This window comes from Monodon monoceros, unplaced genomic scaffold (assembly GCF_005190385.1).
Source record: "Monodon monoceros isolate NGI ecotype Baffin Bay Population unplaced genomic scaffold, NGI_Narwhal_1 Super_Scaffold_1, whole genome shotgun sequence".
In the NCBI taxonomy this organism is placed as follows: Eukaryota; Metazoa; Chordata; class Mammalia; order Artiodactyla; family Monodontidae; genus Monodon; species Monodon monoceros.
Genome location: NW_021703765.1, coordinates 7252133 through 7396311, shown reverse-complemented (window position 1 = coordinate 7396311; position 144179 = coordinate 7252133). Strand labels below are relative to the sequence as shown.

General features: G+C 40.2%; 2 protein-coding genes and 1 long non-coding RNA gene across 6 annotated transcripts in view; 1 reads left to right on the top strand and 2 right to left on the bottom strand.

The window, feature by feature from the left end:
- Positions 1-21022, top strand: part of DOK6 (docking protein 6) — a 392119-nt gene extending 371097 nt beyond the window's left edge. The window contains exon 8 of the mRNA XM_029220785.1: positions 20101-21022. Coding sequence (XP_029076618.1) covers positions 20101-20240 — 140 coding nt within the window. The 3' untranslated portion in view covers positions 20241-21022. The remainder of the gene's footprint in view (positions 1-20100) is intronic.
- The window catches only part of LOC114894248, a 54928-nt gene extending 25103 nt beyond the window's left edge, over positions 1-29825 (bottom strand). The window contains exons 1-2 of the long non-coding RNA XR_003793188.1: positions 29141-29825; positions 20043-23261 (exon numbers count right to left, since the gene is read on the bottom strand). This is a non-coding gene — a long non-coding RNA (uncharacterized LOC114894248). The remainder of the gene's footprint in view (positions 1-20042; positions 23262-29140) is intronic.
- A 9474-nt stretch (positions 29826-39299) lies between these two features.
- Positions 39300-141295, bottom strand: CD226 (CD226 molecule). 4 transcript variants are annotated; one of them, XM_029220754.1, is made up of 8 exons: positions 141219-141295; positions 139526-139656; positions 125778-125942; positions 125147-125485; positions 64427-64774; positions 48524-48626; positions 43833-43890; positions 39300-41067 (listed from the first exon to the last, which is right to left on the bottom strand). In XM_029220754.1, the coding sequence occupies exons 3-8, from the start codon at positions 125821-125823 to the stop codon at positions 40954-40956; spliced, it is 1008 nt and encodes a 335-aa protein (XP_029076587.1). In that variant the 5' UTR covers positions 125824-125942; positions 139526-139656; positions 141219-141295; the 3' UTR covers positions 39300-40953. The 4 variants fall into 4 exon arrangements, with proteins under 4 accessions (XP_029076587.1, XP_029076596.1, XP_029076579.1 ...); XM_029220763.1 differs by lacking the exons at positions 139526-139656; positions 141219-141295 and adding an exon at positions 133750-133906; XM_029220746.1 differs by lacking the exons at positions 139526-139656; positions 141219-141295 and adding an exon at positions 130127-130647.
- Between the last annotated feature and the right edge of the window lie 2884 nt (positions 141296-144179).

Sequence of the window (144179 nt, the reverse complement as noted above, 5' to 3'; positions counted from 1 at the left end):
GCAGAGAGGTGGGGGAGTGACAGGAGGGACCCCCAGGAGAAAGGATGGGACAGACGGTGACTTAGAGCTGGGTGACCTTGAGAAAACCCGTAAAGGACGACGATAAAAATACGGGGGCTGGCAATGAGAAACCAGTACCAACCAGAAAGAGAAGTGAAAGAGGCTGGATGAGGTGTTCCCGATCACACAGCTGCAGCTCAACAAGAAGAAGTGTGTATTTTTAAGGCTACACTGGCCCTGAAGTGGGGGGGAAATGGGAGGGGACAAAAGGTGGCGCCGTGGTAAACAAACCAAAATCCCTTTGCGGGGACGCGGCCAGCAGGGCGACTGGCCGGACAGGGGGAGGTGAAGTGGAGGCGGGGCTGGGTTTTAGTTTCTCTTCTCTAATAATTCTGCAATCATCGCAGGCAAGTCTGAAAGTCTGATCCCCGTAAGAATGCAAGTGGATGTGAGCTGGCCTCCGTGTGCCTGGCGCTGCGACCAGAACGGAGATGTGCTCCGTGCAAATCCCAGGCCTCGGGGCACCTGGGGAAGCCTAGCTGAGGCGGCAGGAAATAAAAGCACCGGGAGGGAGGGAGGGCGGCCATGTTTATATGTGGCTTTCAGGCTTCAGATAGTTTCACATGTAATTGCTTATTTTAATTCTGAAAACGGCACTGAGAAGTAAGAGGGCAGGTATCATTCCCACTTGGTACTCAGAGAAACAACCTGGGGGCTGGTGTGACACTGCTAGGGCGGCAGGTGAGATCTCAGGCCCCCAGGGGAAAACGACACAGAGCGAAAGCCACGCCTTAGCCCGGGTTTGAAGGAAGATGGGAAGATGAACTTTACTTCTGTTCATCTTCACATTGTCTGGTCTCACTACAACAAACATGCATTCGTTCTGTGATTGGAAACACATCAAAGAAAAAATTTAATAAAAAAACAATACTGTATTATGGAGTTGTGTGCTAAAAATAGCATCAAAGCCATTAACTGGGGCTAGGAATAAGGTCTGAAGCAATCACAGAGTTCATATATGATTCGTGCTGCAGCTCTTTCTATATTAAAACGTAAGAATACAGTTACAGGAATAAGTCATTTAAATAAAAGCAAATGAAGTTGACAGACGACATAAAACTCTGTAATCATCACATTTTAAAGTTCTGTATGTATATTTTAGGTTGAACTCCATGAAATTTCTGATAATTTACAGTTTGTGACCTAAAAACAACTATTATAGGGTTCAATCGTATCTTTCTATTTGGAATAGATAGATGGATAGATAGATAGGTAATGTAACCTGAGACTTTTCAAGATTTGGTTAAAATTCTTTTTTGGTCTCATTGTCAGTTTCATTGATTAAATATATTTGCATGAAAAGTAATCTCCACAGTTGTAAACTTATACTATACTATACTGTACTTTCTATCCTGAGAACTTGTCCACATTGGAGGAGGTCAGCTTTGTAGCTGCTGGTTTAGGAACCGTTCCTGACCTTTGAATGCTATGCCAGGAGGACCGGGGAGGGGCAGAGAAGGCCAGGGCCACAGCAGAGGCCCTCAGCAAGAGCTGCAGGATCGCATCCCAGCAAAAGTTACAGCTGCGTCCACCAGCACACTCCTGAAGAAAACCCCAAAGGGAAGACATTCTGCATTCGGCACAGTATTTACGAGAGCAGAATTCTCACACGTCCCTGTTGCCCATGAGGTAGTCAGTAGACTCACAGCTTCCACAGACACCAAAGGACGTGCAAATTAAACTTTTAAAAGTGTTACATTTTAACTGTTGCTGCATAGTAGGTTTTCGTTCTTTGAATATGAGCCCAACTCATCTATTTCTTTCTTATTCTTTCATGAAATGCCTTATACAACTCCATTCAGTGAATGTTTGTCTTGAACTGATCATCGATGATCACTACTGCTGATCATTTCAGATGTGTTCCATCTTTATTAAGTGACAAAGCTTCATTTTTCTTCTTAATTAAGAAATAAGAGGGGCTTCCCTGGTGGCACAGTGGATAGGAATCTGCCTGCCAATGCAGGGGACGCGGGTTCGATCCCTGGTCCAGGAGGATCCCACGTGCCGCACAGCAACTAAGCTCGTGCGCCACAACTACTGAGCCTGCGCTCTAGAGCCCGCGAGCCACAACTGCTGAAGCCCCCGCACCTAGAGCCTGTGCTCTGCAACAAGAGAAGCCACTGCAATGAGAAGCCAGCGCGTGCACCACAACGAAGAGTAGCCCCGGCTCACAGAAAGCCGGCGTGCAGCAACGAAGACCCAACGCAGCCAAAAATAAATAAATAAATAAGTTTAGAAAAGAAAAGAAATAAGACAATAAAAATGGTCCTTAAGGATCTTTGGCCCTAAAATCAATCACCCCAGAATTTACTGATGCTGTCATAACCAAATACCATAGACTGAGTGGCTTAAACAAGAGAAATTTATTTTCTCACACTTCTGGAGGCTGAAGTCCAAGGTCGGGGCGTCAGCATGGTCAGATATTGGGGAGAGCTTTCTTCCTGGCTTGCAGGTGGCTGCCCTCTTGCTGTGAGCTCACATACCTTTCCTCAATGAGTGTGGAAAGAGAGAGATCTCTCTCTTCTTCTTATAAAGTCACCAATGCTCACTGATTAGGACCTCACCCTTATGACCTCATTTAACTTAATTACATCCTAAAAGGCTTATCTCCAATTCAGTCACATTGAGGATTAGAGCCTCAACAAGTGAATCTGGGGGGGACACAGTTCAGTCCACAGCAGTCCTGCAACCGCTGGGTTCAGTCCAGGATCCCAACCATCACAGTCTAGATGCACCATGAGAATCCCGCCTCTGGTCCACACCAATGTCAGCATCTCAGGGAAACTCAGTGGGTACCCTCACCTCAATTATGAGTTCTAAATCCAGACCGAAGCAAGAGCATATTTAAGCTAAGAAAGGCTGCCAAAATCAGAATTCTGAGGTTTGGAGTTTTTTAGAGAACTGAGAACTCAGAAAGAGGCCTTGGGATCCAAAACCAAACACCATATACAGCCCTCCCCCACAAATACCTACTGAAGACCCCCCTGCAAGCTGAGAACCAATGAACTATGAAGACCTTAGAGCCTCCTGAATCCTGACATGCCATCACATTATGGAGCATTTCCAGCCTGTGAACTGGCCATTTTTGCAGCTACGGCTTTCCCAGACCCGCTGTAGTTTGTGGAGCCACTTCCAACAGAGTTTCCTGTACCCCAGGGCGTCTCAAGCAGGAGGGATGTGCTCTGAGACCAGAACTTAGTTACAGCGGACACCCCGCTGCATGCATCCATCCATCAGGGCACAGGCAGAGAAGCAGAGGCAGTTGGAGAGACACATGGAGACAATGCAAGGCATCGGCTTATGTACTTCTGGGGGCTCACTGGACAAGTTCAAGGTCACAGGCTGGGGCTCCAGGACAGGGCGTGAAGCTGCCATCCACAGGCAGCACTGCTCCTTCGCCAGGAGGTCCTCAGTGCTGTTCTTTCACCTGATGGAATCAGCTCCACCCAGATTCTCTAGGATCATCTCCCTACTTCTGGGCTCTAACCACACCTACGAAACACCTCAGAGCAGCATCTCAGTTAGTGTTTGATAAAAACCGGGTCTGTGGCCCGGCCAGGTTCACACAGGAAAGACCCCCCAGCCTGCAGGCGTCCCCTCCGCCCTGTAGAGGGCTGTCGGGCACCACGGCGTAACCCCCAGTGAAATCTGAGTGTAGTTCTCTACTGCGAAGGCTTCATGAAACAATGCATGTAAAAAATACTAAAAAGAAAAGTTCTACACACATATAACAGAGTCTTGGTTTTAGCACTGTTGGTATCAGAGGATGTCTGCCTGTTATTCTAAAAGCAAAACAAAATATTCTTGCAAGTACACAGGGGCATCAGGCAGTACCATCTCACCAGGAACAAACTCTTGCATCTCTGCTACTTTGGTTGACTCCCGTGTTTCTTCATTTTAGCCGGTGTCACTCAATCTAATCTGTATCATTATCTTAGTCTTAGGAGGATAGCCATCTATTTCAGCATGTATTTTTCTCAATGAGTGAGGAATATGCATGAAGTGAAGAAAAAAGTCTAGACAAAACTATCCCATTGATGCAGATTTCCATACTGTCTACAGTGCACCTGCTGCCCCTCAAAGCAGCGAGCAGCTCCTGACCACCCTGTGATCCTGGCTGTGAGACCGTGTGAGCTGTCCCTTCCCCAGGAGCTCTGCAGCTTGTCCAAGACCAGTTCTCATTCCAGTGCATCCCATATATCCAGAGACTGAACGGGATTTCAGACAATGATCTTAACCACCAGCTGTGTCCCACATGCATCCCCACACTAAGCTCCCAAGTCTCAAGTACCTGAATGGACAAAAATTATTGTGCTTTGTAGTTTCTGCCACAAAGGAAAACACATATAATATTTTTTAAATATAGCATATATACATATATTATTTATAGATATAGATAGATAGATAGATGCAGACTTAATGAATCTATCTAAAGTTGTGATTGTCAGTAGAAAGCAAAAGGCAGAATACATGGGTAATGATGCAAGTCACTGATGAATTCTTCCCAACAGTACACACTTCAACACACACCAAGCAATAAGGGAGCTGCCTCTGTGCATGGATTAGCTCCACCGGGCAAAGGTTAGCACAGACAATGAAGATTAGGAGGGATGTTAAACCTTCGATTTACTGTTTTTATATCCTGTCTCTTTCCACTTATTTAAAAATACAGCTGCAATATGTAAACACTGCCAGAACCTATTGTTATTAAAGTAAAAAGGCAAACCATTCAGAAGTTTGTAAATGTCAGAATAACAATCGTTGGCCATTCATTTTCTATACATTTTTCCAATAGACTCACGTGTCAACCATCCTGTGAAAATTACACGTAGTGGTTAAAATGCTTGAGAATAGTGAGGCAAGTCGGTAATTGAAAGTTATCAATAAGACAGAGCGTGTCCGATTGTCAACTGGCTTCTCAAAACCCCCCCGCACCATACTTCCTGTGTCGGCCACATTTCTCTGCTTTCCGTCCCATGTTCTAACAGCAGTAACAGGATATTCTAAAATACACTAAGACTGCATCTTCTCAGTTCAGTTTAACTGTCTGTCACAGGAGACAAAAAGAAACTATCTTAACAAAAGAACTCTGAAAAGAGATATATTCACCAATTAATCATCCCCTGAATGTTAACCATCACAGCTTGTAAGCTATTTACCCTATAATCTCTTTATTTTCTTTCTTTAAAGTACCCTATTGCGGTATAGCAGTCCTCTAGAGCAATTTTAAAGGGCAGCAAATCTTTGAGCACAGTCTTCCATATTCAGAATTAAAACATGCTTCACCGTTTTTAACAAAGGCTCTAACAGAATGAAAGCTTAATTCTAAAACCGCAGGAATCATTCATCTTCTCTGTGTTGTGTTTGTCCTAAAATAAATGTTTCTTTCTTCCCTGTGACAATTAAATGAAGGCTCTGATTTTTTTCTCCATTTTATTTCTATGTTGACAGCAGGCTATTGTTAAAAAAAAATCACCTGAAGAAGAGACTCTCCCCACCGAAACAATAGCAGGAACAAAAATCTATATGCCTTATAAGAAATAATTTGGATAATTCTCAGGTGACTGGACTGTCTTTACTGGAAATTAATTTTGATTAATAAGTATATCCATCCTATGAATTTGAGTGGTAAGAGAACTGCTTACCTAATTTTCTGTTCTCTAGTAAGAATTCCAGAATGTCCGTATTCATTCTTTCTTTCTCACATGTCATGGAGTTATTCAGCTCTCTCTATGAAGCTGTCCTACTGGTCACTATCATGAAATTATTTTATTAAGATGTGATGTGTATCTCAGATGATGAAGAATTTCACTGAAACTTAGCAGAGTCTTACTAAATAATAAGTCATTGTAAAAATCCAACAAAAACTGGAAGTCACTGCCATTATCGTGAGAATCATTAAATATCACTATTTATTAACATTGTCAAGAACTGTGGACAGTCTAAGATTTCACCCCACATGCCAGCTAGCCAGTAAGCCTGCGGCAGTTTCATGGATGCTGGCAGAACACAAGAGACCGCTGGATCAGAGACTAAGGACCTTTTATTACTCACAGCAATAGCACTGGCCAGAGTATCTGCATTTATGTTGGTTTCCTGAGTCCCATTTCTTACAGGGAGATGAAAAGAAGGTCAGGTGACACCCACATATGAAGTAGGCTGTGTTACAGGGGAGGAACCACAAGCACAGGGAACCCCAGTATTTTATAGTGGGCGATTATACAGCCTGAACTTTGTCCCTGAGGGAGACACTATCCTTACTTCATGGGATATAAACAAATCTTCCCTTTTCTCCAGAGGGAGACACTTGCTCCATTTTTCAGAAGAAGGCCATCCGTGCTCACAAAACATGCAGAGACGCAAGAGGCTCATGGAGGATCGTCTACCAACAAACTTTCACTTCCTCATTTTTTCACTAAACTCGCATCTGTTCAGATCTTTTAAAACGTTTTCAACTGGTACATCTGTTGGGGTCAGTGTATTATAATGAAGCTAAAAATAATCATTTCCTTATTCTCCTATTTATACCTATAGCATACATTTGACAATCACATTTAGCCTTACATTGTTATTAAAATTCTAATTTTAAAAAGGATTGTCATTTCCCCATTAGCCAGGACCAGGCGACATCATTAAATTATTTTGATTCAACAAAATAATTATTGACCATCAAAGACGTGCAAGGCAATCGATGAGATATCGGTCCCTCTCTCTATCTTCTATCTGCACAGAGTGAGCTGCTGCATGCATTTTTCATAGTTTTATTCATTAATATTTACTGAGTTCCTGCTGTGAGCCTGGCATTTTACAAGGTTCCAAAGACAAAGGTAAATAAGCTTCCTTTCCTCAAGTTCAGGGTAAAAGCTCACAGAAGAGACACCAAGGTGACGCATTAAGAGGTGAGCAAGAGGTATATAGGAGGTGCTAAGAAAGTGTAGCAGGCGCTTCCCTGGTGGCACAGTGGTTAAGAATCCGCCTGCCAATGCAGGCGACAGGGGCTCAAGCCCTAGTCCAGGAAGATCCCACGTGCGGCGGAGCAACTAAGCCCGTGCACCACAGCTACTGAGCCTGCGCTCTACAGCCCGTGAGCCACAACTACTGAGCCCGCGAGCCACAACTACTGAAGCCCGCACGCCTAGAGCCCGTGCTCCGCAACGAGAAGCCACCGCAATGAGAAGCCCGCACACCACAACGAAGAATAGCCCCCGCTCGCCGCAACTAGAGAAAGCCTGCGTGCAGCAACAAACACCCAACGCCGCCAAAAATAAACAAGATAAAAATGAAAAAAAAGCACAGCAGACTCAGGCTGGGTGAGATGGTGCCAGGCTTCCAAGATAGATTCTTCAAGAAAAACAGGAATTAGCCTGAAAGAGCTGAGCACAATGGAGTGTGAGGGTGGACATTCCAAGCAGAGAAAGAAGCCCATGCCATGGGTCAGGGAGCCTCTTTAGCTGGGAACTGTGTGTCCTTTAGAAAGAGGCCGTGAAAGCAGACGTGGAGGTGGAGGCTGGAAAAAGCTGGAGCTGGAGAAGTGAGCACAGTTCAAGTCAGAGTCCTTAGGGGCAGTTCCAATATATTTATACACATATATATAGGAAAGAGTTTAAGGGTAACAATGTGGTTAAAAGGAAGCCCTGGAGGATTTGTCTTGAAACCGTATTTGTAAGCAAAGCAATGTTTTTACATGGATTTTTTACTGGAGAGGAGTGGAACTGATGGATTTTGTACATGAGGGTCGAGTAAAGAACCCACAAATTATACCCTTGTCACCACCATTGAGAACCTTAAGTACTTAAATACCATGCGGGAGAGTTTGCATTTACCCTGAACAGGTGTGCAGCAGGGTGGACACCACTGGTCAGGAAGACCAGCTGGCTGGCTATGGCCATAAGCCTGATGAGATTCAGGGCAGAGGTAGGGAGCATGAAGAAAATAAGTGGATTCAAGAGGTTTTGAAGAGGTAGAAACTGCAGGACTTAGTGGCTGATGGCAGGAGGGGAGATGACAGCAAAGCACGGAGACCAGGATGGCTCACAGTCCTCTGACCTGGGCTGGGTTGATGGGTGCCATTCACTGAAATAGTAAGTACAGGAGGACAGGAAATCGGGCAGGGAAGAATGGTGGGTTCAGTGTTGAAATACCACCTGTCAGTAACGGACAAGTTTTTGTTTTCTGGCCATGCTCTCCTGTTTAATTGATGAATGCCAAGTTGAAGAGGCACAAAGGTTTTCCCCATTTTAAAAGCCTCTCATTCTTTGTCTGTAGGTGACAGAGAACATTGCAGCGATCAGATCTCCAGCTGCTGGGCTTTCCCAAACGGGAACCCCAAAACAACTCACCTTTCCCTCCTCCATTTTTAGAAATAAATTCTTTCTTCAATTTATCAGAGCCTAGTTATTTAGTAAATTCAACAATATCCAGAAACCCATTTCAAATAAAAGGGAAGCAAAACGAAGGCATTACTACAACATATTGGGATCTACTCCCTGCACTGGTTTAGTTACACTGTCCCACTTCATCTCCACTGCTCAGGTGGAGTCCCTAGGACTGTTCTCATTTCACAGATAAAGAGGAACCTCAGGCTTCAGCTAGTCAGGACTCTGTAACTCAAGTCTATCACACCCTGAATTATATTCTTTAACTTTCCTGTGTTCCCCATACAATTTCACTACAAAGTTTCTAAAAGGTGTGTAGTATTTTGCCGTCTCAGTCTTGTTTCTAAACCTGCTGAAACCATTTAAATTATCTGTATTATAACTCTGCTCAAGGCTTAAGGCTAGTAAAGTCTGCAAGTCTGGCAGAATCAGCAGTTCTCAAGGTCCCATCTCTGGTCTACCAGGCACTTCTTTCACAATTGAGAGGAATACATTTCTTACGCAGCTAAACTTCTCCAATTTTCTTTCTGAGAATTACATTTCTAATCTCCTGATTGAAAGGAACAGGAGGGCCTATTTGCTATGGCCGAATTCATATAATACTGGTACCAAATTCTCAGGTCAAGCAAAAATGCTCTCCTTTCTCAGCGCCCTCCTGGTCCTTTCTCTAGAATTCCGAATTTCTAGCTCCTGAGAGATGCCTGTTCTTTGTCTTAGTTGTTACACTCATCTTCACTGAGAGATTCTTTCATTATCATTTCATTGGATTTATGTTTGGAATGACTTGTCTACCAAAAAAAAAATGTTTTAAGTAAAATACATATGACTGGAGATCAAAAGTTGCAATCATTAGATAATAGTACTACCAGCCTGAAATATATGTATACGTATGTGTGTATATACATATGCATGTGTGTGTATATATGTGTGTATTCATATGTCTATATATATGATATATCCAACCAAAGCACGTAGAAAATGTACTCACATTGGGCAGACTTGTCTTAAGTAAAAATATAATTTCCTTTAAAATTTTTAACAAAAATAGTTTTCTGACCACTTCAAGCCCACTCACCACCACTGTCATGACCCCTCAGTGAATCAATCCAGGCTGAAATGTTCTCTAACATGTAAATGGTAGCTAATAAACACTTTCCTGACAGGGTCATATTAAAATTGAGGCTCCACAGGACTGAATGTTGTCCAGCTTTAGAGGAGTTAAAACTCAGAATTTGATTCTTTTCGACTTGGTGTCAAAAACTGACAAATGACCCTTTATTTTAACTTCAGCTGCTTTCATACCTATCTCCCAATTCGAACTACTTTCCTAGATTTCTTTCTAGTGATTTTTAATGCTTATTTTTTCACTGGCTTTTCAAGGTCTTTGTAATTTATTTTTATATATAGTGTAGGAAAGAATATAAACTAATATGTTTCCTTAGAGAGCTGGCCAAATTTCCCAGTACTAGAAATTTTTAAAATTTGATAGAATTAGAGACTTATGTAGAGGCATAAAGACTCAAGGAAACATAAAGCTTTTCTGTCTTTGACTTAGTTAATTAGGAAATGTTAATTTTTATATGATTTACCAATTTGAGTCAATGTTATTAATTATGTAAACATAAACGGTTTCCATAAAAATATTACACGCTACAGCAGTAGTGAAATTGAGTGAATTTGGTAACACTGGCCAACTCACTGTCATGGACATAATCCAAGAACAATCCAGATGGATTACTGACCACAACTTCCTAAGATTTAGCTTTTTATTCTATTAAGTGATTGTTAAATATTTAAAAAAATAAACGATAGAAACTAACATTTCTGACTTTCACAATTATAAAATCAAAGTAAAACATAAAGAAATAAAGACTCTTGGAAAAAACAGTGAATATCCATATTCTCACAGTCAAGTAACATGAAATAAAGTTAATTCAGATTATCCTGTGCTCTTCTGAAAATCAATATAACTGAGGGAATTAAAAGAAAAAAAAGTTATGAGGCCTGCTTGCTCCCTTGCCTCTAAAATATGATTTTGTTTGCCAAATCATGCCCTTTTCTCTGTTGTGCTGACTGCGGGGTAGCCTTAACCTTCTGGGGTGAGTGAAGAGTTTCAAGGCAGCAGCCTGGATTCCAACACTGGTGTCTGTGCACCCAGGAGAGAGAGTATAAGGGGACTGATCCTATAGGGCTGCCAGGTGGATTAAGTATATCAACATAAGTGAAACATCTGACACTTCCTGGTACACTGTTAGTGCTCAGTATTAATGACCGCTAATACCATGAGTCAAGCACTCGGATACTTGATGTATGATTGTATCCCACCCAAGGTCACCTGGTGAGGCTAGGACACGCCTTAGAGCCTGTGCTCTCAACCCTTCCCTGTCCTGGCCTGTTTTCAGTGAAATCATTATAGGTAACGTGACATTGTAAAATGGCAATAATTCTACAAACATTTTCTAGCCTTTAGACATTAGTACTTAATATTAAACAATAACTGATGAAAATATATTTCAATCTCTCACAGAGTAAAAATAAAATAAAGATAACTAATTAAAAATTAAAAGCTAACCAGGGGTTAAAATGATTTTCACTGCTGTCTCTGGGTACAACGGTGATAAAATGCCTAATAAGGATTCCTCAACCTGCCTAGAAAAGTAATTTGGATTTTTTGCAGCAGTTTCTCATAAAACAGAAGAAATGTCCACAGAACACGTCCTTTGTCCTGTACTTCTGGACTCCATTTTCACGAATCTCAGATCTCCTATTCTCTATTTATCTGGATATTTTCAATGTCAATACAGACACTGCAATCTTGACTTTCCGGGAAGTGCTACTAACCAGAAACCATCTAGGCGTCAGATTTCCAGGTTCTGAAATTACTGCAGTTTATTGATTGTATAATGAGAACGCAGAATATTGAATTTAACTATAGTAAGAAATATTTGTAGGTCTTTCTCAATGACAATGAATGTCCTCAACTCCTCACCACACCCAACCATTCTGGCCTAATTCTTCTCTAGGTCACCGGCAGTTTCCAACGCTCCCACTGGACCTGGAAGAATGCTGATGAGTTGGAGAAAATCAGGAAGAATTATAAGTAAACCCTAGGAAATGCACATAAAACCAGAGGCTTCTTTTTATCTTTGCACTGCCTTCTGTGAGAAATTGTTCTATCTGGGGCTAAATTTAATCTATCAGATGTGTGATGGTGGGAAAAGATTGATTACAGCTCCTCTGTCGTCTCACTGAATGAGCGAGCTTTTGAACCGCAAATCCGATCCAATCGCTCATCTTTAAATCATTCAAAAGTTTTCTATCATCCATTAAAAAAGTATCCAATTGGCTTCATAAGATATAACAGACTCTCCAGGGTGTGTCCCCTCCCCACGTCCATATCTCATCTGCTGCAACTCACCATCTGGAATTTTATCTCTCATCATTAGCATCATGAGGGCCTAATTCCTGATGGTGAGATACAGAGTCTGAAAGCCATGACCATTTGGGCACTGTGGTCTTATACTGACAAACAAAATATTTACAAATCTAAGAAGACAAAATTTTGTTTGTGATTATCAGAATGTTTCCCAGATCTCTGAAAAATCAACCTAGTCATCACTAGAAGGAAAAATTCTAGGTAAAGTTCTACAGAGAATGAGATGAAATCAGATGTGTCGAGTGCTAAGGAGATTTTTGGACACTTATCCTCAAACTCATTTCAGAGGTCCTCAGACTAAATGCAAGCTTAACCTTGTGTCTACCGCAGAATAAAACTGTGCTACATTCTATGAAAACCTGACAGTAAATTTTCAATAATTTTGTTAATCTTCCTCATATTTGGTCTTTTTTACAAACTTCCTCCTATGTAAACTTATGTGACGTTCAATATTTTTTCTATAACATTTCTGTCGTAACTCAAATCTCTAACTATACATTACGTAGGGAAGTCCCATGCTCTTGGAAAAGTGTTTCTATGCATTCGTTTAAAATCTTTAGAAAAGAATTATATCAAATAAAAATTTCCACTTTCTCCCTAAGATACCATCTTGAGGACGATCAGCTGGAAAGTATTCTTGTTATTGATTTGCAGGAGATTAACGTGACTTTTCAGTAAACTTGTTAAAATACCTCAGATTATAGTTCTGGGGATCTCAACCTGAACTGGGCACACCCTACTTCACGATCCTGAATAGTTCCTTGATTGCTAAAACTTTCTATAAATAACATATCCATAAATGGGGACAAAGATGTATCAATATATAACTTATTTTTATTAACATTATATTCAAAATTTTATACCTAAACCCTTGAAAATAGCAATGAAAAATTTATAGCTCAAAAACTAAATAAAAAACTGAATTTTTATTTTATGAGATTTTCCCATTCCTCAAAAAACTGAATTTTTATATTTTCCCATTCCTCTTGTTGAGCAACACTGATGAATTTTTATTTCATGTATTCTCTACTCAGTTTCAACTTAGATTATCCCATGTTAATATTTACCATTTTAGTAGCTGCCACAGATTGCTTATACCTTCCACAATTATTCAAATGCATTCTGCTAACAGTGAAGAGTTCAGCTAAGTTTTGTGAAGAGATCAGTTATAGAAAATTAATATCACAGTTGTAGTAAATTAATATCCCAATAGGTAATTAAAATACATGAGAAATGAAATGCAAGCAACAGGAAAAAAATGAATGCTACATCAACCAGAATAATAGATAGAAGGCAATTTTTAGTCCAGAGAATTTATGAAATGGGTATTAAAAATGTAATTCTGTATGAATCAAATTAAACCATCTTTAAAACAAATTAAAGTATTATAAACTATATTGTGTTCGATATTTTTCAGTATTAGAATGCGGTTGCTAACCCACCAGGCTCTTTATAACTGGAGGCTGGGTACTACACAGAATTAAATAATATGCATTTTCCCATTCAAACATTTCTAATTTTTAAAGATATGAGTAAAGGATACTTAGATGTCCGCTTATGAAACAAGCAAAAAAGGTCCATAGTTTTAGGGGTGAAAGTGCCATTATTAATAACAATAAATGTATGAATGTATATTAAAGAAAGGAGAACAAGAGAGGGAAAGGAAAAGGGAAAAGAAAGCTTTTGCAAATTAAAATTAGAATAGTAAAATCTTTTTTATAATTTAGTAAGCTTGGAAGAGAAGGTTAAGCAAACCTCAAATCTCCCACAAAATAAAGCAGCAAAAAAGAGAGTGAAAATAAAAAAGATTGGAAAATTATAAGATCAGAACAGCACTGGAACATATAAATAATAGATGGTTAGAGAAAGAGAACAGAAGTGGGAGAAAGAGAGCAGAGAAAAATGGTGGAAGGGAAATAATTAACAAAAATTATAATAATAATCCAGAAGTATTTCCCAGAAATGAGACACCTTGGTTCCCTGATTGAAAAATAAAATCTCATAAAGTATTTGGAAAAATACTAACACCATGACACATCATTATGAACCTCATAACAAAGGATCAATGCCAGGCACTATTGCAAATGCTTTGTTTCTACTTCAGTAGCAGGTTGTGAAGATTAAATGAACTAGTGGGCTGTGTGTGTGTAGTGCTCGCACGCTCGTGTGCATATACCACGATACAGTACCCCTGCTCTTAGTGTTAATATTGTATTGTATAAACACTAATGTAATACACCATTAGACTGTGCTATTATGAAATAACTCTTTGAACACATGATCCTATTGGTAGAAACTATTATAATTGCCATTTTACACTTGAGGAACTCGAAGGACAGAACAGTAAAGGGACAGAGTGGGGACTCAAACACAAGTCGTCCTCCTTCAGAGCCAGCACAATTAACCATCACACAATACAGGATCCTTAACTTAGGGCATGAACCAAGAGAGATTCCCAGTAAATTAAAAAGCTGAAGATAGCAAAAGAAATTTATGAAAATATAAAAAGAACTTATAAGAAAATATTTTAATAATCTTGTGATGAAGAAAGACTCATTTCAAGACACAAAATCAGAACACCAACACTTGACTACAAAATTTAAATACTTTATGTAGCAAAAGGAAATTAAACAATAAGATGCAATTTTTCATCCTTCAACCTGGCAACATTTTTAGTCTAATTAATATCCAGATCATCTAATGTTAAGATACAAAGTACTCTTATACCCTCCAAGTGGGAATGTAAGCTAGTGCAATGCAAATTGAGTTTATATCAGAAACAGTGGCATAAAACAACCATTAAAATTTTTCTTTTTTTGACAATTTGAAGGATGAAAAATTACATGTCATGTTTAACCATTTTATGTAATCTTAAGCCAAATTACATAATTTCACTAGCAAGTACAAATACCTCTCAGAGAAAAGGTCAAGAAAATAATAATCCCTAACAAAAGAAAAGGTGTCACCTACATTTTCTCAGATTAATGTCTCCTGATTAATTTTAGTTATTATAAAATGAATGGACTACGGACTGAACTGTGTCCCCCAAAGTTCACAGGCTGGAGCCCTAACTCCAAATATGACTGTATTGGAAATCAGGCCTTTAAGGAGGCAATTAAGGTTAAATAATATCCTATGGGTTGGACCCAGATCTAACAGGATTAGTGTCCTTATAAGAGGAAGAGACCCCAGGAAAGTCCACACAGAGAAAAGCACCAGTGAGGACCCCCTGCCAGCCCAGGAGAGAGTTCTCACCAGGAACCAACCCTGCCAGCACCTTGACCTCAGACTGGCCTCTGGGACTATGAGAAAATACATATCTGTTGTTTAAGCTACCCAGTCTTAAAGAATTGATATGAGGATTTTTAAAAATAATATTTCTAAGGTAGTTAGCATAGAAATATGTGCTCAATGAACAGTAGTTATTCCATCATGGCTTTTCGTTTCCAAATCACTTTCTGTCTGCTTTGAAACCCATGGTCTTCATTCCCTGGTGGTTCAGATGCACTGAACCGAGCCTCAATTCCCCCTAGCAAATCTATTCAAGGGTCATGGAGCTCCTGGGACCCTGGAATCCCCACAGGCATTTCTGGAGCACACCCCTAAGAGAGCACAAAGATCGACCAAAACATAGTCCGCTTTGAACTGTAATTAGAACAAACTGAGGAAAATGCAAATACAGCTTATAGAAGAGCCACTGACTACAGGTCCTGAGCATTTCCAAGCATGACTAATACATGGTAGGTTTTTACTAAGAGACTGGAGATGGCCCTTGTTGCTTCTACCTCCTGTCTGGTTTCACCTTTTACCTGGCTGCAAGGTAAACATACAAGTTTTAAACATCCCATAAAAACCTGCTGGCCCCAGATTCACTGCAGTGAGAGTCCTTAAGCCCTCTGCTTTGCACCCCAACTTATTCTTCCATTCCCTCCTCCAGTATCCGGGCCTGATCTGCCGTCTGCCCTCTCCGAACAAGGGGTTTCTAGCCTCGGGAATCAGCATCCCTGCTGTGTCCACCTAGTCCTGACTGTTGCTGATGCCTTGGTCCAGGCTGCTCCCTTCCTCAGGAGGCAACTGTTCTATTTGGGGTTTTTTCCTGCTTTGTTTTGTTTGTTTTATAATTTAAAGGGACGACACTCTTTCCTGTCCCCCAGATTCTAACAAACTAATAAAACACACAAATTCACGTCAGCACGTAGCATTACTGGGGCATCGCCTCTTACCAATTAATGACCACAAGTTTTATGCTTTGGGAATCTTCTGACTTCCTTCCAAAACAAGTTCCTTTATATTTTATGTAAAGAATAAAATCGGTGTTAGTAAGTATGGAAAACTAGAAGCTGGCAGAAAGAGGATGAGCAGTGGTAACTGTACCAGGCAGTAAAGTACTGCTTTATCCCTCAGGAAAGAGAAGATATCTACAAGAGCCTGCCATTCCTCACTTTTGCTCCTAGGTGTGATGTGAATCTCTAGTCCTGCATCCCGACTTGGTAGTTATTTTCTACTGCATTGTGTTCCATCTAGTTTATTCCTGGTTTGAATCTTTCATGATGCGGCAGGAAGTTTTCCTTCTATGGCTAGAGTCACTTCACCTTTCTTGTCACGTGGTACTCTTCAGTTTCCAGGAGAAGTCATGTAATTTTGTTAGAATAAACAAATGTCTTAAATGCCTCTGTATCCAATATATGTCCTTCCTTTTGGAGTGGACCCATGTTTCTCCATCTGGGGCTCATATACTTGCCATGGAGGGAAGGGGGTAGGGGATGGTATGAAGTGTCATTTCAGAGTATACTTCAAACCACCAGGTAAATATGATATGTTTCTCTCCCATGTTACCCGAATATATGGGTAGAAAATATTATTTTCTATTAAAACAGACATGAATATACAATGGAGTAGAAATGAAAATTCAAAAGGACTTTTAAGATAGACTGATGGCTATGAACAAATTTGTTACTTTTAAATTGCAGCATCCCCCAGATGCCCAGAGTCTGTCTTTCAGGGGATGGTCTGGAGGGGAAAGTTTAGGAAGGATTTAAATAGGGTCTCTGTTGAGTGGAATGAACAGGTCTAGTCCAGCAAGTTTTTAATTTAAGCCACAAAGTTGATTTGTTTTGTTTTGTTTTCATCGACGGTGCCTAAGGGCACAATTCAAATAAATGTTGAGAAAATGATTAATTACTTCTCTCTTTTGTTCTCATACTCATTGTTGCCAAAATCAAACAGCACTTATTAAGCCTTCATATGTTCAGCTCTGATTGAGGTATGTTATTTTTGTGATAAGCAGAAACAGCATCATTTGTGAACTGTCTGTAAAGAAATGGTTGAGGTAAGAAAAAACATCATTTAATCTCCAATTAGACTAGAAATTGTTTGTAGAGGAGATGAAGAAATCTTCAAGATGACCTTGAAGGAAAATAATATTCCAAACCTGTCACAGTGAGAACAGCGTACTGCGAGGGTACACAAAGTATAGACATTGAACAAGAAAATGGACAAGAATGTGGACACATTCAGCATAGAAAGAAGGGATAAAAACTAACGTTTATTAGGTACCTACCATCACAGGTGTCTTCCTGTATGTTGTTTTGTTTAACCCTCAAAATACCTTAGGAAAGTATGTTCTTTCCATGCAAAAAAATGAGGCTCAGAAAGGGATGGTAGAGCTGGATTTTGGACTCAGCAATTTCAGTCTTTGGTGGTGGTGTCTACACACTCCGTGGAGCAGAGGTCTCTGGTGATTGTTGAACTGAAGTGTACAGTTCTGTAACCAGTTCTTCTAAGCTCCGCTGGCGTCCTGCTCTGATCCCATACAGCACTGGCTGTGCGGACCCTTCATTTGATGTTTACTGTTATCTATCCTTGTCTGATGATCATTCCCAAAGCAGCTTGTGAACTCTGGAAACTCAGGAACCATGGCTTTCATTACTTTGTCTTCCCTGTGGAGTCCTGAATTATTTTAGTAGATGCTTGGCAAATTTTAGTTGCATGATTGAAGTTTTACCCCCAAGATTCTAGATTCTGTGTGCATAGGCAAGGACTCTTCTATATTCACGACTTAAACCTTAGCCTTTAGACCACAAGTAATGTGAATTAAAGGTGTGCTCTCGCATTGCTCTCTTTCAGATATTTGTAACATTTTTTTAAATGATAGGATAAAACCCAGGCCAGGAACATGGTCTTAATATTAGTATTTCCAACTGGTTTGTGCTCATGAACGCCAGTCTCTCCTCTTACGGGAACTGAACTATCATCCAGCAAGTCAATGGTGAGATAAGGAGGCAAACTGTTAAAATTTTAAGTGATGTTCCCCATATCGGATTAGTGTATCACAACCTTGTCGTATAAGCATCATGTCAAAAGGCCACCTCCTTAGGGAAGCCTTCATGGACTGCCCCCTATGGATGGCTGTGCTGGAGAGAGTCCCTCATGGCATCTGTCTCTTGCTGTGGGGATGCATTTAACATGTATGAATTTAATTGATACACATTGATTTAATACTCAAAAGCACCATATTATACCATTATTGTCATCCAGAACGTGCAGATAAGGAAACTGTGAAACTCAGAGACCAAGTAAGTCTCTCAAGATCAGTTACAACGAGTTCGCCACAGGGGCAGCACGTGTACCCGGAGCTCTAACTCCTAAGTCCCCAAGCTGATCTCGCCTCTAACGGCCGAACCCTCCTGCCTACCCCCAGCTTCGTCTTCCTCATTGCCTCCTCAGGGTCCTACAGCAAAGAGAAGACACACTTAGCTGAGATTTTATGAGAATTTGATGATGGAATTCAATTGGACCCTTGAATCAGCTGTCGGTCCAATTACTGAATCAGTAAGGAGATGTGAGAGATGGCAACGGCAAGGCAGCCCTGCCCCCCTCAGGCCTGAAGGAGCACGGAAAGGAAATGGGGTTTCTGGACCCTGGGAGAGGGAGGGAAGGGAGCAGAAAGGTCTGGAAACTCAGAAGCAGGAGGCTGGGTGGCAGAAGCGCAGGAGCAGACGGGACGGCCTCAGTAGGAAACGCCCAGGCCTCTCCTCCCTGACCTGCCACTGAGTCTTAACGAGAGAACCAGGCCAACAGTGAAACTAACATGATTTTTATCTCGAAAGCAAGAGTTTTCTCTCACGACCTTTTAACACTGAGGTTCTACCACTTTAATTACCTTTTTATTGCCCAATGCATTTGCATTTCCTCCCTGGATCCCAAGCTTCAGACTCGACCCGGACAGATTCCGAGTCACCAAACACACCCGACGATGAAAACTGGCTTAGTGCATGACCTTGCAAACGCCAGCCCCACCTGAGAAGCCTGATGAGATGTTTGATGTTTCTGTGTTAACCATCTTCCCTGGATTCCTCACCACACAGACGAGAAAACATATAAACCAAACTCAATAGTCTCTTGCTTTGAGTGAAATAGCTCTGAGAGGGCAGAGCACACTGTATCTATTTTTTCTTCTCTCCCCACTGAGCTCATCCATTAGATAATCATTCTCACGTGTGAAGAACAATTACTGACTGATTAAGAAGGATGGGGAGACCCCTGGCAAGTTCACCTGAAGCCCTAGAACGCATCCTTTCTCCCTACGTTGTTAGCATTCTACTAGTTTTCCAGTAATCATTTCTGGATTTTGCATTAAACAAATTTCTCATCGCAGGGGTGCATCTGAACTATAAAATCACAGAAATAAATTTCCTATAAGACTTAACTTTGAGGCCATTTTAGTAACCATGAAGGTTTATCGTTTGGGTTAACCATATCACGAATTGGGCTCAGTTACTCACAAACCCGCCAGGCGAAGCCAGGGCCTGAAACGCAATCATTGTGAAAGCTTCTTCCTGATAATTGATGGCGACGGGTTAGGATAAAGTGTAGTCTGCCTGCTCAAAAGGTTTTTATAAGTATGTCATTTGCTTCTGTACGCTGAAAAGTGAGTCTCAAAGAAAAGAAAGCGCTTACAGGCTCTCCAGCAAAAACAGCTTTTTTTTTTTTTTTTGGAAAAGCTTTTTGTGCTTTTGTTCCAAAGGTTGAAGTAGAGTACAAGTCTGAGATCCCTAGCTCTCTGGCATCCAGAATTTTTGAGAAGACACACTAAGGAAACTACTGAGCCCTGCATACATTTTTAACTCACCAAGGAACCAGGTGCCGTTTCTCCATTTTTACCTACTCACCTCGCACTTTTCGGAGTCAGTTTCTTGGTACAGCTCTCCTTCCTTTTTCTCTCTCCAGGTCACGGGTTCGGGTCCTCAAAGATGTCACGCGCACAGACATTTCCCAGCTACGCCTCGGAGCAGACCGAAGAGACACAGCCGTCCTTGTCCCGGTCCAGCAGCTACGGCTTCAGCTACAGCTCCAGCCTCATCCAATGACACCCAGAGAGATGCTGAGACCAGAGAGACAGTCTGTCCGGACCTGCCTGGGGGCCATCACGCCCTCTGCCTCGCGGAGGACCAATTGCAGGGAACATTGAAATGGGTCGGGTCTATCCCCGCTCCCAGTGGAAGGTTAAAAACTGGAGTTCTGCTTCCTTGATTCTGTGGCTAAGTCCTTTATTTATTGAGTTTCTTGCGAGGGAGTCTATGTTTTACAAAAATAGAATCCAAATCTTCTGAACAGTCATTTAAACAAAATCCTTTGAGTCTGACAGTAGCAGAAGCCTGGGCAGGGTGAGAAGTCGCCCACGCTGGACTATACCTGGGTGAAGGCATTGCCCCTGTCCTCCTGGCTCAGTCCTCCCACCTGAGGAGAGGTCTGTCCTTAGACAGAAAGGTGACCCACCACAAGTTCTGTGGCTTGGAGGGTTTCGACAGGGACAAATCCAGTAAGCTCTACAAATGGCATCACAACTTTCCATATAAATAAGCCCAGTGACAAGGGAACACGCCCACGAAATTTAGAACACACTCTTAAGCAGGGCCTTGTAGCTCTATTCTGTGTGTGTGCTCTGTGTGTGTGTGTTGTGTGTGTGTCTGTAGACAAATATGGATATGGATATTGCTGCATCCATCTATATCTAACAAGTATATATCAATGTGTGCTGAGCGTGACAGCATATGCTCACTTAAATTGTTGAAAACTGTTATTTGGTGCATTAAAATTAAGGTTGTTATGTTGAATAGCTATTTTTAAAATAGTGCTGTAAAAAAAAAAAGGCTTCTTATTAGCAAAGTATTTATGTAGTCATGTCTGCTCCTGTGAGAAACATAGGTGACGATGGGAAAAGGGGGACCACTTTGGAAACGAAAGAACCAGTCTGGCTGTCCTGCACGTCACGTCACTGCACTGTCTTTCTGTTCAGTAATCCCTTGTTGGTGACGATGTTTCTCCCTTTGGCCCCCTCTGAGCTACGTGGGGAAGATTGGGTGTGATCCTCGATTGGCTTTCATTTAACCTCAAGGAAAAGAAGGACTCTAAATGACAATCTGTTTAAGAAAGAGATAAAAGTACACTTTAAATGAAATCAGACATTTTGCAGTCAGGAGACCAACAATAGGGACAGGACTGTAGGTATCATTTATGTGTCACAGATGCTGTTCCCAGAGAACCATCAGGGGCTTGTAATTTACTGTGTAACCAGAATTGGCTGGGCTTTACTTTCCTTTTACTGGATATGGGTTGGCTGGGATTATAAGAGAAAATAGACCCCCCCAAAAAAGAAGTTTTTTTTCATTCCTGAGACTAATGACAAACCTACTAGATTTAAAGGGACGTGGTGATTTCCACGTGAACTGGGGAAGTTTGGCTAATTTGGGTCAACATAGATATTTTTGCCCTTAGTTTTGGAGTTTACTCAAGTAAAAATAAAAATCATTCTGCCCGAATTATCTGATGCCACGTGCCTAAGATGGTCAGCTCATAAATACTCCGAAGGTGGATTTAGAGAACAGCGAGCCCAGGTCATGTAAGATGAAAACCTGATTTTTTTTTCAATATCGAAAATTTTTTAAGCTTTCAAAGTTAGTCTGTTGAAAGGGTACCTTTTTTGCTGATCTGTGATAAAGCTTTTTTTTCATCCATGTCCATAGCTTGAATGCAGAGTCACAATTCATTGTGGAGAGTTACTAGTGGTAAAAGAGGTATTCAGTCCCTCCGTGATAAATTTGCACTTATATCAACTGCCTAGATTTTCCACAACTCAGATAAGTCTGAAAATGCCCTCAAGATGCTAATCATAAGAGTTAATGTGGCTGTGAAAAATAATTATCCTAAGCTTTCAGGGATAAAAAGAAAATTACTCAAATGCTCTGCACTGTGAGTTTTGCTGACACAGCAGAATAGCGGATGACTGGTTCCTGACGATGATACAGCCTTCCCTGAAATCCCAGCCTTCAGGGTTGAACACCTCTGAATTACTTTAGCACGTGGCGTTTGCTTTTGAAATGCCGCTAGTGAAACACACCAGAGCAACTCCCAGCTGAGACCATTTGAGCACAGCTCCCAGTGGTGCCACGCTCAAAGCAAGCCTCTCGTGGCTCACTCGGTCGAGTTGTTGCTTACAGACCACAAGTTTCTACATGGAACTTAGGGGGACAGATCCTCAGGGGTCCTGGTATATGTCTCAGCTTTATTAATGTGCCAGAAGCACAGACAGCGGGTCCGGGGGGATTCTGCTAATTAGATGAGTCTGCTCTTGTGTCTCTTTGGTGGGAGACACGATTCCTGCATGAAGTAGTTTCCAGAACACTGTTTGCTTGTGATCATTACCAGTGAGTGTAACTGAGGGGGGTCCCAAAGATCAGGCATAACCTTGGGCCGGTTCATTCAGAAAATAATGTCATAAAAAAGAGTCAGAGAGAAATTTCCTTCCCATGTCCTTAACCCAATCTCATCACAATGAGAATAATGGTGTAAAAGATTTCATGATACATTTTTGGAGATTTATTCTAGCATACTCCTCTAACTGTACTTAAAATTGCAGCCCAGTCAAAATTGCTGAATGACCAGGTAGGAGAATTTACATTAACCTAATATACTCGGCATAGACAAGCAGATAAATGTTCTGCAGAAACCAAAGATGAAAACTTACTGAACCGGTCTGCTGGAAGGCCATAAAGCCAGCACCAGTGGAGTAAGTAGAGTGGTCATAGGCGTGTATCCAGCTCACTCGAGCTTGTAGGTTTTTGACTGAAGATGCCTCTATGCTTTGCAAGCATTTTTCTCCCTTCAGAAATTGTGTTCTTTAATACACATGTGACTTTTTCATTGTGAGGGAGTGACTGCTATGAACCAAAGACATCCTTCGGCTCCTTCTGAAACTGACTCGGTCAGCTTTCCATCCAGATTTAGACCGGCGGACGGAGATGGTCACAGTTTCCATATCAGGTTGGAAGAAGGCAGTGGTCAAGGAACCCAACACGAGTCATAAAGGATCTTCTGAGAGCAGAGAAAGCCTGGAAGACGTACACATTTCACGGAAAGATTACCTGAAGGGATTTATTTTTTATGTCCCCAATTTTTTGTTCTGATAATATTAATTGTTGTACACGTGACATTATATTTATGTAGAAAAGTACAAAATAACTTTGACCCAATTGTTTACTATTCTGGTGGGAGGGAAAAGAAGACACTTCTTTCTCTTAGTCATCAAACAATGATGCTGACTAGCACTCGGAACTAATTCGTTTATGCAATAAATATTTATGGATCAATAGGTTTTGGCCACTGCCACAATTTGAACTTAATGAAATAAGAAATATATATTTACTTATATATTAAGGAAGATGTGGTTTGATAGAGCATGTGAAATAAAGTGAAACGTATTTATTAAAAGTAAACCTCACCTTTTCCAACAAGTAGTAACTATAGTACTTAGTCCTTGTATCTTGTACAATTTTCCTCTGTCTTCACTGGGCAATTATGTTTGAAAATAATTTATCACCTATAAAATGGTTAACCACTTATTCTTTCTGTCCAGTATAGAAGCAGTGGACTGATAAATAACTTTACACTGTTAGTAGTTTCTATAAATCCAATTTATTGCATGTGGTATCTTTATAGTAGATATTAAAAACATCATAAAAATTGATGTCTGCCCCTCATTCTTTGGCCAATATCTCAGAAAACTCTGTAAAAAAGCATGATTACACTACTCCCTTGATTATTTGAGCCACTTACTAAAATGGACCATTAATGCTACAGTGAAAACAAGCTAAGAAAATTATATTCTTGTAAAAACATTGTAGTCCAGATTTGATTTTTACAATACATACAGCACAATAAATGGGCAGTATACACTCAGTGGGGCTGAGCTTAGGCCTTTAACACTTTGTGTTTTATAGCAAACATTATACTAAAAACTGCTCAAAGTGAAAATTACACATTTTCTCCAAATCTATCATGTCTGTCAATACCTTGCAATTTCAAACTGCTTTATCAATCATTAACTATACTTTATAATCCCGGAAACTTGGCCTTCTCAAAGTAGATAGAACTTTGCCACTAGACATGTGTTAATAATTATAGTAGGTGATACACCACACAAATGAACTTCTAACCTATGAAATGTACGGAGTGCAACTTCCCATGGAGGGGGTAGAACAAGAGGAGGGGGACTAGTCATTAGGGCAACAGTTTAGATAAAATTACAAAAACTCCAATGAAGTATCCAGTGTTACACTGGGACTCTGCTGTCTTCATATTCTGACCTCAGGTCTATGTCACAGACATGGCCTTCTCTACTAGTTTCACCTCGTACTAAGTATGCAATTGAAAGAAGACATAGGTTGTATCAGGTTTTGAAGTTACCACAGAAAGACAACACATATCAAGTATGCTTCCTTCAGTTTAGTGAAAACTATTGCACACAAAAGAATGTATCATCACAAAACACCCATGGTTAAATGGCTCTTCAGTGACATGAGCATCAGTTTCGTATGGTCAACCTCATCTGAGTTTCAACACGATGTATTAGCTGTGACACTGGCTGGGGACTAAATAAGAGGTCAACAGCCTCACATGTGAATTCTCTATCAATGTATTCGAAAGATTCACCCACTTTTCTTCTCTGAAACGACCACAAATGCTTCCTTTTTTACTCGAGAATGTAAATCTTTGTTGTATCACTTCTACAATTATTACAACTAGGTGAGGCATGGGATAGTTCGTAGACTCTCGGGGAAGTATCATGAGATGTTGGACACATTTTCTAAATAGATGGAATGCTAGCTAGCTCTGAAAGCAATCACGTACAAGAAAATTTCCGCTTTATGTTCTGCTCAGGAGAAAACCAAAACCCGTGGGTATTGTAATTTATTCAAAGGCAAAGAAATGGTGAGGAATAGTTTTGCCTCATTCCAGGCTTCTAATCCAGGAATGTTTCCTTGACTCCATGTCATCTCCCAGTTAGGCATGGTGGGAGCGAGAAATACCACATGGCCTCTAAATAAATAGGCCCTTGTACCTTTAAGGGTTTCTTCCAGTTTTTTAGATGTTCCTCACTCTTCCTGGGTTCATCACCACTATATCAATAGAAAGGCTTGATGAGGCAATTCATTAGACTGGTTGTAGGTCATGAATGATTAGGATAAGTTCTATTACTCCTACACTGTCTTAGAGTTCTTTGTTGGAAATTCAAATTTATTTATCCTGAAGCGATAGTTGAACAACTATAAAAAAATTAAGTAGATGTCTATGTTTTGTATTCCTGCTAGTTTATCATATTATAATTGTGATTATTATTTTGAGGATCTTTATCATTCTGTAGCACTTTCGTTTAATTATTTATGGCATTTGTCACAACTTAGATAATAATATCCAAGCTACATTTTTTTTCATGTGAACTCAAAAAGCTTTCCTTTTCAATTGAAATTTGGGGAATGGCATTTTTTACATTAAAATACCTTACACATCAAGTTTTTTCTTACACACTTCAGTAGACAATTATTTAAATTAACTTTAGATAAATAAGTTAAAATTACTAAGAAATATGAAAACCACATTTTACTTGTGATTTTAGTACATTTTTCCCAGTTGAAGATTTTAACGTCTTGTTAAGATTTAAAGGAGAGGAAAAATACATTTTTAATTGAAATATACCAACTTCCTTCTAATAATTCAGCTTAATAAGTTTTTATTTTACCTCATCTTCTATGTCTGCTACCCTAGTCCATATTCCATATTCTGGTTTTAAGAAGAATGAGTGGATTAAAATTTTCTAGTAGTTATTTTGGGAAGTTTAGTAGTTGATGCAGTTAACTTCCTCAGTCTGCTCCCTGATTTTAGGACAATTTTAGACTTAAAGAGAACATAAAATCAATCCTTTTTGTAGACACAGAATCATGGGTCAAATGGAGCAAGGTCTCCACACTGTCCCTATAGTTGTGTTCATGTTGGAATTTGATTGTTATCTTAACACTCAAGTGATCCACAGCCTCGTAAGAGTCGCTTATTTTCAGGAATCAGAAATTAAAAAACCCAAATTAAGGAGAAAAAGAAAATTGAGATGATGATTTAAAAAAAATTTTTTTTTAAGTCACCACATGATTTCTCTCAAAGAAAACATTATGAGTTATGAGAGGGTTTTTATGGCGTTTCAATATCATTAACTCTTTGAGGCTGAAAGGCAGGGAAAATGAAGAAGAAAATGACAGAAGTATCTTGATATTAAGTATGAATCAGAAATTAATATGATATAGGTCAATATGAAATAATTTGATTAATAAAATTGAGATTTACATATATATTACATAATTCAAAGAACAATGCTTTTTCTTATCTAAAAGAAAATATATATATAAGTGGGTGGAGTTGGGGGAGATGGAACTCCAAATTTTTGTGATGACCTGAAGTAGAAGATTCTTTCCCAGTATAAGACACTATAATTTTAGTTATAGTAAGCACTGTATAAATCACAGCAACAAATCAGTCTACCCCTTGACAATAAATGAACATGAAAGCCAGAATCACCTTTACTGAAGATGACAGGAGACCTCCCAGGGTCTGCAGGGGCCTCAGTTACTCTCTCCACACAAGCCCTAACACACACACACACACACACACACACACACACTTTTGACTATTTACCTACACTATATATTCCACTGTAATACTCTTTTTCCTAGGTCCACACAGAATTATCCCATCTTGTAAAATCCTTATCCCTATGAATCTTCAAAATATATTAAAATTATGTGCTGTATGTCTACTTTCCATAAATTCTTTTAAATTAATTTATATATACTTTGTGAAGTCTTATACTGTACATTGTAAACAAATGTCAATTGTCATTGATTAAATTTATTGTTCATGAGTACTTTGATAAAAATAACTTTGGATGCTAGGCCCCTGTTAAGAATTAAAATACCCATTGCAAATTTGCTTCTATTGGAAAATATGTGATTTGACATTCTTTATTTTTAATCACAATCTATCCCAGATAAATAATAGTTCGGGGACGTCTGGACTTAAATACTCATTGGGCCACCTTTGGGAAGGGAATGCAAAGAAATAGCTGTCCCTGGAAACTAAATGTGAATTTCTTGCAGAACAGAAAATATTATTATAATGTGGCAATAATAAAATTAGGAAATTAAATTATTTTAAAATCTGTCTGTGTGATTTTCCCCCTTGGTAAAATACATGAAATGCATAGTTCAAGGATTACCTTTTTCTGAATTCATAGCTTCTATATCTCAATCCTTAATAGATAAAACTTATTAATGTCTTACTCATGATTCTAAGAAATTTACAAATGATATTGCTACCAGGAGGAAAATTTATACTGTGCAAGGTTAAGTTTCCCCCATCACTTAAAAAAAGGTAAAGCCGTTCAAAACTACTACTTTACATGACAACTTTGCATGACTGAGATTTTGAATATCTAACTTGATGGTTTTTTACTCAAGAGTTGTTGAATATTGTTGGCACTGTAATATTATATGATTTCCTTAATTTCTCTTATTGAATGATGAACTGTAACTACATAATTAAACAGAATTCTGGCAAATCATATTCAGCTAACCTTCAAAATGTCCATTATTCCTTCACTTATTGGCTTGCTATTTTTAAAATAAAGTAAAAGAAGGCCCTTTATTAAATGTAAGGTTACTGAGAATTTATTATGCATTTCCAGTGTTTTCCTTATGATAATAGAATATAATTTTTATTAGGTTGACTCTGGTTTGGTGGAATCATAGACTATTATATTGAAAATGACATTGGTGGTTAACACATTTTCTAGTGAAGTCACACCCAAAGTTTTTAAGTGGCTTTCTCAGTGTCACACAACTAGAAAAAAGTTTTTCCTCCGGAACTATGCTCACCCTTTAATAAAAAAAAGAAAATTATTAAAAATGAACATTTGGTAGACAAAGGTTTAATATCCAAAGTGAAATGTGTGTGGTCATGACTGTACTAGACACCAGTAGCTTCTTTGTTATTTTCCATCCCATGATATAGAACCTTTGTCACTTGGATTTAGACCACAGAATCTGTTCCTGAAACTTAATCTTTAAATATTAGCTGGATATATCTTATTACTTTACCAAATTAGTTGGGAGTATTTTTCCTTTTAGAGAGTCACGTCTTTAAAGAAAGGGTGAGGCTTCCATAATATCAGAGAAATCAAAATGGGTGAGGGTCAAGCGGTCAGTCCTAGTGCTAAAATGTCCTGCTCCAACCAGGTCTGGACAAGGTCATGAATTTGAAGAAAGCAATGAAAAATGTATGAGTGCTTTCAATTCTGTGCAGAAGGTAGAGGGTTGGAAAATACTTAGGGAGTGGCAATGATGACGCAAACACTCATTCTTTCTAACTGCTGAATGAAATACAGCTTATTCTAGATATGACGTTTTTGTGCTAATTTCAAAACAAATTGGTGATGTGAACTTGATGGATTTTTCTTTCCCTTTCTGTCACTATTAAAATCACGGGGATTATATTTACCGGGGAAAGGGTCTTTATGGAAAGTGCAAGGTTTGTGTAAGTTTAGAGCTGACATTAGAAAAGATATTTAATAAATGCATGTCAGAGGGCACGGCCCAATAGCAATTACTATGCTATTTTTGTAATATACAAAGAAAAGCAAAATCAAATAAGTCCCCAAAATGGCAAAACTGCTATCTTTATTTCCAAGTTATTCAAGAAAAATAGTAGGCAAATATACCTAATTTTGATATCCATATGGTAAAATTTTAAGTCAATGTCTGAGCAAGAACTGGATAGAGTATCTAAATATTCATGGAAACATGAATTATCCTAGTATCTAGGTGTTTTAGGAAATCAGGCTGCTGATTTATATGATCTCAAAGGCTAGTCAGTGGCTGATACTTACTGAATGCTTGACATTGAAAAGACATGAGTACAGGGCACCCGGTATCTCTTGGCTCTTGTTCTGGCCTCCTTTTAATTACTTTTGATACACAGCAGTGCCAGGAGGGCACTCTGATGGCAAAAGGCTGTGTGGCTTTCCACAGAAGACCTGAGATGGCAAAAATAAAGGAGTGAGGGAGGGAAGAGGGACCAGCCTCATCAGCTTCCTAAATCCCTTTCTCAAAGCCGTCTCTGCATTTCTCTCTTCCTCCTTCCCCCCTTCCCACCCCTTCCCCTCCTCCTCCTTCTTCTTCTTTCTCAATCCCTCGCTTTTTTTTCTCTCTCTCTCTCTCTCTCTGAATAGCTAGGCCTCGCTTTTTTTAATCACAGGAAATTATAAGGCAGCATAGTCTAACATAACTCCAAAATTACCTCTTGCTATTTCTATTGTATAAATTTTGTTAAACCCGTTTTTCTAAAATTCCCTATTCCTCTCGACACAAACGTGTACATAAGACGAATACGCGCTCGCCATCACTGTCTATGTATGTGTGAATTACAGAAATCTGTTCTACATCTCTTATACTCTTCTGAATATTTGCAAACTTTGATTGTAAGATAGCCGAAAGAAAAAAAATACTATTTCAAAATTCAATTTAAAAAACATTAATTGAATCTTCTAAGAGCTGGGAATTCAAAAGTGAGTAAGACTTGGATTCTCCTTTAAGGAACTCACCATTTAAGGAAAAGTATGCATTTCAAGTCATGAAGTAGGTATATCCAGTCTCGCGCTGTTCAGCCAATGTCACTTGACTTAATAAATTCCTTTCTTGTTCCAATATCCATTAAAACATATGTTTTAGGTAGCCTGCTGTTTCTGAAGTTTATAGTTTTTTAACAAATGTAATTCTATTTCAGAGACCTAAATAGATAGAGCTTGATGTCCAAAACAATAAATATTAAGGCCATTAGCAGAACTAATCCATTTCACTCACTCTAACTACAGCCACCTCACTGTCAGCAAAATAATCTAAAGTAAAAATGCCACAAAGGATATACTGTGAACGTTCTGCTCAGCTCCGCACCCCACCCTCCTTCCCCACCATCTGGCCCTCTTTCTCAATACTGAGAGAGGCTGGCATTCTAAATCCTAAATTGCATGGACCATTGAGAGCGCTAAGAAATGTAACTAAAATGAATCATCATAAATTTAGAAATTGTAAGTGGGATGACTAGGTATTATATAGGAAAGATTGTCCACTGTACTTTTAATATTGTGCACAACTTAGACTGGGGGTGATATTTGATATCTCAGGTAAAATCAACATTGCATATAGTACAAACTATTCACTACATACATGAACAAAATGTAATTATTCCATCCTTCGTGTGACATTTGTCCTTTTCAACTCTTCAATAGAGATGTAAAATGGATACATATCCAAGAGGCACTATTCCCCAAAAAAGATGTTATATCATGATGTTTGACATTTTAAACAATAACATTTATATGCTATACTTAACTGTGTGTTGTAGAGTTTGGGGCATTATTTTTAATGTATCAGAACATTATGAGCTCTCAAATAATTCAGGTCACTGCTGAGAACTCGAGTAAAAGAGATCATCTCTGTCTTTTTTGGTTCCTATCTAGACACCATCTTTTCTTGAAGCTTAAATGACATGGGATTCTTACAATAATAACTGGTGGTTATTATTAACGATGTTCCCTAATCTGGAAGTGATGGTAACAGGTCTTGGGCAGTAATGGATTGTTTCTTAGTCTAACTTAATAGAAATGTTCAACTTCAACACTGCTTCTATTAACATGTAAAGAGAAAGAGTTTAGAGTTTTAGAAGAAATTGTTCAACGATCTATTTAGAAAAGCTTTGCAATGTTCTGGTTTATGGCCATATGGAGTGAAGAAGCTATAGGGCTACTCTGACTTGGGTCCATTGTTCATGTTAAAGTGACTCTTTCACACATTTATGAAAGCATATAACTAGCACTGTGTAACGGGCCCTCAGGATGTGTGGACCTCCTTTCTCAAGTTGCCATTCTGTTTTGTTTATCTTGCTTTGCATTGTGTTTTCTTCCATTGAAGCCTAACATTTGTATGTATATATACACCCTGATCATGCTGTTAGTGCCTTGTTTCCTCTTACCCATGCATTCTTCTGATTCTCATTTACCTCCTGTGCAACTAATCTTTAAAATAAATTTATACTGAATACATGTAACCAGGGAAACACCTTCCTTTGACTTGCATTTATTCCATTTTAGCATCATCCAAAAAAAGTCATGAAGTCTGGTGCCTCAGACTGTATTCTGGGATGGATGGGTGTTACTGACAGTTCCTCTGACTTAGTTTGTGCTGACTGTGTAGACTTGACACATTATTTTCTTCTTGTGGCTTGAGATGGTATGTCTCTTTACTACCTTTTGCTTCTTTTTGGACTAAAAATTTGATAAGGCCTGATGTTGATCTGAACAGTCAGGGAAACTGAGTATGATCATATGATCTCATACGAATCTTCAGATTGTATTCTATATTTTATTTGTGCTCAGTTTTCAAGACAATAAATATTTTGTCACGTGGATCTGTGGCCCGTGAAAGTGGGACAAAAATAAGTACGGAACAGAGAGAGTCAGATGGGTCGGAATCCAATGTCAGGCCACCCTAGTGAAGCATCACAAAATCAGGACAAAGAAACAGGCCAGAAACCAAGACAGTAGAAAATACATATACTAAAAGTATGTGGGGAAGGACTTCCAGGTTTAATGCCAACATAGAAAGAGCTTGGCAGTGGCCATGATTACAACAAGAAAAAACTGAACAGACTAAAAATCAGTGACTTTCCTTGGATGTATCAGAGAACTGAGGTCACAAGGCAGACCTCCACTGCAAAATCTGCAGAGACAGACACATCCAGACAGCTACAGCAACCAATATCTCCTCACCTGGAGCAGAAGCTCTGAGGCCATCAACTAATAGGAACACCTAAATGGTGAGCTGGATGAATTGCTGAACATAACTGTGGGCTAAGCGTGAGAAACTCATGGGAACCATAGTCTAAGAGGGACCCCGAAAGCCACCAGAGTCTCACCACGAGGATTCAAGAAAGATTCCCTCATGGACCTGGCCAGGGAAGGGGCAGCATCACCACTGTGAAATAAGCCAAGAGCCTTCTCAGTAACAAAGACCTACACTCCAGAGGAAAGGACTTTGTCAGAGCACAGTTCTCAAACCTAGTCCCAGCTCCTGCAGCCTTCCTGTCTCACCTAAGAAAGAAAAATAAAAATCATAACCATAATAACATAGTCAACAGTGGCCAGGCTGTCATGGAAGTAGACTGGAAACTCTGCAGCCAGGGATTGGGGTAGAGGGCAAGAGGGGAAGCAATTCCGCCAGGGAAACATCTGTGAACTTAACAAAGTCATAGGCTGAGACTGAATCATACAGTAGTAGAACACCCTCCTCCCCCGCCACTTGCCATCACACCAGTAGGGGTCCAGTATAATCACAGCAGACTGCAGACAAAAGAGCTCAAGAGGGAAAATCTCTCTGAGGAGTACCTGGGAGTACTTGGTACATTTTTTTCTTTTTTGCTCTTTGTGAAGTCTCTCAGGAAGGGAAGGGGGCACATGCGAAGCTCTCAGGATGCACTTTGTGCATGTGGCTGTGTACGGGTGGGGAGTAAAGTGCAGGTCCAGGTAGAGGCTCAGGCAGAGAATAGGCTGGGATGTGCTCAGTGTCAGGAGCAGCTAAGAGGACAGCAGAGAATGCCCAAGATGCTGCCAGGAGCATTCATTCCAGAACGAGCCCGATGTCTCCTGATCTCAGGAGTTCCTGGGGTGGGGTGAGGGGTTGGGGAGAGGATGGAGAGTCCTTGGATGGAAACACCTGGGCGCCCCAGTTGCCAGAGGCCCTTATTCCAGACTTGGGAGTATGCAGTCTGGTCCATGCCATCTTTCAAGCAAACCCCAATCACTGTCAAGGCCTCCCAACCCTCAGTCAGAATCACAGTGCGCTGAAGTCTCACCCCAAAGGCACAGCCAGCTGTGGGGACCAGGCTCTGGGCCAAAGGACACACAGGGGCAGGACTGACCGAAGCCAGGGCGGGGGTATGTACTGCACATGTGTGGGCCAACACTTCCAGAGCGTTCTGGGCCACAGTGAGGACTCCTGGGGGCCAGTCCAGTGTCTGCCATGGTCCAAGCCCATAGCTGGAGATATATAGGACATGCTAACACAATTCAAAAGAAAGCTGGAGCACCTGTTTAATTTTAGACAAAGCAGACTTCAGGACAAGGAATGTCATCAGGGATGAAAAGGGCATTACATGTGACAAAGTGGTCAATTCTCCAAGAAACACTGACAATCCTAAAAGTTTATGTTCCTAATAATAGAATATCAAAATACACGAGGCAAAAGCTGATAAAACTGCAAGGTGACATAGACAAATCCATAACTGTAGCTGGAGACTGCAACAGGTCTCTATCAGCATGTGATAGAACAAGCAGGGAGAAAATCAGAAAGAATAAGGGTGACCTGAACAGTACTATCAGTCAGTGTGATCTACTGAACATCTGTAGGGTATTACATCCAGCAGCAGAATGCACATGCTTCTCAAGCTCACATGAAATATTCTCCGAGGTAGACCATATTCTGGGCCATAAGACACACCTTAATACATTTAAAAGAATAGAAATCATACAAATAATGTTTTCAGACTACAACAAAATTAAATTAGAACTCTGTAAGGCAAATATAGTAGAGAAATCCAAAAATATAGAGAGGTTTAAAAAGCATTTTAAAATAACCCATGAGTCAAAGAAGCCTCAAGAAAAATCCAAAAATATCTTAATTAGATAAAAATAAAAATACAGCTTACCAGAATTTGTGGGATGCAGTGGTATTTAAAGCATTAAATGCCAAGAATGGAAAGGAAGAGAAATCTAAAATCAATAACCAAAGCTTACACCTTAGGTAACTAGAGAAAGAAGAGCAAAATAAATCTAAAGCAAGCAAAAGAAAGAAAATAATAAAAATTGGAGCAGAAATCAATGAAATTGAAAATAACAGAATAAAATCAATGAAACCAAAATCTGATTCTTTGAAAAGATAAAAAAAAAATTAGTAAGGTCGAGCAAAGGTAGTCAAGAAAAAAAGAGAGAAGACAAAAATTACCACTATCATAAATAAAGGAGGATCATAATTATGGATAGCCAATTGAAGAAACAATTGGATGTTAAAGGGTAATAAGGGAATATTGGGAACAACTCTATGCTAACAACTTGATAACAGATAAAATGGGCCAATTCCTTGAAAGGCATAAACTACCAAACCTCACACAAGGAAAAACAGACGAACTGTACAGCCCTATATCTATTAAAGAAATTGAATCAAAAATCAATAACCTTCCAAAGTGAAAGTACCATCCTACCAAACATTTATGGAAAAATATAATACCAATTAATTCTCTACAACTCTTCCAAAAAACAGAAGCAGAGAAATCATGTCTAACTCATTCTATGAAGTCAGAATTATCCTAATATCAAACCAGATAAAACATTGCCAAAAAAAAGATAAATATCTCCCATAAACTTAGATGAAAAAAAAATCAACAAAATATTAGCAAAACAAATCCAACAATGTCTAAAAATAATTATTGTTATCAGCTAGGATTTATTACAGTTATGCAAGACTGGTTCAACATTCAAAATTCAGAAATGTAATCTACCACATCAACAGGCTAACAAAGAAAAGTAATATAATCGTATCAATTGAAGCAGAAAAGGCATCTGACAAAATACCACGTGCATTCATGATTTTTTAAAAACTCTCAGCAAATTCAGAGAAAAACTTTCTCAACTTGATGAAGAACATCTACAAAACACCCACAGCTAACATCATACTTAATGGTGAGAGAAGGCAGGAATGGACTATCTTATTACTCCTATTCAACATTTTGCTGCAAGTCCAAGCTGCCACAATAAGACAAGGAAAAGAAATAAAATGCATAAAGATTGGGAAGCAATAAATGAAACTATCTTTATTTGCAGAAGACATAGTTGTCTATGCAGAGAACTCCAAAGAATCCACCAAAAACAACCCCCTGAAACTAACAAGCGAATACAACAAGTTAGTAGGATACAAAGCATACAGGTCCTGTACATATTTAGTTAAAAATACACCTAAGTAGTACAGCACCACCAAACCAGCTTTACAACAAATGCTAAAGGAACTTATCTAGGCAAGAAACACAAGAGAAGGAAAGGACCTACAATAACAAACCCCAAACAATTAACAGTTAACTGATTCATTTTGTTGTAAAGCAGAAACTAACACACCATTGTAAAGCAATTATACTCCAATAAAGATGTTAAAAAAAAAAAATGAACTAGCAGAACAATATAAAATCAGCTGAGGTTAAATTTTGAAGAGTGAAGAAAGAAAGTTATCAGAGCTCAAAGTGGTTTCCTGCTTGTGGACCATTGGAGTTGCCACTTTTTCTCTGTTTTCTAAACTTGTTCCATCAGTGTCCTGGAACTGCTATGAGCCACCCATATCGCTCAAATAAATTAACTGTTTTTTCTATAACATAGCCAGCATCTGCTTCTAATGCTTAAAACCAGTACCCTCGACTTTTACAGACACAAACCCAAATATAACAGGCTTCTTATTGTGCCGTTTTCTGGGTACTGCTTAAATACTTGTAATCTGGCACCTCATATCCTTTTATACTGGGAAATTTTCTCGAATTGACTCCAGGATGTACTGTCCTCTCTCTACTTTTTTCTGGATGAAGAGAGACACCAGGATGACAGCTATGGAGAAAGAATCACTGCTTGTCAGCCTAAGTCAATGTTCTAGGGTAATTTTTTAGGAGGAGGAGATTGACTAAATATCTACTGCATGTCAGAGAATCTGGAAAGATCCCTTAGACCTTGGTGAAGAGCCTGAGATAAATTTATGGTAAATACAAAAATAGTAAACTACAAAAAGAGACAATTATTAACTCTAGGTAGGAAAAAAAGTTATGTAGGAGAGAATGCATAATCATTTTTACCATGGGATTCAACTAAGAAGAGTACTGGCAAGATCATTAAAAATAAACACCAAATATTGAAATAATCAAAATTTTAATATAAATATTTTGGAAGGATGGGTACATGGGAAAGGTATACATGTGTGGTGAGTTCGTGGAGAGCAAGACATCTAAATCAATAAAGAATGTCTAAAATTTTAAAAAATCTAGTAATGATATATTATACTATTCAGAAAAGTAGAAAAAATAATCAGAAGTGAAATTTGTTGTCTCAATGGAGGGAAAATGCAAAGGACAGGGTACTATTTTTTTGCAAAAAACAAAAAAAAAAACAACCCTTGAACAGCACACTTTGACTCTTTGAACTACATGCACTTATAAAATGAACTGAATGTTGCATTGAGATAGAAGCTACAAAGTATCACTGGTTTGATTTTTTTCTGCATTTAACTCTTCGTGTTAATATTATTCTGTAGGAATTTTCCCCTAATATTCTTTGATAACAACTAACAATCATGGAACTCTACATTTTATTCATTCAAACAACAGAATACAGTATATCAAGGTAAACATTTGCATGCCTTACAAAACCCAAGTCTGAAATTACATATAAAGCCGGAAAAAAATGTTCTAAAGAGGGTGACTATGTTACTTATCATTCAAACAGGGACAATAGGCAATAAATGGGGATTATTCCAGACATTTATCACCCATACCCCCAAATTAGATCTTTTCTTACAACACCTTACAACATAGTGCTTTAAATCTCGAAAAACATAATATGTAATCCAACCTTGAAGACTTGTAAAATTTTTTAAGAAAGCATTGCAGTTAATTCTAGAAGCCATAGTTCTACCTATTGGATCACTAGCAATAGAAAAGTTTTAAAAAAAGATTATTTTTACTTTATAAATGTATAAGAGCCTAGAGACTTGACTTAGAATAATCCAAAGAACAGACCAGTGGAAAAATGTATTAATTTATGCAAAAACCTGCATGTGAAGGTCAATACTTTCTAGACACTACATTCTAATAGTGGCCTAACTAATGATGATAATAAAATAATGGTATTACATGTTTCTATTGTTTTATATTTTTCAAAGATATTTTCTTATCTCTACTGTGGAAAGAAGCTAAACTTTGTACTCACTGTTTAGCACCTTCATTCTCACTATATAAGCATCTGTATTCTACATTATCTTCAATCTTGTTGGCATTTCACACCAGCAGTACAAAATACAGCACGTTATTAAAAATCAAGGAGAAGAAAAAACAAAAAATATCAAGGAGAAGCATTTTGATTACAGTGATTTCTAATTACGATGTGGACTCTACCAATTTGGAAAATTACTGTAATGTAGCTGTAGTTATTTTTTAACATAGTTCTATATAAACAAACATAACTTGGATGTTTACAATAAAAGTAAACCTATTTAAATTATTTTTATTTTACTTTATCTTGTAAATTGATAGTCGAAGTATTTTAAATGTATATGTATTTTAGTAATAAACTGTGAATAAATGTGAATATTTACTAACTGAAAACGCTAACCTCATCCACCTGCCTCCCACCCATATAAGCATGATTACAAGCTAATGAAATTCCTATGTGATTTTCTCAGCATGCATAAAGGCTTTTAAAAAATGTTCCAAGGTCTCTCTGATGATAATATAATCAATACCCTAATCATTGTAGGTTAATAAGATGTATTCTTTCCCTGACAAAACTGTGTACTCTATAATGACATTCAACAAATTTACCTACCTTGTCATTACACAGCAATTCCTTGTAACTGGTTACTTTAATGTAAATACTAAAACAAGGGCATTCAAAGGAAACACAGATTATTATTTAATGTATTATGTATCAGTATAAATTATATATGTAAAAAAGAATCTTAGGAAGCATCTTGTTTCCTAAATAACACCTTGCAAAAAAGATTTAAAACATAATTTAATTCAAGTCTGACCTTTCATTCCGTGGATCTGTTTTGATCTGTTTCCTTAGTAACAACTGGAATAGTAGGTACAACAGATTAGGGAAAAAATATATACATGTGTGTTTGTAGGTACATATATATATACACACATATATATATACCATATACCTACTATAGATACCATATATAGTGTGTGTGTGTATATATATATATAGAGAGAGAGAGAGAGAGAGAGCAAGCATAGTTTTTTATATATATTAGGTAGAGTTCACAACTCCAGCAAGTTAGGTATAATATTAAAGAGACTACAATGAAAGTGATTTGTTAAGTAGAATATCCAAAGAAAGAAAATGAATGAACGGAATTTCATCAGCATAACAGCTGACAGTGTAGCAGGATCAGTAGAGGAGATCAGAGAAATTTCAGCAGGACTTAGGAAGGTTCCAAATCCCCGAAAATATTCTGAGCCCTGCAGAGGAAGAATTTATAGAAAAGAAGGGACAGAGTAAATAGTTCTCATAAGTATTTTGAGTGAGAGATTTTTATAAAAGGTTAAAACACCCATGGAAAAAGAGATGAGTTTCAAGTGTTCTGGAGGCTTTGCAACACGTAAGGGGTTTGCCACAAAAATCTTCCCTGAAACCATATTGTAATGGTAAGAAATGTTTTACTTCTCACCTACATTAGTCATTGAGGATTTGGTTATCAGAATCTTCCAGAAAGTAATATTTTTATTAACTTTTAGGGAAAAGAAGTCATTTATCTTTTAAAGGATGTTAAGTTTGCTTCACCATGCAAATTGATAGATTCAGCCACGGAAACTTTCATTGATCTGATATAGTCAACAAAACAGTAGATGGTTTCCTTGTAAAACTGCCTTCCAACTTTGTTACAAATATATTTGTGGAAACACTTCTTGAATCCAGATATAAAGATCTATAAGCAAACAAAATAAAAATGAGAGCTAACTCTCATTGCATGTACGTAAGTACAACTGGGAGTGGTCGGTTTTACTTTTTCCCTTCTGAAATAGGTAGGGGCATTCACAATTTCTGTAATTCACAGATAACTGCACTATGTGGCGTGCATGTATTTAAAGATAAAACCATAAAATATCCACTGGCCTGCTAAAACTGTCAATTACAGCTTAAGAATCTGTCTAGACAGTATGAGAATTTGGTTTGGGATTGCTTTAGGTTATCATGAAAAGTCTGCAACTTTGAAACCTTAATGCAGCTATTGTGATGAACCTTTTAGAAATGAGGATCTTTTTTTTCTTTCTTTCTTTCTTTTTTTTTTCTTTGGCTGTGCCACACAGCTTGCAGGTTCTCAGTTCCCCAAGTAGGGGTTGAACCTGTGCTATGGCAGTGAAAGCCCAGAATCCTAACCACTAGGCCACCAGGGAACTGCCTAGAAATAAGAATCTTTTAAAGATGAGTATTAGAGACACGAACGATCATTATATTTGGTCATTACCAAACCATTGTGGTTTCGAGGTGACCATGACTGTTATTGAGTTTCACAAATACTTTTCATTGTTGCCTGCATCTAGAATTTGGACAATGGCAGGCATGGTCTCTAATTGCCCTGTCAGTCATAACATTAGGCCAAACTGTGTCTTTGGCCAAACTTTGAAGCAACAGAAGTTTCTTTGTACCTTCCTATTCTTTGATCCCTTTTCCTCGCTCCCTAACCCTCCCAGTGCTTTGCCCCCTCTCTTTTCTACCCTACCACCCTATACCACCACTTCCAACTATCATTCTTTTTCTTGTATTTAAATTTCACATAATTATTTTTTTAAAAGCTAATAATGTCTAGGTACCTGACTCTTTTGAGAGAAATTATATATTAAAAACAATTCTCAAAAGTATAAAAAATTCAATATAAAAAATTAAGTTACTGTTGGATCATCTACTACTCTTGCTCATAAGGCTAAACCAGGGATAGTGAAATTCTATATGAAATCAGAAATGAATTTATTTGAGAGTAGCAAAGGAAGAGATTTCCCTGCCACATTTATCTTCCTCTTGACCATTTAGTCATTCTACTGCCAAGTACTCTTCTGGACCAAGCGGGCAGAGTAGGTTCTAGAAGTGGGAAGAGGGAGAGAGCTAACCTAGACCTGCCCTCCTACTCTTTTTAGCCGGCTAACGGAAGATGTCTTGGAAGGTCATTACAGTCCGCATTTGTTGGCAACCAGCCCAGCTTCCAGGCTCCCCTTTACTTCTTCTAATAAAACTCTGAATTTCCCAGTAGGGTGCTTTGGTCCCACTCCTACCTAGCTCTAGAGGTGAGCCCTTAACTGACTTAAGCCTTTTCATCCTTTCTGGCCATAATGACTGTTTTATGATGGACAAGTAACCAAATGTGTTTGCTCTATCAGAACAAACTCTTTGTCAGACAGAAACAAGAATTATGAATTGCCAAGAGTTGTTGGCAGTCATCTTGGAAACACAAGGGAAAAGCCTGAATGAGAGTTAGGCTAACACCAAGGAAGTGGATCCAACACTGTGAAAGGGCATGCAGAAACTGTCTTATATCCATACTTAATTCTAGACATAATATTTAAGCCCTGGTAAATAACCCTTGCCTGAAGGTTGATCTCCCCTTGATTGTTCCATTACAGGATTCAATAAGTTTCCTTTTATGTGTGAGCTAATTAGAGTCAGGTTCTCTAAAACATTTCTGTTAAGAATGTTCTCTAGTTAAGGCAGTATTTTTCCTGTCAAACGAAATAAATTTGGTCAACTAGTATCCAAGGTAGACACTAAATAGTGGGAAGAAATTGTATAAAGAGCCATGTGCATAATAGTCATCATTAATATGCTCAGATTAAGGGAAAAGCTTAGACTCTAGTCTTTGGTCTACGAGAGAAGGTTGGGTAGTTGACATAAATATCCTCTCCTGCTCCATCTGAAGGCTGATTGGCAGGGACAGGAATTCTGTAGTTGTTGGTTGCCTAGAAAGACAAACACAAAGGATGTTAATAATTCACTGCATTTCAGCACTTAATAAAGACACTCAAAACATAAATCTCTCCTTAGTTCAACCATGATATAGGTCAAATTTCTAGTACAGTTAATTTCATAAAACATTCTCTTCACTGTATTGAACTTCTGTGAGGAATTACATTCTTGATTTGCAGAGTGGTGAGTGAGATACAACAGAGACCTAGCCTTGATTATCACTTGATATATTGTGATATAAATTACCTGTTTAAATGTAAAACTCCCTCTCCTGATGTTAGGCTATTTTGAAGAGAACCATTATTTGTATTTTTTATATGGAAAGTCTAGTACAGTATCTTCCCATAGTGGATAATCATTAATTTCTGTTGAATGGAAAAATAAATATTTTTGAAGTACACAGTGTGCTGGCTTAAAAATAAGCAACTGAACACAATTAAAAAATTACAGGGACTCCCCTGGTGGCACAGTGGTTAAGAATCTACCTGCCAATGGAGGGGAAACAGGTTTGAGCCCTGGCCTGGGAAGATCCCACATGCCGCGAAGCAACTAAGCCCATGAGCCACAACTACTGAGCCTGCGCTCTACAGCCCGTGAGCCACAACTAATGAGCCCGCATGCCACAACTACTGAAGCCCACACGCCTAGAGCCCGTGCTCTGCAACAAGAGAAGCCACCGCAATGAGAAGCCCGTGCACAACAACGAAGAATCGCCCCCGCTCGCCGCAACTAGAGAAAGCCCATAACGAAGACCCAACACAGCCAAAAATAAATAATAAAATAAAATAAATAAATCTTTTTAAAATTACAAAAATAAATGCACATTCACTTTCAAGATGATGTTATACAATCATTAATCTTCTCTACCTTAATTGGGTCACTTTGACCACCTGTATGTATGTGTGTGACAGAAAATACGTAAGCATAAGTGACAGAGGAGGGGAGAGAGTGGGGGCGGGGCAGAATTGAAGGGAGGAGAAGAGAGGGAGAGAGAGGGGTCTTTCGGTGAGTAGTCTGAAAATCTAGTGTGGTTTCAGTGTTTGCGAGGAGAAAGTAAAAGGAAAATTCAAGTGCTATTGTTTTCTATGTAGTTTGTCTAAAAAAATACCCCGCAGAATCAAGTAGGTCTAACTTCACAGACCAGTTTACTGTCTAACTTTCTAATCACCATTCAAATTATCATTATTCTGCAAAAGCCTGGAAGAGTTGAATACCTAGTGAGGAAGTTGCAAAGCGCCTTTCCTCCTCTGAAATTCACAGCAATAAATGTGGCTTTGGATTGGCTTGAATGGACAACAGCTAAGGACAGAGAAGGGATCCGGAAATTGCATGTGACAGAACACGGTTTCCTTGCGTGCAGGCATGGCAGGTCAGACAAGGTCAGACTTCTCCAGCCTTCGCACTTGGTGCCCAAAAGCAAACCATGAGATATTCAGAAAAAAATTTTTTTTTGTTTTGCAAAAAAGTAACTACCTAACAGAAAGAAGAATGTTAAACTGATAGATTATTAAGAAGTTTGAAGCACACACACTGGATTGTCAGAAACTTTTTAGTACTTGAGGTTTGGGCCGTGTAGCATTCAATGGCAAATAATTAAATTGAAGAGATATGGATGTAATTTTAGATAACACTCAGGGAAATGTTTTATTGTAAAATTTTGTAAACACAATAGTATGTGTTAAAGAGAATATCTGACCTATAGTGGAGACAATGAGCACGAAAATAAGTGTCCCTCTTATCTTCACACCCAGAAGGGAATTTCTCCTCTGTCAATTAAACATTAAGGGGCAGGGGCACGTAGAATAGGAGGACAATGTCAAGTTCACTCGATTCCTGCAGCCCAACAAAAAGGTCTTTAGCTTTATAATCTGAATATCCGTTAATTAATAAATTAATCCAAACATCGTAACAATAATGGATATCCTGCATTGCATTTTTCTACGTGCTTGCTATGCTTTTAGTTACATTTAATTTAATCCTCACAATAACCTCATGACATAAAAATATTATCATGCCCTGTACTGGGCCAGATATCATCCCCCCTAAATTTTTGTCCTTCCCAGACCTTCATTAATGTGACCTTATTTGGAAATAGGGTTGCTGCAGATGTAATTAGTTAAAATGAGGTCATACTGAAGTAAGGTGGGCTCTTAGCCCAATATGACTGGTTCCCTTATAAAAGGAGAAGAGATACAGACACACACACACACACACACACACACACACACACACACGGAAGAACGCCATGTCAAGACAGAGGAACAGACTAGAGTGATGCGTCTACAAGCCAAGGAATGCCAACAACCACCGGAAGCCAGGAGAGAAGCACAGAACAGAGTCTCGTCCCAAGAGGGAACTGATCCTGCTGAGACCTTGATTTTGGATTCCAACCCTCCAGAACTGTGAGAGACTAGATTTCTGTTGTTTCTAGTCACCCTCTTTGTGGTAATTTTGTTGCTGCAGCCCTAGGAAACTAATACAGATTTTGGTAATGTGCAATGTTGATTATTATTATCTAGTATAATTGCTCCTTTATTTATGTGATGTAAAACAAACAGTTTCAAAGGTATTAATAACAGGAGACTAGTTCAGAAAATAACCATTTCATCAAATAGCTGATACTGGAACAACAGGCAACTGCACTGGTTAGGTTATTGAAAGGAGAATAAAAAAGAAGATTGCTAACTGCAAAATGGACTGACTTTACATTTATGATGCACAAAACGGGGGGGGGGATGACAATTCTGAGAAAACTTACCCTATTCTGTGTGTCCCAGTACTCTTTAAATAGGCCTCTTTTCTGTCTCCTTCTCCTTCTGGGAAAACATGTACAAGAGAGGTAATAAGAATGACACTCCAGCACCAGCATTATTTCAGACGCTCTATAATACCTCACCTGTACCCGCAGCCCACACGCCCTTAGTGATTATGTTAAAGCAGCTGTCCACAGCGGTTTTATACATACTCACCCAAAATTCCACTGTCCTAAATTTTTTCATTTTTCGTACCTTCTCCAGTGTGCTCACAGATGGTGAAGGCAACTAAATGGATATGCAGCCAGTTCCTTAGTAATTAATCTCAGTGAGTTTACTAAAGAATGGTGCAGAGTGGGTTATTATTGATACATAAATGACTTAGAGATTTCCCACAATTAAAACTTCCTTTTAAATGCTAACAGTGCAACGTCTTGGATGACAATGACAGTACGACTAAGCTTTATGGAATCTTCCGGGAGTTTTACTAAACCACCTGTATGGATTACTTTATTCAGATTTCATCAAAAACTCTCTATTTAACGAGCTGGGGAACTGAGGCACTGTGAGGAAGAGTAATTTGCCCCAAATCACATGGTTGGTTATCAGCAGAATCGGGATTTGAATTCACAGCCCTCCTTCCTGACTACCAGGCTCACTGCTTCTACAGTCACACTGCGCAGCTGAAAACGGGCCATCCGAAACCATACTATTCGATAAACTCTCCACAGTTTCAACAAAACTTATAAAAACCTAACTTCAGGAGGAATCTTTGAAAAGAAAATACAAGAGAAGAGAGTAATGTAATTGAATGCAAAGATGAAATAACTACATCCAAGTGTATGGAAATTGTTATCATGGGGAGATGATTTTCATTCCCCTACAGAAAAGATTCTTATTGAACCACAGAGGGGACGGGTCAGATACAAAAATGTCGAGGTTTTTTTTAAAGATGAGGTTATAATTACTTCACAGAAATTTTGAAAACCTGGCAAGATAGTCTCTCTCCAGGGAAAGGTTGTTCAGATAATCACTGTTGACTCTGATGGTCTCTTCTAGTTGCTATGAAATCCTCCTACCATGTCAACAGAATCACAGACTATGTGCATTTATGTATTTACTTATTAAGTAGTATTTAAACAAATTATTTACTTACTTTATGTGTAAATTTACTATGTGCAAGTCATATTTCTAAGATCTTTTATATAAATTACTTATTCCTCATAAGAAATCTATGATACAGACACTATTATTATCCTCTTTTCACAAGTGAGGAAACAGACACAGATCTATGACTTTTGATCCTTTGTTAAATTATCTTTCACAAGGCTTGTTATATCATAATATAGAGTTAACTTTCCCAAGTAGGTCCAAATATATATATATACATGTGTGTTATATATATAAACAAATATATTTTTTAACATCTTTATTCGAGTATAATTGCTTTACAATGGTGTGTTAGTTTCTGCTTTATAACAAAGTGAATCAGCTATATGTATACATATAATCCCCATATCTCCTCCCTCTTGCGTCTCCCTCCCACCCTCCCTATCCCACCCCAACAAATATACTTTTAACATAAGCTTAGCATATACAATGTGATGAGGAAAAGAGAAGATGATTTTTTTCCCCAGTTTTATTGAGATACAATTGATACAATACAGCACTGTGTAAGTTTAAGGTGTACAGCATAATAATCTGACTTACATACATGATGAAACAATTTCCACAGTAAGTTTGGTGAACATCCACCATCTCATATAGACACAAAAGTAAAGAAATAGAAAAAACATTTTCCTTGTGACGAGAACCCTTAGAATTTGCTCTCGTAACAACAGGCATACATAATGTAGAGCCGTGTTAATTATATTTACCACGTCGTAGATTGCATCCCTAGCACTTATTTATCATACAACGAGAACACGAAGTTTAGAGTTAGATGATCTGCGTCTAACTTGTGCTCTGCAATTGACTAGTTATTTGCATCTCTAAAGGTCAGTCCTCTCACCTGTAGAATAAAGACAGTAAACATATTCCCGTTCTGGCTTGCTTGATTCTAAGGAGTTTCCCTGGGATGAGGAATGATCAGCGCTGAAACCCGGAAAGTCCCAGACAAACCAAGACACCCTATTTGCTGTGAACCTCGAAGCTGACTACAGAGGTAAAAGTAAGTGCCTAACATTTGCTCGCTAAATATTAAATTTCTTCCTACAGACTCAGGTGTCAATCCCTAGACTGTATCTCGGCTCCTGTCACGCTTACTGGTGCTATGCCTTCCCCTAGCCATGCTCACTGAATATGGTCACTATTCTGGTCTCTAACTGGAAATGACACCAACTGTGCTCCAAAGGCCTCATGCTCACAGGCTCCCCGGTGCTGGGCGTGAAGGAAGAATTCAGTCTCCTTCAGGCACCCTGTGATGTATTTTGGCTTCTCTCTAGGTCAGCACATCTGAAGCTGAAGCGGCAGGATTATTTTAAACAGTTGCTAAGACAGAGTTCAGAAGGTCATTGTTTAGTCCCTTGGGTCATTTTTCAAGTCGTTTCCATTCTAAGTAACGACCACAAATCAATACCAATGACAAGGTAGAAAGAACAAGTGCTTTTTGCTGTGTGGTGTTTGGCCATGGTTATGCATTCAAGTCCACTGATCTTCTTTTTATCACATTTAACCAAGTGGGACAAGATATTCTACAGTTCAATTTAGCTATTCATGTAAAACTGATGCATTTTCATGAAGCTAAATCCTTTCTGTCCAATATCTGTGACCCTCTCGAGGTCTGTCCTGTCACTCACTCTCTCCTAGCCATATTCCTTGTGTTCCCATGTGCTCCTGCTGTCGTATCTGCCCTCGGTGCATTTTTTAATCAACCAAGGTGAGGCAGTAGAGAAATCCTCAGTGTCACTAACATCCTTACCTCAATTTGCTAATTTCTGACCAGGGAAAGACTGGAGGGCAGCCCATGATGGACAGAAAGGAACCACGACAGTTTCATGTTTCAATTTAATTAGACAAATGCTTATGGACCATCCTTATTTGGAAAGATTAGCGCTAAATGCTATCAAACACTAAAAAATGAATAAAACATAATCCCTGCCATTATGAATAGAAGGGAAGCCAAGCATGGAAGTGATTAAACTACAAAGCAGGCTGCGAGGTGTGGTGGTTAAGAAGTGCAACACGATTCTGGATGGTGACATCATGTCTACTTGTAGGGAGGGAGAAGCAGGACAGCCCTCCCAGAGGGGACACGCATCCCACACCTTGAATGGTCTGCAGGACCAGATCATTCTAAGGCCAAATATGGGGGAAATCAGCATTTTGGTGTCATAACAAATGGGAAGAGTCAGGCGTGTTCACAGAATAAAAGTTGTAGTTTTAATACATTTTGTCAATATCAGGGGAGTAAGTAAAGTAGAAAATATGAATGAATATTAGGTTGGGGTCAGATTAATTGGGCTGGGGTCAGAACAAAGGGCACCTGTGCCACAAGGTTAGTGAGCTTAGCGTTATCCTGGCGCCAGTGGAAAGACAATAAACAAGTCTTAAACAGGGAGACGACGTGGCCAGTCTAGCTTTTAGAAGAGGAACCAGGAAAATAACAGATGAGTTAGAAAGGGGGAGTACCGCTGAAGTCAGGCGAGCAGTGAGGGGAGCCTTCGAAGAGGATACGGCGACGAGATGGGGAAACCGATGGGAAACCCCGTCAATAAGCACGCAGGACTGTGTGTGTGTGTGTGTGCGTGTGTGTGTGTGCGCGCGTGCATGCGTGAGTGGTAACATTACTGGGGGAGAAGAGTGGAGATGGATGTATTCCTTCACTCAACAAACATACAGTAAGTGCCTACCATGTGTCGGACATTCAAAACGTAGACATCAAAAGTTTGGTTCCTTCTTTCCTTAAGAATTTAATACTTTAGTTGGATCACAAGTATAAGGAATGATTCCAACCCAATATGACTACAGCTAAGATTGCAACAAATACCTGGACTGGTGAGTTGATGAACATGGGGCAGCTAAGAAGGGAAGAGTTAACCAAGAACAGCCTAGAAAATTGCCAAGTGTGCCACAGGCGGTAAAAGGTAGGAAACTTTAGAAGAGGCCAATGGCCACCTGCTCTCTCTAGGGCAGCCCCTCCCAACTCCTTTCTTCTCAATGATTTAATAAAGGCACCTACACTGATTGTTTCAGAGAATATAGAACCATTTAAAATCACGTTGCTTGCTTATTAGAATATGCATGCCACTACATCTCAGTCACCACTGCCACAATAAATATTTAATGAATGAATGAATGAAGGCATTATTACTGTTCAATCCTGATCTTCTCTCAGAATCCATCTCTCTCTCTCTCTCTCTGTTACACACACATACCTCCCCCTCACCTGACAGCCGTTTTCCTTTGCAGGAGGAGAGGAGAGACGGGGTAGCAGACAGAGCAGAGGCACCAGGCGGCTGGCTTTGTTAGTGCAGGGGTGCACTGCCCACTCCTACTAATGCCGAAATGAGTCATTCTAGCCTCCTCCTCCAACTTTAACTCCTTCTCTGCTACGTACAAGAGCAGCGCTCAAAGTACATGGACTCAGTACCTGAGTCATAAGACAGCTTGACCAACTACTGGGTTATTAATGGAGAAACTCCAGCGTCAGAATTACTCAGGGAAAACTAGATCCAGGAGGAGCTGCAATACTCACCTCTTATAAGGAATGGCAATGACGGTGGTAATTAGGATAATCAACAGCAACAACAAAGCTGTGCCTGCGGCCATGAAGAGGATGGATTGGTTATTGGTTTTACCTAAGAGGAAACAAAGTTATAGGAGGAATTAGGAATTCAGCTAAAGCCAGAAAGGAAAGGGAAGTGGGAAAATTAGGAAAGGGTATATTAATCATCATAGGGTAACAATGTAAAACAAAGATTCCAGTAAAAAATAGGATGAGATAGGGGAAAAAGATTTTTCTTTCAGTCTCCTAAATACTTCTGACTCCTCACAGATTTTCACTAGTTCCTGGATCTAATGGTGGGTTTGACACCTTATTGAGACCAAGAATAGAAAGCATTCAAGACAGATATCACTTCATTCTAATGAGCTCCTGATCACATACATGAAATCTTTTGTAGGAAAAAAACACATCAAAATAGTATATAAATGAAGATTACTTCTTAGTTCTATTGCATTAAGTACATCCAAGACACAACAGTATGTAACTTTGATGTTTATAAGTGGAATTTTGTTCAAGAAATATTGTCTACTCAATTACGGTTAATGATAAAAATAATCAGGAAAAGCATGTTACTTTTCCAACTCAGCGATTAACTGGAAAGAGCAATGGCCAGGGAATCTGAAATTCTCATCCTGGTTCTTTCACTGTTTAGCTGTTTGACCTCCAGCAAATTCCTAACCTTCTCTGCCAGCCTTCCTTCAACTGTCAAGTGATGCCAACACTTCTAATTACATCACAGAGCTGTGATAAGAGGCTAATAAGGCAATATTCAAATATTTGCTCACATCTGGAGCCAGATCCCATGAGGCCAGAGACCATTTCCTCTTTCAAATGTCCGCCTGCCCACAGCACACCTCACCCACCGCCACCCACAGAGCTCCTTACAAGAAGAAGAAACTCATCAGTATGTGTTGTTGATGGAAACAGGATTGAATTGAAACCGAGGCGCCATCTTTTTTTTTTTTTTCTTCTTTTTTTGCGGTACGCGGGCCTCTCAGTGTTGCGGCCACTCCCGTTGCGGAGCACAGGCTCCGGACGCGCAGGCTCAGCGGCCATGGCTCACAGGGCCAGCTGCTCCGCGGCATGTGGGATCTTCCCGGACCGGGGCACGAACCCGTGTCCCCTGCATCGGCAGGCGGACTCTCAACCACTGCGCCACGAGGGAAGCCCCGAGGCTCCATCTTTATGGCCATCCCTATATCTTTAGGCAGCGAATTTCCCAGGAAATTTGTAGGAAAGGGGCAGCTATGGCAGAGAACAGCACAGCTTCCCTCTCTCTTGAAATAAAAGCTCGAACGCTTGTACCCTGACTCCCAGGCTATCTGGAATCCCACAGCAACCTGTAAACCACACTTTTCACAGCATTCTTCCCAATCCTTCACTCAGATGATTTCTTCCTTCCTGACCCACTATAGCTGAGATTTTTTTCATGATAAGAGCTCAAAGTCTACTCCACTCATTCTTTTGCAAGCTTTACTGCAAAAAGAAACTAAGTCAAAAAATGAACATTATTTTTATGTTTTAAATTTGTTAACCTGTAAGGTGAATAAAGATAGAAAAAATATATGAACACTTTTAAAGACCTTGTATGTAGTGCCTAAGATAGGGTTTTGTCCAAATACGATGGGGAGAAGGAAAGAGAAACTTATTCAGAACAAAAATACATTGAACAACAACAAAAAAATACATTCAACCACCACTGCAAAAGGAACAAGGATATTTTTTCCCCGTCAAATATGAAATTAATGTTTTTAAGCTCTTGGCACATTATTAAAAGCAAACAAAATACCTGAAAGTATTTGCATTATAACACAGGCCTATAAAAGGACCGCAGTTGCTATGCTGACATAATTTGAATACAGTAGATGCTAAGGTTAAATTAAATAGGCATGGTGGAAAAAAATGAAAGTTATGATCAAAAAATTCATTGACAGTGTTTTGGGAAAATTATTTACCTGTTTTTTGAAATTTAGATCTTAATTACAGTAAAAAAAAGCCAATCTGGGTGGACTGCAGAGATCTAAATGTTTAAATGTAAACATAAGAATAAACTATAAGTGAGTATTATTTAATTTCTGTAATGAGAAACGACTTTCCAATTTATACAAATAAGCAAATACATAGGATTGACTGGGTCAAAATGAAAAATATCTGTAGGTCAAAATCATCACATGTAAAGGCAAAAAATTAGTATCTTTAACATACCTTCGCTATCAAGAAAAACCTATGTTAAGACAATAAGTAAGATAAAAAACAACTTATTAACCAAAAGTGCTTAAAGACAAGTTTGCATGAAAGGAAGAAGGTGGCAAGATGGACGACCTCAGGCTCCATTTGGGGAGAGAAATCTGCCGCAACCCGCCTCTGGGAAGAAATCGCTCTCTGTGCGTCAGACCTTTTCACGAGCTTCTTGCACATTTGATTAATTACTTTTTTCCTAAAGAAATGCTCAGAAATGTGAAAAAAGAGTTTTGTGGAACATTTATAAGAGCAAAAAGAAAATCCTTCTTTCCCAGGAGCACTCTAAAGTAAGACGACACAGCTGAGGGTCTCAAATGTAATTAGAATCACAGGGCAGGGGGACGGGGGGAGGCTCGTTAAACCACAGATGGCTGAGCTCCCCCCTCAGAATTTCTGACTCAGGAGGTTTGTGTGGGTCCCAGAATTTGCAGCTCCTGTGTGATGCTGGTCTGGGGCCACCTCCTAGAGAATCACAGCTATAGACATTAGGATCATGGGTGTAAAGAATCCCAATGAAATGGAAAACTGCTGACTCCAGATAGAAAGTTAAGTAAAATTTCAAAGCCAGAATTCACAGTTGTGCATGCTATGATGTCTCAATCAAGTATAGACCTTAGGATGAAAAAGCCTGCCAGGCAGTAACACGCCAAAATTTTAAAGTGATGATCTTCAGGGAATAGAATTAAAAGCGATTGTTTCTTTAAGCTTTTTGCTATTTTCCAGATGTACTAAATTATGTATTGCTTTTAATAATCAGAAAAAAACTGTACAAACACTTAAAGGTCTGCATGCTTAAAGCAGAATACTCTGCCAGTTTTTCGTGGTTATATTTGAAGTGCAGGATGTAGAGAGCGTCTTTGCAGAAGTGCACTCTGAGTCCTTAACAATTAAGATGGCGTTCTTTGCCAAGCTCCCAGCTGTATGAATTAAGTAGAAACCACTGAAAAGTATCTTCATTTGTTTCACACTGCTCACTTATAAAATCTAAATTTCAGATGCATTCCTTAATGTGACATATGTTGCCTCTTTTTAACCTCTTTTAGCAATGGGTGACCTGCTGGACTCAGATCCGTCTTCTTCACTCATCTTTTAACACATAGTGTTGAGGCAGACTGTGTACCTGGCATTAGAGATGAAATGGTGGGCACCGAAAAAAAGCATGGGAGTCTGGTAGAGATTCACTTACAATCCAGAGTATCCCAGCCTATAGCCAATCCTACTTGTTACCTCCTTCTCAGCTTCCCACCCCTCTGCTGCGTTACTGTGAACCAGCAGTACTTGGACCAGGCTGGTGTAAGCACCCAACTTGCTGGGCCCTGTACGGCTAAAACCAAAAAAAGATGGAAAAGCAAATGGGTGTGGGTGCTTTAGGGAGTTAATCAATAGTTCCTAACGTTCACTTTTTCCTAAATTCTTTTAATAGATCTTAGCTTGAGTAACGTCAGCCCTCAAGCCCCTCTCTTAAAGAAAGAAGTACTGTCTCTTCTCGGCAGCCACTATTTTGCTGATTTTTTTTCAACCTTCATCCCAATGCGGTGTTGATTCATAGGAGGACAAAAGTGTCGTGAACCATAAAGCCATTATCTTCCCTCCCATCAAGAAAGATAAATAGGACTCCCCTGGTGGCGCAGTGGTTAAGAATCCACCTGCCAATGCAGGGGACGTGGGTTTGAGCCCTGGTCCGGGAAGATCCCACATGCCATGAAGCAACAAAGCCTGTGCACAACTACTGAGCCTGTGCTCTAGAGCCTGCGAGCCACAACTACTGAGCCCACGTGCCACAACTACTGGAGCCCGTGCGCCTAGAGCCCGTGCTCCGCAACAAGAGAAGCCACCGCAATAAGAAGCCCGCGCACTGCAAGGAAGAGTAGCCCCCGCTTGCTGCAACTAGAGAAAGCCTGTGTGCAGCAATGAAGACCAAATGCAGCCAAAAATAAATACATAAAATAAATAAATTTATTTAAAAAAAGGAAAGAAAGGTAAATACAGTTAAAACAATTTAAAGCACGTCAGTGAGATATATAAATGAGTAACTTACTCGAGGACTGCAAACCTCCAGGCTACGTTTCTGCCAATGACAAGTATTTACAGCTGAGTTATAAACCCTTAGAAAGGCTTGGGATATAAATGCTTCCAGGTCCTTGCCTCAGAGCCAGGCGGGTAAGAGCAGGCATTGATGTTTACTATTTATCTTTTATTAGAGTCTGGGGTGGGGTTAGGGACTGGGGAAACCAAGCAACTTAGAACCTAAATATCTGGACCAAAAAACATGCTGAGAAAAACTCAGAGATCCTGACCCTCTACCCAGCCCTGGGCAGGTCATGGTAGATACGAGTAAAAGTTATTCTTGCTGTCTTACCTCATTAAAAAGAAGAGAAATGTTTGATTTCGCTCTATGTACAGATGGGATACACACTGTGTATGTTCCCACAGGATAGATGTGTGTTAGTTGACAGACTCAGTGCTATCAGGTTGATTCCAATTTTTGACTCACTGTATAATGCAAATATCCAATCTTCGTCCCATATTAGACACTGATTTTTTGAAAAAAATAGATGGAGGAGGGAAGCCTTCAGTTCTAAGTCCTATCTTCAGTTCTAAGTCCTATCTTCTAATTCTTTTCCCTGGAAGACCCCGGCGTAAGATCACTTGACCTTCTGGACACTTTTTTGGCAACTGCAAAATGATGATGCAATCAATCCAAGGGTGGCCATGGGGGTGGCTCTAGATAAAACATGTAGGGGGGCTTTATTTACATATTTAAGCACCACATAATGTAAGCTATTAAGAGTGAACTTATGTTTTGTCCGCACACATTCAAAATTAGAGTTAAATAACTAATTTCTATTCTTTTCACGTTGACATTCCATGTTGCACTAGTCATGTATAACAGAGGATGCTTGTCCCTGTAACTAGATTCACCTTTCTGGGGAAAGGTAGAAGTGGTGTTGATAAACATGTATAAAATGGTTGTAGCTTTGGAGGACCACTGGAAAAAATGGTAGTCTGAAGTCTGTTGAACGTTCCTGTATGCCTGAAATACAGGCATGGTAATATGATCCCAAGTTTTCAAAGGTCGACTTTCTTTGTGCAGACCGATTTTATATTCTTTGTAGTTCAGAAACCTTTCCCTGTTTTATAGCAAGAAGGTCCTAGGGAATAAATTATTTTCAGAGAATTAAAGGGCCATGACATCAACCTCTAATTTTTCTTCTGAGTGAATAGTAACTATTCCTCCTCAAAATGAAAGTATTATCGTATATGTGGAATCTAAAATATGACACAAATGAACTTATCTATGAAACAGAAACAGATTCACAGATATAGAGAACAGACTTCTGGTTGCCAAGGGAGAGGGGGTTGGGGGAGGAGTGGGTTGGGAGTTTGGGGTCAGCAGATGCAAGCTATTATGTACAGAATTGATAAAAAAACAAGGTCCTACTGTATAGCACAGGGAACTCTATTCACTATTCTGTAATAAACCATAATGGAAAGGAATATAAAAAAGTATATTTATACATGTATAACTGAATCACTTTGCTGTACAGCAGAAACTAACACAATATTGTAAATCAACTGTGTTCAATAAAATTTTAAAAAAGTATTATTAGATTTTAACTGAGAAACATAAGGTGCAGAGAATCTAAATAATTGTCCTGTAATTACAGAGCAAGCCAATGAGGAAGCGAGTTTCTAATCTTATGTACATGTTTTGCTGCAATGGTTTTGCCTCTCTTGATGGAAAATAGTTTCCCAAGTGACTTAAACACTTTAAAACTTTACGTCAGTTGAGAAACACATAGTCTAAGATAGGCTGACCACAGTAGCTACATTTTCTGGTGTCACTATGTGCACTGGCCGTACTCTGGGCCATAGTGCTCTACAGCGAGTGAAGTACGGTAAGGGTACCCAAGTCAGCATGTGCGGCACAGGGATGGCGAACGTTCTGATTTGCTAATTTGTTGAGAAAATTTTCAAGGCTGACTCCATCATATTAGATGTCTCACCTTTCTACCCGAGTATTCCTTAGTCTTATGTTCTATTTCTTAAAATATTTCTCCATTTTCATAAACAGATATTATTTATTAAAGGAGATTGTCATTTATACATCACAAGTCAGAATGTCAAGACCTGCACACTTCCTGCTCCCTTCTGTGGTGAATTAGTGTGCAGAAAAGAGTTAACGTAGCAGCCCGAAGACTGCTGGCCTTAGAAAGGCCTGCTTGCAAGGTTGGCTCTTGGCTAGTGTGTGGGAACTTGGATTTGGGGAGTGTTCTCACCATTTCTTAACTGTTAGGGTGGTTTATTGAGTCTAAACTGTTGATACAAACAATGTGGTTTATGCTAAACACCTGCTTTCCTTCTGGGAATTAGTCCTTCTGACTTTGCCCCATGCATCTTTTCCCTTTGCTGATTTTGCTTTGTATCCTTTTGCTGTAATAAATCGAAGCCATATCTTTGGAATGTAATCATCAAAGAAGAGAGAGCCCGTATCTTCCAATTCTGTGGGAAGGTAGAAGCCTAACTTCCAAGGGAACCTTGCTCCGAGGTGCAAAACTACCTCCTGGCGTAAAGATGTAAGAAGCTCATTTTTCCTTTGGATAAAGCCAATTAGCTAACATAGATGGTCATACCAGGTGAATTTAGGATGAGCTGTGTGTGACAAATGATGCTATCAAGTCCTCCTACTTGAGGACTAGTTACTGTTTACCTTGAGAACATGCATATAATGGGTTGTATCTGCCAGGCTTTACAAAAGGTTAAGATTTCCTTCTGTCTTTGCAGCGTCTTAGTGGACCGCCTGTGATGCATATCACAATTCTGGTTTCATGCTTATTCAACAATAAAATTGTTTTCTTTCCCTTCTTCCTTGGTGGAGCAGTTTTCTAGGTAGGGAGGAGATTTTGTTTCCCATTCTAATTCCCCAACACATTGTTGTTATTACTGTTGTTTAACCAAGTGTAACTCTACATTACTGTGTCACTATCATGCTTATCCATGAGGATATAATGGGAAATTTTTCAAATGTTCCACTGAAATCAAGATGAACATTTTACCCATGCAATAAAACATAAGTAGGCCTAACATACCATTTAAATTATTTATTTATTTAGCTGTTCAAGATAAAGGTCCATAAATGTGAGAGAATATAACTCTTCAGAATATTTAATATAGAAAACAGACTTCTGTGTTTTCGTGGTAGATTGTGAAGGCTAAGTCCTTGCTGTCCTTACTCTGATGGCTAATAACTGCAGCTCTGGGTCCAATGGTCATCAGTCAACTAGGAGAACTGGAGGGAGAGTCGGATTCGAGAGGAAGGAGGAGGGACTTAAGGCGGAAGGAGGGCGTGTTCAGGAACTCTGAGCCGGTTTCAGGGCAGTTGCTCAAGGAAGCAAGCTTGCCCACGGGGAGATTCTGCTGGGTGGGTCTGGTGAAGACCTTGGGGGCAGGTGTTGGCAAAGCCAATGAGTCACGTGAGAGCTGAGCTCTCACCAGTTCTCTCCAGCAAGGACCTTAATTCGCCTTTGCCTGGAGGCTACTCCTAAAGTTGCCCTAGCCTGTGCCTGGTGTGGACATGACTTATGAGCAACCAGCACTCCCCTCCAGACCCTAACACCTACTACCTGATTTTGCTTGTGCCTCATGTGACTGTGTGAACACCCTCCCTCACGTGACTTCAGGATACCTGCAAACCCCAGAAAAGGGGACGAGTCAGCGGGGAACCCACAGACACAGCACCTGGGGCGACCTCAGCAGGTGGAGCTGGAAGAAACTAGCGAGCGATCAAACTCCCGCTCCTTTGCCTACAGATGCTCTATGTGCTGGCTCAGTAGGTAACCCATTGCACCTATGAACCTCCTAAAAGGATGGACACAAGGCTGTGGAACTCCACAGTAGCCAGCTTCCCTTGTGATGTTGCTGTTGACGGCAGTAATGATTTTTTCCTTCCACTTGGAGAAGCAATATAGTGCCACAGTTAAGAAAAAGAACCCTGAAGCCAGTCTGCATGGCTTTGAATCCCAGCCCCTCTCCCTACTAGCTGTGAAGCCTTGGATAAGCCTTCATGCCTCACTTAACCTCTCCATGCCTCACTTTCCTCATCCATAAAATGTAGATAATAATAGAGCTGTTGCGACAACTAAATGAGTAATTACGAATAGATTCTTAGAGTGACTGGCACAAACAAGCATAATGTGTGAGTTTGTCATATAGTGGCCAGGACAAAGCCCTGTGACACTTAGTTCTTATGACTGCTATTTATAACTTTTCCCTTGGGTTCTTAGAAAACTTTAGACTGCAAACTATATGGCATTTATAAAGGCCTATATATAAATGTCCTATAAATGTCATACAGATATTTCCAGAATATGAAACAGACAGCAAGCTTTGGGCTGAATATTTACCTCCAAATATTCTATCCAACTTAAGACATTTTAATTAAAAAAGTGTTTACTAAGTGCTCTACAAAACATGTGAAAGCTAATGCCTGGCTATAAGAAATAAGCGCTCTGGTAATAATTGCAAAACCTGCAGCTTTATGCTCTAGAGTTTAATTATCCATCTGATCTCTCCACTTTTAAAATAGCCAGTGATTACAAAAAAGGAATTGCACGACTGGATTTCAAAGCTGATATCTTCACTTATTAGACCAGGAAGAGGAGACGGTAGCCAGCATAAAAGCAAAGCAACCTGTTTTGATTAAAGTGGGATTTGCGTGTTTCTTGTGAGTGTAAAATTGCCCACAAGCACAAGCACAAGCACATGTATTTACTGAATGTTTACCATATGGCAGATTGTCCCACCTAACAATATTCACAGTTATCTTAGTTCACAAAATTTGTGTATATACACATACAAATTAAAAGAGTGAAGAATTTATCTCAGTGCTCTATATAAAACATGAAAAAATCAGAATAATGGTTATACTTTGCAAGCCTGTATTTTTTTTATATTTGTAAACTCACCTCTTATGTGGCCCCAATTTGGGGGTCATTTGCACATCCATCATGTCCTTGAGCTTCTTTGATTTGAAGCCACAGAAAAGATCCCATCCTTTGTTAACGTAGTTTCTCATCTCAATATTTACTCTTTACTTGCCCGTGTCTATCACTGTGTTGATAAGGATTTTTCATTTCACTCACTATTCACCTTAGCTAAAGCCATTTCTCCTCACCAGTGCAGTGGAGAGCTTTAAACAGTTCAACCTTACATCCGTGAAAGGAAGAATCTCTTCCTGTGGGTTAATTAAATAAAACACTACTCTTATACTTAAAAGATTATGAACATCATAGTTATTTTTGAGTTTTAGGCAAAGTGAAATACATCAAATTAACTCTGGAAATGAAGTTTAGAGTGACCAATGAGAATTACAAAATATTTATTTTATTAAATTATCCAAGCATACTCCTCTGTTAAATAAATAACTCTTAAAAACCCCTGAATCGTTTCAGTGTAAATAACTTTAAGATACAAATGGGGGTTCAAAGATGTATCTATACAAATGACAGATCCGTGTTTATTCTTCATTTCTTGTTCTTTTAAATAACATAGCCCTCTGCAAACCTACTGGGTCACCTTTGAATATTTGTCAAGGGTCAGGTCAGTACATGTTTGAAATACCTCAGTTGAAGTTGGAAGTAGTTGTCTGACTAATTGAATTGCAATACTTAAAGCTAGAATTGCTATTAAGAATGAAATGCCATTAATCTTATATGAAGAACTAACTTTTTTTAAAATTTTAAGTAATTTTCTACTTGCCTTTGGGGAAAACTTCACACAGTCATCTACGTTCAGTTTCTAATAAGGCTCTCAGAGACAATTACAAGCTGTTTCCCAGATGCTTTAAAATTTAAAAAAGCACACACACGACAAAGGAGTCCAAAGGGCTATTTTGCCTTTGGAGTCATTAGGCAGGTCTCTCACACAAGTGTGGTCATGGATTTTAAGTGGGAAGAAAATCAGTACATTTTTCTGAATTTGAATTCCTACCTGTACTCTAAGTTCCTAAAGAGAGGAAAGTGTCATGAAAATTACTTGAAATTCAGGCTGAGGATAAAGATCCACTTGAAGAAATGCAGTTCCTTGGATTAGCTGCTTTCTAATACCACCAACTTACTTTGTTTATAGTAGTGATAACAATACACATTCATCAATGTTCCTTATGTAAGAGCACCATCAAATCCACTTAACATTAGATTTTCAACATTTCCTTCTCTCTGTTAATAACTTGTCAATCCAATACCTTGTTTATCTACACAAATATGGTACGTATAAACAATGACTGCAGGCAAACATTCCAGGATTGTGTGCCTTAGGAAAGATGAATAAATCAACATGTGGGCTCACAAAACAAACTGAATGACTGACTGCTTGCTTGTTTTTTTTTTAATTAGATGTCTCATAAAAGAACTGATGTGGGCAGAGGCAACTGTAAAACTACAACGACATAATAGGCCCTGATTGAGCAATCAACTCACTTGTGATGTTGGAAACAGTATGTTTCATCTGGATACCCAGTTATCATCCAGAATTTTAATAACATAACTAAACTGGGCTAAAAATTGTACTTGATCCGTATTGGCAGAGGCTATTTGAGCCTCCAGGCAGTGAAACCAGTGCTCTGGGATTCCGGTCCTATGGTTCTATCATATAAATTAACTGTCATGGACATTATTTTCTATGTAGGAAGAGATGATAAAAGGCTGAGGTTCATCACACCGGGTCATGGAAATGTACCATATCTGGCAGCCCAGCACATACCAGCTCAGAAAAATGCCATGCCTACAATAGTTGCATCTATTATAAATTCAGAGGAGTGGGACAGAAGGTTCTGGATTAATAAATCCCTAAAAATATACATTTTGTCGACAACCTCAAACTGTTTAGGAATCCAAATCACCTGGGAGAAAAATGAGTGAATTTTAGCAGAAACTAAGGCCAAAGAAAGAAATGAAGTTTATTTCTCCTCCATAATATTCTCATGGTCTAACTCAGGAGCAGAGTCCAGAGGCAGTAATCTCCACCAAGCCAGCACAGGCAAGATTTAGAACCTATAGCATCTATTCCTCAATGTTACCCCTTGGTCGACCCCATACCTGACAGAAGAAAGATATGGGAAGATTCTCTTGGTTGTGGCCCCATGATTTCCTAGTGAAAACTTCTGCAATCTCCATTTATAATTTCCATCCTCCACGTCTATTGACTAGCAATTATACACCATTTATATAGAATATGCAAAACAAGAGAACTAAAAAAAGGAAATCACCTTTTTGAAAGATACATATGTGAACAAAGTTCATGAAAATTTTCTCCCCAAACATTGCAGTGGATTTTCTGAGAGTTCAGGTTTCTTTGATCAGCAATCACTAAACCTCAAATGTTGTGTTGATGAAGAAAATCTAGAAATAATCCAGCTAGAAAACTGGGCAATAAAATGGACACAGTCCCTACTAGAACATACAGAAATATTAACATACACAGAATCGGTCAAGAACACTTATTAAGCACATTCTGGAAAGATACATTGACAGCTCTAAGCAGAGATGTCATAATCCTTAATCTCAAGTAATTTCTAATATAAGAGTCAGGACCATTGCAAACAGGCACAGTTATTAAATGACTCAAGGGTATCAGTTTCCTAGTTATAAAAATTTGAGAAATTCAAGATGCTTGATGGTTCGATGTCAGGCAAGCAGTTTGAGCTAATGTGAAAAGATCGTGAAGATGGTAAGATCAGACTGAAACCCTAAAGGAAAGGAGGTAACTGTGGTGAAAATTAGTAAATTCGTTGGGAATAGGAGAAAGTAGGAACGTGGCATTGGTGACAAGCGCAAGCTGACGTTCCAATCTGACCAACGACACCTCCCCCTTCTCCAGGCCACCTGTGTGCCCAGCCACGTGTGTAGGGGACCTGTGGCCCATCACCAAGCCTGTGCGTCAGCTGGGGTCTGCATCAGTGTGCAGGAAGGGGCACCTTTTTTCTAATTTATCTGCCACTTGTCATTTGTCTACCTGAAGTGGGCTCCTTTTTTGTGGCCCAAAGACCCAGTATGTGACAGTGGTAGCCTAGTTTGAGAGCTCAGTCATTCATGTACTGATTATTGCAACTGACTCTTAGCTAATTTCCTCTGCCTCAAATTTCTCTTTTTCTACTATTTGACTTACTTCCTTAAATACTACTTTGTGCCATCTTTGATCAAGAACTGATAGTGGCTTTAATTGCTCTTACATGAGATCTAGTATTTCACCAAGTTATCACTTAGTTGAGCCTACCTCCTTCTATATTAATCCATAACTCAGAATCTCTGTACCAACCTAGTCATTTGAGTGCAATCACCCATGCACAACTCCCCTGCCCCACCCCGTGCATACTGTTTACATCCCTGGACTCTGTTTTGTCCCTTTGCTCTGCTCTGATCATCAAAGCTGTATCTGAAACTTGATGGTTCAGCGGTCATGGCTCATGGGCCCAGCCGCTCTGCGGTATGTGGGATCTTCCTGGACCGGGGCATGAACCCGTGTCCCCTGCATCGGCAGGCGGACTCTCAACCACTGCACCACCAGGGAAGCCCTATACTTCTTAATATAGTTAAAAACTAGTCTTCTCCAGAAACTTTCTGAGGGACTGATTTCATTTCTCTGATCCTTATTATTTTTATAATTAATAAACTCAGTTGAACAATTGTAGTTTGCACATCATTAAATTAATATTAAAAGACTTCACAAATTATTTTGGTAGAACTTAAAATACTTTTCTCATAAGTAATGAAAATCCAGAGGATATTAAGGGCCAAAAATAATTTTGGTCACTGTCAGTATGCATGCATTTTTCCCCTGTTCCTGGCCCCTGCGGTCTAGACAACATTCAAATTCAGAAAACTCAGTCTGGAACCATTTTACACTACTACCCAGGTCTTGAGTGCAAACAGGGGGAGTCAAGTATTTCTTTTCATTCAGCAAAGAAAGTCAATAGTAAATTTGTGTTCAGCTCATGCTTCTGCCACTTTCTCCCTCTGTTCAAAATAAGTCAAGGCCTGGATATACAATGTATTGGTTGACATCTTATCATCTTTTCAGTGGCCTCTCAGTACCTGGTACTTGTCTGAAGATGAACACAGGCAGGCAAAATCAGGGAAAGAACGTGTGTGTGTGTGTGTGTGTGTGTGTGCGCGCGCGCGCGTGTGTGTGTGTAGAATACGATAGTCCTGAAAATCTTGCTTTTGGATCCCGTAAAATAAGTTGATGGGAGCTAACAAAAGGATGCACAGCGGTTTATAAAATCTGTGTCACAATCACCTTTCCCTTGATAGTTGAAATAAATTAAATCAGCTCTACATCTTATACCTGTCTCTCTGCTTTAATCCCTACATTGATTTTTTTTTTTTTTTTTTTTTCGGTACGCGGGCCTCTCACTGCTGTGGCCTTTCCCGTTGTGGAGCACAGGCTCCGGACGCACAGGCTCAGCGGCCATGGCTCACGGGCCTAGCCGCTCCGCGGCATGTGGGATCTTCCCGGACCGGGGCACGAACCCGTGTCCCCTGCATCGGCAGGCGGACTCTCAACCACTGCGCCACCAGGGAAACCCCCTACATTGATTTTTGACCAAACAGCTTCAGAACTTGAAATAATCGAATCACATCAGGGAAACACAAGTGATCTATTTTTGCTTTCCATCTGATTTTTTATCTTCAATCTTTACTTATAATTATTTTAAAAAGGAATTAAACCAAAACATACAGTAAACAGCTGTCATCTTCTATCAAATATAACTTTTTACTAATGGGCCGAGTTGATATTCTTTCAACCTGTCAGTTGAATGTCAAAAAGCCATTTTTCAAGAATTCAAAACACTTGAACACTAACAATGCTGACCATTACACTGTCACCTTCATTTTGGACACTGTTTATAGCTTATGTACAAGGAAAAGAAACAGCTTTGTGCAAGGAACTTAGCCATGTTTGCGTAACTGAAAGACATTTTTATTAATTAGTAAGAGTTAAATAATTATACCTCCAAGAATCCATTTTCTCTATGATTTAAGGTGTTTTTAATAGCTTTTTCAACATATAATGGACAAGATTTTATTTCAGAAGTGTTTGAAAATGGTTCTTTATGACATTTTCTGAATAGAACTTTTTTTTGCCTTGGTCTCTGAGAGAAGATTAGCGACTACCTTTATTCTTTCTTTTTTTCTGGCCAGGTTTTAAAAACACTTCTATAATGCAAGAGTATTTTTTTTTAAAGGTGAGAAATATTTTCTCGATGTCTCTGAAGGAATGGAGGCAACATGAAGAACCTCTTAATATCTCTCCCCAAAATATTCCATCAACCCTCTTTTTCATCAAGTTCTAAGCTCCCTCTGTCATTAAGAGGAGTAGAGAAAGCTTTGATGCTGTGAGAGGTGACTATGTACAAAAGCTGCTAACCTCTGGCAAAGGGCCTCCTTAGCACACACAGCTGCTACAGTGGCAGCAGTGGAGGCTGCTCTACGTACAAAACCTCCTCTTCTTCCTTCCTGATGCAGGAGGGAATCTCAGCCTGCGGTATAAGCAGAGTCTATGAACAGGCAGCCACATCCTAGGAAGCCTTGGCTCTAAAAGTCTACACACAGGCCAAGGCACATGAGTTGGCTAGAAGCATATGGAAGAAAGGCAGAAGGAAAGATGGATGGATGGGTAGATGGACAGATGGAAGGATGGAAGGAAGGAAGGAAGGGAGGAAGGAAAAGAGGGAGGGAAGAAGAGGGTGAGAGTAAAGTGAAATAAAATTTCTGTCATCAGTAGATATAGATTATTTTCTCTGATAGGTCCCTCTGCAGTGAGAAAACTTGCCTGGAAGCAGAGCTGGCAGTCTGAGACAGACTTCCTCCCACTCCACTGGAATGCGGGTCTACACAGGCCTCTCTGTGTCTGCCCATCAGTCGCTGAAATACCACTTCTCCTTACACTCACACAGGTTTTGTGGAGCCTGAAGCTTACACAATTTAGGGCTTCATCATGACACAGGAGACAAATAACTAATACAAAGTAAGTACCGGGCCTTGGAAAGAGCCAGCTCAGGTGAGAGGCCCTGAAGGTCAGTTTCAAAGCTTCAAGGCCAGTCTGTTCCTGCTCCCAGCTCTGGAAAAAACTGAGGGAACCAAAGCTCTGATCTGGCAAAGTAGCAACCACATTGTTAAACAGTTATTACCCTTTACTCAACACTGATTCAGCAAATACCAATCTAACACCTTATTATTACTGAGGATACACGAGGATTATAAAACCTAGTTACCACCATCAAAAAGTTTTAAAGTAATTGGAAAATTAAAAATTATACAGCTGAAAAAAAAAAGAAATTATACAGCTGAAACTTATAGGCTGTTGATACCATGTAGTTTTCAGACTGACTGAATCTTTCTTTTTAATTTTAGGAAAGTGGCAGATCAAAAAAATGGGAAACATCTATTATTGTTAAATCTGTGATTGATGGATTAGCAAGATAAACATTAACATTCGATAACTGACAACTTACCAAATTCAATCATTAAAGATATTTTGAATAATAAAGTCATGAAAAGGACAAAATAAACCAATCCACAGTGGCTGGCTTTTTCCATTTTTGACACATTAAGGCATCTGTCACCTACTCACCATCGGTTACGATCAGTTTCGTCACGAAGGTTTCAGTTTCTCCTGTGCTGGCTTTGAAGCCACAGCGGTAGAGTCCTGAGTCAGAGGTCATAATGTGGGGCATGGTGATGAAGGCCCTCCTCATTCCCTGGGTGCAGTTGCTCAGTATCTGTCTTGGGTACTTTGAAGTATAACTTCTTGCTTGGGACAAGTTGCAGCTAGTTAAGAGGTCAATCTGATGGGGCTGGATCTTCTCCCATGTAACTTCCTGTAGCAGCCATTTCATTTGAGGCTGGCAGGTGAGTGTGACATTTTTTCCAGGTTCTGAGACTGTCTGGCTATTGGATGGCACAGCTGTCTCAAAACTGTCTGAAAAGAAGAAGCAAATGATTATACTTCAGTCCTCGAATTGTTGGATGCTAAGGCGGAAGCCACCCAGAAAGTTCTATCAAAATGGTTGGTGATGGAGAGGAGACCTTCAAGATGGAGAAAGAGTAAGATGTGGAGATCACCTTCCTCCCAACAAATACATCAGAAATACGTCTACATGTGGAACAGCTCCTACAGAACACCTACTGAACGCTGGTAGAAGACCTCAGACCTCCCAAAAGGCAAGAAACTCCCTACGTACCTGGGTAGGGCAAAATAAGAAAGAAAAAACAGAGACAAGAGAATAGGGACGGGACCTGCACCAGTGGGAGGGAGCCGTGAAGGAGGAAAGGTTTCCACACACCAGAAGCCCCTTCGCGGGTGGAGACTGCGGGTGGCAGAGGGGAATCTTCGGAGCCACAAAGGAGAGCACAGCCACAGGGGTGCAGAGGGCACAGTGGAGAGATTCCCGCACAGAGGATCGGTGCCGACCAGCACTCACCAGCCCGAGAGGCTTGTCTGCTCACCCGCCGGGGCGGGCGGGGGCTGGGAGCTGAGGCTCGGGCTTCGGTTGGATCCCAGGGAGAGGACTGGGGTTGGCGGCGTGAACACAGCCTGAAGGGGGCTAGTGCACCATGGCTAGCCGGGAGGGAGTCCGGGAAAAGGTCTGGACCTGCCTAAGAGGTAAGAGACCATTGTTTCGGGGTGCGTGAGGAGACGGGATTCAGAACACCGCCTAAATGAGCTCCAGAGACAGGTGCAAGCCACGGCTATCAGCGTGGACCCCAGAAACGGGCATGAGACGCTAAGGCTGCTGCTGCTGCCACCAAGAAACCTGTGTGCCAGCCCAGGTCACTATCTATATCTCCCCCCCCCGAAGCCTGTGCAGCCCGCCACCACCAGGGTCCCATGATCCAGGGACAACTTCACCAGGAGAACACGCAGCAAGCCTCAGGATGGTGCAACGTTACGTGGTCTGCATTCCATACCCCTCCCTCCCTCTGGCCTGAGTGAGCCACAGCCCCCTAATCAGCTGTTACTTTAACCCCGTCCTGTCTGAGCAAAGAACAGATGCCCTCAGGTGACCTACAGGCAGAGGCGGGGCCAAATCCAAAGCTGAACCCCAGGAGCTGTGTGAACAAAGAAGAGAAAGGGAAATCTCTCCCAGCAGCCTCAGGAGCAGCAGATTAAATCTCCACCATCAACTTGATGTACCCTGCATCTCTGGAATACCTGGATAGATAATGAATCATCCCAAAATTGAGGCGGTGGACTTTGGGAGCAACTGCAGACTTGGGGTTTGCTTTCTGCAACTAATTTGTTTCTGGTTTTATGTTTATCTTAGTTTAGTATTTAGGCCTATTATAATTGGTAGATTTGTTTATTGATTTGGTTGCTCTCTTCCTCCATTTTTTAAATATATAGATATAATATTTTTTTCCTTCTCTTTTTGTGAGTGCGTATATGTATGCTTCTTTGTGCTTTTGTCGGTATAGCTTTGTTTTTACCATTTGTCCTAGGATTCTGTCTGTCTATTTTTTGCTTGTTTGTTTGTTTAGTATAGTTTTTAGCACTTGTATCATTGGTGGATTTCTTTTTTGGTTTCATTGCTCTCTTTTTACTTTCTTTTATTAATTACGTTTTAATAATTATTTTTTATTTTAATAACTTCATTTTATTTTATTTATTTATTTTCTTTCTTTCTTTCTTTTTTTCTCCCTTTTCTCTGAGTCCGGTGGCTGACAGGGTCTTGGTGCTCTGCCCAGGTGTCAGGCCTGTGCCTCTGAGGTGGGAGAGCCGAGTTCAGGACATTGGTCCACCAGAGACCTCCTGGCTCCATGTAACATCAAACAGCGAAAACTCTCCCAGAGATCTCCGTCTCAATGCTAAGACCCAGCTCCACTCAACAACCAGCAAGCTACAGTGCTGGACACCCTAACCAAACAACAAGCAAGATAGGAACACAACCCCACCCATTAGCAGAGAGACTGCCTAAAATCATAACAAGGTCCCAGACCCTCCAAAACACACCACCGGACGTGGTCCTGTCCACCAGAAAGACAAGATCCAGCCTCATCCACCAGAACATAGGCACTAGTCCCCTCCACCAGGAAGCCTACACAACCCAAAGACCCAACCTTAGCCACTGGGGGAAGACACCAAAAACAACAGGAAGTATGAACCTCCAGCCTGTGAAAAGGAGACCCCAAACACAGTAAGTTAAGCAAAATAAGAAGACAGAAAAACACACAGCAGATGAAGGAGCAAGGTAAAAACCCACCAGAGCAAACAAATGAAGAGAAAATAGGCAGTCTACCTGAAAAAGAATTCAAAGTAATGATAGTAAAGACGATCCAAAATCTTGGAAATAGAATGGAGAAAATACAAGAAATGTTTAACAAGGACCTAGAAGAACTAAAGAGCAAACAAACAGTGATGAACAACACAATAAATGAAATTTAAAATTCTCTAGAAGGGATCAATAGCAGAATAACTGACAGAGAAGAACAGATAAGTGACCTGGAAGATAAAATAGTGAAAATAACTACTGCAGAGCAGAATAAAGAAAAAAAAATGAAAAGAATTGAGGACAGTCTCAGAGACCTCAGGGACAACATTAAACACACGAACATTCGATTTAAAGGGGTCCCAGAAGAAGAAGAGGAAAAGAAAGGGACTGAGAAAATATTTGAAGAGATTATAGTTGAAAACTTCCCTAATATGGGAAAGGAAATAGTTAATCAAGTCCAGGAAGCACAGGGAGTCCCAACAGGATAAATCCAAGGAGAAACATGCAAGACACATATTAATCAAACTGTCAAAAATTAAATACAAAGAAGAAATATTAAAAGCAGCAAGGGAAAAACAACAAATAACATACAAGGGAATCCCCATAACATTAACAGTTGATCTTTCAGCAGAAACTCTGCAAGCCAGAAGGGAGTGGCAGGACATATTTAAAGTGATGAAGGGGAAAAACCTACAACCAAGATTACTCTACCCAGCAAGGATCTCATTCAGATATGACAGAGAAATTAAAACCTTTACAAAAAAGCAAAAGCTAAGAGAATTCAGCACCACCAAACCAGCTCTATAACAAATGCTAAAGGAACTTCTCTAGGCAGGAAACACAAGAGAAGGAAAAGATCTACAATAACAAACCCCAAACCACTAAGAAAATGGTAATAGGAACATACATATTGATAATTACCTTAAATGTAAATGGATTAAATGCTCCAACCAAAAGACATAGACTGGCTGAATGGATATAAAAAAAGACCCATATATATGCTGTCTACAAGAGACCCACTTCAGACCTAGGGACACACACAGACTGAAAGTGAGGGGATGGAAGAAGATATTCCACACAAATGGAAATCAAAAGAAAGCTGGAGTAGCAATACTCATATCAGATAAAATAGACTTTAAAATAAAGAATGTTACAAGAAACAAGGAAGGACACTATGTAATGATCAAGGGAGCAATCCAAGAAGAAGATATAACAATTATAAATATACATGCACCCAACATCGGAGCACCTCAATACATAAGGCAACTGCTAACAGCTATACAAGAGGAAATCAACAGTAACACAATAATAGTGGGGGACTTTAACAATTCACTTACACCAATGGAGAGATCATCCAAACAGAAAATTAATAAGGAAACACAAGCTTTAAATGACACAACAGACCAGATAGATTTAATTGATATTTATAGGACATTCGATCCAAAAACAGCAGATTACACTTTCTTCTCAAGTGCGCATGGAACATTCTATAGGAGGGATCACATCTTGGGTCACAAATCAAGCCTCAGTAAATTTAAGAAAAATAAATCATATCAAGCATCTTTTCTAACCATAACACTATGAGATTAGAAATCAATTACAGGGAAAAAAACGTAAAACACAGAAATACATGGAGGCCAAACAATACGTTACTAAATAACCAAGAGATCACTGAAGAAATCAAAGAGGAAGTCAAAAAACACCTAGAGACAAATGACAATGAAAACACAATGATCCAAAACTTTTGAGATGCAGCAAAAGCAGTCCTAAGAGAGAAGTTTATGGCTATACAAGCCTACCTCAAGAAAAAAGAAAAATCTCAAATAAACAATCTAAGGTTACATCTAAAGGAACTAGAGAAAGAAGAACAAACAAAACCCAAAGATAGCAGAAGGAAAGAAATCATAAAGATCAGAGCCGAAATAAATGAAATAGAAACAAAGAAAACAACAGCAAAGATCAATAAAACTAAAAGCTGGTTGTTTGAGAACATAAAAAATGTTGATAAACCATTAGCCAGACTCATCAAGAAAAAGAGGGACAGGACTCAAATCAATAAAATTAGAAACTAAAAAGGAGAAGTTACAACAGACACCACAGAAATACAAAGCATCTTAAGAGACTACTACAAGCAAGTCTATGGCAATAAAATGGACAACCTGGAAGAAATGGACAAGTTCTTAGAAAGGTATAACCCTCCAAGACTAAACCAGGAAGAAAGAGAAAATATGAACAGAACAATCACAAGTAATGAAATTGAAAATGTGATTAAAAATCGTCCAAGAAACAAAATCCAGGACCAGATGGCTTCACAGGTGAATTCTATCAAACATTTAGAGAAGAGTTAACACCCATCATTCTCAAACTCTTCCAAAAAATTTGCAGAGGAAGGAAAACTCCCAATCTCATTCTATGAGGCCCCCATCACCCTGATACCAAAACCAGACAAAGATACTACAAAAAAAGAAAGTTACAGACCAATATCACTGATGAATATAGGTGCAAAATTCCTCAACAAAATAGTAGCAAAAAGAATACAACAACACATTAAACGGATCATACACCATGATCAAGTGGGATTTATCCCAGAGATGTAAGGTTTCTTCAGTATATGCAAATCAATCAATGTGATACACCATATTAACAAACTGGAGAATAAAAACCATACGATCATCTCAGTAGATGCAGAAAAAGCTTTTGACAAAATTCAACACCCTTTTATGATAAAAACTCTCCAGAAAGTGGGCTTAGAGGGTACCTATTTCAACAAAATAAAGGCCATATACGAAAAACACACAGCAAACATCATTCTCAATGGTAAAAATCTTAAAGCATTGTTCTAAGTTCAGGAACAAGACAAGGATGTCCACTCTCACCACTCTTATTCAACATAGTTTTGGAAGTCCTAAGCACAGCAATCAGAGAAGAAAAAGAAATAAAAGGAATCCAAATAGGAAAAGAAGAAGTTAAGCTGTTGCTGTTTACAGATGACATGATGCTATATAGAGAGAATCCTAAAGATGCTACCAGAAAACTATTAGAGGTAATCAATGAATTTGGCAAAGTAGCAGGATGCAAAATTAAGGCACAGAAGTCTCTTGCATTCCTATACACTAATGATGAAAAATCTGAAAGATAAATTAAGGAAACACTCACATTTACCATTGCAACAAGAAGAATAAAATACCTAGGAATAAACCTACCTAAGGAGACAAAAGACCTGTATGCAGAAAACTATAAGACACTGATGAAAGAAAGTAAAAATGATACAGATGGAGAGATATACCATGTTCTTGGATTGGAAGAATCAACATTGTGAAAATGACTATACTACCATAAGCAATCTACAGATTCAATTCAATCCCTATCAAACTACCAATGGCATTTTTCACAGAACTGGAACAAAAAATTTCACAATTTGTATGGAAACACAAAAGACCCCAAATAGCCAAAGCAATCTGGAGAAAGAAAAACAGAGCTGGAGGAATCAGGCTCCTGGACTTCACACTATACAACAAAGCTACAGTAATCAAGACAGTATGGTACTGGCACAAAAACAGAAATATAGATCAGTGGAACAGGATAGAAATCCCAGAGATAAACCAAACACATATGGTCACCTTATTTTTGATAAAGGAGGCAAGAATATACAATGGAGAAAAACACCCTCTTCAATAAGTGGTGCTGGAAAAACTGGACAGCTACATGTAAAAGAATGAAATTAGAACACTCCCTAACACCATAGACAAAAATAAACTCAAAATGGATTAAAGACCTAAATGTAAGGCCAGACACTAGAAAAGTCTTAGCGGAAAACATAGGCAGAACACTCTATGACATAAATCACAGCAAGATCCTTTTTGACCCATCTCCTAGAGAAATGGAAATAAAAACAAAAATAAACAAATGGGACCTAATGAAACTTAAAAGCTTTCACACAGCAAAGGAAAACATAAACAAGATGAAAAGACAACTTTCAGAATGGGAGAAAATATTTGCAAATGAAGCAACTGACAAAGGATTAATCTCCAAAATTTACAAGCTGCTCATACAGCTTACAACCCTATCCAAAAATGAGCAGAAGGCCTAAATAGCCATTTCTCTAAGAAGATATACAGATTGCCAACAAACACATGAAAGGATTCTGAACATCACTAATCATTAGAGAAATGCAAATCAAAACTACAGTGAGGTATCACCTCACACCAGTCAGAATGGCCATCATCAAAAAATCTACAAACAGTAAATGCTGGAGAGGGTGTGGAGAAAAGGGAACCCTCTTGCACTGTTGGTGGGAGTGTAAATTGATACAGCCACTATGGAGAACAGTATGGAGGTTCCTTAACAAACTAAAAATAGAATTACCCTACAACCCAGGAATACCACTCCTGGACAAATACCCTGAGAAAACCATAATTTAAAAAGAGTCATGTACCATAATGTACATTGCAGCTCTATTTACAATAGCTAGGACATGGAAGCAACCTAAGTGTCCATCGACAGATGAATGGATAAAGAAGATGTGGCAAATATATATAATGGAATATTACTTAGCCATAAAAAGAAACAAAATTGAGTTATTTGTAGTGAGGTGGATGGACCTAGAGTCTGTCATACAGAGTGAAGTAAGTCAGAAAGACAAAAACAAATACCGTATGCTAACACATATATATGGAATCTAAATACAAAAAACAAACCAAAAAAAGTGTTCTGAAGAACCTAGGGCAGGACAGGAATAAAGATTCAGACACAGAGAACGGACTTGAGGACACAGGGAGGGGGAAGGGTTAGCTGGGACGAAGTGAGATAGTGGCAGGGACTTATATATACTACCAAATGTAAAATAGATAGCTAGTGGGAGGTAGCCGCGTAACACGGGGAGATCAGCTCGGTGCTTTGTGACCACCTAGAGGGGTGGGATAGGGAGGGTGGGAGGGAGACGCAAGAGGGTGGAGATATGGGGATATATGTGTATGTATAGCTGATTCACTTTGTTATAAAGCAGAAACTAACACACCATTGTAAAGCAATTATACTCCAATAAAGATGTTAAAAAAATTAATTAATTAAAAAAATGATTGGTGATATTATTTCACATAGTTTCACTAATTGTAAATATCTTTATATGACATTTTATGTAAGAAAAAGGCTTTTGAAAGAGGCTAGAACATAAACAGAGAAGAGGATATGACTGTTCACACATATTCCTTCAATTTTTACTCTGTTAACTGTATAATAAGAAACATAATTGAACCCCCTGGAGCTTTTCTTGGTAGTGATCATATCAAGAGGCTGAATTTCACAGTACTATTCTGTGTTAATGCTGGGCTGGTGACTCAAACATTGAGTGTTTAAGTATCAAATATCCAGCTTTTTATCATACCGACTAAGATTTCAATGGTCGTAAAAGAGAGAGAAAATCATTTTCATTGAATATATACATAAACTTATTTTTCAGATATATGAGTTGTCTTATGCAGAGATAGGGTAGGGACCCACATGTGATATGAATTCCTGGATACTAAGAAGGTCAACCAGTATTTTCCTACCTTCCTACCACCACAGCTAGAATACCCAGCACAGAGCACTCAGTAAATATTCACTAGCTAAGTAAGTCAGTAGTTCATATAGTGTGGTCTGAAGACCCCAGGGAGTTTCTGTATCTCCCTCTGAGACCTGCAAAACAAACTTATTTTAATAGTTATATTAAGATTTAATTTACCTTTTTAACTCATCATACAAGAATATATATATATATTCTTAGAAATTCACTCATATAAGAAGATACTGATGTTTTCAGAGGCTCTGATGGCTAATGGGTATGTGTTTATAAATTCTGGTCTTTTCAGTTTTACTTAATTTTAATTTCTAATACAGTAAATATTATGATTATAACACACATAAACAAAAAACTCTTTGGGGTCCTCAATAACTTTAAGAGAGTAAAGGGAAAAAATAATTATAAAATTCATATGGAACCACAAAAGACCACAAATAGCCAAAACAATCTCAGAAAAGAACAAAGCTGGAGGCATCACACTTCATGACCTCAAACTATATTGCAAAGCTCCAATAATTAAAACAGTGTGGTACTGGCATAAAGACATAAATACAGACCAATGAAAGGGACTAGAAAGCCCATAAATAAATCCACACATGCATGGCCAACTGATCTTCAACAAGAGTATCAAGAATACACAATGGGAAAAGGATTGTCTCTTCAACAAATGTAGTTGGAAAAACTGGATATACACTTTGTGAAAGAATGAAATTGGACCATTATCTTATACCATACATAAAAATCAACTCAAAATGGATTAAAGACTTAAACGTAGTATCTGATACTCCAAAACTCCTGAAGAAAACATATTATGACTTTGGCCTTGGCAATGGTCTCCTGGATATGACACCAAAAGCACAGGCAATAGAGCAAAAATAGGCCAGTGGAACTACATCAAACTAAAAGGCTTCTGAACTGCAAAGGAAAAAATCAACAGAGAGAAAAAAACACCTAAAGAACAAGGGAAATATTTGTAAACCTTATATCTGATAAGGGTTAATTTCCAAAATATATAAGGAATTCCTACAGCTCAACAGCAAAATAAACTAATTGCCCAATTTAAAAAATGGACTAAAGACTTGATTTACATAATAAGACATATAAATGGTCAACAGATACATGAAAAGATGCTCAATGTCACTAATCACTGGGGAAAGGCAAACCAAAACCACAATGAGATATCACCTTACATCTGTTAGGATGACTAATATAAAAGGAAGGAAGGAAGGAATGGAGGGAGAGAGGGGAGGGAGAGGAAGGAAGAAAGAAATTAGCTGTTGGTGAAGATGTGGAGAAATTGGAAATTTTGTATATTGTTTGTAGGAAGGTAAAATGGTACAGCCTCTATGGAAAACAGTATGGAGGTTACTTTAAAAAATTAAAAATAGGACTACCACGTGATTCAGCAATACCACTTATGGGTACTCATCCAGAAGTAGCACTCCTATATTTATTGCCGCACTATTCAAACAGCCAAGACATGGAAGAAACCTAAATGTCCATCGATGGATAAGTGGATAAAGAAAATGTGGAATATACATACAATGAGATATTATTCAGCCTTAAACAGAAGAAAACTGTGCAATATGAGACAACAGGGATGAACCTGGAGGACTCTATGCTAAGTGAAATAAGCCCATCACAGAAGGACAAATACTGCATGATTTCACTTATATGAAGTATCTAAAATAGTCAAGTCATAGAAGCAAAGAATAGAACAGTGGTTTCCAGGGTGTGGGAGAAGGAAGAAATGAGGAGTTGCTAATCAATGGGTATTAAATTTCAGTTATGCAAGGTAAATAAGCTCTCAAGATGTGCTGTACAACATAGCGCATGTAGGTAACAATACTGCTTGTATACTAAAAAAACCTGTTAAGAATTTAGATCACATATTAAATGGTCTTACCACAATAAAAAAAATTTTAAGAGTACAAAGGGATCCTGAGAGCAAGCAGTTTAAGAACTTGATCTAGAGAATAAACTTCAGGAATTATTTTTCAAAATTACAATAGCCCAGAATGGTAACATGTCTATCTATTTAGTAGTTATTAACACCTTTTTAATTTGATAGCTTCACAGTTGCCAACAAGGAATTCTGACCTACTGTCTAAGTAAAAAGAACAGTAACGGTGTCATAATGCACAGAGACTCCAGATAAGAAATGCAGGAAGGTGAGAGCTTCTGTCACAGCCTCTACCTGCGTCACAAATTTGTTCAGGGCTTGTCTGGGAGCCACTTTCTTGTCTTCCAATTAAAAAAGCAAAGAAGGGCAACAAAAGTAAATATAAACAATGGGACCATATTAAACTAAAAAGCTTTTGCACAGCAAAGGGAGCCATCAACAAAACAAAAAGGCAACCACTGAATGGGAGAAGATATTTGCAAGTGATATATCTGATAAGGGGTTGATATCCAAAATATTTAAAGAACTCACACAACTCAATTTCACAAAAGCAAATAACTCAATTTAAAAATGGGCAGAGGGCTTCCCTGGTGGTGCAGTGGTTGAGAGTCCGCCTGCCGATGCAGGGGACACGGGTTCGTGCCCCGGTCCGGGAAGATCCCACGTGCCATGGAGTGGCTGGGCCCGTGAGTCATGGCCTCTCAGCCTGCACGTCCGGAGCCTGTGCACCGCAACAGGAGAGGCCACAGCAGTGAGAGGCCTGTGTACCGCAAAAAAATAAATAAATAAAAATAAAAATGGGCAGAGGAACTGAATAGACATTTTTCTAAAGAAGACATATACAGATGGCCAACAGACACATGAAAAGATGCTCAACATCACTAATCATCAGGGAAATGCAAATCAAAACCACAAAAAGATACCACCTCACACTTGTCAAAACGGCTATTATCAAAAAGACAAGACATAACAAGTACTGGCGAGGATGAGGAAAGAAGGCAACCCTTGTGCACTATTGGTGGGAACATAGTAAATTGGTACAGCCACTGTGGAAAACAGTATGGATGTTCCTCAAAAAATTAAAAATGTAACTACAGTATGATCCAGCAATTTCACTTTTGGGTATTTATCCAAAGAAAATGAAAACACTAATTTGAAAAGATACATGCACCCCTATATTCACTGCAGCATTATTTACAATGGCCAAGATATGGAAGCAACCTAAGTGTCCATCAACAGATGAATGGATAAAGAAGATGTGGTACATATATACACAATGGACTATTACTCAGCCATTAAAAGATAATGAAATCTTGCTTTTTGAAACATCATGGATGGACCTAGAGGGTATTATGCTAAGTGAAATAAGTCAGATAGAGAAAGAAATACCATATGATTTCGTTTGTATGAGTAATCTAATAAAATAAAACAAATGAACAAACAAAACAAAACAGAAGCAGACTTATAGATACAGAGAACAAGCTGGCTGTTGCCAGTGGGGGAGGGAATGGGAGGTTAGGTGAAATAGGTGAAAGGGATTAAGAAATACAGATTTCCAGTTATAAAATAAATATCGGGATGTAATGTACAGCATGGGGACTATAGTTAATAATACTGTACTGGGAATTCTCTGGTGATCCAGGGGTTAGGACACAGCGCTTTCACTGCCGTGGGTCCAGGTTTAATCCCTGGTCGGGAACTAAGATCCCTGCAAGCCACGTGGTGCAGTCAAAAAAATAATAATAATATTGTATTAATTTTGTATGTATGGTGACAGATGAACTAGACTTATTGTGGTGATAAATTTGTAATGAATATAAATGTTGAACCACTGTGTCGTACACCTGAAACTAATATAATGTTGCTTGTAAACTGTACTTTAAAAAAAGAAAAAAAAAGCGTAGAGAAGAGAGGACAGGAGAGAAGAGAAGGGAAACCATCCTTGAAAAAAAGAAATTTATTTTAAAATACGATAAGATGTGCTATCTGTGTTAAACTACAATATTGTGTCTATGAGTCCCATATCTACCAAAAACTAGCTTCCTTTCTTCAGCAAGTGGTTCCATGTGACAAAATGCTGGAAAGAGAAACCACAGCCCTCCAGTTTACAACCTGAAACCATACAGCTATTTACCAAAGTTAACACTTCACCCACATAACAAGCACACAGAAAACATTTCATCTCTAAGTAAGGTGAGACAAGACCAGGGCAAAAGAAGAAGAAAAGGGAGAACACTCATAAGAAATGGAAAAAGTAAGCAAATAAAAGCTTAAAGGAAACGAATGAGAAATTAAAATTCATACAGGGAAAGGAAGGTATGAGAAAAGAGAAGGAAACTGTGGGACAATATAAATAAAAGGCGAAATCAGATATGGGACACTGTGTTGGGAAAATGAAAGAACATAAACAAAATTTTAACAAGAAGGAGAAACAAAATTTTCTGTGAGCCGTGCTGGACCCTGGAAAATAAGAGGCAGGCTTGCCCTTGCCCCAGTTTTGCTGTCTGTCTTCAGGGCCAACGCACCTGTTTCGTTTTGTTTGGTTTGGTTTTCCTCTGTGGGTCTTGCTCGGGGGTCTCAGGTGGAGCTGTCCCTTGGGGAGCAGGTACAGGGAGGCTTTCACAGCACAGGCTCTGTGTAAGGACCCGAGCCACCTGTCAACAGCCGAAGACTGGACCTGAAGGCCGCAGGCCCTGCCCCAGGGGCAGGTGGCTGAGAAGCACAGAGTAACCCCACTTAACCTCTCCTGATGAACAGAATAGCCGACTGATGTCAGAGGAAAATCCAGACCCAGCTGAGGTCTGCAGTACCTGCCTCGCCTTGCATGCTCGTTGATGCTCAGGCCACCTGATCCCCCTGCTGGGCACGTGTAAAGTGACATGAAATGACCCCAAAAACAACAACCAGAGAGACCGCACGTCACAAGAAGACCCGGCATCTGGAGGTGCTTGGAATTGGAAAGGGAATCTACTTGAAATAGGAATCAAAATGTCATCGTTAATAGGGAAGGAAAAGTTTGATCAGGATTTAATTGTAAAAACAGAAACATGAATAATAAAAAGCAGTTAATTTTATATTTCTATTTAGTTATATATTAATTCACAGCACACACATAGAATAGTCTGTGCTGTGTTTTGTCTGAAAGACTATTTTTTAGAACAGTTTCAGGTTTACAACAAAGCTGAGAGGAAGGTACAGAAATCTACTTAATACCTCACTGCCCTTGCGCACACACGCACGCACACACGCACGCACACACACACAGCCTCCCCCATTAGCAACGCCAGAATGATACATTTTTTACCAAGGGTGAACTAACACATCATAACCACACAAAATTCATAATTTACCTTAGGGATTACTCTTGGTGTTGCACATTCTATGCGTTTGGACAGATGTACAATGACATGTATCCATCACTACAATGTCATACAGAGGAGTTTCCCTACCCTAAAATCCTCTGGGTCCTGCCTAATCATCCCTCCCTCCGCTCAATCCCTAGCAACCACTGATTTTTTTATTGCCTCCATAGTTTTACCTTTTGCAGAGTGTCATATAGTTGGAATCATACAGTACGTAGCCTTTTCATATTGTCTTCTTTCACTTAGTAATATAGATTTAAGATTCCCCTGTGTTTGCACGTTTGATAGCTTGTTTCTTTTTAGCACTAAATAATATTTCATCATCTGATGTCGCACAGTACCATTCACCTACTGAAGGACATCTTAGTTGCTTCCAAGTTTGGGAACTTACGAATAAAGCTGCTATAAACAACCATGTACAGGTTTTCGTGTGGATATAAGTGTTCAATTCCTTTGGGCAAATGCCAAGAAGCATGATTGTTGGATTGAATGGCAAGAGGTTGTTTAGTTGTGTAAGGAACTGACAAACTGTCTTCCAAAGTGGCTGCGCCATTTTGCATTCCCAGCAGCAATGAATGAGGGCTCCTTTCGCTCCCCTTTCTCACCAGCATTGGGTGTTGTCAGTGTTCTGGATTTTAGCCATTCTAATAGGTTTGTCTGTGTGTTGTTTTCACATGATATTTTGTTGTAGAATAACATGATGAAATCCTCTGTACTTTGAATGTGATTTTTCTGGCAAGATAATAGATCATTTTTGAAAATTATTTCAGTGCTTCATCACCTTTTCCAAGCACCATTCAGTCCCTGGTTACTACAAACATTCCTGGGTACCCTGTGCATCATGCCACTGCCCCAGCCCACCATCACATCCCAGCTGCTCACACTTCCTCCTTCACAGTCCTCACTGGTCATTGGCTCTGCATGCAGTTTGAGCAGCTCTGCAACAAAACTCATCAAATTCACAAAACCCTGAGATTTTTTTTACTATAAACTTCATAAACCCAGACCTTGGTATAGATGTTTATATATCATTCTATCCTTAGGACTTAGAACAGTGCTTGACATATAGTAAAACATCAATCACTATTTTTCTAATAAAAAATTAATTTGCAGTTTCACTTGGCAGACAATATGCAATGTGTATCCATTGATAATATTAAGAAATGTGTTTAGAATCACATTTGTAATGCCTAAACGAATTAATGTTTCCGGGCAACAATCATCAATGCCAGCAAATTCACAAAAAAAGGCACTCATGTCTCCACAGCACCACATTGGAAGTAGTAGCCTTGCCGAAATCATCAAACCTGACTCTGATCAAGCCTCAAAATCTAGTGACCAATTTGCAGAAGTACAAAGAGCAGAGAAATATGTCAGATGACACGCTGGCAAGCAGTCCCCGGGGATACAGAAGACTCAAAACGCCTCAGCACTGAATAGGATCTCTCCCAGGCCTGAAAACCAACTTCAGGTGCTGACTCTCTCTCTTCTTCCCCATCCGTTCATAATTCTGCAGGGAACCCATTGCTCCCCTGAACGTGCCTAATCAATTCTTACGTGAGCTTCAGTGCAATGAGCACCATTTCCGCCAAATCCAGCACTGCAAACGTCACCAACGTTCTTGACATTCAGAACTGGATCCTTGCCCTCCTGGAAACGCCTTGGCTTCTGTGACACTGCACTCTCCTGCTTCTCCCCCGTCCTTCCTGACCTGCCCCGGTCTCCTTTAGGGGTCCCTCTTTCTTTGCTGGTCTTTTAAAATGCCGTCGTTCCGCCAGGACTCCACTGCTCCCCCCCACTCCACTTCCCATCCCTGGTCATCCCACGTGCTCTCCGGAGGAAGGCGAAGTCAATAGCCCCTGCTCAGTGCGACCTCTCCCCAGGGTAAAGCCTGAGACAACACCTTCTTCTTCTGATGTTTAAAACAGGCTAAAAATTAAGCAGCCAGAGTAGCCTGAAGCTTTCTGCAGGAGCACTGCTTTTACACCAGCTAAAGAGAAGTGAATAGAGCAGTAGCTTTGCACACTCCCAGCTGTGCCTAGACTATGTATGTGCTCAGTTGAGAACTTTTCTAGAAACTCGTTAATATAAGGTGTTCCGTACAAATGCAAAATAAAATGTTGGCTGCATGGGACTGTGGAAGTATTCTAAAGTGACCTGAGATGAAGCTCTCAAAAACAGCAAGCAATTGCTGAGAGTAGATCTTAAAATTTCTCAGCACAAGAAAATGTAAAATTCTGTATCTATATACATAGGGTGACGGATGTGAACTAGATTTACTGTGGTGACCATTTTGCAATGTATACAAATATCAAATCATTATGCTGTACACTTGAAGTTAACAATGTTATATGTCAATTATACCTCAATACTAAATCAATTCATTAAAGGGAAAAAAGGCAAGCAAAAGAAACAAACACAAATTCCTGATCACAAGCAGGCAGCAAGGTTCAGAAAGAAGAGCAGTGGCCCTTGTGGGGCTCAAAGGGCACAGGCAGTGTGGGGAGGAAGCTGCGGGTGGAAGGAGGAACACAGACTCAAAGGCCAAATTGCCGCGTGTGACTTTGCCTCCCCCCAGCTCCGCCTGTGACAGGCACAGAGTGACACAGAACTGAGGTGTCGAGCAGCTTCAAGCAGAACAGAAATAGAGCACCCACAGTGAGCTGTATGGACTACACACTCCGACCACCCCACAGACTCCTGTGAAGTCACCATTTCAAATGTAGAAAGCAATGAAAGTAGTGACGGCATTTCTCCAAAAAGCTGGAATCCTCCCAGGTGATGTTTGCAGGTGTTGTGGGCTGAACTGTATCCCCCAAGATTCCTAAGTTGAAGCCCTAAGCTCCAGCACCTCAGAATGCGACCTTATTGGAAACGGGTTGTTGAAGATGTAATTAGTTAAGATGAGGTCATGCTGAAGTAGGATGGGCCCTGATCCAACAGGACTGGTATCCCTATAAAAGATGGAAATTGAGACACAGACTTGCACACAGGGAGCATGTTGTGTGAAGATGAAGGCAGAGATCAGGGTGATGTGTCCACAAGCCAAGGAATGCCAAGGATTGCCAGAAACCACCAGAAGCTGGGAGAGAGGATGGAACAGATTCTCCCTCCCGGCCTCAGGAGGGACCAATCCTGCAACACCCTCATCTCAGGCATCCAACCTCCAGAGCTGCAAGATAATACATTGCTGTTGTCTAAGCCACCCAGCCAGTTATCTTGTTCTAGCAGCCCTAGCAGACTAATGCTGGGGGTGAGGACTTCATTGGCTGAATTTCCAGTACAATCTGGATCTTGCCAGGACTGATCAGAAGCAGCAAGGCCGTCAGGTTAGGGACATGGGCAGTCTTCACAACTCCTCTCCCCATGTGTTTTGTGTCTTTCATTTAAAGTGCAGATAAGAGGAAAAGGAGCCAAACAAGATAAAAATAAGCTAATAGATTGCTTGATGGAAAAGCACAGATAAAGTGGGAAGAATGAGAGCTGCGTCAAGAGATAAAAACACAGGCCAACAAAGTCATCACAGAGGCAGGCCCAGCGAGGCCATTTGTTTAAACAAAAGAAGTAACTAGAATCAGGCAGGTGTGTCCTGGATGGCAAGTCAGAGATTCGGCCCAAAAAATACACAGTAAGACAAGGTTCGCATCATGTCCAAAACGCAATGACCCACTCTGGGCATCGAAGAGCAACAGGCTTGCAACTCAGCCCGGAAGGACTTGTGATTAGACTTCCCTGTGATTCAAAGCACCTGCTGTGGCTGTAGCACCCAGTCCAGAGCCCAGCTGCCCCCAGAAGTCTCATGGAGCTCCTAGATGCTCCGGGAGGTCTGTGGAAAGGGTGACCATGCCTTCTCACACTGTAAATTTTCCTCATGGTTTGTTTTTTTTTAATTGGAGTATAGTTGACTTGCAATGTTGTGTTGTTTCAGGTATATAGCAAAGTGAATCAGTTATACATATGCATGTGTCCACTCTTTTTTTTTTTTTTAGAGTCTTTTCCCACAGAGGCCATTACAGAGTACTTAGTAGAATTCCCTGTGCTATACAGCAGGTTCTTAGTTATCTAGTTTATATATAATATTGTGTATATGTCAATCTCAATCTCCCAATTAACCCTCATGGGTTTTAATTGTTGAAAGAACAACGCTGCAATCTCTCTGTCATGGTACAATGAGAATGATGCTTTTTATTTAAGTCAGTAGCACAAGGTTTGTTGAAAAAGTTTAAATTTTGGGCAACTCTGCAATTTCTACCGACTAGAAAAAGAAATGACTCATGGGATATAAGAATTTTAAACAGTCTAGTTCTAAGGTCTTATAAAACCAATAGATGGCAATACTTCCCAGGAGTATTGGCTTGTTTTCTGCTAAAATGTTAGCAATTGACCTCCCAGATTTGGAAATTTAATGTAGAGTTTCTGCATGGCAGAGTTTCACAGAAAAAGAATCAGAGATTAACACTAACCCTAATCATCCCTTACTAGAGAATATGTCACGTTAGTGAATTGTCTAGACTACATTAAAGCATTTGGTCTCAGATACTTTAAACATTTTTAACATATTTTAAAAGCAAAATAATAAACCTTGAATGAGTCCTTATTATGTGCCACACTAATGCATGACATGTGCTAACACATTTAATCCTCAGACCAGCCATCAGAGGTGAGTCTCCCAGCTGGCTGACAGCACAGAAGGGAGTCCCCCCCCGACCCCCGGGCAGGGGTTTATGGAGCCGCCCTGGGCCTCATCTCTGGGAAGGGTCTACATGTGGTACTCAGAGTTTTCCTCTCCACCCTGCAACTGGGCTAGATTGCACAGACGCAAAATAGGCTCCCAGGAAGCCCTTCTCTCTAAATATCTTATTTTATGATGCCTTAAACCCTATAATTAGAAATCAGTTTCTTTACTTTTCCTTGTTAAAATGCACATAACAACCTCAGCTCTTGGCAGGCGCCAACACATGGTGTGAAATCGTCCATTAGATTGCTTTCTGAGTGGAAGGAAAGCAGGTGAGTGGCCTGGAACAGACAGGCTGTAGTAAAGGACACTGAGAAGAGGTAGGAGCCAGCCTGGCACAGGCCATGAGGCTCCCGGGGGGGGGCAAAGGGCAGCAGAGAGGGTGCACCTGTGAGTGCAGGGAAGGGGCGGGTGGAGACATAAGCAGGGAGACAGATTACAAATGGGAGGCAATGGGCTTCCCTGGTGGCACAGTGGTTGAGAGTCTGCCTGCCGATGCAGGGGACACGGGTTCGTGCCCCGGTCCGGGAAGATCCCACATGCCGCGGAGCGGCTGGGCCCATGAGTCATGGCCGCTGAGCCTGCGCGTCCAGAGCCTGTGCTCCGCAATGGGAGAGGCCACGACAGTGAGAGGCCCGCATACCGCAAAAAACAAACAAAAAAAACAAATGGGAGGCAATGGTATTTTACCTATTTTGTCATTCATTCATTCAACAAAGATTACTGACTATTCACATAAAGATAAATAAGCCACACATAAATCGATGATGTTAGAATGTTCCCTCACACCATGCACAAAAATAAACTGAAAATGGCTTAAAGACTTAAACATAAGACACGACACTGTAAAACTCCTAGAAGAGAATATAGGCAAAACATTCTCCGATATAAATCATACCAGTGTTTTCTTAGGTCAGTCTCACAAGGCAAAAGAAATAAAAGCAAAAATAAACAAATGGGACCTAATCAAACTTATAAGCTTTTGTGCAGCAAAGGAAACCATAAACAAAATGAAAAGACAACCTGTGGAATGGGAGAAAATATTTGCAAATGATGCGACCAACAAGGGCTTAATTTCCAAAACATACAAAGAGCTCATACAACTCAATATCAAAAAAACAACCCAGTTGAAAAATGGGCAGAAGATCTAAATAGACATTTCTCCAAGGAAGACATACAGATGGCCAACAGGCACATGAAAAGATACTCAGCATCACTAATCATTAGAGAAATGCAAATCAAAACCACAATGAGGTATCACCTCACACCAGTCCGAATGGCCATCATCAGAAAGTCTACAAACAATAAATGCTGGAGAGGGTGTGGAGAAAAGGGAACCCTCCTACACTGTTGATGGGAATGTAAATTGGTTCAGTCACTGTGGAGAACAGTATGGAGGTTCCTTAAAAATCTAAAAATAGAGTTACCATATGATCCAGCAATCCCACTCCTGGGAAAATATCTGGAAAAGATGAAAACTCTAATTCAAAAAGATACATGCACCCCCAATGTTTATAGCAGCACTATTTACAATAGCCAAGGCATGGAAGCAGCCTAAGTGTCCATCGACAGATGAATAGATAAAGAAGATGTGGTATATGTATGTATGTGTATATATACACACATATATATAGCTCAGCCATAAAAAAGAATGAAATATTATCATTTGCAGCAACATGGATGGATCTAGAGATTATCATACTAAGTGACATACACAAGTAAGTCAGACAGAGAAAGACAGATATCACATGAAATCACTTATACGTAGAATCTAAAAAAATGATACAAATGAACTTATTTTACAAAACAGAAACAGATCACAGACATAGAAAACAAACTTACGGTTACCAAAAGGGAAAAGGAAAGGGGGAGGGATAAATTAGAAGTTTGGGATTAACAGATACACACTATGCATAAAATAAATAAACGACAAGGACCTACTGTACAGCACAGGAAATTATATTCAATATCCTGTAATAACCTATAATGGAAAAAATCTGAAAAATCATATATATCGATATATATGTATAACTGAATCACTTTGCTGTACACCTGAAACTAACACAACATTATAAATCAACTATACTTCGATTAAAAAAAAAGACAAATAAGGTACAGTTCTGAGTGGGTGGAGAAACACATAACCAGGTCACTGCACAAGCAGAGCCTCTGGAAATTGCCCGTTGAAGCTCTGTGTCTGCAGAAACCCTGGGATGGAAAGGTGTGATTTTGGTTCCCAGCCAACTAAAAGCCATTCTGTAGGCTGACTCTGGACTCACCAAGATGTGTCAAAGTTTCTCTGACCAAATGCAAAGTTATTTGCCCTAAGAAAATCTGCTGAGGACGTGAAAGGGAAGATGCCTGATTAACTAAGCTTCATGCATTTAGAGCATCTACCCCAGGTTCAATTTCCTTCCTCATTGCACATTTTCTGGCACATCACTATTTACAGTATTTATTTTAGTATCTACTTCATTACATTTCTTTAATATTTCCAGTTGTTTTTGTGGAGAACAAATAAAAAGGATTTCTGATGAATGACATATGAAAAATGGCTAAGGAGCGATTGATATAATGTTAAAAGGGGGGAAAGAAGAAATGACACATGCACATCCCCACAATCCATCACACACACATCACATAAACACGTGTTCAAGGGCTCACCTACTTCAACTGCCACAGAAAGAAAAGATGTAATAAAATTAACTGAATTGCAAAACTAAGTTTTAAAACACACTGCTCAGAAAATTGGGAGTTCACAGTTTTTGCCAACGTGATTCCTATCCAATTAGAATTTCTCTGAGAAAGTGGAAGCAATTTCTGCAAAATTCCACAGCCAGAAGACTTGATCTATGAAACAGAAGACATTTTAAATAAGGAAAGGGGAACTTGCTGCCCTTTCGTCTCCCTCGGCATTGCAAAAATCTCCAGTTAGTAACAGCAACAGCATTTAAAGAAAAGCAAGCTGAAAGTTCACTCGTACAGCTCTCTTTTGAAAATCTGAATATAAGTCTATTTTACTTAGGAAAAATATCGTATGCTGTATCTGGCCGTCACTGAGAAAGGCTAGGGTTTCTGGGGGGGCTTAGACTTTCAGACATTTGTGTCCTCCATAAGGGATAAAGGCAACTGATGAAGGGGGAGAATTGAAAGATCTGGTCGCTTGCTTGGGTCTCTCCAAGCAATGAGTTCCGAACAGCCCCCGCAATGCAGGGAGCTCTGTAAACTTGAGAAGGGGCGGTGGTTGACATGGACACTGGCACATGATTTCAGCACTCCATGCAGATCCCCTGGGACCCCTCTGCCCTTTGGGGGCACACCAACCCCTGGGTGTTCTCCCTGGGAACACTTCCTAACAGGTCTCTTTCACACTCACCATCCTCCTCAGGGGTTGCACCGAGGCCCGCACGGTTTCAGAACTTTACAAAATTTTACTTGGAGCCTAGAATTTGAGCTTATACCAGTGTGAGGGGAGGAGGCCACCGAAAAGACTTCTTCGGGAACGTGGCTGGAGCTGATGAAAACTGTTTCACTGTTTGATTCCATCACCCCTTCACGGCCCAGCTCGTCTTATTCCTTTCGAAGGGCCTGCTCACCGCTCCCCACAGCAACCTCTCCACCACGGAGTCCAACGGCTTCCACTCTCACTCCACACGTCTATTTAACTAGTAACAAATTACTACACGTGCAAAATAGAAACTGCTGTGTTTCCTGTTTTTGTGGCTATGCCTTGCTTTTCTCGGTTAGGCTGAGTTCCTTGGAAGCAAAAATCATCTTTTGAATATTTGTTTGTTGCTTGTTTCTCCACCAGGTTCCAAGAGTTTTCAACATAATTGCACCACGAATTGTACTTATTTTAATCTCTGGAAACACCTCACATAATATCTTACACATACATCATGATCAATAAACACTTGCTAATTCCTTTACTTCATCAGCAGCAGTTAAGCATGTTCTTGGAGAAATCTGTGCAATAGCTAAAGATGCAAATTATGCCACATCTCTGCTTTGAAAGGTTCAGACGTTTCCTGTTGCTACTATAGGACAAAAACATATTCTCTAGCAAAATCCTTTATGATTTTCCCTCTGCCCTTATCTCCAGTCTCATCTCCTGCTAGAATCTGTCAAACTCTCCGGTTTCCCCCAAGGACAGCACTCACTTTAATGATCTTGCACAGCTACCTCGTCTCCTGAAGTGGCTTAATACTCTCCTTCCACCCATTCGAGGAAAATCGCTATTTACCCTGAAAAACTCAGCAGTGACACGAGCTTCTTGGAGGATCATCATAAGATAGACAAACCACGCCCTCCTCTGTTTTACTTCTCTACCTGCTATTGTGCCGTCTTTTATCTGTTGTTCTTTCACCCTGCCCTATGAAACCATCAAGGCCTTAGGCAGTGTGTCTTCAACGCGCCCACTCAGCACAATGCCAGGCGCGTGAACTTGCTCAATAAGTGCTGTGGAATAAATGGGTGCGAAACCATCTCTTAGGATGGCAACACATTATAAATTTCGCAGAAGATCCCAGGAACCTAAGGTAATATCTTCCAGTCCAGGTCCTCCATGAGTTTGGCTCTCCATTCCCAGATTTGCCAAGTGGAAGAACACACAGGAGCCGTGCCTCCTGGCACATCACTGAGACCAAGCAGCACCACAGTGTTTACAGCTTTAATACCTTCTCTCCAAAGGGGTGCAGGTGCTTTTCCAACCACAGCGAGAGCAACAGTATTCCTCACAACCCTCTAAGGTAGGAGAGGCTGAAATTATGTCATTCAAGCCACAATTAAAGACTTAACAATATTGAAAAGACAGTGTGAGTGTGGCTATAGTCACCAGATCTGTCCAGAAAAGCAAGAAGCCAGGAAAGAGACATAGAGAACTGGATCACAAGGGAAACAAGGAGTTCCCATGCCATTTATTTGGGATTTAAAAGGGAATTTGGGATGTATATAAAACATAAGTTTAGTAGCAAAAGGAGATAATAATATATGTATTCAGCATTCAATTTCTGTTCTTTCTAAGTCAGAGAAAATGTATACAAATCAATCCTAGGAAACAGTAATCTTTTAAAAGAAGTATATGTATGAAGATGGCTATCAAGCATTAGTTAAAATACTGGGGTCCTCCTAAAGCTCTGAAGGGCTGCTGCTGTGCTTCTGTGCTCTCCCTGTTCCGTTACCTTCGTCTCCCAAGGCTTAGAGAGGAATCGGATGCCATGTCATGAGGACATTCAAGCAGCCTTAGGAGAGGCTTATATGTACATGAACTGAGGATTCCAACCAACAACCAGCACCAAATTGCTAACCAGCTGGTGCTTTTGGTGTCCTATTCAAAAAAGCATTGCCCCACCAGACACAGCCCTGCCCAGCAGAAAAACAAGACCCAGTCCCACCCACCAGAACACAGACACCTGTACCCTCCACCAGGAAGCCTACACAACCAATTGAACCAACCTGACACACTGGGGGCAGACACCAAAAACAACAGGAACTACGAACCTGCAGCCTGCGAAAAGGAGACCCCAAACACAGTAAGTTAAGCAAAATGAGAAGACAGAGAAACACACAGCAGATGAAGGAGCAAGGTAAAAACCCTCCAGACCAAACAAATGAAGAGGAAATAGGCAGTCTACCTGAAAAAGAATTCAGAATAATGATAGTAAAGATGATCCAAAATCATGGAAATAGAATGGAGAAAATACAAGAAAAGTTTAACAAGGACCTAGAAGAACTAAAGAGCAAACAAACGATGATGAACAACACAATAAATGAAATTAAAAATTCTCTAGAAGGAATCAATAGTAGAATAACTGACGGAGAATAACAGATAAGTGACCTGGAAGATAAAAGAGTGGAAATAGCTACCACAGAGCAGAATAAAGAGAAAAGAAGGAAAAGAATTGAGGACAGTCTCAGAGACCTCTGGGACAACATTAAACACACCAACATTCAAATTATAGGGGTCCCAGAAGAAGAAGAGAAAAAGAAAGGGACTGAGAAAATATTTGAAGACATTATAGCTGAAAACTTCCTTAATATGGGAAAGGAAATAGTCAATCAAGTCGAGGAAGCACAGAGAGTCCCATACAGGATCAGTCCAAGGAGAAACACACCATGACACATATTAATCAAACAATCAAAAATTAAATACAAAGAAAAAATATTAAAAGCAGCAAGGGAAAAACAACAAATAACACACAAGGGAATCCCCATAAGGTTAACAGCTGATCTTTCAGCAGAAACTCTGCAAGCCAGAAGGGAGTGGCACGACATATTTAAAGTGATGAAAGGGAAAAATCTACAACCAAGATTACTCTACCCAGCAAGGATCTCATTCAGATTTGATAGAGAAATTAAAACCTTTACAGAAAAGCAAAAGCTAAGAGAATTCAGCACCACCAAACCAGCTTTACAACAAATGCTAAAGGAACTGTTCTAGATGGGAAACACAAGAGAAGGAAAAGACCTACAATAAAAAAACCCAAAACAATTAAGAAAATGGTAATAGGAACATACATATCAATAACTACCTTAAATATAAATGGATTAAATGCTCCAACCAAAAGTCACAGACTGGTTGAATGGATACAAAAACAAGACCCATATATATGCTGCCTATAAGAGACCCACTTCAGACCTAGGGACACATACAGACTGAAAGTAAGGGAATGGAAAAAGATATTCCATGCATATGGAAATCAAAAGAAAGTTGGAGTAGCAATTCTCATATCAGACAAAAAGGGCTTTAAAATAAAGACTATCACAAGAGACAAAGAAGGACACTACATAATGATCAAGGGATCAATACAAGAAGAAGATATAACAATTGTAAATATTTATGCACCGAACATAGGAGCACCTCAATACATAAGGTAAATGCTAACAGCCATAAAAGGAGAAATCGACAGTAACACAATCATACTAGGGGACTTTAACACCCCACTTTCACCAATGGACAGATCATCCAAAATGAAAATAAATAAGGAAACACAAGCTTTAAATGACACATTAAACAAGATGGACTTAATTGATATTTATAGGACATTCCATCCAAAAGCAAGAGAATACACTTTCTTCTCAGATGCTCATGGAACATTCTCCAGGATAGATCATATCTTGGGTCACAAATCAAGGCTTGGTAAATTTAAGAAAATTGAAATCATATCAAGTATCTTTTATGACCACATCACTATGAGACTAGATATCAATTACAGGAAAAAATCTGTAAAAAATACAAACACCTGGAGGCTAACCAATACACTACTTAGTAACCAAGAGATCACGGAAGAAATCAAAAAATACCTAGAAACAAATGACAATGAAAACACGACTACCCAAAACCTATGGTTTCAGTGCAACCTATGGGATGCAGCAAAAGCAGTTCTAAGAGGGAAGTTTATAGCAATACAATCCTACCTCAAGAAACATCTCAAATAAAGAACATAACCTTGCACCTAAAGCAGTTAGAGAAAGAAGAACAACCCCCCCCCAATTTAGCAGAAGGAAAGAAATCATAAAGACCAGATCAGAACTAAATGAAAAAGAAATGAAGGAAACAATAGCAGAGATCAATAAAACTAAAAGCTGGTTCTTTGAGAAGATAAACAAAATTGATAAATCATTAGCCAGACTCATCAAGAAAAAAAGAGAGAAGACTCAAATCAATAGGATTAGAAATGAAAAAGGAGAAGTAACAACTGACACTGCAGAAATACAAAGGACCATGAGAGATTACTACAAGCAACTCTATGCCAATAAAATGGACAACCTGGAAGAAATGGACAAAGCACAACCTTCTGAGACTGAACCAGGAAGAAATAGAAAATATAAACAGACCAATCACAAGCACAGAAATTGAGAATGTGATTAAAAAACTTCCAAAAAACAAAAGCCCAGGACCAGATGGCTTCACAGGCAAATTCTATCAAACAATTAGAGAAGAGCTAAAACCTATCCTTCTCAAATTCTTTCAAAATATAGCACAGGAAGGAACACTCCTAAACTCATTCTACAAGGCCACCATCACCCTGATACCAAAACCAAAGATATCATAAAGAAAGAATACTACAGGCCAATACCACTGCTGAACATAGATGCAAAAATCCTGAACAAAATACTAGCAAACAGAATCCAACAGAACAGTAAAAGGATCATACACCATGATCAAGTGGGGTTGATCCCAGGAATGCAAGAATTCTTCAACATATGCAAATCAATCAATGTGATAAACCATATTAACAAACTGAAGGAGAAAAACCATATGATCATCTCAATAGATGTAGAAAAAGATTTTGACAAAATTCAACACCCATTTATGATAAAAACCCTCCAGAAACTGGGCATAGAGGGAACTTACCTCAACATAATAAAGGCCATATATGACAAACGCACAGCCAACATCATTCTCAATGGGGAAAAAACGAAACCATTTCCTCTAAGATCAGGAACAAGACAAGGCTGATCACTCTCACCACTATTTTTCAATATAGTTTTGGAAGTTTTAGCCACGGCAATCAGAGAAGAAAAAGAAATAAAAGGAATCCAAATTGGAAAAGAAGAAGTAAAGCTGTCACTGTTTGCACATGACATGATACTATACATATAGAATCCTAAAGATGTTACCAGAAAACTACTAGAGCTAATCAATGAATTTGGTAAAGTGGCAGGATACAAAATTAATGCACAGAAATCTCTTGCATTCCTGTACACTAATGATGAAAAATATGAAAGAGAAATTAAGGAAACACTCCCATTTACCATTGCAACGAAAAGAATAAATACCTAGGAATAAACCTACCTAGGGAGACAAAGACATGTATGCAGAAAACCATAAGACACTGATGAAAGAAATTAAAGATGATACAAACAGATGGAGAGATATACCATGTCCTTGGACTGGAAGAATCAGCATGGTGAAAATGACTGTACTACCCTAAGCAATCTAGAGATTCAATGCAATCCATAACAAACTACCAATGGCATTTTTCACAGAACTAGAACAAAAAAATTTCACAATTTGTATGGAAACACAAGAGACCCCGAATAGCCAAAGCAATCTTGAGTAAGAAAAACGGAGCTGGAGGAATCAGGCTCCCTGACATCAGACTGTGCTAAAGCTACAGTAATCAAGACAGTATGGTACTGGCACAAAAACAGAAATATAGATAAATGGTACAGGATAGAAAGCCCAGAGATAAACCCACGCATACATGGACACCTTATTTTTGATAAAGGAGGCAAGAATATACATGGAGAAAAGACAGCCTCTTCAATAAGTGGTGCTGGGAAAACTGGAAAGCTACATGTAAAAGAATGAAATTAGAACACTTCCTAACACCATACACAAAAATAAACTCAAAATGGATTAAAGACCTAAATGTAAGGCCAGACACTATAAAACTCTTAGAGGAAAACATAGGAAGAACACACTTTGACATAAATCACAGAAAGATTCTTTTTGACCCACCCCCTAGAGAAATGGAAATAAAACAAAAATAAACAAATGGGACCTAATGTAACTTAAAAGCTTTTGTACAGCAAAGGAAACCACAAACAAGACAAAAAGACAACCCTCAGAATGGGAGAAAATATTTTCAAATGAAGCAACTGACAAAGGATTAATCTCCAAAACATACAAGCAACTCATGCAGCTCAATATCAAAAAAAAAAGAACCCAATCCAAAAATGTGCAGAAGACCTAAACAGACATTTCTCCAAAGAAGATGTACAGATTGCCAACAAACACATGAAAGGATGCTCAACATCACTAATCATTAGAGAAATGCAAATCAAAACTATAATGAGACATCTCACACCGGTCAGAATGGCCATCATCAAAAACTCTACAAACAATGAATGCTGGAGAGGGTATGGAGAAAAGGGAAACCCTCTTGCACTGTTGTTGTGAATGTAAATTGATACAGCCACTATGGAGAACAGTATGGAAGTTCCTTAAAAAACTAAATATGACCCAGCAATCCCAGTACTGGGCATATACCCTGAGAAAACCATAATTCAAAAAGAGTCATGTACCACAATGCTCATTGCAGTTCTATTTACAATAGCCAGGACCCGGAAGCAACCTAAGTGTCCATTGACAGATGAATGGATAAAGAAGATGTGGCACATATATACAATGGAATATTACTCAGCCATAAAAAGAAACAAAATTGAGTTATTTGTAGTGAGGTGGATGGACCTAGAGTCTGTCATACATAGTGAAGTAAGTCAGAAAGAGAAAAACAAATACCGTATGCTAACATATATATATGGAATCTAAAAAAAAAAAAAAATCGTTCTGATGAACCTAGAGGCACGACAGAAATAAAGACGCAGACGTAGAGAATGGACTTGAGGACACGGGGAGGGGGAAGGAGAATCTGGGACGAAGTGAGGGAGTGGCATGGACATATATACACTACCAAATGTAAAATAGACAGCTAGTGGGAAACAGCTGCATCACACGGCGAGATCAGCTCGGTGCTTTATGACCACCTAGAGGCGTGGGATAGGGAGGGTGGGAGGGAGATGCAAGAGGGAGGAGATATGGGGATATATGTATACGTACAGCTGATTCACTTTGTTATTCAGCAGAAATTAATACAACATTGTAAAGCAATTATACTCCAATAAAGATGTTAAAAAAAATAGTGGGTATTGGAAATAGTCTAAATACCCAGCAACATAATAAGGCTAAGTGGGTTATAAAAAATAAAGATGTCAGTGCACCCATGTTGGAATGTTTATGATATAATGTAAAGAGAAAAAACGTATTAATGCCATCTGCACTTTGCTGAAAATTATAAAATATGTATGCCAATGAATAAGAATTGAACAGGAAATGGAAAGATGAAACAGGAGAATGGGATCTTGAGCTCTCTTATTTATTTTTCATGCTCTAAAACCTCTGTAAATATTGTTTTGATCATTTTGGTGAGCTGTGTAAGGAATTATTTTCAAAGGAAGGGGAGCCCTTTTGAAGGTGGGCTAAACTTGGTGACTCATGTCCAAAGACTAGAACATAGAAAGGGAGAAGATTAACTTTTTGGTGGAGAAATGTGGCAAACACACCTTAACCAAGGGATGGGGGTAACATTCCCAGTGGTGTGTGGATATCAGATACCCCTGATACGATCTGATGCGAAGGGCACCTCACCTCTGTGTATTCTTTCCAAAATCCCAAAATCCCAGGATAATTATGAGAAAAACATCAAAGCCCAAATGGGGGACACTCTGCAGGATACGTGGCTAGTACTCCTCAAGACTGTCAAGGTCATGAAAACCAAGGAGAGACAGAAATTGCCACAGAGCAGAATAGGCTGGGGAGACGTGACGGCTAAATGCAGTATGGTGCCCTGGATTGGCCCCTGGAATGGAAGGAGGACTTTGATGTAAAAGTGAGGAAACCCCAGTAAAATCTGGAGCGTTGCTAAGAGTAATTAATTTCATTTTCTTTATTTTAACAAATATATCACGGTAATGTGAGATGCTAGCAAGGAGAAACTGGGTAAGCAGCACATGGGAACTCTCTGGACTATCTCTGCAACCTTCCTGTAAACCCCAAATACTCCAAAATCAAAGTTTATTAGAAAGAGAGGGGTGGGATTTGGGAACCTAGAAGAGGAAAGGGAGACAAGACTGATGGTGGAGCAGAGGAATATTTTTCCAATATCATCTAGAGTGAGACAAGGAAAACTGAGTAAATACAGTGGGAGCACTGGGGCTGCACTTCAGGGGGTTCAGAAAGAGGGATGATGACGAGATACGGGTGGACCCACAGACAGAAATAAACTGGGTGTTGGTGAAGTGAGTCAGCACAACAAGCTGGTATACACAAAGCAACGTTATATTAAAAGGACCTATTGTATAGCACAGGGAACTCTACCCAATATTCTGTAATAACCTAAATGGGGAAAGAATCTGAAAAAGAATGGATATATATATGGATATATATGAATCACTTTGCTGTACACCTGAAACTAACACAACATTGTAAATCAACTATACCCCAATAAAAAATAAAAATTAAAAAAAAGAAAACTGCCCAACATTTTGTTAACTAAGAATATAAGTTTCTCTGTTTCTTCTGAGACATGACCACATTGAGGATGGGCTAGTCCTAATTTTTAAAGTAAGTAATAAATGTCAAAATTCAGAGAGAGCTTCAGTGAGATGGGTTTGGGCTCTGCAGGACAGAGCAAATTAGTGAAATCAGCTGAGCTCCAGTATCTTTCGCCCAAATACTCACATTTATCCAACTAAAATAATGAGTTATTAGAAGCCAATTAGCTCACCACGTGCTAGAGCCTGCCCTTTTTGGAAGCGGGGACCAAAACAAATTGGAAATAACCCCTAAATAAGTGTCTCTCCCAACCCAGTGCCAGGACAGCCTTAAAATCAGTGCTTGTAGAGAGAGGCGGAGCTGTCAGCCCACCAGTCATGATCGCACCTATTCCTTCAAGTCACTGTGTCTCCAATATCATAGATGAGGACATCCACCCGGGTTTGGGAAATCACCTGCTGCCACTCGAAGTGCAGCCACGAGCCTCAGATCCATCTCCTCCTGGGCATCTGCTCTTCACGCCTTCCTCACCTACTCCTCATACTGTTCAGTCTGGTTTTTCATTTATTTCCAAATCACTATATCAAGTTAAAGAGGTAACTACTTTGGCATACATTTTAAAAATTCTGTGTCTTTTATTCTTTTCTCAAAATAAAATAGAAATTATTCAGGAATATACTGAACAAATAATTTTTGCCCGGTATATTAATTAGGATATCTCTTAATCATATTTCTTAGCTGTGAACTTCTTAAGTTTTTATTCAGTTGAATGCAGTAAATTCTTCATTTCCTTATGCTTATTCAAAGTGTTTTTTGAGCTTCTTCATTTCAACATAAAATGGCCAAGCCCTGTTATGGGAAGGATATTGTGCAAACCCAGCAGACCCCAAAAAATCAGAGGTGTTACCATGACGTAACGTAACTGCCTACTTTTAAAACGGTGCCCATTCTATACTTTTTCTTTGTTTCTATCCACATGTCTCTTTCTTTCTTAGTCTAGAGAAAGGGTAAATAAAACTCTATAAATTTTGAAACTGAGATACCTAGAGTATAAAATTGTTTAAAATTTGGGATAAAAAATCCTCCCCACTGGAGCTACAATTGTCACCCTGATTTGCTGAGCATTTCAGCTATGTTTCCTGATCCCTGTCAAGAAGGATGATAATAATGTAATCTCTGGATCTGAGCTAATAATAATAATAATAATAGCCATACTTTCTAGAGTACTTCTTATTTGCTTGTCACTATGCTAAATGCTTTTCATACAGTATTTCATTTTACTGTTTACAATAATCCAATAAGGTATATACATACCTTATTATTAGCATCATCTTATAGATGATGAAACTAAGGCCAGAAAAGTAAGGGAAAGAGGCAGGATTTGAACTTACCACTCGTAATAAATGCAATATATTCCCAAGTCACCACATACAGCACAAGAAGAGGCTAGGAGATGGAGAGCATCTCAGAAACCAATCTCAACAAAGAGTCACATTCACTGGCTTCTTATGACTAGAATAAGGTACTCCCAGGCTTCAGTGACACTCTGCTTCTTAAGAGGAGAAGCAGTAGAAAAGATCACATCTGATGGGCAAAGGCCCCTCACACAGCAGGTGGTACATGCTGTCTCTGCAGACGTGCCTTTAAGGTTGGCCCAGCTTCACCACTAACATCTTACCCGGACCCATAGAGTCATCGTCCCAGCCTCCACCTCATGACCTTTTCAAAAGCAGTGGAGAAATGAGAGAGAGAGAGAGATCTGGAGAATATCAAGGATATCACAGAAAGAAAAAGGAACATAAGGACGTTTTAGAAAGTAGAGTGGCAGAGTTTTGACCACAAAACAAGGCCTTAATTGAGATGAAGACGCGTAAAGGATTTGATATCGTCATAGATCACAGATCAGATTATTTAGCCATTTAAGTTTCTCATTTCTCAAAGTGGAAGAAGGACTAGCTTGGCCACAACCGGAAAACAAACAAAAATTTTTTTTATTTTCTAAAATGGAAAACTGCCAGAAGCAAATTCAGAATTTCACTAATCTATGCTTGTGCATTAAAGTGTAAATATTCAACAAAAAAGATCACCTTAGAGCTAAACTGGTAAACCTCTACCTGTCTTGCTCTGTGGTTATGGTCCCTTTGCCAGCTCAGGTCTCAGAGGCAGAAGGAGGCACTGTGGATAGAGAATGCTCCTCCCACAGCTCAGGTGTCCTAGTCAAATGCTTGTCATTAAACAAAGAACCGGCCCCAGGGACACAGGAGAAACCTCAGACAGGCTAAGAGAACTGAGGGTTCTCTTAGGAGAGGGAAGGAAAGAAGATGCTTCTTATCAAAGTGTGCGAGGAAAAAACTGGCATCCCATGCCTTCTCTATAATCCCTAGTGTTCCTAATGAAGCTTCCGAAAACAAAGTAAGTTGGGGAAAATACATCACTGTTACTAGAGACAGTTCCAAAATTTGGAAAGCTGTCTTATGGTGATCATATTTTCTTAGCATTATTTCAGAGCAATGATCGAAAGTGTCTATTATTTATAATACTGTCCAAGAGTTGGGTTTGTAAATATATCAGGAAGTAGAATTTTTCTGGCTCTGAAATCCTACCTTTCCACAAAAATATTCCATACGACACATTTCAAACAGCTCCGTGGCCCTTAGTGTGTTAGGTGAGCACGTGCTAAGAAGTCTTGAGAGCAACTGCATTGCTGAGCCTTCCGAGGAGTTTGATGAGATCTTCCTGAACTGCTTCTGACCACCTCATATTAGTGCTATTGGCAATGAGAGGAAGAACCAGTGGAGCTTAGTTCAAGTTCATTACCATTACAAGAAATGAAACTCACAGTGTACATCCTACATCAATATATTCATCGTGTCCATGGACCCAGGGCAAAATATTTCTTTTTCAATTTTGATTTGAACCTGTAATTGGCAATTCCTTGCAATGGCTCTTTCAGTCTCCAATTTTCTCACTGAAGAGCTGTACAGTTCAATATTTGTGCCAGGTCCTATACATCACTCCTTTAGAAAAATATTTCTACTCAAAGAAATTGGAAAAAAGAAGGAAGGGCAAGACAGAACAGACTTTTGGCCCTTCTTCTAATTGAGAATGACAACCAAAACCATTTCAGTTGCATTCAGCTGTCATTGTTACTCCCAATAAAATAGGAATGTTCACGCTCTAAAGTAACTAACACACAAATAACCATCAATTGAGGACTTACTATATTTAATATTATGTTTTTTGAGTTCTGAGGCAAAACCTAACAACCTTCAAAGGAATTACAATTAATAATGCAAGAGGTCCTGACTCATCTGAAAGTAATTTGGTACAAGAAAAAGCCCACAAAATATTTCTGAACTTGTTTTAGGAATTCTATTCCTGGTCAGTTTAAATGGGGGAGGATTTCACCTTGAAGTATCAAAACTTCACCAGGAGTTGTTCATTTTGAAAACAACATCATTGGTGACAATACCACTCAGGGTAATTGCATCTTCAATGGCACGTGTTGTCATGGTTCACAGTGATTCTAGATGGAGTGGACACATTTGACCACTTTTTGTCTTTTCACATAATAAAGCCTGAACACTTACATGTTTAAATGTAGACTTATAATAAATTAGTTTCTTGTTACTTCTCCTTGAAATTAAACTTAAAGCATTATGTTTATTCTTTTGAAATTGTATGTGTAGGTAGGTTTTATTATCTGTAATATGATTTCAAAATAGTTAAAGGGATTTATAAAGTATTGATTATGAAAGAGAAGATTGGCTCTAATAGGGTTTAGAATCACTGCTACTTGCTTTAATTTATTAGTAGAATATGTGGAAATATATAGACACATATAGGCATGTTAGTAAGTGACCAAAGAGCCTGTGTGATGTATTTTTCAGTCTAATAAGTGAATCCACTGTTAATGTCACTAACCAAAGACCCTGGGTGCCTTCTGTTGTGCCGTGACTCTCCACTTACTAGAATTCATCTAAAAGCTACATTAAACTTGTAAACACTGGAAGCAAAGATGAACTAGAAAAAAAAAAAAACCAGAATTCTTTTTCAGATTACCATTAGTTCTCAAACACACTGTTTGAAACAAGGTCATAAAGAGCTCATACAAATATGCCTCTTATGAATGTGTATGTCCTATTGCTACGTGTCACTTTTTAAAAGCAGAAACTAATTGAAATGGTTATATCTGAACCCCACGTTTGCCATCTCCCTGGCTTTTCTGTCTTGCTGTAAACTCTTCCTCTAAGTTAGGGGTGACTTCCATTTTCCCCGCACAGTACACACTTCCCTCCAAAGTCTGCAATTTAATTTCTACTTCTGTAACTTTAAATATTTTAAAGTCATCATTTTACACTTTCCATTTTCCTCTAAAATTGCCTTCAGTGATGGCTTCCTAACTCCATTATCTTGGAATTACATTGATCACATTTACGGGTTTGCCTTTTAAAAACAAAACAAAAAGCTGTAAAACTGGGGGATCTGAGTCTAATCACAGGATGTGTCAGAGCCAGTGGTGGTGATTACTAATATACCCTAATGTGTTGCGATCAAGGTGAGGTTTATCACAGTCATGTTATTTCATTTCACAGGTATACCATGTAGAGTAACAGATAGGAGAATAAAGCATCTTTTTTTGCCTGTCAATAGATTCAGTAGTATTCAGCTGCAAAAATAATTTACTCATGGGCTTAAATTAGGCATCTAAGTGATGCACATAAATAAATTGCTGGTGGCTCAAGCAACTAGAAATAACCACCAAGACGATGATTTGTGAGCTATTTGCAATACACCACAAATAAAACCAAAAACTTCACTGCAGATTTCAGGAAAAGGTTGATTTAGTGCATAGTTACTTATAAAATCATATATGATAGGTAAACCAAAACCAATTTTAAATAATAGGATTTAAGAATATGCTAGCCCTAGGGAATAATTTAGTATGGCATTGACCATCTCCACTTGCCCTCTCCCCAAATATTATTTCAACTCTGAAAATGAAATATATCTTCTGAAAAAATTAAAAATAGAAGGTAAAAAATTAGGTTGTCAGACTAATCTGTATGAAATAAAATGTTTTCCAGAAAGCTATGACTCGAAGCATTTATCATCTCAACCAGAAACAGTCATCATATGTTTGATTCATTGCATAATACAAAAAGTATATTTTCTTGATTTTTAGACAAAAGTCAAACCACAAAATAATATTTTGTAATGAGTCATTTCTGGGGAACTAGAGATCTAGCTTCATCTTCTGGAATGAATAAATGGTTCATCAACTGAAGTATAAACCTCCTAAGGGCATGAACCATGTGTATGCCATCTGTGTATAAGAGAACACCAGGGAAGATTTTTATACTCAATATGTGTCCCTAATGACCATTCATTATAGTCTCAGTTTTGCTTTAAGAGATGTTAAAAGAGCAGTCCTACTTCCTGCATGTAACTCTGAACCTTTGTGACATGGTATCCTCCTGATGGTCTCTGTCTTGGTACATGCATCACCACATGCCATGTTACCTGAGTAGAAGCCAGCCTTAATATCCCCCTGCCTACTCCTCTCATCTAACTCACCTCCAAGTTCAGTCACTCATGCTCCCTAAAAGCCTTCAGTCTGCCCCTTCCCTGCATCCCACTCTTACATGTTCTTATCGTCCCCACTGCCCTGGGTTGTAGCAATAGCCTGATACTGACTCTCCCTATTCATGCCCACTTCTATCCATCCATCCCTTATCATAGAGTCAGAGCAATCTTGGTAAAACACAAAGTTGGCCCTGTAGATCCCAGTTTAAAAGTCTTGAATGCATCCCCAAAGTCTTTATGGGCCTGGTTTTGCCAACCTTCAACTTTGGTCCACTGCCCACCTGTCCCTGAGCTCGCTCTGGGTCCTCCCATCTCCCCCACACACGAGGTCAGCCCCTCCCTCAGCTCCATCCTTCCTTCCCCTCCTGCCCTGCCTGTGCCTCCGCCTTGGGAGTCAGGTGCGGAGCCTTCCGTTAAACTTTTCTGTATCACTTCTCCTGCTAGATTAGACCACCCTCCCTCAGTTTATGCCCATATTTTAACCTACATTTATCTCTCTATTCACAGTGCTGCTTCTAAGATACGCTTCTGCTATAGCTGTTGGCTTTTAAAAATAAACCAGAAGAACTTACATGTTTTCTTACCCAATTTTGTCTTGATAGTTTGAGTACACTTTCCCAAATTGTTGCTTTTACTTCTCTATCATCATTCAGAACATGAGGTAAGCCCTGAGTTTTGCGTATAAACATATCTTTGATTCCTTATAAAACTTGTTGGCAAAAAAAAAAAAAATGTCACTGAAAATTATCCAAGACTGAGGCTCCAGTGTAATAATTCATCCACTGCTCACTATGCTTTGAGATCACAGGCGAAAGGTTTAGTGAAAGAAAAAAAAAATGAGTAGTTTGGATTCACTCTGAAAAGGAGCAAAAGAGCTTGATAATTGCCGGGAGGCCCTGGATTCAAACCTTGAAAATGGCCTGGGATGTTGGATGTGTGCTTAACGCTGAATTTTGTAGATGGAATGTTTGGGGCAAAGTAGTGATACTGCAGGAGAGTGAGTTGGACGCCGTTCTCTGGACACAGGAAGCCATCAGAGGAGGCAGGAGGTGGTGGAGAGCCTGTCCAGGGCCTAGAAATTGAAAGATGAAGGAGGACTTGGGAATCATGTAGCTTCAGGAAGATCTGGCAACCAAAACGAGAGAAAAGAGCAATGGGGAGAGAAATGCCAAACACACAAAAAGGCTGAAACTTTACATAGTAAATGTTTTGACGGGAGAGACTGCGACCACTGCACCGAATGAGTACTGGATATTATCTCAGCCAATCTGCCGCTTCATTACTCAAGGGATGACCCAACACTGGCTGTGGCCTCTCTGCTTCCATCATGCTCAAGGTGAGAAAGAATACTGGAGAAACTTGAGTAATTCAAACATTCCAGAAAAGCTGCTGGGGAAAGCTTTTCAAACACAGAAGAAAAAAACGTGACCTTTTATATGACTAAAGTAGAATATCTAAAATTTTCAAAAGAAGCCATGAACCAGGAAATTTTATCACATAGGAAAAAACATTTCATTTTCACCACAATAATTGAAAGGGCCATTTGGAAGGTAGATAAAACCCTTCAACCAATGTCTGGTAGCAAAAGAAAAGTCATGACTCTACTTTTTGAAAGAACTGAAGGTAAGAAGGTTAAACTTTAAGAATAAATAGATGGTGAAGAAACAAAGCATATTATCTCTGTGTGAAGTAAATGGCATTCTGCAAAGCATATTTTTATCTTATTTTGCTGAACAATGCAAGGCAGGACCATCAAGTCTATCAGCAAAGAACTGTTTTATCATGACTGATAGGTAAGTACTAGTAACAAGATGTGTAATTTGCAGAGTAGTAGCAGACACTGCATGAGGATTTTTAAAATGAATTTCTTTCAAAAAAGATCCAACTCGTTATCTTGAGGACCATGAACTATCCCCTTACCTTCAGCTGCTCTGTTCTCACTCTTTCCTCATAGGCTCTAACCCCAAACTGACAAACATGGAATATGATCTTAACTGTCTCCCTTACCTCAGGAAAGATACAGCAAATGAACTTACTTCTCTCCCTCCACTGGTTCTGATTAAAGGTGGCCTAGTCTCTTTGTCCTTCATATTTATGAACCTTCACTTCCTGTGTTTTGAAACACAGGAATTTCCCACAGGAAACACACCCCTGTTACTTTCAAATGTCAATTCAGATAGGAGATAAAAGAATGCCCCGTGCAGCATGTACTATATCAGCCCTTATTGTCCCACGAATGCATCCCTTTCTTTTTTTATTATATTAGTTGAAAAATCTTGACCCTTCTCTCTTTTACTTTCATGAACATATGTTCTCTGTATCTCTCACTCTACACAGCACTACCCATAACTCTTCTTCAAAAGAAAACAACTTTGGTGCATTCTTTTTGATGTGGTAACTTTGGCCAATTAATGATAATAATATTTAACATGTACTCAGTACTTACAATTTGACCTGAGACGTGACACTTTCTGCGGAGTGTTTCATTGAATCTCAAAGCCACCCTACATTTTAAAGGTACTATTATTATCCTTCTCATTTTAAAGGTATGGTAACAAAGTCGTGGCTACTGAATCTACAGTCAGTATTTGAATCTGAAATGTGATTCAATTTCTTAACAGAAAGAACCAAAGGCTCATTATGGACCAGAATAGTAGGTGTGTATCTTACAGCACATCATAGCTCCTACTTTTTTTTTTTTTTTGGCCAGGCTGTGCGGCCTGTGGGATTTTCATTCCTCCACCAGGAATCGAACCCGTGCCCCCTGCAGTGGAAGCACTGAGTCCTAACCACTGGACTGCCAGGGGAGTCCCGCAGCTCCTCCTTTGACCTATACAAACTACTGATTCTGGAGCTCTTTTAAATAAAAACGTTAGCCCCCGTGCACAGTGTAAATCAGCTGTACGTGCCCTCCTTGTATCTTCAGTCACCGTCATCTTCAAATGCGCTTGCTTTTCACGCGGAGGCTATGGAGACGTACATGCATCTTTCTCCCGAGAGCACAGTCTTTCCCAATTGTCAGTCTGATCGCGACCATCTCTGCCACACGAACCCACAGTTTCAGCCCCCCCAGGGCCAGCAGAGTCTGTCGTCCCTCTTCTGCCCTCAGCGCCTCGTCACCAAGTCCACCCGCGGCTATAATCTCCGTCCTCACCACGCCACTCGAGGCCTCCGTGCCCACGCTCTCAGCCACTCCCCCGCGACCTTGTGCAGGCTGCTCTGTCCGCTGGAACCCTCCTGAATACCTCTTCCACGGTGATCTTCTGTAAAGCCTTCTCCGCCTTCACTGCACAGGTAGTTTTCACCTTGGTATCTCACCCGTCTAGACATTGCTGTCAGAAATTAACACACCTTCTTGTGCACTACACTGTGAGCACCTCCAGGGCAGGAGTGGCCTCAGCCACTCCGGTCCAGTGAGACCAGAGGGCACCAGCCTTTTCACCGACCCACCCAATCTCCTTAATATGCCAGCGACCCCGCCCTCCAGGCTGAGCCCCTGTGAAAACGTCAAGTTCAACGTGTGCCTGGTGGGGAGACTCATGAGGTCTTCCTCGCTTTACCTTATCTTTGAGTATGACCTCACATGACCTGTCTGCTCATTAGTCAATGTAACTGTACATCAAAGTGAAGGACACAAACATTAGATGTCCTGCACACTCTAAATTGTACCCAGTGCCGTTTGGAATAATTTGTCTCCATGATGTTCTTTATTCTTATTACCGTAGAGACTTCTTTTCTTCAGGTTTTTGGTTTTGGTTTGGTTTGGGTGGTGTGTGTGTGTGTGTGTGTGTGTGTGTGTAAATTAAAAACAAGATCCTATTTCCATCTTTGGATGACTACACTTAAGAGAGTACTAAGAATCCTTACTGTTTTTATTACCCATCATTACCAGGTCCATCAAACAAAAGAAATTCCCCATGAAAAATAACAAGTTATCATTTACTAAATGAAGCACTAAGGTGTATACAAAGCTGAAAAAGTAAACATTCAGAAGGTTTTTAATAACAACATTGGAGATGCGGCAAATATATTGCAAAATTTAACATTTGTTCTAACTAAAAAGGATAGTCTTTTTCAAATATTAATAGAGGCCTAATAAGGATCATTTCATTGAGAAATCATTTCATTGTCAAGATGAAAGTCCTTGCGTGTTTGCTGTGTCTATCATGTTTTTACACTAAACATAGACTAGGGTCAAAGGAACAATTGGTGTCGAAGAGCCCAAGACCCAACGTAGAAACGTTAGACTTCAACAGAACCTCACACTCTTCTCTGCACTAATCTCATGAAGTCAGAAAACTCAGACCTAGGCCAAACTGAGGACACGCAGTGCTGAAAACCAAAGCCTGGGAAGGGAGCCCCTCTCGGCCCCGTCCCCCAGCTCCACCTCCACCTCCAAGCAGTTTTAAGTTAGAGGCATTGAGAGTAGTTTTGAAGCAGAAATATGGTAACAAAATTGCAAAATACAGCATAATGTTGGAGAAGCTGGGTCAAGTTGCAGGAAGACAAGACTGGAGGATGAGGGGCTGGTAGATACAGGAGGACCTCAGCTTTGACTGATTCAAACCCCACCAAACACTTGATTTTTCAAGTATCTTAACAGCAACTGCCAACATGTTCTCCTTTGTCCCTGCCTTGCCCCATCAGCTCTGGCCTTTTTAAAAATGTGCTGTTCCCTAGTGAAATCTCTATCCCCCTTATCTGGGAACTGACCAATAGGAATCCATCACTTTATCTCCGTGTAACCTGGAGGCCTAAAACAATTAAGTGGGTTAATGGGAAGCTTTCAAGAAAGTGACAAGCTTGATGTAAGTGACACATCTGATTCAGGGTGGAAATAGGTTAATCAATAAAAATCAATGGAGTCTTGTGCCTTTGGACAAAAGAAAATGTTTCTAGAAGATAGGTACAGCATCATGTATAAAAGGACAGCATACAGAGAAACTGTCTAAATAGACAAGTGCTACAGAAACAAAATTTTTACAAAGTGGGCACTAGCTTGGGTTGTTCTTTAGACCTTCTAGCCAATATTATAAAACTCCGAGGAAAATATTATGCAAAATGGAGCAGACTGAAAAATTAAACTGGTGAACTCAAATTTATCTACACTGTATCTTGAATTCCCCCTCTGAAAACACTATTGACCCCCTGCATTTTGGTTGTACATGTAACTGTTCCGTGAGTCCACAGGAAATAAAGATACACTGAAATTTATATCACATTGTGAAATGGAATAGATACACGCTATGTGCTTTGAAGCACCTGTCATGATCAAAATGACTAAAGGCACTTCTAACTAGAAAGCAAAGTAAAAAAATAAAATTGGAAATTTTGTATAATGACATGTAGAAAGGATAATAAAATGCAGGTTTTCTGGTTAAAAAAATAAAAGATATAGTTGAAAGAGTAAAAATCCCAGAAGAAACCCCAAAACTACTGAAAAACACCTTTTTGAAAGTCCAGGGAAAGTAAGTGCTGCAGATCTAAAGGTCTGGGTGTTTAAAACAAAACCACTCATGGTTAGACTGGCAAAGTGAAAGTGCCATAGTAGGATGAAGTTCTCACCAAAAAACAAAAGATCATTCAACTGAGAGAGTGCTGAAGCCCAGAGGCACAAATGAGGCCAAAAGAGTACTTGAAAACCATCTTGCAAAAGACCACAAAATAAATGCCAAAAAGTTTTTAAATACATCAGAGAGAAAGTGAGTGAGAGAAACTTGATAGCATTTGAAAATAGCACCCCCAACAAGTTTTTCAAAGAACAAAAAGAGAATGAGAATAAGGACACTTAAGGAATGATCTGATTCCATCTTTATGGAAGCTATTAGGGAATTTCCAAATTTTCCCATTAGAACAGAGAGGTAACATGTTACTCTAAAGAAATGATGAGCACTTGACCAAACTCAGGAACTGGACAAAAATGACCTCCCCAAGAATAGGGAAACTCCACTCAAGTTTCTCGGCAGATGCTCGATGAAGGCTTGTTTGACAAAATGTGCATCTTATATTTACGAATGGCGGCCATGCTTCAGAACAAGTATCTTTCCAGTGGGCACCATCCAACAGGGGGGCTCTAGATAGGTCACAAAATTAACTACACTGAGGCTCACTCTTGTCCAGAAAACTGGGAGGATATGCAGGAACAGCACTTAGTTCATAACCAGCTATAAACGAGAAAGGACACTACATCATGGTATCTGCAAAGAGAAACAACACCTAACTCACCTCCTAGAATTTCTTAAGTAGATAGTGATGTGGAAAAGGAGAGCCAATGGATACACTTATTTAGATTTCCAGAACTTCTTCCTCCACTTTCTATTCACAGATATTGCAAAGCCACATTCCCCTTTCCAAGAAGGCTCCGTCACACTCTCCCCACTGTTCAGAGCCCCGGTGTCATGCTGAATTTCTCTTCCCTTACACGCTCACGCAGTCAGTGGCTAGATCCTGTCAGTTGTACCTTCTAAATATCTGTCAAACATGTCTCCTGCTCTCCATCCCCATTGCTCTGTTCTAGTCCAGTCACATCCCCTCCAGCCTGTGTTCCTGAAATAGCCTCTGGCCCAAGCTCCCTCCAGTCTTGGTCCCATGCAAACTACTCTCCACGACACAGTCAGTCTACTCTCTCTCCTCTGGCCAAACCCTTCAATCACCTCCCCATCCCTGGCATGGCACACAGAACCACTTAGTGCATGGCCCCTGCTTGCCTCTCCCTTTTACCTGTCCCCATCCCTACCTCATGTTTTACCTTCCAGGTTCATGGGCTCCCACCTCAAGCACCTCACACTCTCTTTGTTCTCTGGACCTCTGCACGTGCTGGTCCTACTGTGGAGGATACATCTACTCGGCTCCTTCTTTGGCCAACTCTTAGCCCTCCTTTAGTTGTCAGACACTCTGCCCACAACTTGCACAATAAGGAAAGACAAGTGTCACCCTAAGGGCTCTGATGGCCCCCTTTGGCATTTATCCCCATCAGAGCACCTATCATACTGTGATATAGTACCACCTATTTCTCTCCCCTACTAGTATATAACAGGGATGAGGGCAGGAGCTCTATCTTCTCACTCATCATAATATCTCAGGCTCCTGATGGACTGCCTGGCAACTAGTAACTGCTTACTTGGTGTTTGTGGAAATACTCTTGACACAGAACAAGAAGATCCAATTTTTTAGGGAGCGTGGAAAGGGAATCCAATGCAGCTACCATGTACCCAGCACCTGCTATGACCTCATAGGGTCTTGAATACATTATCTCATTAATCCTCAAGCCTGCCCATGAGGTGTGTATTATTATTCCCATTCTATAGATGAGTAAACTGAAGCTCGATAAAAATGAAGGAACTTTCCAAATGTCACAAGACTATTAGGAAGAAGGGCAGAACCAGAACCCAAAGTTCTCTGCCAACAAATCCATTTTTGTTCTCAGTGTCATGAAGACAAAAAGCAACACAATAGATAGCAAGAACTTCTCTGAAAAGAAAATTGTTAACAGTGTAAATCTCCCATGAATTAATCCTGTAACTAAGCTCATTATTATATATTTAATATATATTTTTTCTATATTTATATTTAATTGTGGAAAAATTTATTTAACATACAATTGACCACCTTCACCATTTTTAAATGGTACAGTTCTGTAGTGTTAGTACAGCCACATCATTGTGCAACCAATCCTCAAAACTTTTCATCTTGCAAAATTGAAACTCTATACTATACCCATTAAACCCCCCCCATCCCCTGGCCTCACCCCAAGACAACCAACATTCTACTTTCTGTTTCTATGAATCTGACTGCTCTAGGGACCTCATATAAGAGGAATCGTGCAGTATTTGTCTTTTTGTGACTGGCTCATTTCACTTAGAATCATGTCCTCAAGGTTCATCCATATAATATCATGTGTAAGAATTTCCTTCCTTTTTTAAGGCTGAATAGTATTTATTGTGTCTTTACCACATTTTGTTTATCCATTCATCCCTCAGTGGAGACCTGCATTGCTTCCATCTTTTTGGCTTATGAATAATGATTCTGTGAACTTGGTGTACTAAACTCACAATATATTCACGAATAATGTGCTAACAGACATCCATAGCAAAACCTTGCAAATGACACTAAACCATTCTGTGTGGTGAAATAACAAACCAGTGGGGTGAATTACCAAGGTATCTCAGCAACCTGTGAAATATGCAGAAAAGTGGTTAGGTACATTTTAATAAATGCCCAATGGAAGGAATATATTTAGGGGATAAAAAAAATCTCCTCTACTTATCTTTTAGAATGAAGTTAGGTATAAATAATTAAATTATTTAGGGGAAAAAACTACACCAAAAAATACTTCAAACTATATTTTATATATAATGTGCTATAAATCTCTGTTTACCACCCAGGAAAGTACTTTACACTTCCTGGAAGGTATCAGAAGAGGTTGTTCTGTTCCACTTAATTGTGTGTGGAATAAACACCTTTCCTATGTACCGATCAGGGGTTGATGCTGACGATTTTCTATGGAAGATTCACTCCCCTCCCTTCACCCCCACCTTTTTGCTGTTTTATTGAGTCATGACTCCTAAGTGCAAAGCACAATGTCCAAGTGTGCTGGGATCGTGGGGAGGGGGATGGGGGATGGTCCTCAATGGAGGGGTCTGAGGGTTTTGATGGGGGAGGCAGTGAAGAAACTGGCATGGTACCCACTAGGTGGAATACAAAGAAAATGACATAGAGTCAATTTTTTTTTAAGTTTCTTTTCTTTTTTTAAAAATTTATTTTTATTTCTGGCTGCGTTGGGTCTTTGTTGCTGCACATGGGCTTTCTCTAGTTGCGGCGAGCGGGGGCTACTCTTCAGTTGCGTTGTGCGGGCTTCTCATTGCAGTGGCTTCTCCTGTTGCAGAGCATGGGCTCTAGGGTGCGCGGGCTTCAGTAATTGGGGCACGTGGAACCAGTAGTTGTGGCTCGCGCGCTCTAGAGCACAGGCTCAGTAGTTGTGGCGCATGGGCTTAGCTGCTCCATGGCATGTGGGATCTTCCCGGACTGGGGCTTGAACCCGTGTCCCCTGCAATGGCAGGTGGATTCTTAACCACTGCACCACCAGGGAAGTCCCAGCCTATAGTCAATGTAAAAGTAGTCACAAACAACATCTGGGGAGTGGAGAAGGAGACACTGTTTTCCATTTTAGAGACGGGCCAACGTTTCCTTAGATGTGCCCTGAAGGATGAGTAGTATATGGGGTAAAGAATATTTAAGGGAAAGAAAAGGCACAAAGACATGAAATTCAGAAATACAGAGGATGTTTAGGGAATTAAAACTTAACCCGCTTTGGCTGAAAGAAGGATGCACAAAGGGACGAGCTTGGAATGTACACAAGGACCAAATCTTAGAAGGCCTTGAATAGCACTTTTCAAGATTTAGGCTTAATTGAGTAGATAAGGATTGAAATGCCAGATTCCCAGAGGTTCCAGGAAGATAACAGAAATTACAGAAGCCAGAAGGTAGAACGAGAGGGAATAGTGGGAACTGTGGAGAACTTACGAATGTATCATCCACGGAAAAGCAGCTGCTACTCAGCCTAGAAAAGGCTGCCAAACAGAAAAGTCAGGTCAATATCGACAGTCCTTTCAGATGTTTATGAGTGTCTCCAATTCTCTGAAAATGTGCTGGTCAAATGGAGTGGTTCTTAGGGGCCAGAACTGGCCTGCAAATGCTGGTTTAGGTAGTGAGGCTTCTCCTGGTCCAATAACATCTCTTTCATCTTGGTTTTTTCATGTCCACTAAACACTGTTTTATCAAGTCACCCTTATGTGCTAAGTTCTTTTTCTCCCTCCACTCTCATGGTTTGTCCTTCACTTTCTGTTTGAATGCATTTTCAAAATTCTGTATTAATAAGACTACTTCATATGGGTATTGCGAGGAATAAATAAAAGAATCCATGTAAAGCCTTTAAGATCCTGCCCAGAGGCTGCCACATAATAAACATTCAATAAACCATAGTTATTGATGCAAAAGATCACTAGCCAGGGCTTCCCTGGTGGCGCAGTGCTTGAGAGTCCGCCTGCCGATGCAGGGGACACAGATTCGTGCCCCGGTCCGGGAAGATCCCACATGCTGTGGAGCAGCTGGGCCCGTGAGCCATGGCCGCTGAGCCTGTGCGTCTGGAGACTGTGCTCCGCAACGGGAGAGGCCACAACAGTGAGAGGCCCGCGTACTGCAAAAAAAAAAAAATCACCAGCCAAAGCTCTGAGTGCACACTCACGACTGCACGTTTACACTCCACCCCAATTTCTCTCTTGGGCTCAGACTCAAAAATCCTCCTGCCTATGAGAGAGCTCCATGTGGATGTCCAGAACTAAACCACTCAGCCCCACCCTAGACCTTCCTCTCACTTCATACACCCCAGTTCAGGAAATGATAGCACCATCTGCCCGGGATCCCAGGTAAAAACCTGATACCACTCTTGAATCCTCCTTCTACTTCACACCCAACACCCAATACAAAATGAAATCTTCTCTCTCAACTCCCCTGCTGTATAATCACTGTCGGAGCCCATTCCCAGAAATGTGGAAGCTGAGCAGACTGCCTGCCTTATCAGGGGATGATCAACAATGAAGGAAATCAGGCACCCCTTATCGGCACGTAGAACACAGACAACTAGAAACATAGTCCTACCAGGTCCAGAGTCCAAAAACCGGAGCAACAGATGTTGTCTTTCTGGGTGGTTGATGGGCTATGTTACTCAGATCAAACTTTGACGTAAAAGCATCTAGATTATGAATAAACTTTTTTAAAAAATACGTAGAGGTAAGAAACAATAGTGCTTTGCAATATAGGCTGAGATAACATGGATGAGATATTTATTTTGAAAGTCTAGCCACTTAAATGGGAAGAATGAGAGAAAATAAGGTATAAAGAATGACTTCTATGGTTTTGAGAAGCAGGGATATTGACTCAAATGAGAGAGACTGGGCGCAAAACAGATTGTGTGCGGGGGTGGATTTATTGTTTAGAAATGTAGATATTTGCATTTCTAGTAAAATACCAGGCTCTGTTATTAGCACTAAACCTCCTATTAAAAACTAAGTATGCTGTGAGAAGTGAGAGAGTGGCATGGCCATATATACTACCAAATGTAAAATAGATAGCTAGTGGGAAGCAGCCGCATAGCACAGGGAGATCAGCTCGGTGCTTTGCGACCATCTAGAGGGGTGGGATGGGGAGGGTGTGAGGGAGACGCAAGAGGGCGGGGATATGGGGTTATATGTATATATATGGCTGATTCACTTTGTTGTACAGCAGAAACTAACACACCATTGTAAAGCAATTATACTCCAATAAAGATGTTTTAAAAAACCCAACAATATTTGTATGTTAAACAATTTAAAATATCTTAAAAGCAATTTAAAAGCATCAAATTTCAGACAACATAGGAGTCACCAGAAGAAATCTAAGAGAAAGTGACAAACTAGGGAGGTGAGAACATGGAAGGAAGCCACTTTTGCCCTGAGCACACCTGGCCAATCTCAGCAAACTTCAACTCTGATTCTGAGCCTCACACAGCACAAGTGACATGGGTGCCAAGGCCCAGGGCCTCCCTGCGATAGGTAATGGAGGAGAAGACCCTCTTTCTGTTGAGACATCTTGGGGTACACCTTCATGGTAAGGATGAAATGGAAGTAAACCTGCCCTCATTCACATCCCTAGGAGACCATGGAAAGAAAGAAAATCCTTGAGTAGGTGTAAGAACAAGTCAGTTCTCACGTGAATTTACAGTCTAAATTCCCAGAGCAGGGGTGCTCCATAAAGCCTAAGTTTAAAGTAATCCAAGACAACGCCTCCGTGAATGAAGGTCCATTTATTCTGGGCCTCAAAGAACAACCAGAAATGCTTTATGAAGAGTGATGTGCAGCACACAGTCAAAAATAGCCAAGAACATGGGGCTTCCCTGGTGGCGCAGTGGTTGGGAGTCTGCCTGCCGATGCAGGGGACACGGGTTCGTGCCCCGGTCCGGGAAGATCCCACATGCCGCGGAGCGGCTGGACCCGTGAGCCATGGCCGCTGAGCCTGCGCGTCCGGATCCTGTGCTCCGCGGCGGGGGAGGCCACGGCGGTGAGAGGCCCGCGTACCGCAAAAAAAAAGAGCCAAGAACATAAGGAAATAAAGCAGTAGGAGGAAGAATCAGCAGCAGTTAAACAGATATTAGAAATGAGCCTTTTGATATTAGAATGTCAGACATAGATTATAAAACAACGATGTGTACCTAGTCTGGGGAGAGGAGAGGGTGTGCATTGAAAAGAATAAATTAGGATAGAGAGACAATGAGAGCCAGGAGTGGCTGTGAACAAAGTCCCAACAAAGCAGGAAGGCAGGGGGAGCCGTGCTCCAGCAATTTCTGAGCCAAAGTGCTGGCAGCTGTACTGGTTTTTTATATAATTTCTGAATCTGTGGGGGGGGGAAGAAATCAAAAAAATGAAAAGTACCCTAGAAAGAAACTCCATCTTGAATATACCCGCTCTCTACTTTACCCCCGCTGTGCTGCCTCGGTTTAATTCTTTTGCCTGTCTTGTCTGACCCGCTACTATAGTCTTTGTATTACTTTGCTAGCGCTGGCATGGCGAAGTACCATAGACTGGGTGGCTTAAACAACAGAAATTTATTTCCTCACAATTCTGGAGGCGGAAAGTCAGGGAAAGCCAAGGAAAGTCCTTGGCTTCTGGATGGCCACCTCTTCCTTGTGTCTTCACATGGTCTTATCTTTGTATACATCTGTGTCCTTATGTCCTCTTCTCATAAGGACACCACTCATATTGGATTAAGGTCCACTCTAATGACCTCATTTAAATTCAGTTATATCTTTAAAGACTCTATTTCCAAATACAGTCACATTCTGAGGTACTGGGGTCTAGGAATTCAACATATGAATTTTGGGAGGACACAACTCAGCCCATAACAGCCTCTGGACTTCCCTCACTTGTCCCACACCTCTAATCCCCTTGTAGAGTCTTGTCTGACTGCTCTTTCTAAACTGCAAACCATTCACCTAATCCAAATTCTTAATGGCTCCCCATTGCCTAAAATAAAGTAAAATCACCTTAGAATGGTGTACGGTTGTGACACAAAATGGAACTAGAGGGGCATTAGCTCCCACCCCACTGCAAAGAAAATGTGATCTAAGTCAGAATAAGGCCTTGCTACGCAAACACAATTCCAAGTCGAGTATCCTGAAAACTGACCCCACCCCTCCCCAGCAAAAATCTGGAGCCCCTGTAGAAAGCATAACAAAGTTCTTTTCTGCTCTCCACCCTCCAGATTCGCCACCTGGCACCACTAGCCTCTTAAACTAATTTACATTCGGGCTTTACCCAGCAGGCTGGCTCCTAAGCACACCAGGCTCACTTTGCTTCTGTAGCATTAGCATGAGTTCCCTCTAGCAGGCATGCCATCCCGCCAACAGCATGATCATCCTTCAACCCAGGAGGTTTGGCATCTCCCTCTATGAGTAAGCTCAAGCATCTTTTATTCTCTGAAGCTTCCGTAATGACCTCCCCCCCACTCCAAACAATCATTCTTCCAACACACACGTATAGGCGTGCGCACACACGCACTGCCGCCACCACCATCCTATCGCAACCAGCACCTGTCCCATGCATCGAATGGCATTATAAATGAGTCCTCAGCTTGAGATCAGAGACTGGGACGTGTCTATGTACCCGCAACCTCACACAGCCTCCTGGCACACAGCCAGCATTCATTAACTGTTTATTGAATGAAAGCTAGGAGTGGATGGGAAGGAAGCCCTTGAGGAGGGGGAAGCTTCATTTGGCTGTGATTTAGCAAGGGGAGCAGAGACTTTGTGAAGATTGCATTGGTGGGCCATGCCCTGGAGGCAGTGCCCCGGCTGCATTTCAGGGCTGCAGGCTCCCTCTCCCTCGTTTCCTAGTCTCCCATCTTTCTTTTTCCCCACCTCTAAATCATCCCACACGCAGCTGCTAGAGTAATGGCTCCAAATAATGGCTGCAAACATGACCCATGTGACTTCCGCTGTTTGGAAACTTTACTAACCACCAAGGAAGTTCAAAACTAGACCTTCCACCACTGCCCTTCCTCTAAGCTTGTGACCAAATGTATTTTTCATTTGCCCCAAATGCAAAGAGCATTTCCCTTTCATGGGATTTTTCCATGAAGCATTTTTTTTCTGGAATCATACCTAGATTTCCAGCCTGGTGCAGGCACCTTTCAACGTCCCCCAAACTGGAAGTAACCTCTGCCACTCTCAACTCCCCAGACATTGTTCTATGCTACTTATCAAGTTCCACTGTACATCACGGTTACTCAGTCCTCATGTTTACATAATGTATAGTACGTACCCCCCCCTTAGATTATAAATGTCTCAAAAACAGTGACCTCCTTACTCATTTCTTCTTCTCCTCATAGCAAACTGTAAATGTCTATTCAATGTATTTAGAAAGGGCTTACAATTCTTTAGATTACTGTTATCAACATTCATCCAATAAAAGACTAGAACATCTCAAAGTGTCATTTGAACAATAAGGTATAACAATTTGCTCTTTGGTTCAGTTCTGCTATTTTCACTGAAAACATAATAGTCAGACTGTGTTAAGAATAAAAGTTCAAACACTGTCAGCTCAAAGAAACACAATACCAGTAATTGGAAATGTTTCCATCTTATTAAATGTTCATTCTTTTAGGAACCATTTGTAGGATTTAAGGAAAATAAGAGGAAGAAGTAACAAGTCCTATGTTCAATAAATATTCTTTATTTATATTTACTGACTTATTTAAATGAGCAACTATGCTTTTTAAAAGATAACAGGGACATAATTTGAGAATTGTGGTGCCACAAGCTAATGGGACACAAAATGGTCTCATTTGGGGACATACACTAATGTTACTGAGCTCTGCCTCAGAGACAAGTATTGAATTCCCTGGCTGTTTCTCAAATGAAAAATGGTATACACACTTTCAATTGTAGCACCCAGTTTGTAAAGAGAAATAAATGTCCTCTCTCCATTAGTGGAATGAATTAGGTGGATGACCTAAAATTTTCTGAAGTTTTGGGTTCTTTATATGTCAAGAAGGAAGTTATCCTAAACATATACATACACCTTCAGTAAAAGCTATTCTGGAAACGTCAGTGCTGGCAGCGTATAGGACTTCATGTAGCCTGCAAAGAAATGGAACAAATATGTTCTCAAGGGGTAATTTGCTGAAATGAGAATATTAAGTTTCTTAAGTATTCTGCTAGTTAAACGCACATAAATGCTCACAGAATTCATGCCCAGACATCATCCTTATTGGCCCTACTAAACCCAGCAGGTATGACGTGTATAGCTATTTACAGTGCTATTAAATGTGAATATTGCGTCTCACATCTCCATCCTTAGAAAGCTTTCTATATCAATCTTCTACGGAACATAGGCCTTTCTCTCTGGGCAGATTATGCGGAAGACTTTTTTTTTTTTTTAATGTAGGTTGGTTAAATAGCTTAAGTCAGGGAAAATTTTCTCCCATTGAGATTTATTGGATTGTGAGTAATCTCTCAAGGGAAGTGCCAGAAGCCCCATCAGCTGAGTTATTTAATTAAAACTATTGTGGAGTAAGTAGAAGAGATGGTGCATAGGGGAATGATTTCTCATTGATCCCTGAAGGATGGGCTTGATAGTCTTAAAATTCTTAACGGTTTCAAAATCTTAAATGTCTTCAGAAATGTTCTCGAAGGAACAGAAAAGCTATCCTGTTTGCAACCTGTACTCCCTATAAAAACCAAACAAAAACAAAAACCAGCAACCAAGAGCAGAGCTTAGAGACAAGTTTTCTTTCTATAAACGCTAAACCAGCTGCCCCTGGACGGCATTGGCTCAAAGAGAAAGCGGGCTGCACAGCCCTAAGCTTCTGGTCCTGAGAGCTTGACCTTTTTCCTTCTTTCTTCAGTTATTTATTTTCCTTTCGCTTCTTCGTTTTTAAATTGCCCAAATCCAGCATTTTTAACTCACAAAATTTTTTATCATTTTACCCTCCATCAGGGCTGTGATCTGTCAGGAGGCACATCCCCGTAAGGTCTCTTTGAAGGTCCCTGACGCCTCCCCCTAATCCTACGAGAAGTTTCTGAGAGAAGATGTGGTGAACACAGCTCCATCGGGGCTGTTCTCAACCTTTGATGAGAGGAATTTTTTTTAAAAGAATCTAGAAGCCGAGACAGTCCAGGGGAGGGTCTCAGTGTGCGTGGGCCCAGCAGGTTCCGATTACCCGGAGGGGCTCTTACTCACAAAGCCACGATCCCCACCCTGCACTCACACCACAGGCCAGCAGCACCCACTCTGCAGAGGAAGCATGTTCCAGAGCCCGCGGTTGGCAGCCACCCGAGTGCTGGGTAGAGGGGGGTTGTGGTCACAAGTGATAGAACACTTGTGGTCACAAGTGTTGTCTTGATCGCTGAGGGCTGGAGGAGGAAAACCCAAGAACTGTGTGTCTCCGCTGCACGAAGACCATCTCCGAGGGCCACAGGGGAGCCAGGGCTCCTGCTTCAGCTGTAGTTCATCCTTGAGCCAAAGCCACCCTTATGCTATGGTCATCTTGGAAATAACAATAGCTGCTCAAGGAAGGGTAGGGCTTGTGGAAGTAAACAAAACCACCACAGGCAAAGATCACAGCCAGGTGCCTCCCCTGCTCTGGACCGCCTGAGTGGATTTCCCAACAGGTCTAGGGAAAATGTTCTCTTCCGGATGTTGACCCGGCTGAGAAGTGGGAAAGCCTGGGCGGCCTCGCAGGGCATGGAGGTAGCACAGTGGACACAGGCCTGTGCCCTCAGGTGGACAAGCAGAAAAAGCTATTCTCACCAAACCCAAATGTGTATTTGTTCCTGTATGTTAAACTTTACCTGCCATTCAATTGTTGAATCTAATTTTGTATATCAATCCAGTATTGCCTTGTTTCAGAGCTGTTTTTTATGTCTCCCTTTCTGATTTTTGATTACAGAGCTTTACCCCAAAGCCTGAGCACTGAATCTCGTGGTGATATGTGCTCTCATGCATCTCCTCCCTGGCTTAGCAAACGGAAAGCAAGTCAATAAAAACAACCTTGGCCCCGGCTTCTGGTAACTAGTCCACTTTCAGATTCCCATAAATTTCACCCTTGAGAAGTGCAGTGACCATAACCTTGCTTTCCATGAGTCTTAAAATGCTCTTTATCATTTGCCTTCTCTATGTACTATTTTATTTAATTAAGGAGTGAGACTTCTCAGCCTTTAAAATGTTTTTAGGGCTTCCCTGGTGGCGCAGTGCTTGAGAGTCCGCCTGCCGATGCAGGGGACACGGGTTCGTGCCCTGGTCCGGGAAGATCCCACATGCCGTGGAGCGGCTGGGCCCGTGAGCCATGGCCACTGAGCCTGCGCGTCTGGAGCCTGTGCTCCGCAACGGGAGAGGCCACAACAGTGAGAGGCCCGCGTACCGAAAAAAAAAAAAACCAAAAAAAAAAAAAATTGTTGTTTTCATCAGTTGGCTATTTCTTATTGATACTACTTAATATCTTTTCTCTTCCTTAAATGAAAAACTGCTGAAATGTAACATTTCACAGAACCCTTTTTCATTCTCATATATGTATGTGTATAACACAGTTATACAGATGGGGAAACTTTCATGACTTATTTCTAAGCTTGTAAGAATGGACCTTAAGAGAGTTTATTATTTATTAATATTACCTATTGTTACCTATTAATAATTATTTATTAATTCTTCAAACAGTAGATATGAAAGAATTTTTTTCTTATTCTTCTACCTCACTTAAAAACAAACAAACAGGGCTTCCCTGGTGGCGCAGTGGTTGAGAGTCCGCCTGCCGACGCAGGGGACACGGGTTCCTGCCCCGGTCCAGGAAGATCCCACATGCCGCGGAGCGGCTGGGCCCATGAGCCATGGCCGCTGGGCCTGCGTGTCCGGAGCCTGTGCTCCGCAACGGGAGAGGCCACAACAGTGAGAGGCCCACGTACCGCAAAAAAACCCACAAAAAACCCAAAAAACAAACCCAACCTCAAAGCAAAAGAGAAGCATCTGACGGGCAAAGCTGAAAGAATCCAGCAGGGACGAAACATGCTGGTATGTATTGGTGACCCATGTAACAGGAGAGTAAGAAAGACTCTTTTTCCATGGCCTCTTAGCCCTGTTTGGAATTTCCACTGACAGGCAAAGAAGGCTTTTAGAAGGCTTCCCCTCCATCCTTTTGCACCTTTCACTAATATATAAGGTAGTGCAGTTTTCTTCTTTCCTTCTGAATTTGGGGTAGATAACACACAAGCTGAAATGAGAGTATGAATATATTCTCAAGATACGTTGCAGAATATAACTGCATAACCCATCTGGATTCCTATGCCTTTTGAAGCATTAAGTCAACATGTTGAAATAAACCAAGCCATGAATTTTAAACCCGAATAAACTGCATTCATTGCTGATCAATCCTATGTGTTGGCTTGCACAGTACGTTAAAGCAGAGCCAAAGTTATCTATTTTTTAGATAATATTTAAAGCAAGTCTCCTGAATGCTACTCCGCCCAGCTCCAGGTCCAAATATTCTGACTTACCTCCTTCAAGGTAAACTTCAAATTCCCCCCTTTCAGGGAATCTATCCTGAGTTTCCCGGTTGAAAGTAAATTCTATCCTCTGAACTACAATAGCACTTACTCTTTGCTTTACGTTATAATTTGTGATATACAACTTTTATCTCCCCTAAAACTCTGTATTCTGTTTAGAGCTAAGATCATGTCTTTCTAGCTTCCCCACCACAGACATTATCTTGAATATAGTAGGTTCTCAATAAGACTGGATGAGTGAATTAATGGATAAGTGAATTCAGTCCCACAAATCAGCACACCCATTTCTACAGCCAGATCTGGGCCACTCCCCCATTTCCAGATTTAAATAAAATTTAAGTCCTGAGATCACCCCAATATTAGAAAAAAAAAAAGTAACTGGCAAGAGAAAAGCAAATACTGACGTTGACGGGAATAGAGATAAGACCCATCTAAGACCGAGCATGGATGACACACAGGGAGCCCCATCCCATCCAGGAAAGAATGAAACCTTAAAAAGGAGACAGTGAGGAACATCCCATGTCAAAGTTGAGATGGGGGGGTTGGAGTGTGGAAGATCACAGAGTGAGAAATCTATGTGATACAGCAACACAGAGCAGAATGTGTGGAGGGGACCATCTAAGCCTCTCCTGTACACATGAGCTAGACGGAAACCCATCTGGCTCCTACACCAGTTACGCGTCCGTCCTGCATCTCGAGTCTCCCCCGCTTCTTCCCTCCCACCCCTCGCTATGCCCTCTCCAGTCTTTAACACGAATGCTCCCCCCACTTCGATGTGACCATCCTTCAATGCCACGGCCTCAGCTTCTGTCCCATGTACAAGTACTTTCTTAGTTAACCATCTTCTTCACGTGTGCTGGGTGATCATCCAGATGACTCCAAAATTGGTATTTTCAATCCTGAACTTCATTATGGTTTGTCATTCCATTATTTCAGCCGTGAGCTGGTCAAAGGCTACCTTACAACTCAATGCATCTGAAACTGAACTTATTTACTCTTAATTTCCCATCTTTTTAAGTGAAACCATCATTTTTCAGTCCCTGAATCATAAAAATTTGGAATCCTTGTTTTCCCTCCTCCAGACCTCCAGGCCAAATCAGAATGAAGATCTTACCCTTAACTTAATTACCTGTGAACTGCTCAGAATTGCAACTGTATCCTTCTTCACTGTTTTTATTAGAAATTCAACAGATTTGAGAGAAGTTTCATAAAACGTTTTTAAGACAGATGGGAAATAAAACACCTGCATAAGAAAAACACCTGATCGTGAACTTGGAAGACCCTTGTATTCCTTCCTGGTTCTATCTCCTTCCTGCCTGTGCTTCGGAGATCTGCTTTCCTTAGAGTTTTACCACATGTTTGTATCTATAAGTAGCATATTGTTTAGTTGCATGTCTCTAAACTTTAAAGGAAAGGAATCATCCCCTGTGTGTTTTTTTGAAACTTGCTTTTTTCTTTCACACAATGTTCCCCAAATTCATCCCTGTTGATGAGCCTCGCGATCAGTCATTCATTTGTTGGCTATCACAGTGATCTGCTGCCTTAAACATTCTCAGGCATTTCTCCTACATGTGGGCAATCCCCAGAATATACAATAGAGAGAATGATTAGGTCTTAGGAATGGGGTTCTTTAACTAGCTAATGCAATATCATTTTCCAAAAGAGATGTGATGGTTAATTTTAGGTATTAATTTGGAGGGTGGTTTGGGATAAGATTAACATTTAAACTGGTGAATTTTGAGTAAGCAGACTGGCCTACATAATGTGGGTGGGCCTCAGCCAATCAGCTGAAGGTCTGAATACAATAAAAAGACTGGCCTCCCTGGCCTCCTTTCCACCTGCATCTACACCATCACTGGCTTTCCTGGGTCTCCAGCCTGCTGGCCCACACTGCAGTCTCCATGATCACATGAGCCAATTCCTCACGATAAATGTCTTTCTATACACAGACATATCCTATTGGCTCTGTTTCTCTGGAGAACTCTGAATATTACCAATACCAATAATACAGTAGATCCACCAACTTACACTCCTACTAGCAGTGGATAAGCGTTCCAATCCATAAAATAATAGTTGTTCACCCTGCCCCTTAAACTCTTCCCCTTCTGTAAGGATGCAACTAGTTTAACCTTCTAGGTGGTGAAAAAAAGTGGTCATTATGTGTCTCCATCTGAAAACATTCAGAGACTTCCCACAGTCTACACTGCAGGGTCAAGTTCCAACCCCATTAGGCTCAGCAACATTGGGCCGTCCCATCTTTCCAAGTTCTTCTCCGACATTCTCTTGCCCCATGGGCTTCAGCTTCTTTTTTAAACATAGGATCTACTGTATAAAACCTTACCTGGGGCCCCAGAGCACCTCTGCTGTAAGAGCAGAGAGAGGGTCCCACTGTCACAGTTTCTTCCTCACCCTCAAGGCTGCCTCTCAGACGGTGAGGGGCCCAGGAGCCCGGGTGAGACCTACCCCTCCTGGAGCTCCATGCTCCAGGCACACCATCCAGTCTCTGTCCCCTGCGTGAACCAACTTCCTCACGCCTTCTCCACACCACCAGAACCCCTGGAGACACCCTTTTCTCTTCTTCCCTCACACCAGTCTCTCGATGCTAAAAAATTCCTGGTACAAACTATTATGTATTAAATAAGCTACAAGGATATTTTGTACAACACAGGGAATATAGCCAATATTCAATAATGACCATAAATGGAGTATAAGCTTTAAAAATTGTGAATCACCACATTGTACACCCGTAACTTATATAATATTGCACAGCAACTCTACTTCATTTTTTTTTTTAATTGTTCACGTTCACCCTGCTGGTGTCAAGCTCCCCTCCCTCTCATTTCTGGCTCTTTGGAAACACCAGCTGGTGTCATCCTGGTGCCGCAGCTCAGCAACCTTCAGTTGGTTAATGACCCTGAACTTCAGTTTCCTCAGCTGTATCATGTGAGCACGCTCATCTCCCGCCTGGTGTTTCACAAGCATTAAACGAGAGGACAGGCATTTACTTCACACACAGTAGACACCTAATCAGAGTTAGCTAGCAGAGTTTTGGGGGCGCATCATACATTTAGGGGGACATTTCCATAAATATAACTACATTTGCCATAAGTGACTAGTAAAGCCAGAGACACATGGGTTACGGTAATTTTCTCCACAACCCCACTTCCACCACAAACCCATGAAAGGGCCACCTTTGAAATGTCACCTCTCGAGTGGCCTCAGCATATTCTTCCACGAGGCAGTGAAATAAATGCAGCCATTCTTGCCATTAAATGCTCTAAATCAGTTACTGATTAAGAAATGCCTGTTCTGAAGGTAACTCATGTTTTAACATAATTTTGCATTAGCAATATCATTTATCCAGAAGAAGACATCCAATTTGCTCTTCAACTCTGGGCTGAAAGCTCAAGGGGGAGGGAGGCCTAAAGGACAAGCAATGATGGATGTCTCCTCATTCAAGGGCCCCCGCCGGCTCCTATGCCCCCCAAACTGGCACTTTCCATCCTGTAATTGCAACTCTATCCAGTGGACACAAACGAAGTCTGAGAACTTGAGCAGATTACTGGACCTTACTTCCCTTCAGTGTCCTCACTCGAAAATCAAGGTTACGTCCACAGTCAAGTGTGCAGGGGGCGTTAAACGAGAAGACCTGGGTAAGGTACTGATCCAGTTCCTCACACATCAACAGCTTTCAGTGAACAGGAGAAACCAGTATATTTAGAGAGCATGTGGCTCAATTCCTTCACCTTTTTGAAGATCTTAACGATCTATTATACAGATTCAGATTTCCGGATTCCAAGTCCAATCTTTCACTGTTAACTAGATCATCAACTCCCCCTGTATGTTATACAAGCATGTGTTATTTTATTTGTAGATCCTAATATGTTGTTAATAAAGCACACATGGAAGAATTTAAGTATATTTAAGGTTAATTTAGTATATTTAAGGTTAAGTATATTTAATGTAAATACAGCTACTATATTTTATAAATTCACTATCATTCTTAGTTTTAAAAAAATATGAACCTCTCCAAACCTCAAAAGTGAATGAAATACTCTCACTGGCTGGTTAATGCAATCTATTCTTTAAAAATATAAATGATCAAAAACAACAGCAAAATATGTTTAAGAATACCATCAGATTCTAATCTGAACTAGATGGAGAGTTGACCGCCCCCTTCTTGGTGACTGACTGAAAATCTCACCACTGTTTTTGAAAAAGCCCCATGAGGCAGAGATCTCCCTTTTCCTGTCCTCAAAATAATAACAGGAGAAATAAATCTGGATGATAAAATTAAGAAAATATTGCCAAAATCATTCATACATGATGCTAAAAATCCTACTTTGGTGTGGCAACCATAATTTAGTTCTCAATAATTTAGTGCTACCCTCTATCCTAAACCTTCACAAGAGGTCAAGCTACCTGTTTCTGTTTTGTTTTGCCTTTAATAAAAATTGCGTATGTTTAGGGCATATACAACAAAATGATATGTGGAATGATTACTGTAGTCAAGCTAATTTACACATCTTCTCCCCATATAGTTACCATTTTTTGGTGAAAAGGGCACCTGAAATCTACTCTCTTAGCAAAATTTCCAGTGTTCAAGACAATGATATTAACTATCATTAATGTCTTCATGCTGTACATTGGGTCTCTAGACTTGTTCATACTACATAACTTCAACTGTGTACTCTGACCGACATCTGTCTCCCCCGTTCCCCACCTCCCCACCCTGGTAACCACTGTTCTACCTGTTTTCTTTTTTTCCTTCTTTTTTTTTATTGGGGTATAGTTGATTTACAATGTTGTGTTAGTTTCAGGTGTACCTGTTTTCAATTGGTTGCTCTTTACAGAAATCGGAATAACCTGATTTGGGACCCAAACTACAAAAGCTCACCACACGAGGCAGGGTGGGGAAGGGCATGTATTTCTGGCCATGGTGGCTCAGGCCATGTGTCAAACAGCTCACCCCTAAGACCCTTCCCATCCTCTCCGTCACTTGCATGGCTAATCAGAGTGGACTATACACTGAAGACTTGCAAACAGCATCTAACAGGTGGCTGCACACAACAGCAAATGAGATCTTGCATGGCAAAATGGAGTCTGTAATAAGTAAGTATTTAACTAAAGAGATTTTGCTAATTGACACTCTGTAAGCCTCGCCCATATACACAGAATTATTATTGAGCTTAGCTACACCTAAACAGAAAGGGAAAACTAACACATGGGAATTTTTCTTACTTCCTGACCATTAGATATTCCTTATATAGTACTTTAAATTGTTCTTTTATAATACGGATTTCTTAAAAAGAAAGCACTATATCAGGTGGTATATGATGTGCTCTGCTGGATGTCTATTTGGGATATAATTTGACAGACACCAGACAAGAAACACACAGTCCCAAATTATTTCCTTCCCTAGACTATCTCTGACACCTAAAAATTTCATCACTAGTCATTTTGTATCAAAAGCCTAGGAAATAATAACAGTGACAGTAATAATAATACCTACCATTCCCCAACTACCATGGGCCAAGTTCCATACATATATGATCCCTAAACCATTCAACAAAGAGAAGGGTATTATTAACTCAATTGACTATTCAGGAACCTGAGATTCAGAGGGACTGAGCAGCTAATATAAGGTTATAAAGGAAGTAAAGGCTATAAAACCCAAGTTTTTCCAACACGTCACACCCAATCCATGTGGCTATTACTTGTAGGACTAACTAAGCTTCAAACTACAATCACTGGTAGACATGGCAGGAAATACTTCAAGAGATCATTTGATTATTTCTGAGATGACAGCTTGCAATTTCTGAAGCATCTTCTCTAGTGAAACTTGGATGAAGCTAAAAACAGAGTCGGTGCTTGAACTCTGCCTAGGATTCACTAATAAACCCAGATTTGGTGTTACAGAAAGGACTCTGAACAAGCAGGGTTGGAAGCAAAAGGAAATGGGACTACGTCACAGGAGGTGTCTGACCCCTGAACCCAAACATTGCCAACATCAGCTTAATCTAGGTTCAAGTTCTCATTAAGACAAGATAAAACCTGTGCCTTCTCCCATGACATTCGAATTCATGAGACGCTTCTTCTACTCAGAAGTGATAGCACATTAAAACGGAACTCATTCACAGTATTATTTCTTTGAAACAATAATATAGCATCTAGAAATGGAATTGGAAAATGACACAAAAATATGATATAGCATTTCACAGTTTCTACTTGGTCTTTACAGAAACAAATATTGTAGATGGGTAAAAAGGTAAATAAAAATTTCACTTACCTGATGGAACCACCTGTATCACCTTTTCCCAGGTTCCATGTGGGAAAGTATGAAGAAAGCAGGAATAGAAGCCAACATCCACCTCAGAGGCATTACAGAAGGACAAGGTCATATCGTTAGAGGCCGTGGTTGAATTTGAAAAGTAAACCCTATCAACGTACGGCTCTCTTATGATCACATGGTAAGTAGGGTTGAAAATGGCTATGGACTCTCTCTCCAGTGTCTTGATCTTGAACCACTCCATCTGGGTTAAAGTGTCCTTTGATGGATACACACATTCTAGGGCCATATTCTTAGCAAGTTTAACAGTTGTGTCCCAAAATATCTGTTCACATGGAGCTGAAAGACACACCATCATGTGATCATGTGAATTCAATTAGACCTGACGATTGAAACACCGAACAGACATCTGAAGCTTGCTCTAGACCTAGCAAGATAGTAAATTGAGGCTAACAGTTTCTACCTTAGTCTAAAAAGGTTTCCACTGCTGATAATTGGTATTTACAACTTGTAGTTTTTCTGAACAATTGAGAAATTATCTAAGCCAAGTAAGGGCATTATAAATTCTGAACATGTCACACTATAAGACTAAAAAAGGAGTAAATTCTTTAAATGAAGACATTATCTTTACCTTTGTATACATAAAGAATAGCCAAGAGGAAAGTAAGGTAATCCATCTCTGGAACCTGTTTGGGAGGCCAGTCTACAGAAAGACAATTTATAATGTCACATTGAGAGCCCCAGCACGATGCACTGTTTCCTTCCTCTCAGATCCTATCAGCAGTGTCTTCTTTATCTGAAGTATGAACACAGGAAAAAGGTCTTAGCTTCAAAGTCAGGTTTGCTCTCGTACAAAGATGGGCAGATTTGAGTTACTTCTCTCTCGGGGAAATAGCTTATTTTCAAGCTTTCATTTTCTACAAAGATTCATTCATTCCAACAAACATTCTCTGAGTGCCTGCTCTGGGCCCAACTCTGCTCTAGGTGATGAGGATACAGCAATAAATTAAAAAAATATATCCTTGCCATAATGGAACTTACATTCTAGTGCGAGGAGGCAGAAAATAAAATAGAGAAGGACAAAATAGAGTTAGGTGGTAAGTGCATGAAGAAAAACAAAGCAGGACCGGGATGGTGTGGTAGTGTTCCCCCCTGGATAGGAGGGCTGGGAAGTCTGCACTGAGAATGTGAGATTGGGGCAGAGTCTACAGGGCACCGGAAGGGGCCTGCAGCTCCACCAGCATGGACGGCCCACGGGGCATGGCCTTCTTGTCCCCTCTGCCTCTTCGCTGACCTCAGGCATTTGCTTAGGGGGTGATGAAGGGACCGCTGAAGGGCCTCCAGATTCCAAAGTATCGTGGCTCAGGGAATATACAAATCCACCATTATCGTTGATTTTTTTAAACTTTTTATTTTGAAATAATTGTACAGTCACAGGAATTTGCAGAAATAGTGCAGAGAGGATCTGTGTACCCTTCACCTAATTTCCCCCATGGTTCTGTCTTATATAATCTTAGTAGGTACGTCATTGCTCCCTTCCCTCTCTTATAAAATAAAAGTTCAGTTTCCTAAGAACTTGCTGGGAATGTATAACCACGTCAGCATAAAAATATATTATTGCCTCTGTAACAAGAGGCAACAATGTAAGAATGCATTTGACCCCTGATGAGAGGTTCAAAATAAAAGGGGGGTAAAAATTGAGAAAAGGGGGAGCAGGCACCACTAAAGACAAGTTTGCCTAATGCTGACTCTGAGCTTATGTGATTCCATCCAAAAGTTCACCAGCAGGTGTCTTCTCCTTAACATCAGTATCTAATGTGGGAACTTTCTCAGGAAACATGAAATCAAATATGAAATAAAAAATGTAATGATAATCAGAACAAAATTATAATGTGTCCATATAATAACATATAGTGCTGCCTTATGGTTACAGAACATTCTGTTTTCCAAAACCTTTCACATCTATATTATCTGTGCCTATAACAGCTCTGTGATATAGTCAGATGAAGTAACTCTCATCTCTGTCTTGTAAGTAATTTAATGAAGCAATTTGATGAAAATTTTACTGAGCTCTACCAGGTACCCTGCTTAGGTCCTGGAGACACAAGCATGAGAAAGACACAGTCTCTGCCCTCTAGTCATGCATAACGTATTGGGTCAGATAGATTAAAGGAGCAATTCATTATAATAAAACTAGATCATTTCTTTGATCAAGTTTTACAACATCCCAGAGAGGAACAATTCATTCTAACAGATTTGGGGAAGATTTTGTAAAAACAAAATAAAAACAAGTGTACCACATCCTGGGCCTTCCAACCTGAATTAGACTTTCCAAGTAGACAAATAAGAAGAGGAGATAAAGGTGCAAAAACACGGGGCATTTTCAGGAAATGATGTGATTAACATCTAGTGGGTGGGAGGGGACAAAAATGAAATTGGGTCAAAAATGAAATTGGGTCTTGTTTGAAATTGTCTTGAATGACATCCATAAGGGAGTTCAAACTTGACATCCTTTTTTTTTTTTTTTTTTTTTTTTTTGCGGTACGCGGGCCTCTCACTGTTGTGGCCTCTCCCGTTGCGGAGCACATGCTCCGGACGCGCAGGCTCAGCGGCCATGGCTCACGGGCCCAGCCGCTCCGCAGTATGTGGGATCTTCCCGGACCGGGGCATGAACCCGTGTCCCCTGCATCGGCAGACAGACTCTTAACCACTGCACCACCAGGGAAGCCCCCAAACTTGACATCTTGCTTACATCTGTCATTCCAGCACCAAGCACGATTCCTGGGACATGTGTCTATGGCATAAACAATAACAGCTCTAGGAGGAACTTGTTTTTAAAAATCATTGTAGCTGGAGCCATTGAGAGGAGATGCGGACAGACAATGACAAGAGATTAGACTGTGTAGATAGATAGGATGAAGATTTTCTGATACAATTCTAAGAGCAAGTGGAAGCTGTTGGAGGCTTTTAGGCACCAGAATTACATGACCTGATTTAAATTCTTAGAAAGAGAGCTGAGCATCACCCATTTCCCTCTCCTCACTCCTAACAAAAACCTGTTTTGGTTTGGGCATCCATTTCTCCCACACCACCGGGATATTATGACAAATCTGAGCTATTCCACCGACAACTATGACTAATTCGGGGGCTGGAGGTGGAGAAGCCAAGCATGGACTGAGTAGATCCAATCAGAGTCAAGGAAATTATATTTCACGTCAGAAAGACAGAAAGACCCTCAGTGAATGCCTGCCCCCGCACTGGGAGTGAGGACTCAGGAATGTGGGAGGATTACTGGAAAACAGGTGCTCATTGATAATAACTAGTAGCAACCCCTTCATTCGCAAGGCACCGAAGTCAGCGTAGCTAAAGGATGAAGAAAGCAGAAGGGCACTTGCATTCTGATATGTCTAAACTCAAAGGACCTAGAGGCCTCGGATGTGAACGAAAGGTGCATAAAGACACTGGACTGAAGATAAAGTTCAGCTGTTACAACTTTGCTAAGGATGAGCCCTATTTATCAACGTCTAACCAAAGGCAAACAGAGACTGGCCCGGAGCTATTTTTGTTGTGTAGGCAGACATTTTTTGCATGATTTATGAAAGGATTTTGGCTCAAGGTTTTTTTTCTATTAGAGCTGTCTGTATAAAAGAGCTTCATCCTCAAGGATGCCATTAATCAAGATATTCCTGGATTTCTCTACTGTTAATACGTCTCAGCAAACCTCAGAAGTGACTTTGCTCACAAGTTCATCTGGGTTGGGTGCCCCTAGGTGGCCTGGGCTGGGTGCCCCTCTTCAGACCTGCTGCTTCCTCTGCTGGCTGTCCTTGCAGACCTTCCCCACCTCCTCAGACACACTGCTCTGCTCTCTGAGATGTTCTGCTTTCCCGGATGCCGGGGCCCTTTCTGAAACTCGGAGGATCCTAGTCTCCACTCGGTTCCCCAAGCCAGCATTCCCCAGCCCGCACTGAGACTCCTGCTGTGTCTGGGAGCCCGTTCCTGCTCCCACATCTTTCCTCCCCAGCTTGGACAACTGTCCACATGCTGGGGACCCGAGGCCTGTGAAAGAGAAAACCTGGGCTAAGCCCTGAGAACAAGCCGCTGGGCTGGAAGGGTCACAGCTGTGTGGTCCTTAGTCCCCTCCCTTGTGATTAGAGGCAGGCCTGATGGTGCCCGTGGCTGGGAGGTCTGGGCTGCTCAGAGGCTCCTGCTTCCAGTGGGTGCAGGTGGTCCAGGTTTCCACTCCCTGCCTCACAGCATCTTCTTAAGAGAATCTTTCCAACCAGGGCCTGTGGCGAGTCACAGACCTGCCCCCAGGACAGGTTCCACTGCCGCTGAGGGGCCATAAAAACTTACTTCCATTCAAAGCAGAGATTTTAGTTCAGCCTCAGGGGGATCCTCCAGAAAAAGCCAGCCCACTGTCCCATTGCTGGAAATAGTTTGGCTGGAACTCAGACATGCCCGTCTGTCTACGTGTCTACGGCTGTTTCCGTGCCACTAGGAGTAGCTGCGGCAGGGACCGCGTGGCCTGCAGAGCCACAAGTATTAGCTTTCTGGCCCTTTGCAGAAAAGTTCACCAGCCCTTGCTTAGGGTTATTTATACCTGGAGAGCGAACCTTTATTATTGAAGTTCATCCCTGCTCAGGCTTACTTGAAGGAAGGTAGTTTAAGCCTGATAGCCCGACACTGGTAAAAGAGCTAAATTTTCTTATTCTCAAGACCCAAACTACCAGATTTTCCCAGGAACAGACTGAGAAAAAGGACTTTATGCAACACCCTTTTACTACACTATGCCCATCAGTAAACGTACAGGTTCACAGAGATCAACCATTCCGCGAATTAATTAAAGCTTTTCCCCGCAGCTCTCCTCCTGCTTTCCCTACTGGTCATCCTCCTGTATCCACAGCCCGACTCCCTGCCCACTAATAATTTTAAAAGTGTGAACGTGGTCACACCCAGTCTTTTTTCTAGAAGGTTACTGACCTTGAGATGTGAGCGCCCTGCTCACTCTGACTCTTCTTTCCCAGTATGTGTCTTGGTTAAGGGCTTCCTGTTTACCATGGCCTCTTGGCCTCACCCCCTTTTGGTCAAGGCCATCTCCCCGGCTGTTCTCATCCCCTAGTTTGCATCTTGGGAGCAGCTGGGGGTGTTCGTCCTATGCCCTCTCCACCAGAGCTCCCTCAGGTTGTAGCTGAAGTAAATCACTAATATTTCACTAAGGAGGATTAAAACCAGTCAAGAAGTGTCCCTGCTTCTGGAAGCATCTTTACCGTTTTAGCTTCTCAGACTCATTCCCAACTCAGATATACTTCTGTCCTTCTCTTTGCCCCACCTAAGCTTCTACAGCCTGAAAGGATATACTTTCACTGTGAATGTTCTAACTCTGAACTGAAACTACACACAAAAAACTTGAAATTGGTTACTTTGCCTTTTCTTCCCCATCTGCTTTCCTGCCAATCAAAGCACTTCAGAGTCAGAAGTCTCTGAAGTGCAGGAAGCTTATCTCTGCCCATATCTCAGGGCATTTGAATCCTACCTCCTAGATACTCTTTTCGGTGTTGTTTTCTGACTCTCTGATTCTCTGACACAAAAAGCACACAAAGTTGGTGGTTTCCTAAGAACTGTCCCCACAAGTCTATCAGCTTCTTTGTCCCAGACATGAAATAGTTTCTAGGTTGTTCCAGAGGACAGCAGAGTTAGTTTTACTCATCCTTTTGATGTACTATGGAATGGAGGTTAAACCACCATGAAGGGCTGTGGCTGAAGTTGAGTTCATGCAATTCGTGGAAATACTGGGGAGAAAAGATGGCATCTGACAGAAGAGAAGCCACTTGCTGGGGGCTAACTTGCCCCAAACACTGAACGACAGGTCACACACTCGGGCTGGCCTCTTCTGCACACTGTGTATGCCTGAAAGCATGCAAAAGACCTTGAAGTGCTGCCTTGCATCACACAAATATCTTTTGAGCACTTAATTGTGGGACAGAGGAAGCTTCCTAAAACACCTGCTTGACTTGTGTCACTCTCTTCAAGGCCTCACCATCCTCAAAAGAATATCCAACTTCTTACCGACTTACGAGGCCAGATACACTTGAACTCTGCTGTTTTTTCCTGTCTTACATCTTACATCTTTGCTCACTCCCTTCCTTCACTCCAGACCCACCTAATAGTTTGGGCTTAAAGGTGCTGCTTACCTAAAAAATGAAGGTGGTTTACTGATCTCATGCAGCCCAAAGAGCAGCTCTGAATGGAAACCAGGATCCCTTCAAAGATTTCGAAACAAACGTACCTCTGCTGGGACCAGAGGGGGATCTGCTCCGTTCCTTCATAACAGCAAGCATATCTGCACAGGCATTGCCATTCTGATACAATCAGGCTTGAAATAATAATAAGCAACAAACCATGCAGGAAACCAATACAGAACTTTTTCATCAGAGTTCCCTCTGGCTAAAGAGTGAGTTAGTGAAAGAAGTAACCGGATCTGTGGCGGAAGCTCGGCTCATGCAAGAAGTCAGTCAACCTCACTGAGGAATAATATCAAGAATATGGCTGAGCAAAGGGAAGAGGCCTCCTGGAGGAGAAGAAGATGCTCTGAGCAACTGTGAGACATGAAGTACTCTCTTACTTCACTAAAAGGGCTTTCTTTGTCTTATGTGAATGGTTTACCATCTTTTCAACACTAACATCTAAACTCCTGTGTCCCCCAATGCTCTAGTCGGTCAGGATTGGGTAGATGTTTCACATACGTGTAAAATGTTTTCCCGTAATTAAGTTGCATCAAATAAAGTGTAATTAGGTCTCATGGAAAACGGTTTTTCAGAAATGAGTAGACAGTGAATGGTGGCTCTGCAAGTCAGGTTGTCAGCCTCTTTTTAATAAACCCAGAATTAATTTGGGTTTAAAAAACAGAATTACCGATGTTCAGCATATGACAACAGTGACACTTCAGCACAGCAGGGAAAGAACTCGTTGTCTACTGAAGGGTGTTAGTGAAAGTGACTGCCTATTGGGAAAAGCTGCAGTCGGCATCCACCCCCGGGGCAGCAGGACCTCCCCACGCCCACCAGAGGGCCCGCACAGCTAGTGCCTGGGTGGGGGACCTAGACTCTTGCCAACACATTTATTCCATCGGAATCCAAATCCAAAGCTTGAGGATTCAAAGCAGGGGATCAGCAGGGCCCCAGGGCCCATTCTGGCCAGACGGCAGCAGGGCTGCAGCCCTACCAATGCCCAAGACAGCAGCACACAGGCTCTGCCAGCAGCAGGGGAGCTTGGTGTCCCCGTGGAGTGGCGGCAGGGCCTGTGCCGGCTGCAGGGGTGTCTTCGCAGGCCTGCGGGGGTGGCCCTGGGGGAACTGTGGCTGGCCTAGTGGCACGGAGCCGGTGCCCCCCAACTCACACCCATTCGTTCTGTGACCTGCTCCGCGTCCCCTGTCCCTTCAAGTTGCTTCCTTCTCACCTTAGACAGAAGTACTTTGGAAAGGTACAACTAAGGACCCTGAACACTACACTCAACTGTCACAGCAGCACACATTTCAAAGGTATTGATAATTTGAAAAAGAAAAATATTCTAAAAAAGGGGAGAATATATTTTATAAGCTTGAGGGTAGAGATGGATTTTTGGTTTTGAGATTAAATACATACAGAATATGTATATATATAAACATATTAAGGTACACGTTTTAAGATGTGTATATATATGTGTGTGTCTGTGTATATATATATATATATATATATATATATATATATATATATACATATAAAATGCCAAAGCCAGGGAAAATGTGATAGCTTTTCCTACATAAAAACTTAAAACTCTGGCGTGACAAATATCACACACTAACAAAGCAAAAGGCAGGACAGTCAGGAGAGGGATGACATAGAAGTACAGTATTTTCTAAGTGCAAAGTACTTAAATATCAATGACAGAAAGAAATCCCACAAATATCCCAATAGAAAACAGGCAATGGATGCTAAACATCAATTCACATAAGAAGCACTACAGATAGAAAAATGTAAAAAGCTATTGGATCTCACCAGTTGTAATAAATGAAATGAATGAATAAATAAACATGAAAACAATGACAAGTTAATTTTTGCATGTCAAATATGTAAATATACAAATGAAAAGAATGATAGTGACCACGGTTAACAAGAGCAGATGGAGACACAAATGCCATGTGTGGTGGGTGCAAATGCACACAGGTACACATTTTCTACGCAGAAGAGTTAAGATATGACTTATTGTATCCTCTGACCCAGCAAGGTCACCTACAAGATAGTTATCCTAAAGAATAATAAATTTAGCAAAGATCTGTGGTTAAAAATGGAAATGTTTATTACAGCATTATTTCTATTAATGAAAACAGGAAACAATCTGCATGCCTTTCTCTAGTGGACTGGCTCAATTAATTGTGCTAAGTTCATAGGCTGGGATGCTCTGCGGCTCTTTAATGGTTATGCAGATCTATATTTAGACATGCAAAATGTCTGTAATATACCAAGTGAAGAACTTTTTTCAACACACGTCCACTCATAAAAATAAGACAGCAAATGAGCCATTCTGAAAAGTTCTACCCAGACTGGGAGCCCTCACCCTCTCGTCACCTGGTGTGGCATTGCTGGGCCCAGCAGGCAGCACCCAGGACTCCACTGGACACTGTCTTCTTCTTCCTCCTCTGTTTATCAACCTTCCCTCTCCTGATGGTCTCAAGGTTTCAAGGAAATAAATACTTGCACACACATTTTCAGGACTCCTGCCCTGAGTATCAGGCCCGGGTAAGTACTAAGTTCTTCTTTGGGAATTGGTTCTAAAGACCCCAGGAAGCAGCAGACAGCCACTGTCCATGGACGGATGGGGACCTGCAGATATTCACTATCTCTTCTCTGCAGCCATCCCCTGACAGAGCTCATGCCTTTCTCCTCTGCATCCCACATTACTCTGTGCTGCTGCTATGTGATAAGACTCCCTCTGCATTATGGTTAGTCAGTGAGAGAGCATGAGAGTTACTCCCCTATAAACAAGAGTATGGGCTTTGCAAAGAGACTTATGTTCAAATCCTGATCCATCTTGGACTAGCCGTGGGGCCTCCAGCTCCCAGGACTTTGATGACAGCAAAGACCCTGCCAGCCCCAGTGGAGCACCCAGGCTGGCAAACCCCACCCTCACGTTATCCCAGCCAAGTGCCCTCCATCCAGATGGGGAATTTCAGACACAAAGCTCTGAATATTTTATTCGGCCTCTTATACTCTCAATACTGCTGCATCCCAGGCACTTTAAAGAAATTTTTTACTTTCCAAAACAGCACAAAACATACATGTGCTAGGATACAAAATTAATATACGGAAATATGTTGCATTTCTATACACTAATAATGAACTATCAGAAAGAGAAATTAAGAAAACAAACCCATTTACAATCGCATCGAAAAGAATAAAGTACCTAGGAATAAACCTACCTAAGGAGGTAAAATATCTGTACTCAGAAAGACCCTGATGAAAGAAATTGAAGATGTCACAAACAGATAGAAAGATATACTGTGTTTGTGGATTGGAATAATAATATTGTTAAAATGACCATACTATTCAAGGAAATCTACAGATTCAATCTAATCCATATCAAAATACCAAGCATAGGGCTTCCCTGGTGGTGCAGTGGTTGAGAGTCCGCCTGCCGATCCAGGGGACATGGGTTCGTGTCCCGGTCCGGGAAGATCCCACATGCCGCGGAGCAGCTGGGCCCATGAGCCGTGGCCGCTGAGCCTGCGCGTCCGGAGCCTGTGCTCCACAACAGGAGAGGCCACAACAGTGAGAGGCGCAGGTACCGCCAAAAAAAATAAATTAAAAAAAAATACCAAGAGTATTTTTCTCAGAACAAGAAGAAATAATCCTACAATTTGTATAGAAACACAAAAGACCCCAAATAGCCAAAACAATCTTGAGAAAGAAGAATAGAGCTGGAGGTATTACACTCCCTGACTTCAGACTATACTACAGTATACTACTAAAGCTACAGTAATCAAAACAGTATGATACTGGCACAGAAACAGACACATAGCTCAATGGAACAGAATAGAGAGCCCAGAAATAAACCCATGCACTTATGGTCATTTAATCTACGACAAAGGAGACAAGAATATTCAATGGAGAAGAGACAGTCTCTTCAATAAGTGGTGCTGGGAAATCTGGATAGCTACATGTAAAAGAATGAAATTAGAACACCATACACAAAAATAAACTCAAAATGGATTAAAGACCTAAATATACGAGGAAAACATGCAGAACACTCTTTGATATAAATTGTAGCAATATTTTTGGGGATCTGTCTCCTAAAGCAAAGGAAATAAAAGCAAAAATAAACAAATGGGACCTAATTAGACTTAAAAGCTTTTGTACAGCAAAGGAAACCATCCACAAAAAGAAAAGACAATCTACAGACTAGGAGAAAATATTTGCTAATGATATGACCAATAAGGGATTAATATCCAGCATATATAAACAATTTATATAACTCAAGAAAACAAACAACCTGAATTTTAAAAAATGGGCAGAAAACTTGAATAGATGTTTTTCCAAAGAATACAATGCTCAACATTGCTAATCATCAGGGAAATGCAAATCAAAACCACAATGAAATGTTACCTCACACCTGTCAGAATGGCCATCATCAAAAGAACATAAATAACAAAGGTTGGCAAGGATGTGGAAAAAAGGGAACCCTTGCACACTGTTGGTGGGAATGTAGATTGGTGCAGCCACTGTGGAAAACAGTATGGAGGTTTCTCAAAAAACTAAAAATAGAATTGCTATATGACCCAGCAATTCCACTCCTTGGTATTCAAAAACAAACCCCCAAAACCTTCATTCGAAAAGATACATGCACCCCAGTGTTCGTGGCAGCATTATTTACAATTGCCAACATATGGAAGCAACCTAAGTGTCCATCAAAAGATGAATGGATAAAGAAGATGTAGTATAAATAAATACACTATAATACTACTCAGCCATAAAAAGGAATGAAATATTTCCATTTGCAGCAACATGGATGGACTTGGAGGATATTATGTTAAGTGAAATAAGTCAGAGAAAGACAAATACTGTATGATTATCACTTATATGTGGAATGTAAAAAATAAAACTAACTAGTGAATGTAACAAAAAAGAAACAGAATCACAGATACAGAGAACAAACTAATGACTACCAGTGGGGAGAGGAAAGGAGGAAGGGGCAAGATAGGGGTAGGGGATTAAGAGTTACAAACTAGTATGTATAAAATAAATAAGCTACAACGATATATTGTACAACATGGGTAATATAGCCAATATTTTATAATAACTGTAAATGGAATATAGTCTTTAAAAATTGTGGATTACTACCTTGTACACCTGAAACTTATGTAATATTGTACATCACCTACACCTCAATTTAAAAAACCATATACATACTTAAATTAGGTCCTTGATAGATATTGTTATCGCAAATTTCTGAACTTTTATTTTTGTTGTCATGGTTGTTCCTCTGCTTTGCTGGTGCCCTGAGGACAGTTTTGTCTGCAGTCGAGTAATGGAACTTATATTTGAGCTGTTTGGTTAACAATTACACCAAGGTCATTGTCCCCATAGCCTGTCACCATGGCAGGGTAACTAGATAAGGGAAGGTTTGCTGCCTCAGCTACACAAGGCCCCACATCTTCCTGTAATTTGAATCCAGAATAAATGTAGTCTAACGTAGATAGGGTCCCATCTCTCTCTGGAGCTCCCTAGAATGGCTCCAACATACACCTGGTTGAACTGGTGTGTTTATTAACAGCCTCCCATTTCATTCTCAAAAGTGTCTTGGTTTGGATAATAGGTCATCTTAAAAGCCACCTCAGTTAGCTGTGGGTTTGAAGTCCCATGAGCAAGGAAACCCTTCAGTCCTGGACAAATCATGATAGTTGGTCTCCACTTATACAGCAGTAACAAAGACCACCTGGGTCCTGGTGCTGGGTCCAGCCCATCTTCATTCCTGGTCAGCTCCTGGTCACCTTGGGAGGCTATGGTGTCTTTTCTACCCAGCCCTCAATCAGGATTACCCTTATCCATCATAAAGCTGCTAACACTGCTGGCTCTCAAGGAGGCAGGGCCAGAGTCTCCATCCTCCTCTCCCCGGTGCATGTGGCCTCTTTGAAAAGTTTCCACCAGGTCCTGTGAAGGGCAAGCTGGGTCAGACAGAAAAACAGTCCTTCTATTCCCTTCTCTCAGGGCAATGGGAGCCTACCCACTTCATGTGTATCCACTCTGAGGGGGTAAGCAGTGATCCTTCTGAAAGTCAAATTATGACCTGTGGTGACCCTCTCTTTCCCACACTAGATATAGAAGGAGCCAGCTCCTTTTTCAAAATGAATAGATGAACCAATATATAAATAGTTTACATTCCTTCTAACCTGATGCTGCACTATATACAAAACTGTGCCTTTTGTCTTATTTTTATCTGCTTTGCGTCTGTCTCTCGATCCCCCAACTTGAATGTGAGTTCCTTGAGTGCAAAGACTGCCTTGTTCACTGCTGTGCTGAGTGTGACCCACTGTCCTGGTTTGCCTGAGGCCAAGCAGTTTCCCAGGACATGGGATTTCAGTGCTAAAACCAGGACAGTTCCAGGTAGACCTCGGCAGTTGTAACTAACTGTATCCCCAATCCAAAAGCGATGGCCAGTATGTAGCAGGTGTTCAATAAACAATAACTATGATCTAACTTTATCTTACATATTTGGCTTATTTTCAGGCATTTTACCACGTTTCCCATTTATTTCAATCTTCTCTGCTATTCTGAGCACCAGCATGCCTTTCTCTCTCTTAATTTCCTCTGAGGAACCATTGTGCCACTTCAGTGCTCTAAATAAAAAGCTGAGATGTCCTCAAAGTTCAAAGTTGCATCACGGGCATAATTTTCCTTGTAGTATAGCTATGTAATCAAATTGTTCCTTTACCAACATGGATCAGATTTCATAGTTTAGCATACACAGGCTGAAACTCTTTAGTTTCCTGCATTTATTAAAATCAGAAATTAAAATATCTATTATTTTTTAATGAGAATGCTAAAATTATCTGGCTGACATGTTAATACCCAGGACACACTTCATTCATGGGGGGTACAATATCCATTTCCCTAATGCCGAGGCTGAAAACTGGTGTCACCTTTGGGTCATCTTTTTCAACCCCTCATATTCAATCACCAAATGCTACAGAGCTAAAGAAAGTATTTAAAAAAGCAACCTCTACATCTGTACTCTCACTGGCCTAGTCCTCAAAGCATCCAACATGGGAGCATAGATTCACTTGCTTCTAACTCATCCTACAACTGCCCTTGGATCTACTTTCCTAATAACTACTTTCTGAGTAATAAAATTGATAGGTATTTTTCTGATCATCTCACTTAATCCTTCAACTATAAACAGCACAGGTAATGACTATTAAATGGTTACCAGTTGCCTGACACTTCTCTAAGGCTTTACATGTTTTATTCATTAAACCTTTTAAAACTCTTAGAAAGTAGGAATTGTTACTATTCTTACCTTACACGTGAGGAAACAGGCACAGGGTGATTAAGTAACTTTCCCAATGCTCCCCACACCTTTTAGGTAGCAAAACCAGGATTTGGACTCAGATGTTTGACTGTAGAGCACACACTCTTTACCTCAACATCCTACTGCCCCCCCATGGAGTCATGTTTTTTCCCCACTCAACAGATAATGAAGTGGGCTTTCAGCAGGTAGGAAACCTTCCTGAAGTTCCATGTGTAAGAGCCACTGCAGCACACTGCCTTTCTTCTATGGTACTCCCCAGGTCAGAAATTTTCATTAGAAAAAATTATTTCCTATGGCAATGTTTCCCAAAGTGCATCTTCCAATTATCATAGACATTATGGAAAATGTGGATTTTGTGGATAAACTGGATTTGGGAACTTTACACTCTTTAATCCCCTTTTGGAAATACAGATATCATTCAATGCAGCATATTAAAGGTTCTGAGAAAATCAGGAACGAAGAAGCCTACTGAATTTAGTTTAAACCACTGTTTCTCAAACTAGTTTGACTGTGAAATTACATCTTTATGTATCCTCTATTAGCATACGTCTCAAAACATACTGTGGAAAATGGTGTGCAATAGATTCACATCTGAACACCTTGGCTTCGTTTTCAAAGTCTTACATAGTGTACTCCCTTCTTCACCTGTCCAAAGTCACTTCTCATCTGAGAATCAAAAATAAATGTAATTCAATATATCAACAAGTTAAAGAAGAAAAATTATGTGACCATATTGATGGACACAGAAAAATCATTTGATAAAAAAATGTAACACCCACTCACAATAAAAGCCATGAGTTAGAAATGGAGGAGAATTACCTCAACTTCATCAAGATCATCTGCAAAGAACCCGTAGCCAGGACTGAATGCTCTCCTCTTAAGACTGGGGAAAAAGTAAGGAGGTCTGCTTGAACCATTGCTGTACAGCATAGTACTAGATGTTCCAGCCACTGTAATAAAGCAAGAAAAAGAAATAAAAGGCATACAGATAGGGAAGGAAGACATAAAACTAGGCCAAACTGCAGAGGACATGATTGTTTATGTAGCAAACTCAAGAAATCTACAAAATCTTCTAGAACTAATAAGTGAGTTCAGTAAGTTTGCAGTATACAAGATCAACACCCCAAAATCAACTGTATTTCTATATACTAATAATAATCATAGGGAAACTAAAATTTAAAACATAATACCATTTATAATCACTCCAAATAAAATAAAAGACTTAGGTGTCTGGTATATTTCTACCATGGGATACTACTCAACAATAAAAAAGATCAAAGTATTGATACATGCAGAAACTTGGATAAATCTGCAGGGAATCACGCTGAGTAAAAAAAAAAAAAAAAGCCAGTCTCAAAAGTTTCATGGTGAATGTATTCCATTTATACAACTTTCTTGAAATGACAAAATTTTTTAAATTTAGAAATTTTAGAAAAGATTAGAAGTTGTCAGGGGTTAAAAATGGGGAGTGATGTGGGAAAGAAATATTTGTCATAAAAGGCAACACAAAGGATCCTCATGATGTTGGAACTGTTTTGTATCTTGACTGTGGTGGGAGATATGCAGATTTACACAGGGGACAACACTGTAGAGATCTTAATATAATTAATGCAATTATTCTTGTATTAACATGATATACTTATGCATCTTATACAGCTTAATACACTAGAACTTAAAACACATATGCACCCACACACAAATGAGTACAAGTAAAACTGGGGAAAGCTGAATACTGTAGGTGGATTGCATCAATGTCAATTCCTGGCTGTGATATTGTACTCTATTTTGTAAGATGATACCATTGGGGGAAACTGGGTAAAAATATATGGAGTCTCTTTGTATTATTTCTTACAATTGCATGTGAATCCACAATTATCTCAATGAAATTTCAATGAAAATAAAGAGAGAAGGCAATAACATAACATTTATGGTTCTTTGGTTCCCCACTGCCAGGAATCTTCTGTGAAGAGTCAGAACTGGGGACTCATTCACCTTTTAGGTGCCATCAAGAAGGGTATTTAGATTGGTTCAAGATGGCAGAGTAGAAGGACGTGCTCTCACTCCCTCTTGCGAAAGCACCGGAATCAAAACTAACTGCTGAACAATCATAGACAGGAAGACACTGGAACTCACCAAAGAAGATACACCACATCCAAAGACAAAGGAGAAGTCACAATGAGATGGTAGGAGGGGCACAATCACAATAAAATCAAATCCCATAACTGCTGAGTGGGTGACTCACAAACTGGAGAAAACTTATACCACAGAAGTCCACCCACTGGAGTGAAGGTTCTGAGCCCCACTTCAGGCTTCCCAACCTGGGGGTCTGGCAAAAGGGAGGAGGAATTCCTAGAAAATAAGACTTTGAAGGCTAGCTGGATTTGATTGCAGGACTTCGACAGGACTGGGGGAAACAGAGACTCCATTCTTGGAGGGCACACACAAAGTAGTGTCTGCATCAGGACCCAGGGGAAGGAGCAGTGACCCCCATAGGAGACAGAACCAGACTTACCTGCTAGTGTTGGAGGGTCTCCAGCAGAGGCAGGGGTTGGCTGTTTCTCACCGTGAGGACAAGGACACTGGCAGCAGAAATTCTGGGAAGTACTCTTTGGCATGAGTCCTCCCGGAGTCCACCATTAGCCCCCAAAACAGCCTGTAGGCTCCAGTGCTGGGTTGCCTCAGGTGAAACAACAAACAGCGAGGGAACCCAGCGCCACCAATCAGCACACAAGTGGATTAAAGTTTTACTGAGCTCTGCCCAGCAGAGAAACACCTAGTTCTATCCACAACCAGTCCCTCCCATCAGGAAGCTTGCACAAGCCTCTTAGATAGCCTCATCCACCAGAGGGCAGACAGCAGAAGCAAGAAGAACAACAATCCTGCAGCCTGTGGAACAAAAACCGCATTCATAGAAAGATAGACAAGATGAAAAGGCAGAGGGCTATGTACCAGATGAAGGAACAAGATAAAACCCCAGAAAAACAACTAAATGAAGTGGAGATACGCAACTTTCCAGAAAGAGAATTCAGAATAACGATAGTGAAGATGATCCAGGACCTAGGAAACAGAATGGAGACAAAGATCGAGAAGATGCAAGAAATGTTTAACAAAGACCTAGAAGAATTAAAGAACAAACAAACAGAGAAGAACAATACAATGACTGAAATGAAAAATACACTAGAAGGAATCAATAGCAGAATAACTGAGGCAGAAGAATGGATAAGTGACCTGGAAGACAGAATGGTGGAATTCACTGCGGCGGAACAGACTAAAGAAAAAAGAATGAAAAGAAATGAAGACAGCCTAAGAGACCTCTGGGACAACATTAAATGCAACAACATTCACAGTATAGGGGTCCCAGAAGGAGGAGAGAGAGAGAAAGGACTCAAGAAAATATTAGAAGAGATTATAGTTGAAAACTTTCCTAACATGGGAAAGGAAATAGCCAGCCAAGTACAGGAAGCACAGAGAGTCCCATACAGGATAAACCTAAGAGGAAACATGCTAAGACACACAGTAATCAAACTGGCAAAAATTAAAGACAAAGAAAAATTATTGAAAGCAGCAAGGGAAAAATGACAAATAACATACAAGGGAACTCCCATAAGGTTAACAGCTGATTTCTCAACAGAAACTCTACAAGCCAGAAGGGAGTGGCAGGACATATTTAAAGTGATGAAAGGGAATAACCTACAGCCAAGATTACTCTACCAAGCAAGGATTACTCTACCAATCTCATTCAGATTAAATGCAGAAATCAAAAGCATTACAGACAAACAAAAGCTAAGAGAATTCAGCACCACCAAACCAGCTCTATAACAAATGCTAAAGGAACTTCTCTAAGTGGGAAACACAAGAGAAGAAAAGGACCTACAAAAACAAACCCAAAACAATTAAGAAAATGGTCATAGGAACATACATATCAATAATTACCTTAAATGTGAATGGATTAAATGCTCCAACCAAAAGACACAGGCTTGCTGAATGGATATAAAAACAAGACCCATATATAGGCTGTCTACAAGAGACCCACTTCAGACCTAGGGACACATACAGACTGAAAGTGAGGGGATGGAAAAAGATGTTCCATGCAAATGGAAATCAAAAGAAAGCTGGAGTAGCAATACTCATATCAGATAAAATAGACTTTAAAATAAAGAATGTTACAAGAGACAAGGAAGGACACTGCATAATGATAAAGGGATCAATCCAAGAAGAGATATAACAATTATAAATATATATGCACCCAACATAGGAGCACCTCAATACACAAGGCAACTGCTAACAGCACTAAAAGAGGAAATCGACAGTAACACAATAATAGTGGGGGACTTTAACACCTCACTTACACTAATGGACAGATCATCCAAACAGAAAATTAATAAGGAAACACAAGCTTTAAATGACACAATAGACCAGATAGATTTAATTGATATTTATAGGACATTCGATCCAAAAACAGCAGCTTACACTTTCTTCTCAAGTGCGCATGGAACATTCTATAGGAGGGATCACATCTTGGGTCACAAATCAAACCTCAGTAAATTTAAGAAAATTGAAATCATATCAAGCATCTTTTCTGACCAAAACGCTATGAGATTAGAAATCAATTACAGGGAAAAAAACGTAAAGAACACAAACACAGTGAGGAAAAACAATACATTACAAAATAACCAAGAGATCACTGAAGAAATCAAAGAGGAAATCAAAACATACCTAGAGACAAATGACAATGAAAACACGACAATCCAAAACCTATCAGATGCAGCAAAAGCAGCTCTAAGAGGGAAGTTTATAGCAATACAATCCTACCTCAACAAACAACAAACATCTCAAATAAACAATCTAACCTTAAACCTCAAAGAAGTAGAGAAAGAAGAACAAACAAAACTCAAAGTTACTAAAAGGAGGGAAATCAGAAAGATCAAAGCAGAAATAAATGAAATAGAAACAAAGAAAACAATAGCAAGGATGAATAAAACTAAAATCTGGTTCTTTGAGAAGATAAACAAAATTGATAAACCATTATCCAGACTCATCATAAAAAACAAGGAGAGGACTCAAATCAATGAAATCAGAAATGAAAAAGAAGTTGCAACAGACACCGCAGAAATAGGAAGCATCCTAACAGACTACTACAAGCAACTCTATGCCAATAAAATGGACAACCTGGAAGAAGTGGACAAATTCTTAGAAATGTATAGCCTTCCAAAGACTGAACCAGGCAGAAATAGAAAACATCAACAGACCAATCACAAGTAAGGAAATTGAAATTGTGATTAGAAATCGTCCAACAAACAAATATCCAGGACTAGATGCCTTCACAGGTGAATTCTATCAAACATTTAGAGAAGAGCTAAAACCCATCCTTCTCAAAGTCTTCCAAAAAATTGCAGAGGAAGGAATAGTCCCAAACTCACTCCATGAGGCCACCATCACCCTGATACCAAAGCCAGACAAAGATACTACAAAA

What these genes read in the sequence shown, in the direction of transcription:
- CD226 (XM_029220754.1), bottom strand. Translation starts at nt 125,823, where the DNA reads ATGGATTACCTTACTTTCCTCTTGGCTATTCTTTATGTATACAAAG. An exon ending in GAAACTGATCGTAACCGATG is followed by an intron (nt 48,627 to 64,426) that starts GTGAGTAGGTGA and finishes GTTTCCTCTTAG; the next exon opens with GTAAAACCAATAACCAATCC. An exon ending in ACTGGGACACACAGAATAGG is followed by an intron (nt 41,068 to 43,832) that starts GTAAGTTTTCTC and finishes TTGTCTTTCTAG; the next exon opens with GCAACCAACAACTACAGAAT.